The 121,441-nt window shown below is 37.4% G+C and overlaps 16 protein-coding genes and 2 pseudogenes across 19 annotated transcripts; 10 read left to right on the top strand and 8 right to left on the bottom strand.

The window, feature by feature from the left end:
* The first annotated feature begins 2,921 nt into the window (after positions 1 to 2,921).
* LOC137744773 (uncharacterized) lies at positions 2,922 to 6,922 on the top strand. Its single transcript, XM_068484571.2, has 3 exons — positions 2,922 to 3,349; positions 3,855 to 5,832; positions 6,216 to 6,922. Exons 2-3 carry the CDS (start codon positions 4,183 to 4,185, stop codon positions 6,597 to 6,599), a joined length of 2,034 nt encoding a protein of 677 aa, XP_068340672.1. The 5' UTR covers positions 2,922 to 3,349; positions 3,855 to 4,182; the 3' UTR covers positions 6,600 to 6,922.
* A 341-nt stretch (positions 6,923 to 7,263) lies between these two features.
* On the bottom strand, positions 7,264 to 8,660 carry LOC137745401 (uncharacterized; annotated as a pseudogene). Its single transcript, XR_015954246.1, has 5 exons — positions 8,593 to 8,660; positions 8,376 to 8,478; positions 8,133 to 8,261; positions 7,779 to 7,974; positions 7,264 to 7,702 (listed from the first exon to the last, which is right to left on the bottom strand). The product of XR_015954246.1 is annotated as an uncharacterized LOC137745401 (transcript).
* A 1,910-nt stretch (positions 8,661 to 10,570) lies between these two features.
* LOC137744200 (uncharacterized) lies at positions 10,571 to 12,396 on the top strand. The gene is made up of 4 exons (XM_068484062.2): positions 10,571 to 10,799; positions 10,895 to 10,998; positions 11,121 to 12,129; positions 12,244 to 12,396. Exons 1-4 carry the CDS (start codon positions 10,716 to 10,718, stop codon positions 12,307 to 12,309), a joined length of 1,263 nt encoding a protein of 420 aa, XP_068340163.2. The 5' UTR covers positions 10,571 to 10,715; the 3' UTR covers positions 12,310 to 12,396.
* Positions 12,397 to 12,472: 76 nt separating this feature from the next.
* Positions 12,473 to 13,729, bottom strand: LOC148692122 (peroxisome biogenesis protein 12-like). The gene is made up of 4 exons (XM_088681058.1): positions 13,501 to 13,729; positions 13,296 to 13,400; positions 13,040 to 13,177; positions 12,473 to 12,760 (listed from the first exon to the last, which is right to left on the bottom strand). Exons 1-4 carry the CDS (start codon positions 13,510 to 13,512, stop codon positions 12,689 to 12,691), a joined length of 327 nt encoding a protein of 108 aa, XP_088537184.1. The 5' UTR covers positions 13,513 to 13,729; the 3' UTR covers positions 12,473 to 12,688.
* Positions 13,730 to 17,829: 4,100 nt separating this feature from the next.
* LOC137744897 (protein PHR1-LIKE 1) lies at positions 17,830 to 23,324 on the bottom strand. The gene is made up of 8 exons (XM_068484709.2): positions 22,968 to 23,324; positions 20,533 to 21,329; positions 19,990 to 20,227; positions 19,835 to 19,911; positions 19,697 to 19,736; positions 19,291 to 19,348; positions 18,761 to 18,830; positions 17,830 to 18,550 (listed from the first exon to the last, which is right to left on the bottom strand). Exons 2-8 carry the CDS (start codon positions 21,121 to 21,123, stop codon positions 18,176 to 18,178), a joined length of 1,449 nt encoding a protein of 482 aa, XP_068340810.2. The 5' UTR covers positions 21,124 to 21,329; positions 22,968 to 23,324; the 3' UTR covers positions 17,830 to 18,175.
* Positions 23,325 to 24,779: 1,455 nt separating this feature from the next.
* Positions 24,780 to 26,640, top strand: LOC137744069 (peroxygenase-like). The gene is made up of 6 exons (XM_068483931.2): positions 24,780 to 24,907; positions 25,190 to 25,339; positions 25,424 to 25,509; positions 25,720 to 25,814; positions 26,047 to 26,172; positions 26,272 to 26,640. The coding sequence occupies exons 1-6, from the start codon at positions 24,784 to 24,786 to the stop codon at positions 26,423 to 26,425; spliced, it is 735 nt and encodes a 244-aa protein (XP_068340032.1). The 5' UTR covers positions 24,780 to 24,783; the 3' UTR covers positions 26,426 to 26,640.
* Positions 26,641 to 29,098: 2,458 nt separating this feature from the next.
* LOC137745400 (uncharacterized) lies at positions 29,099 to 30,805 on the bottom strand. The gene has a single exon (XM_068485353.2). The coding sequence runs from the start codon at positions 30,446 to 30,448 to the stop codon at positions 29,261 to 29,263; it is 1,188 nt and encodes a 395-aa protein (XP_068341454.2). The 5' UTR covers positions 30,449 to 30,805; the 3' UTR covers positions 29,099 to 29,260.
* Positions 30,806 to 32,155: 1,350 nt separating this feature from the next.
* LOC137744781 (plasmodesmata-located protein 4-like) lies at positions 32,156 to 33,791 on the top strand. The gene is made up of 2 exons (XM_068484578.2): positions 32,156 to 32,951; positions 33,203 to 33,791. The coding sequence occupies exons 1-2, from the start codon at positions 32,189 to 32,191 to the stop codon at positions 33,337 to 33,339; spliced, it is 900 nt and encodes a 299-aa protein (XP_068340679.2). The 5' UTR covers positions 32,156 to 32,188; the 3' UTR covers positions 33,340 to 33,791.
* Positions 33,792 to 34,670: 879 nt separating this feature from the next.
* On the top strand, positions 34,671 to 44,826 carry LOC137745285 (protein CHROMATIN REMODELING 20). The gene is made up of 24 exons (XM_068485216.2): positions 34,671 to 34,968; positions 35,578 to 35,778; positions 35,944 to 36,006; positions 36,129 to 36,224; positions 36,305 to 36,397; positions 36,861 to 37,051; positions 37,131 to 37,488; positions 38,094 to 38,177; positions 38,266 to 38,661; positions 38,955 to 39,244; positions 39,418 to 39,508; positions 39,587 to 39,802; positions 40,200 to 40,319; positions 40,516 to 40,682; positions 40,876 to 41,017; positions 41,272 to 41,421; positions 41,508 to 41,563; positions 41,652 to 41,955; positions 42,205 to 42,340; positions 42,506 to 42,558; positions 42,787 to 43,013; positions 43,204 to 43,407; positions 43,644 to 43,976; positions 44,101 to 44,826. Exons 2-24 carry the CDS (start codon positions 35,614 to 35,616, stop codon positions 44,477 to 44,479), a joined length of 4,314 nt encoding a protein of 1,437 aa, XP_068341317.2. The 5' UTR covers positions 34,671 to 34,968; positions 35,578 to 35,613; the 3' UTR covers positions 44,480 to 44,826.
* A 77-nt stretch (positions 44,827 to 44,903) lies between these two features.
* Positions 44,904 to 48,910, bottom strand: LOC137744925 (hypothetical protein At1g04090). The gene is made up of 2 exons (XM_068484741.2): positions 48,366 to 48,910; positions 44,904 to 46,998 (listed from the first exon to the last, which is right to left on the bottom strand). The coding sequence occupies exons 1-2, from the start codon at positions 48,484 to 48,486 to the stop codon at positions 45,407 to 45,409; spliced, it is 1,713 nt and encodes a 570-aa protein (XP_068340842.2). The 5' UTR covers positions 48,487 to 48,910; the 3' UTR covers positions 44,904 to 45,406.
* Positions 48,911 to 52,579: 3,669 nt separating this feature from the next.
* Positions 52,580 to 55,740, bottom strand: LOC137744737 (uncharacterized; annotated as a pseudogene).
* A 4,244-nt stretch (positions 55,741 to 59,984) lies between these two features.
* On the top strand, positions 59,985 to 64,208 carry LOC137745287 (inositol phosphorylceramide glucuronosyltransferase 1). The gene is made up of 10 exons (XM_068485219.2): positions 59,985 to 60,562; positions 60,866 to 60,986; positions 61,116 to 61,301; positions 61,789 to 61,952; positions 62,518 to 62,625; positions 62,748 to 62,885; positions 62,973 to 63,110; positions 63,249 to 63,516; positions 63,636 to 63,759; positions 63,869 to 64,208. Exons 1-10 carry the CDS (start codon positions 60,299 to 60,301, stop codon positions 64,008 to 64,010), a joined length of 1,653 nt encoding a protein of 550 aa, XP_068341320.2. The 5' UTR covers positions 59,985 to 60,298; the 3' UTR covers positions 64,011 to 64,208.
* A 21,746-nt stretch (positions 64,209 to 85,954) lies between these two features.
* On the bottom strand, positions 85,955 to 91,057 carry LOC137745834 (bifunctional TH2 protein, mitochondrial). Of its 3 annotated transcripts, XM_068485857.2 has the most exons (8): positions 90,546 to 90,956; positions 89,387 to 89,447; positions 89,121 to 89,229; positions 88,665 to 88,955; positions 88,109 to 88,523; positions 87,706 to 87,969; positions 86,515 to 87,176; positions 85,955 to 86,226 (listed from the first exon to the last, which is right to left on the bottom strand). In XM_068485857.2, exons 2-7 carry the CDS (start codon positions 89,389 to 89,391, stop codon positions 86,764 to 86,766), a joined length of 1,497 nt encoding a protein of 498 aa, XP_068341958.1. In that variant the 5' UTR covers positions 89,392 to 89,447; positions 90,546 to 90,956; the 3' UTR covers positions 85,955 to 86,226; positions 86,515 to 86,763. The 3 variants fall into 3 exon arrangements, with proteins under 3 accessions (XP_068341958.1, XP_068341955.2, XP_068341956.2); XM_068485854.2 differs by lacking the exon at positions 89,387 to 89,447 and having other exon boundaries at positions 90,546 to 91,057; XM_068485855.2 differs by lacking the exon at positions 89,387 to 89,447 and having other exon boundaries at positions 87,706 to 87,966; positions 90,546 to 90,935.
* A 3,290-nt stretch (positions 91,058 to 94,347) lies between these two features.
* On the top strand, positions 94,348 to 96,044 carry LOC137744028 (uncharacterized). The gene is made up of 2 exons (XM_068483888.2): positions 94,348 to 94,950; positions 95,344 to 96,044. Exons 1-2 carry the CDS (start codon positions 94,832 to 94,834, stop codon positions 95,576 to 95,578), a joined length of 354 nt encoding a protein of 117 aa, XP_068339989.1. The 5' UTR covers positions 94,348 to 94,831; the 3' UTR covers positions 95,579 to 96,044.
* Positions 96,045 to 99,197: 3,153 nt separating this feature from the next.
* LOC137745905 (Nucleic acid-binding, OB-fold-like protein) lies at positions 99,198 to 101,586 on the top strand. Its single transcript, XM_068485942.2, has 6 exons — positions 99,198 to 99,506; positions 100,296 to 100,370; positions 100,482 to 100,570; positions 100,670 to 100,754; positions 101,009 to 101,093; positions 101,285 to 101,586. The coding sequence occupies exons 1-6, from the start codon at positions 99,342 to 99,344 to the stop codon at positions 101,374 to 101,376; spliced, it is 591 nt and encodes a 196-aa protein (XP_068342043.1). The 5' UTR covers positions 99,198 to 99,341; the 3' UTR covers positions 101,377 to 101,586.
* A 41-nt stretch (positions 101,587 to 101,627) lies between these two features.
* LOC137745902 (LEAF RUST 10 DISEASE-RESISTANCE LOCUS RECEPTOR-LIKE PROTEIN KINASE-like 2.7) lies at positions 101,628 to 104,487 on the bottom strand. Its single transcript, XM_068485939.2, has 4 exons — positions 103,601 to 104,487; positions 103,466 to 103,489; positions 103,338 to 103,364; positions 101,628 to 103,134 (listed from the first exon to the last, which is right to left on the bottom strand). Exons 1-4 carry the CDS (start codon positions 104,391 to 104,393, stop codon positions 101,762 to 101,764), a joined length of 2,217 nt encoding a protein of 738 aa, XP_068342040.2. The 5' UTR covers positions 104,394 to 104,487; the 3' UTR covers positions 101,628 to 101,761.
* A 1,737-nt stretch (positions 104,488 to 106,224) lies between these two features.
* LOC137745903 (rust resistance kinase Lr10-like) lies at positions 106,225 to 108,638 on the top strand. The gene is made up of 2 exons (XM_068485940.2): positions 106,225 to 107,279; positions 107,373 to 108,638. Exons 1-2 carry the CDS (start codon positions 106,352 to 106,354, stop codon positions 108,497 to 108,499), a joined length of 2,055 nt encoding a protein of 684 aa, XP_068342041.2. The 5' UTR covers positions 106,225 to 106,351; the 3' UTR covers positions 108,500 to 108,638.
* A 4,263-nt stretch (positions 108,639 to 112,901) lies between these two features.
* LOC137745904 (LOW protein: ammonium transporter 1-like protein) lies at positions 112,902 to 115,671 on the top strand. Its single transcript, XM_068485941.2, has 9 exons — positions 112,902 to 113,230; positions 113,364 to 113,423; positions 113,541 to 113,588; positions 113,894 to 114,026; positions 114,108 to 114,184; positions 114,821 to 114,916; positions 115,005 to 115,075; positions 115,185 to 115,275; positions 115,375 to 115,671. Exons 1-9 carry the CDS (start codon positions 112,991 to 112,993, stop codon positions 115,486 to 115,488), a joined length of 930 nt encoding a protein of 309 aa, XP_068342042.2. The 5' UTR covers positions 112,902 to 112,990; the 3' UTR covers positions 115,489 to 115,671.
* The last annotated feature ends 5,770 nt before the right edge of the window (positions 115,672 to 121,441 follow it).

Here is a 121,441-nt window from a genome sequence, read left to right as displayed (position 1 = left end):
GAAGTTTTTGTGTGAGTTCCTAGAAACAAAACCATGAGGGCGTCGTCGGGGCCCAAAGCGAACAATATCGTGTTACGGTGGAATCGAGCCCGAGATGTGATGGGGACCTGGGCTGGGATGTGACAATTATCCTCCTAAATTCCTAATTAAAATAAGTTGGCGATGCAATCTCATGAAAATAACTAAGATGGCAACTATAACATAGCAAATTGTCAGTGATCATTTGGTATCAGAGCCAATCCCTGGCCGGAAGTGTGCCGATGATGACGTCGAGCCCCTAAGAGGGGTGGATTGTAACATTCCACAAACAAAACCATGACGGTGTCGTCGGGCCCAAAACAGACAATATCATGTTACAGTGGAGTTGAACCCGAAATGTGATGGAAATCCAGATTGGGATGTGACAATTATCCTCCTAAATTCCTAATTAAAATAAGTTGGCGATGCAATCTCATGAAAATAACTAAGATGGCAACTATAACATAGCAAACTGTCGGTGGTTCTTTTAAGACCCAAAAACTTAAATGAGTATAGAATTATATAAAATCTTCCAAAATTTTAAAATATCTTCATACATTCTAGTGTACATGCGTGTGGAAGATAATACAAGAAGTCCCTTATTTCTTGGCCTATTATTTTGTTCTTGTTTTATTAATTTTTGCAGCCAAAACCACTCATTAAGTAAGTGGTAGGTTGTTCTTGATTTTTTTTTTTTTTTTTTTTTGTCATTGTTAGATTAGTCAGTGATGGAGTTTGAATCCACGCCGTCATGCAATGGTTCAACATTTTGCCACCACTATGGTAAAGGGTCACTTGCATTAAAAATACTGCTTAGTCTATCTTACAGTAAAAATACTGCTTATAAATGAAATAAAATAACTTTTTTTTTTTTAATTTTTGTGATAGAAATATCAATAAATAAAACAGGACTCATTAATTTCCTTAGAAAACAAATAATCACAACTATTCAATGCGTTGATTGCAAACCCAAGAAAAGTGAGCAAAGGTTTGGAAACTCCAGCTTGAGTTTGAACTCCTACGAACTCAATCTCTGAGACCACCAAATATGCTTTGGGGTATTGTAGAATCTGAGGTTGTACATATGTGGTATTGGAGTTGCATTGTAACGAGGATTAGTCTGCTATGAATATGTGGGGATACCTTATGTATCCTTAATGTGTTGATTACATGATTTGATCTAAAATATAAGATAATTGGTTGTGGTTGATAGGTCTAAATTATTTTTTCTTTATCTTGACAATCCTTGGATTATAATCTAAACCATCCATCATTTTATAGTACCAAAACAAACCACATAAAAACATTGTACCTTATCTCATATTACAATACAAGAATTATACATATATAGTAGGAATAGGATGTGTTTCTTACAAGAAGCATCAACTATTTGCTTATTGCACGAAGTTTTTAAGTGATTCAAAATTCACTTACATTTTAATTAAGGATTGGTTTCAAAATATTTTCACAAAAAATGATTTTAGTTGCCATTTAGTACTACATTTTAGTGGTATTTCTCTTCACTTGTAAGTGAGAGGTCTTAGGTTCGATTCTTACCAATGGCGAATTTGAACTAGGGCTGGGCCCGGGCAGGGCCGGGCCCATTTTTGAAGGAACCAGATCATACCTGTTTTAAAATGTAACGGGACGGGTCGGTCCAGGTAGAAGGATTTTGAATTTTGAAATAGGGCTTTTCTCGGCCCGTTATTTACTGGACCCGCCCCGCCCCACGAGTCCAACTCTTTTTTTTTTTAATTTTTATTATTATATATATATATTTTTTATAAACTGAGAATAGGCAGAATCCGACCCACAATCCGACCATTATAGGCATCCACTGCTTTGTGGGAGTGGATGCAATTGAGTCTGCTAATCGAAGGACAACAATGGTTGAGGCTCCGTCGTCGTAGCTGCAGCCGAGGCTCTGTCGTCGCAATTGCCAAGATATGCGCCTCTTTCTGCAATCCACGCTCAGAACCATCACAATGAACAATCCCTTTTCTCTGGATCCCAAAACCAGCTCGGGTTTGATGGGTCATCTGCCTCGTACGGCCTAAACAAGGCCTCCCCTTGCTTGTTGGTGCTCGCCGGGAGGTGAGAAAGGGAGGAGGGACAGTCCACAGGTGGTGATGGTGCTCGCCGGAGTGTGCGCCACTGTGGTGGAGGTCGCGGTGGGGTGTAGGTGTGGTGTGTCTGTTCTCCGAGAATGAGAATTGCAAAGGTGGGGGGAGAAGAACAAGGAAAGGAATAAGGGAGAAGGTTCGAGAGATTGGTCTGTGTGTTGTGTGTTCTCGAGATATGAGAGAGGGAGACAAGGAGATAGTGTTCTCGACTCTCGAGAGTGAGAACTGCCACGGGGAGGAAAAGTGGCCTGGGAGACAGTAATGTTTTAAAATTGGGGTTGTTACAAACGGGTCGGTCTGGGTACCCATTTTTTATACTTTGGGACCCGGCCAGCCCCGCCCCGCCCCGTTTTTCTTTTTAAAAATTAGGAATCGGCCCGTACCTGCTCCGAACCTCGGTTCCTGTACCTGTTTGCCCACCCCTAATTTGAACTATGTTATTGCTTGCCCATTGTGAGTCTTACCCCACTCATTCATCCTCTTAGTGTAGATAATATCGTTTAAAAAAAAAAAATCGCTTTTGTCATTTAAAAAACATTTCCAAACAAGCTCGCAATGATAACACATCCCTTTTTACTTTCAACACACTCTCTTAATTTACAACCGTCGAATCGACTGAATTAAAGAAATTCAAGAGACATAAATTAACAAGGGGTGTTGGATAGCACACCCGACTTAAAAGTGTTACCTTAAACTTACCTAACCATATATAATAACATGGTAAAATCGTAATAATTAATTTACCATCTACCATAAAGAAGAAAATTCACCAAGAATGGCAAGGAAAGTGATTTACTGCAAAAAGGGAGGCAAAAACTGTGACAGAGAGAAAAAGCAAAAGTGAAGAGACTCAACCTGGAAACACAGAGAGAGACAGAGATCTGAGGTGGGGGACTGAGTCAGGGACCGAGTCGGGTCACATCCTCTCTGCACCGAGTTGAACTTTCAAAGCGAATAATACACCGTGAACCCAGAACAAGAAGGGATAATAATATGATCCTGACTGTTAGATCCCACATCTGAAATCCCATACCAGCCGTCCGATTAACCCTCCATCTCTTTTCTTTCCTCTCTCTCCTTCATCTCTCTCTCCTTCTGCAGCTCAATTTTGGAGCCCACAGAGGGTGAAGAAAGAGCTTAGCAAAGGGCAAGGAGAAAGAGCTTTGCTTGGCTTGGAAACCCAATCGATTTCTTGTGTTTTCTCTCAGGTATTTTCTTCCTTTCTTATTTCTGTTTTTAGAGAGAGAGAGAGTTGTTTTCTGTTTGGTTGGTGGGAAAGTTGAGGGGAGTGAAAGAAAATGGGAGAGATGGAATTGAAATTCTGGGTCTCTTTTTAGGTGGGTATGCTGGAAAATGTGGATAATTAAGTTAGGTATCTGAAAGTTGTGATTTTGAATTTGGGTTTACAGATTTGAGGCTGCTTGCTCTATCTTTTAGAGAGGGAAAGGAGAAAGAAAGTTACTTTCTGTTTGGTTGCTCGGAAAGTTGAGGGAGTGAAAGAAAATGAAACAAATGGAATTGAAATTTTGGGTCCTTTTTAGGTTGGCATTTGTGAGAACGTAGATACAATTAAGTTAGCTATCCGAAAGTTGTGATTTTGAGTTTCGGTTATTGGGGCATAGATGATAAATTTTCGCTTCATTTGTACAAAGGCTTGCTTGTTATTCTGTGATGGTTTGAGCTAAAAAGTTTAATCTTTTGTTTGTTATACAGATTTGAGGCTTTCTGGCAGCTTTTATGTGCTATGATGTAGCTCAAGATCAACTGGTGTAGCTTGGATTCGGAGATTGAGCTGCGAAAATGCTTAAAGCTTTAGCAATGGTGAGTGAAAAACATAGTCTGATTTGATTTGGAACGGACTATTCAGACTGGATTCTTATTGAAGTTTCGGGATTCGGAATTCATGGAGTTAGAACACCGGTAAAACAAAAATCCTAATTTGGTAGATTTTGTTGGCGTGAAACCCTAGGCCTGGTTTGTTGTTCTTGGGATGGTGAACTTGAAGATTTGAGCACAATTATTTTGAATTTGAGTTCCGAAAATGAAGAGTGAAAGCAGCAATAGCTTAGGAAATGAGAGAACAGTTAAATCTGTAGAATCAGTGGAAGATATTTCCAAATATTCCCACAGTCCAGCTCATTTGGCGGTTGCATGCCGTGACTACGCCACTCTCAAGCGTATTATTTCTACCCTCCCTCGGCTTGCCAAGGCCAGTGAAGTAAGCACCGAAGATGAATCTCTTGAGGCTGAGCTCCGAGCTGATGCTGTATCTGCTGTCATTGATCGCCGAGATGTTCCTGGTCGTGAGACTCCGCTTCATCTAGCTGTACGTCTCCGGGACCCAAGCTCTGCAGAGATTTTGATGGCGGCTGGTGCTGATTGGAGTCTTCAAAATGAGAATGGTTGGAGTGCTCTCCAAGAAGCTGTCTGCACTAGAGAGGAAGCAATTGCTATGATTATTGCACGGCACTACCAGCCCCTTGCGTGGGCCAAATGGTGTCGTAGACTTCCCCGTATTGTTGCCTCTACATCCCGGATTCGTGATTTTTATATGGAGATGACTTTTCATTTTGAGAGCTCAGTCATCCCGTTTATTGGTCGAATTGCTCCATCAGATACTTACCGAATTTGGAAGCGTGGTTCTAATCTCCGAGCTGACATGACCCTTGCTGGTTTTGATGGGTTTCGCATTCAAAGGTCTGATCAAACATTTCTGTTTCTTGGAGAGGGCTACTCTTCAGAGGATGGTAATGTGAATTTGGCACCTGGTTCTTTGATTGTTCTTGCACATAAGGAGAAAGAAATCACAAATGCTTTGGAAGGAGCTGGTGCTCAACCAACCGAAGCTGAAGTTGCCCATGAAGTGGCCTTAATGTCACAAACGAATATGTTTAGGCCAGGCATTGATGTTACTCAGGCTGAGCTTATCCCCCATTTGAATTGGAGGCGACAGGAGAGGACTGAGACGGTTGGAAATTGGAAAGCCAAAGTTTATGATATGCTTCACGTGATGGTGAGTGTGAAGTCAAGGCGGGTTCCAGGTGCTATGACTGACGAGGAACTCTTTGCAGTGGGCGATGAAGAAAAGGTGGCAAATGGTGGTGATAATGATGAATATGACGATGTATTGACTGCTGAAGAAAAAAGGCAGTTGGATTCTGCATTTCGTGTGGGGAACTCAGATGGTGCTTGTGAGGAAGACGACAATGGAGACTCTGACTGTCATGAAAAAGGTTCAGTAGGCTCGTATGAGAACTTTGAATCCAACGGTGTTGTTAAGGAGAAGAAGGGTTGGTTTGGTTGGAACAAGAAAAATTCGAAGGGAAACGATGATTCCGAAGATCCAAAGCTTTTGAAAAAGTTCTCAAAGTTGGCCCCAGAAGGTGGGAACCAGAAATCACTTGATCATCAAAAACCATCATCTGAATTTCCTAAAGACGATATTGCAGATGCGAAAAAGGGAAAAGATAAAAGCAGTAAGAAGAAAAAGAAGAAAGGGTTGACTGATTCTAAGCATGAGAGTGAGTACAAAAAAGGTTTGAGACCTGTCTTGTGGTTGACGCCAGATTTCCCGTTGAAAACAGATGAGCTTCTTCCTTTACTAGACATCTTAGCAAACAAGGTCAAGGCTATAAGGAGACTCAGGGAGCTTTTGACAACTAAATTGCCCCCTGGCACTTTTCCTGTCAAGGTAATACGAAAGTTCTACCTTGATCGACTATTTTTCAATATGTTTTCCACTGTTTGGTTGTTTATGCAATTTTGATGTTGATTTGGTCAGGCTATCCAGTTACTATATTATGTTTCCTGATTGAAATATATATTTCATAAACAAAATTCAACTTAATTTGCCTCAAATCCATGAATTTCTGCCAAATAATATTCTTGATATTTGGTAATTTAATATATTCTGGGTGAAATCTCTCCATGATTGAGGAGGGTTCTTTTTAGAATCTTGTTTTTTCAAAATTTGCATGTGTGTGTTTTTGGTTCTCACCGTTCAGTTTTATCTAAAAGATTGACATCCTGTACTTTTGAGGTTTACCCTTTGTAATGTTGCATTCCCTACCACAGGTTGCTATTCCGATTGTCCCAACAATACGAGTTTTTGTAACATTTACCAAATTTGAGGAGCTTCAGCCAGTGGAGGAGTTCTCAACCCCTCTCTCCAGTCCTGCACATTTTCAGGATTCAAAGTCAAAGGACTCAGAAGGATCCTCGTCATGGATGTCGTGGGTGAGAGGAAGTCGTGGTGGGCAATCAAGTGACAGTGATAGCCACCGGTATAAGGATGAGATTGACCCTTTCCTCGTACCATCGGACTATACCTGGGTTGATGCCAATGAGAAAAAACGCCGCATGAAAGCCAAGAAGGCCAAGAGCAAGAAACACAGGAAACATGCAACAGCCAAGCCCGGTGATGCAGGACATCAGGCAAGCGAGAATGTTGAAGAATAGTTTTGCATAAATTACTGCTACTCTACCTCTAAGAGGGATTTCGTGGGATAAAAATGAGGTAAAGCCCATTCTTGTGTGCTCCTGACTTTTATTCTTCACTTTGGATTCTATCCCGAAAGTCTTACCTGATACGTTTTAGGCTCTTAATTGTTGATTTAGAAGAAGAATACATGTATCTTCTTCAATCGTTGTATTGCTATGTGCTGTGAAATCAGAGAGGAACCGGCTTTCCTTTTTCTGATGGTATCTCTTGTTCTAATTTCGAGTTCGCATCAATCTTTGTATCTAAGTTGTTTTTTTATTGATTTTCAAGTTTTTTTTTCTTTCTGTGGTTGGTATTTTCTTGTGCTTGTCATTGTGGCCAAGACCATCATCTGTTTCAGTTCTGTATGGTTTGTGCTAAATTATGTATGAAAATGCTTACTTTCTAAAGATTCAATAGAAAGTATATACATCTCTTCGGAAGATACACGAATTGATAAGACGGGAGAGGGGGGTCTAGTCATAGGAGGGGCCGCCGGCTATTGGTGGCTGGTGGTTTTTGAGGCGGTCTTTTCTTCGGTATGTGTCTGTATATACACACCTTTTCACATCGTCGGAATGGTACATTGTTCCCTAGAAGCACTTACGGAGTGGTACAAACACAAACGAACAACGTTGCATGTTAGAAGTTGATATTTTTACAGGACTTACAAGCTAACAGATAGAATTAGTGATGCATACTGTTCAATACATTTTGGTATACAGACAACACAATTGTTGAGCTAATGATTTACACATCTATTTGCATTGCTGGTAGTTTGCACGAATTTTCTACCAGAATCGGTCCTTCTTGACGCTCAAATATCCGGCCATAACTTTCCCTCCGGTGTTTCTCATTCCGTCTATAAGGTAGCACCAACTTGAACCCAATACTCCAATGAAAAAGTCAGCTTCACTTACCATCAAGAAGTTAACAATTGGATAATTCGTGCTCGTCTCCCTTCCAAGACTCGTTTCGTAAGCGGCCATCGAGGAGTTCCCAACTTGACGTGTCACGTTTGTGTAGTAAAACTCCCAGTGACTGTAACTTCGCGATTTGTCGATGACTTCCTGGAAGATTGCTAACGTTAGGTTTAAACACGATCCTTCGCTTCTGAATCTATTCAGAGATACGATGTTAATGCCGGAAAACTAAACCTGCATTTCAGTGGAGAGGGAAGCGCTTACTTGTGCGGCCAGCAAGAACCATGTATTCTTCGAATTCTACTACCTTCATTTCGCACGCTTTGTCTCCCGTTCTTACGTGCATGCTGAGTATCGGCCTGGGCATCCGCGGCTTGTGACTCGACCAAACAAATTCGTCGATATCAGACCTTTCGTGGATTGTAACATCCTGCAACAAAACACGTTATAAAGCATTATCGTTTGAGAAGATTCGATTTGCATAATCTGTGTAAAGTACTATTAATTCAGTGTGTTCCAAACTCTACAAATCGAGGCCTCATTACAATCAGAAGCCGTTGTGTTGCAGAAGGGATAAAAGTAACAAACCTCAGGCCATTTTCCGTCAAAACTTCTGACGACCATATGGGCAGCTTCCTTTCCGAATGCAGTATGGTGAGCAACATTCAATAAGCCGCATGTGTACTCGGTTTGAAATCTCATCAAGTATCGTACTGCCTGGCATAACGTTGACAATTTACGATCAAACTTTCTTTTCTTTCATGAATATAGCGTACTTGGAAGTTGGAAGCAACTATATTAATACATTTACAGAAGATCTATGTAGACTACCTGTGCTCTCCACCATCTCAGATTCATTTTCCGATGATAAGCAACCAAACTCCCATTTATTTCTGTCGTTGGTTGCAAATGACTCCATGGATCGCCCCATGTTCTGCATTGAATATTTAACAAGCGACATGAGAAGAACAGAAAAAAATATGCTGCTAGTTACTAGCAGAAGAACTGAACGAATCTGATTCACTTAGTAAGGAGGTAGATTGTCTGCCTGCCTCCTGTTACCGTGCCCTTCCTATCCCTCCTATTTGTGTGATCATAGTTAAGCCACGTCAACATTTTATATTAATTTTTTAATAGAGATAATAAAACAAAAAATAATATAAATATAAAATGTTGACGTGGTTTAAACGTAACCGCACAAATATGAGGGGATGGAAAATGCACGATAACAGGAGGGCAGACAATGTGCCTCAGCACTGGAAGCTGAATACAGTAATGAGACCCTCTCGTCATTGATCATTTCTTCACTTCTCAGCGAATCAACCTTTTTTGCTGTTCTATTTGCCTTTTTGAACTGCAGTTTGTGCCTGTAACCACATCTTTAAATTGAAAACCGTAATATTAGGCCCAATGCTTAGACTACTGTTAAAAAAGTTTTCATCGTATTGGTCGTTAATGAGACTCGTGCATTAAAAAGTTAAATTAAAAACATTTGACTCTATTTTTGTTTGCTCTAAAAAAAAAAAAATGCTAAAAAATAAGGAGTCAAATAGCTCAGCTACCACGTCATATATAACATCTCTTTAGACAACAACTTAATTTCTTATAGTCTTAATTGACGTATTTTACATCTCCTCTAAAAATGATCTATAATATAAAAAATATCACTAAATTAATCGTGTGTAAGTAGTGACAAGGCTTTTAAGTTATATATGCACATAATTATCACCTTTTAGTTGATAATATATAGCTGAAAATTCATCTTTTACGTCCTTTTCTTTTGTATTTTATTATTTATTTGTTAGAATTTAATTTCATTTGTGAAAGACAATACATGTCGTTGTGTGCTAAATGTAGATTAAAGAAATAGATTAAGAAATGCTATAAGGGTTTCATGAAATTATTGGAGAGAAGGATTGACGACAACATTTTGTGAATATCCGTTTTCGGAAAATAAGAATTTTATTGGTCACGAGAGTTATGTTAGGGATATTTCTACTCTCATTTCCTTGTCACTTGTCATAGCGATACATGTTTTTAAACTTTATTTTGTGGTTTTGTTTGGTAATGCTTTGAAAGGTTCAATTTTGATGTCTTATTTGGGTCCACTAAGATAATTGTTCGATTTACAAAGAAAGTTAGACTTGTCATTCAGTACTACGGTTTGTTGATATTCATCTTCACTTGGAAGTGAGAGGTCTTAGGTTCGAATCTCGTGGATGGCAAATTCAATACCAAATTAGGCTACCCATTGTGTGGCTTAGCCGAACTTCCTCTCCCCTTAGTGTAAAAATATCAACGTACTAAAAAAAAAAAAGGTTAGACTTTTCATATTCGAAGGGTAGGGCTAATACTTAATGGGATCTGAAAAAGCTCAAGGCATTTCAACCCACTTCTACTTACAATTTGGTGGCACACGTTCTCTCAAAAATTTTAACCAGGAAATTATTCGTGTTTTGTTTCTATTTTTGGAGAGGACTTAATAGTGATTGGACCTCAATCTTTGCTTTTTAAGTTAAAAATTAATAAATAGTTTTTTTTTTTTTTTTTTTTTGGTCAAACGATAGATTTGTTAGATTAGAAAACCGATGAGATTTAAACCCACGCCATGATATAAGGGCAACATTCATCTTCACCAATATATTAAAGAGCCACCTGCTATAAATGGTTAACTTATTGTCACCGTCCAAAACAATTTTCAAATCTACTTTTTTTTTTTTTTTAAATGGTCCAAGTCTAGTTAGCATTACAATTTGACTGTATTCATCTTTATTTGTAAATAAATAAAATTTAAATTCAATTTTCTTAAATGACGAATTTTATATCGAATTATTATGGGTGTCCATTATATAGAATAGCCTAATTACTCATCCTAAGTTACTCAACTCTAGATAGCTACAATACTTTTCGATTTACCAATGTCTTGGGCCGGGTCACGATCATTTTAGTAAATTCTCTCTCTCCTTCCCAGCCCACCCAAACCAACTTTCCTTAAGAAAGAAGCCCAAAGACAAAATCTCAACGGTCATATTTTCAAGCTTTCGGATTCTTCGTCTTCAAACGCTCTTGACCGTTGCATCCTCAGTCCTCTCTCTCTCTCTCTGTCTCTCTCTCTCTTTCCGAAGAAAAAGGCATCCGAAAGAAGTCGGCTGTAAAAGTCGACAATCATTCATGGGGTGCTTTCCAAAGTGCTTCTCTACTTGTAAGCGCCGAAAGCTCAAAAAATCAGTCACTGTAAACCCCTTTAAACACCAAGTAAGCCCACAAAGTTTCTTCTTTCCTGTGATTTTTACTGCCATTTCCATTTTGTTACTTTAGATCTTTACCCATCTGAGATTAATTTTCCACAGAGCATTGAAGTTGCTGAACAAGCTGTTCAAATCCAACCTGCTGAAGCTGAACCCACAAAGCTAGAAGAATTTATAGAAGCCATTAAACCCAGCAAAGTATCAGTGTAAGAAATCCATTGTCAAAGCTTGGATCTTGATTTTGTTTGGTTTTCCAGAGAATCTTCTCCATTGGATTTACGGTTTTATTTTGTTTATAATTTATGTTTGTTCATTAATGTGTATTTAGAGAGGAGATTGAAGAACAATCAAAGAATGGTGACAAAAAGAAAGTCACATTTGATTTGAATGTCGAGGCAAATGATGAAGAAACTCCCACCAAGGAAGAAGTCTCCAATTTATTGGTGGAAATTTGTGATGCGAAGGAGAATGAAGAGGAAGCGCGAAAAGGGATCAAACCGAATTCGGTTGTATCAAGTATGGTATCACCATCAACTCATCCATTGAATCATCGATACAAAAATTGCGAAAACAGTGAGGATGAAGGTGATGATTGTGCTAATGCTGATGAGTTCGAGAGTAGTAAGCAAACCTTTGTTGAGGAAGAGTCTTCCGAGTCCTTGTTTTCGCTATCGATTGATTCTCGAAAACAACAAGTTTGTGATGATGCTGGAACAGATGAGAAGGAGGTGAATAGTCCAATGCCAAAGCAGCAAAATGGCAGAAGAGATTACAGGAGACAGAGTTCTCACTTTCAGGCAGTATCGAACCCCATTGAAAATCTTGCTCAATGGAAGGAGGAGGTCAACGGAAAGTCAACTCCAACAGAAGCTTCAAAGCAGCAGCAGCACCAAGAGAAGGAGAACATACACACGGAGGTGGAGGAGCAGGATTTGAAATTACACCTTAGTCCGGAGCCTGCTTTGAAGCTGTCAAAACTCTGCGCAAGGCCGAGGACAAAGTCATCTTCTTGCGTAGACACGAGCCTTTCGAGCTGGCTGGTTGAGTCTGAGACCACACCGGAGTCAAATGCAAGTAGTAAGAATTCTGTGGGGAACAAGTTTAATTCACCCGGAAGCCGTGAAGATAGGCCAATTCTGGGAGCTTGGACAACTGAAGAGCTTAAGCAGTTGTCGGCTTCTTCTACTCCAAAAAAAGGGTCACCAAGCCCGAGTCCCGAGGAAATGCCGATCATTGGTACTGTTGGGAGCTACTGGAGTCGTACCGGACAGGCCATGGATTCGGACTCAGGCTCTTCTTGCAGAGGAAGGCCGAAATCAACAGGGAAAAACAGACTGGTAAGAGATTTGTTCGAACTGATATTTCCGTTCATTCAATCGATAATTTTCTAAACTATTCTAAATTACGGGAAGGGGATTCGAACCTTGATGAAATCCGGTTTGATTGTGCAGGATCAGAAAGTGGAATGGAAGTCCACTCCATTTAAGGCAAAATTGGAGAGAGCTTTGGAAATGTGATATATTCATGTAATTTTGAAGGTTGTCTGCCAGATTTTATGTAATTCTGCTATTTTTCTTCACATAAATTTTTCTTGCATTATCTTACCTTTAGTGTTTAACGAATTACATACTGCAAATTTCAACTGATAAACAGACAGAAATTAACTCGGTAATGGCGAAAAACCGAAAAAAGAGGAATTCTTCTTTCTTGGCAAAGGGTGTAGGATACAGTAATACAACAAATAATCAAGATACAACATTCTTCCTTTCATTTCCCAGACTACCTACGGTTTCCCCACGATACAATATTTATTTGTTTTGCCAGTCATCGCTACCCTAGCATCCCAGCATCTCAACTAATGAATTATTTCTCCTTTGATGTATCCAATTGGGTTTTCTACACGTCGTGAAAGAGCCTCCTTATCTGGCCGACAGTAGTACGAATCAATGTGATCGGGCATCGCTTATACTGTGTCAAAAAAGAAACACAAAAAGACCAATCAGTTACATAAGATTAATGTATTCACAATACAGTTTTTTCTTCCCCTGCTGGGGATATATGCAGACATGTTGATGTACTCGATAGTGCAAGATGCTGAGATCACCCTATATGCTCAGCAGTGGGTTTTAAAGTGAGAACCACGGGAAGTGGTGTACAAAGGGCTTCCTCACAGACTTGCCAACGGATATGTGGGGTGTGTGTGTGTGTTTATCTACTCATAAAGCTAACAGCACCTGGAGGCCTCACCTGAGAAACATACTTGAAGACGCAGGCATAGCAGAAGACAAACCCAGAAACTGTAATTACCGATGGATTTGCACGCTTTTGTGGGCAGAGAGGGCAAAGAGCTCTATCAGGTGGCAGTGGAATCCCCTCTTTGGCAACCTGTTCATAATGATAGATTAGACTTTATTAATTAAGCAGCATACCAAGACTTTGATCGACTGGAAGTCTCATTAAAGTCTAAGAACACAATTAAATCTGACAATACTCCGCACTTTACCTGCGGAGGTGGAGGTGGAGGTGGAGGTGGAGATGGAGGAGGTGGAGGGTATATGGTTGGAGCTGACATTCTCTCGTCGGCAGATTGGTACCACCATTCCATCATCTATAAGTATAATCAATTAAATTATGAGAAAAAGAAAACAACAAAAACAATAAAAATGATAAGTGGGAGAAAAGGTTTTGAGGTATCCTTGGCCTCCCACCTGAAACAACATCTTCTTTTGCTGCAGAGGAAGTTCCCACTCGAAACTTTTTCGAGGAACTGAGTATAAACACTTTGCTTTCCCCCTGGAATTTTGACAGTTCCAAGTACGAACTTGTTTTTTGGTCGAAGTCGAAGTTCAAACTTTCACTAAAAGCATGCCAACGCCGTTCAATTATCAATTTGTCTTTTTTTCTCTCTCTCTCTCTCTTTGGGAAAAAGTTGCACAACCTATGAGCAAAACTAAAGTGTGCGGGAGATTTTTCCTCCCTCATTTTAACACTCATTCTAACAAAAAAAAATATTGGGAACATAGATCGGTGCATCAAGTATAATAGTTTTTTATTATGTTTTGTATTCAAATCCTTCCCGTGTTTTTAATTAGTCACTCATGCACTAAGAGAGTGGGGGAAATATCCTTACAATAGGCTAACAATAATATGGTTCAAACTCATATTTTGCGAGAATCGAACCTAAGGTTTCTCATTGACAAGTGAAGATGATTAATTAGTCACTTAGAGTACTAATATTGTTTGTAATCAAGGCTAGCAAAATAAAATGTAAAAAAGGATTGGAATTAATTGATTAATCAATTTTTTTTTACAAAAATTAATAATCAAATATTTTTTAGTAGATCAATGACGTTAATGAGTTAAATAGTTTGTTTGTTAGGGAAGAGTGGAATCGGTGGAAACCCTCAACAGGGTGAATTGACATCATTAATAACCAAACTTTCTATTTTAACATTTTGGAAAGAAAAGAGGTCTACTTTCTTTTTATTTTTGTTTATTTTTACTTCTTATAAGTGCATGAAAAAAGGTACATTAGAAAATTTATGGATGGAGTAATCAAACTTTGTGTTTTATGATTTCGGGATACAAAGCTCTTCCCATGAACAAATGTTTACCAACTAATTCGACCTTGTATATATTAGTTATGGGGTTTTTGAACTTAAATTCTCGAAAAAGATTAAAATTTAATAAAAATTTGATGTTAGATTGAATATTGATTTTAGTCCTTTAATGTGTACTTAATTCAAATTTATATTATATTTTTGTTTTAAATATTTAATAGATATCTTATTTAATGTCATTACATTAAACTTTAAAATTACTATACACATTTTAATTCATTAATTTTGTTTCACTTCCTCTAATTAGTGTACCTAAACATATCATAATATATTTTACTAAATTAGTGTACCGAAATGTCCTTACCTAAATATATTGTAGTGAATAAGGGGCACATATAAGAAAATATGCAAAAACATAAGTGTATCGAAAATTCCATACCTAAATATATGATACTAAACTAGTGTACTGAAATATCAGTACCTAAATAAATTATACTAACTAGTATACTGAAATGTTCTTACCTAAATATATTATAATAAATTAGAGGCACATAAAAAAAATGCATAAACAGAAGTGTACCAAAAAATCTCTACAAAAATATTTTCTTATATAAGATACTTACTATAATGAGAATTAAAATTTATTGTATTTTCATAAAATTTAATTTATGAACACCGTAAAATTATAAATAAAAAGAGAGATATTGAATACATATGTTGACATTAAATAGAATTTAGGAATTAAAATCAATTTTTAATCTTATATAAGACATTTTTTTTAAACTTATTTTATTTAAGAATTAAAATCTAGTTTTCTAATTAGTTATTCGTCTATTCATTATGAACATTTCTTAGATGCGTAAAAGATAATTTGCCTAGAGTTTTCAGTGGATTTTTATGATTTCTGAGCCCCTTGTTGGCTGATAGAACACTCTTCAGGCTACTCAACTATCCTCCCAAAAGCAATAATGTTTAGTGTGTTCCTTAATTATCCTTTCTTCTCTCTATACTTACTTCGTAGTCTAAGGATTTACAGGAGATTTCATATCCAAGAACTTGACTACACCTTTAGTTTGGAAGTGGCCTCCGACGAGAGCGTTCATGACATAAAAATCAACATTCAGAATTACCGTGAAAATGATATATCCGCTAGCCACCACATTCTACTTTTAAACATACACACCTTGTTTCCCGCAAATCCCCGTTTGATATCAATTAAATAGTTTCCTCCACTATCTTAATGTTTTTCAATCATATATAGGTCTTGAACTCTTTCATATTGACAATTGGTTTTATAGTACAACCTCAACTTTTTTCATGGTTTCAGAATAGGTTATTTCACATGTGAAGCCCAATGACTACGCGTGCTCCATGTCACTCCGTTTGCGTCGTTGTACATGAGCAGCCGTGTTGCGAATGAATCACATATTACTAATTAGTTTTAATAAAGGAAATTGTTATTAGCACTCCAAAAATCTCATTTTACACTCCAAACTTTCTATATTAGGAAGGAAAAATACATTTTTATATATAAAATTTGGCAAAGGTAATAATTTTCCGTGCCTTTCTTATTTATCCTTTCTTATCTCTTTACTTACTTTGTAGTCTAAAGGGTCAAGGAAGTTGAGGTTCCATAATAAAATCAATTACCGAGTTTTTGATCAACGACGAGATAACAAGGGCAAAATCAGAATAATAAAATAGAGTGATCAAAATTTTTGAGCGAAAAGGGTTTCGAACAATGTGCAAGTTCAGAAATTAGGGTTTCCAAATATTTGGGCTGATCGGGATCGTAGAGGAGAGAGAGTGGGGGCAGAGGGAGGGAGGAGAGAGAAGGGGGAAGAGGAGTGGGAGAAGGGTCTCTGGAGATTTTCTGTTTTTGGATTGTGTGTTTGTATAAGAGGCTAAGTTACTTCTCATATTGCCAGGTTTTATAGTGGAACCCCAATTTTTTTCAAAAGGTGTACAGGAGATTTCATATCCAAGCACTTGACTGCACCTTTAGTTTGGAAGTGGCCTCCAACGAGGGCGTTCGTGACATCAAAATCAACATTCAGAATTACCGTGAAAATGATATATACACAGACCACCAACCTCTACTTTTCAACATACGCACCTTGCTTTCTACTATAACGTCGACCCAGAAATCCCCCGTTTGGTATCAATTAAATAGTTTCCTCCAATATCTTAATGTTTTTCAATCATATATAGACCTTGAACTTTTTCATATTGACAATTGGTTTGATAGTGGAATCTCAAATTTTTCCATGGTTTCATAGCAGGTTGTCCTACATGTGAAACCCAACATGTTTGACTTGAAAATCATTATACGTGAGCACCTGTGTTGAGAATAAATCATACATTGATGGTAGAAGGGACCTTACATGAACTTATAATAAATGGTTGACCTACTTCTCATATAATTTAGTTTTATAATAGAACTACAACTTTTTCATCTTGATTCAAGAAAAACAAAGAAAAAAAAAACTACTTGAGAGGTTTTAGTTTTAATAAATCATTGCAGAAGTAAGAAAAAATGAGACGCATTTAAATTCTAAATTCATGCAAATTGATAATAAATTCAATTGAGGTCTCGTGATGTGTCATACTAATTGTGTTCTAACAAGAGGAACATGATTCTATCCGGATCTTCTTTGTGAGGATCCTAATAATCAGCTCATCATATCCGTTCATGAATCATCATACGCTCAAAAATCATTTTGAATTTTTATTTAAAATTGAACACAACTAGTACGTAACGAAAACTGGTCACACGATATGCAATGAACGGCTAAGATGAATTGATCCCTAAGATCCTCACAATGAGAACCCAAAGAGAATCCGGAGAAGATCATCATCCCTAGCAAAATATACTTTTTGCATGAGAGTTTATATAACTGAATTTATTATCAAATTTTATAATCACATACTTTTGGCATGAAGATTAGGGTGAGGCTGACTAATATTTTCGGAATCTTGAAAGTCGGGCTTGGACCAAGCAATCAAGTGAATGAAGGTTACCTAAAATTGGAGAGATTTTTCAGCGTGTCGGGAATACAGGACCAGTATATCAAGTACAATAATATAATTGATTGAAAACTTGAAAGAAAAGTTTCTTAATTGTATTATGACACTTAGTATACTAGATTATATTCCCACACACTGAAAAATGTCTCATAAAATTGGGTGAAGTTGGTTTGGAGACAAGAATCCATACTTCTCTAACTTATTTAATGGTGGTGAGCGGCAATTATTATGCTGTCTTTAGTGTCTCACTTTACCACATGCCCTGTTTATACGTATTTACTTTATTTTATTTTTCATCCAAGTTAAGAGATTCGTTAATTTGTCCAAGAAAAAAGAGATTCGTTAATTCTTCTGATGTGGTTATTCTTTTGAACTACTTCGGTTATGTGATATGTGACATTTCATGTTACTGAGACATATAAGTAAAGAGACTGGTCTAAACTATTTGCATTAAGATCAAATGGTAAAATTAAGATTGACTAGTGAGTGAACACAATTTCATCAAGACTCAAGGGCCTAGGCGATCGTTACTCCGCACACACACGATGCCGATAATCATAGTTAAGAAAAGAAAAACATGATTAAGTTTGAACAATATTAAATCTAAGAGTCATAAGCATAAAAAGTAAACTCATGATTCTTTTTGGACGCTGCAAAACTAGAGCCTTCACTTTTGGACACAGCAAAACAAGTTTGTCAAGGTTCACATAACAGCATAAAGAGACCTTCAGACTCTGATTTCGATCAGCTTGGTTTGTCCTACAATAATATACTCACACATGCTCCTTATCCAAGTTTACTGGGTCGGTCGAGACAACTCCTGAGAATTCTGTTTATTCGATCCATTCCTGGCTCGTTTTGTGCGCAGGGCACCAGACTCGACACCATCTGGATCCTCGGGACATTCATGTTCTTGTGCCTTGCTACTTGCATCTTGTGAACCATTTTCTAAGGGTGTGCTGATCGCTGTTTTATCAGGGTGATGTTTGGAGGTTTCTGGTTTATCGTCTCCACGGGAAGAACATGCAATGTTTGATAGCGGAGTAGAGTGGTCATCCACGGTGGATGATCCAGACTTGACCCTGTTGTCCTCAAATTTTCTCTGTTGCTCAAACATCTTCTCAAGGCACTTCCCTTGTTCTTCAATTTGCAACTGCAGCTTTCTTTGGTTCTGCAAACATTAACCATAACATCAGAACATGTGAAAAACCAATATCAACTCCCATTTCTCCCCCGCGCCCCATGTGTCTATGTTTCTGCGTCCACATCTCAAAAGTCGTAGAGTCACTTGAGTACCCTACCCAGTTACCGACAAGCAAATAGTTGTTGCACATTCCAAACCAAAACTACAAAAGACAATCTAAGTCTTCCAACTGCATACCTCAAGTTGTTCATGAAGCCGCTTCTGGAGTTCCACCTGCAACCGCAGAGCTTCTGTAATACCCATGCTCCTGCAAGAAGTACACATAAAAACTTTTAGCCTGATTTCTACTTAACAGCTCACAAGTAGACCATAGATAGATAGATAGATAGATAGGTGCGAACCATTTTAGTTCCAACAATGAGATTAAAAATGCAATTCTTGAAAAAAATAAAGTTGGAAAGTTCCTCTAAGGACCATTTAACGAAAAATGGCCAACTGTAACAACTAAGAAGTAACTAGAGCGGAATGGAAAGTTGGAAACTACTAGTTTTCAAATATGATAGAATTTGGTCCTACAAGTAAACAGATCGTCTCTTAACCATTTAACATTCAAGTTCAATTGCTTAATAAATGAAACTTTTCCTCGGATGAAGAAAATACATGAAAACTGATAACATAGCATGTCAAACTAGAGAAGGTAAAGAGAAAGAAAATAAAAGAGCGAGATGCATATTCTTCAATATTTTGGGTGAAGGAAAAGTACATACCCTTTCATGTCTAGGGGATTGGTTTCTTCAATTGGAGTTGAAACTTTCTCGCATGATCCTGGCACAAAAATAAAATAAAATAGAATCGTTCACTCATAATTCAAATGCTAGATTCTTTTACGAATGGATGTCTAAATACGTAACACACATAGTGAATTTCTTTTTTCCGACGAGAGAATTGTAAGGAAATAAGATGTATATTTCATACTATAACACAGACATAGGATTTGAGGGGAAAGAGAAATGTATGTTCGAAAGCAGTTTAACAATTCTAAGAGTTTGAAAAAACGTTAAAACATGTAGCAGCAATAAAAAAAATTTATATATGAAATTTGGCAAACCAAAGGTCTCAAAGATGTTTTCGAGAGAATTATCAGAGCAAAAGAACAATGGAAGTAATCGTTACCTTCTGATGACTCCGGTTTGTATCTTGCTGTTCTATATTTCTGAAATTAGAAAAAATAAAAAAGGTCCATCAAAACGAATAAAACTAACCACAGCTTGTTATAAGGAACTAATTGAGGACAGAAATATATTCACATACCTGTAAATGGCTTTTTACATGATAGATTGTTAATCCTTCAACTTTCATGAGGTTTAAGATACCCTTAGGGGTAGCTCCTGTTTGTCAAAGTTATTAGTCAATGTCAAGAGATAGCATTATGACCAGAGAAAAACACGAAAGCATGTGTTACCCACGTTCACTACCACCAAGATGGTTGACCGCTTCCACAAAGGCTTCATGAAGTTCTTGCGTCCAACGCATTCTGGCTTTGGTTGGAGGTGCGCTGGACAACGGTTCAGGACTAGAACGAAATTCTAGAGATTGTAATGGCTGATGCTGATTAACCTGGGGTTGATGTTGTTGAACCTGGAGCTGATGTTGTTGAACCGGGGGCTGCTGCACTCGGATATCAGAATATGGTTTTGACAACTCCTGCGTCATAAAAAGTCAAAAGTACTCTTAGAGTAAAAGACTTGAAGTAAAATTCAACCAGAAGGTTAAATTTGTTGAAATCCCATAAAGACGAGCCAAACGAAAATAACTAATACATGTCTTATTAATGTCACAAAAAATGTTGACTGGAGAAAAAAAGCTCTCAAAGCAATCTCGAGAAACAGAACATAACACCACATATTCTTCACTAAAGAATTGAAGAGCCATGAAATTATCGAAATTGGCTCTATTGGAAAAGTAATTGTAATGATCCAACAGCAACTTCATAAGTATAAAAAACACACCTTTGGTTTAGGATCAATTGCATCAACATCAACGGGAAGCTCCCAATTTGGGTCCAGAGTGTCATCAAACGAAATTAAGGGATCCCAATCAGACCAATTGGTCTTTCCAGCATGTTCCTCTGATGTTATGACACCGGCACTACTATCCACCAGGCCATTCTGGTCAGGGACATTTTCAGAGAAGTGAAGAAATTCCTGAAGTGAATCTGGGCACCAAGAAATATCTCTGTGTTCTTCAGGGTAATTAATCAACGTTGTAGGTTGCACTTCTGAAAGGGGAGAATTAGAAGAACAGGGCAGTGACAATGACTTTTCAGTGTTTTCATCAACTTGTGATTTAAAAATGAATGGAGAGTTTTGGGGACGCTGTTCACAAGGGGGAACTGAAGAAATATGAATGTCATTGGGCCTAGAAGATGATGAAAATAAGTTCCCAGGGGAAGAAGCCCGCGGTAACATAGAGTATATAGTCTTCTCCCTTTGTGATGAAACCTGAAAAGAATCCGGCAAATTGGAATACTTGTCGCCAAGATGGGTATGGAGACGCGGAAATGATGAAGACGTAGCTTTGGAAGCCCCAAATTCACTCATCTGGTTCGCATCTGATCGTTAAGTAAATAGAGCAGGGTGCATGTTCATTATATTAAGTGTGCCAACTAGTGTCTTCTTAGGCACTCCCTCAACTTTATTCTTCATTGCCAACATTCAGGAACATCATGTGCACATAAGGAGAACTTTGAGCCCATTCAGCTTAATGTTCACATTCACTATCACTCGATGAACCTTACTGCTGGTATCTGTACAAATAAATGACAAAAAGAAAGAATCCGGTTAAAGTCCACAGCGTATCTGACAACCTATCTTGCGTAAACAGTAAACTTCAGGACCAAAAGTAAACCGCATAACTATTAACCACTGGCAATAACGTAAAAATATCTAGTTTTTATCCATGCTTCCATTTATAAAGCTAAAATGGTCAGCTTATCATTCAAGGAATTTTCATACAAAAGACAAAACCATTAAACAGTGGAAGAAAAAATGATGCACATCTCAGAATTTCAGGGTTTAATCCAGAGCAAAGTGAAGCAGCATTCCCAACTGAAATTATAAGTAAAATCCGAAGAAAGGAAAAAGTAGGAACTTGCAACAAAGAGTCAAAGATAATCATCAACAAGGAATTAAGTGCACAATCATGGGGCATCCAGAATACATATAGATTGTCATTAACCATTCTGAAAGCTCCTACGTTGGTTCTCTTTTCTTATCTATTAAGTATGAACCACTCCTTTTTTTGTCTTCAATTAATCAGATAAGCCGAACATTTGTTTTCACCTAAACAATATCCACCAAACTACAGATTTGGACGACTTCAGGAACTTTGTAGTCATCACAAAAGCTGCTTGTTATAAAGAAAATTTCTCGAACAAAAAACCTGAAGTTCTTGAAAGGAGAAGGCCTTAATTGAAGTACTAGTGTTAGGATACTAGGAATATTAGTACATCTTGTTAACCAGATGGGATAAGGCTTCCCATCTGGTTGTTGTTGTGGGATAAGACTTTCTGGAAAAGTTAATTTCAGCTTTTTGAAAACGCCGACCCCACTTAGTGGAAAAGCCAACCCCTCAGCTTTTTGAAAACGCCAACCCCACTTAGTGGAAAAACCAACCCCACAAGAAATGCCTCACTTATGGCTTCCCATCTTTGTAACCAGATGGGATAAGCCGACTCCCCTAAGTGGGATAAGGCTTTGTTGTTGATGGAGCGTCAACACGTTAACAACACAAATTCCAGCACAAGAACGCACATTAACAACACTCATTCTATGTACATGAAGGTGAATATTCCGGGCAACTAAATGAACTAGACAATGTGGACACCGGTGCAAAAGTTTTACATTAGAAGTGTACTGAAAATTATAGGCAGGACAAAGCTAATTCGCCTCCCGGCCAATATAACCGTCCTTATGCAGGCGCCATAAGTGAGTCAATTCTTGTAGCCAACTGATGGGGGATAGATGCTTGCCAACAATGGTATAACAGAAGTCAAAGCCGCAGAGGTTGAGAATCTGTAACAACTTAAGACCCATATTTACTATTTAATTACATATCAAACCATTAAAAGCAAAGCGAAATCACCTTTTCCAGAAAGCTTTTGATATTTCCAACCATCCAATCCAAATTCCAATCACTAAAATCCCACTTAGCATCATAAACACATACAATAATCACAAATTAAATTATTAAATTATGTGATCAAAATTAATGACAACCCAGCAGAGAATACAAGAAGATTACAAGCACACTAATTTCAGATTATTTCAAAGAATATGAACACTGAAATGGAGACATCAAACTACACAGAAAATACCAACTATAAATTTAATTGCGTTTCTTCAAAAAAGAAAGGAACTTCAAAGTGGGGATTGACCAATCTTACGCAAGAATGAGAAAAACTGAGAACTGAACCCCAAAGGCTGGAACTTTGAATCAAAAGCTCAAAGCTTTCAGGCTTCTGTTGCAGAAAAAAGCAGGAACAAGGAAAAAGCACTTCTGTGAGAGAATCTGGTGGACACAGAGATGGCTGTGTTCTCTCTCCTTGACTTAATCTCTCACAACACGAACAACTCTCTCTCTCTCCTCACAAGAAAGAGAGGAGAAGAATCGTCTTGTTTTGTCTCTCCCCTTTCTTTATGTGCTGACACGGAAAAAATGATAAGCTGCCACCAGTGGATATTGATCTTAGATTCTGGCCGTCGGATTTTGGTTAATTTTTATTAATTTGATGCTAACCAACTGTTGTGATTTGGAGAAGAATATATTGGTGGCAATCTACATGGCTACGATGCACCCAAGGAAGGTGGGACCCTGTGGTACCTCTTTGTCCTTTGACGTTAGTTCCCATTTATTCTTGGGCTATTTGAAATGTGAAGTGTTATTGCCATTTTAAAATTTTCATTATAGATTTTTTATAAGTGTATTTTTTCTTATAAATATAGAAAATTTAAAGTGTAGAATGATAAATTTAGAGTATTAATAATAATTCTCTTTGCAAATTTTCATTTTTATTTGGAAATTAGTTTTCGTTATAAACACGATGTGCAGAAAGAAAATATTATAATTTGTGTTTATTTGTAATAAAATTCTACCTTATAGTAAAAAAGGAATAAAATTTATATAGTTATGGTGAACTTCTTATTGCTCTTTGACCAAATGAATAGAGCTTTCTTTTCCCATAATATGTATCATTTTTCATGTTCATGTGACTCACTCTGAAACTAATTTCTCTTTTTACTCATTCCTTGTTTTGTATACGTAGAAAAGAGAAAACCTAAGGAGTACATGTTTGTGTTTAAATTGAAATTGGAGAGATTTTTTAGTGCATCCGGAACACGAGATGGTACACCACTTTGTTGTGTTCAGAATGCATTGAAAATTTCTCAATTTGAGAGCAATTATGAAAAAAATCTTCATTGCAATGAGGGTATGTTAAAAATTTCATCCTCTTCGGTTGACAAAGAAAGTTCTTTTAATAATAGTGCTAAATAAGTGATAACAATTAAAGTTTTAGCCAATTTACGCAAACATGATCTTCTAGACAACTAGTCAAGCATTGATATGAAGTTTTGTCGAGATTTAAAGAAATAGATCAACGGTTCAATACTAATTACATTAATATTGTTTCTAACTTGCATCTTACGGCCTACTAGCACAATAGATATGAGGTTTTATCATAAAATGTTTGAATGGCATTATGATTGCAACCATTTGTTATACATTGTAACTTAATCTATTAATTTTTCAACGTATGATTCTTGTAATCTTCAATGTTTGGCTATGCAACACGACAAATAATTTATCATCATCCACTTCGATTACTTTTACATTTTTATTAGAGGAGTGCATGATGATATTTTATATTTCTATTACTATTGTACTATAACACGTAAATTAATATCCAACTTCACGTATAATATGATATGGCAGACAACACAACATAAAGTAGAAAGCAAGTACCTAAATTCCCTTCAAACGCCTAAACCAACCCATGCGGGTGGTAAACTTGTCCTGCGATAACCACTGCGAGTCACTTGGAGTTTGTTGGGCTTAATTTTCAGCTTCTTAATTCTTTCTTTTTAAAATGCTTTGTTCTCTCTATTAATTAATTAACATTTAGAGTAATTAATTACGAGCACAAAGAATTAATAGCTGAAGTGGAGAGAGAGAGAGAGAGAGAGAGAGAGAGAGAGAGAGAGATGGCAGCTGATCAAGGCCAGCAGCAGGCATCCAGTGAGTCCATGGCGACAAGGGCTGAGAAGGCTCCGATCACCGTGGAGAGGAAGATCCGCAATGATTTGGAGACCAAGCTCCCCAAACCATGTAAGTAAATATATATATATATATATATATATATATATATATATATGGTCGTACATTTTGCTAGTTGTAATGATATCGACATATTATCATGACATATTTACAATATGTTGTTCATATAGATAATGGACGTCTGTTCCATAGCCTGAACTAGGGGTTTAAGTTTGCTTTTATGTTCTAGAAGATATAGCAATTGTTTCACGTGATCAACCATGCACATGCATAACAATGCATGAATGAAGTGCTTAATTTTTATTTATTTTAATTAAATCTTGTCAATTTCAGACATGCCTAGGGCTATGATTGCGCCTGACATGGAGAACATCAATGGCACGTGGGGCCATAAGCATTCCAACATGTCTGTGCTTCAACAGCATGCAGCATTCTTCGACCAAGACAACGATGGTATAATCTACCCTTCCGAAACATTCAGAGGTAAATCAGTTTTGAAGTTTTAGGGTTTTCGATTGGCACGTCACGTACAGAAATGGATCGTCTTACTCGAATCAGTTCTTGCAGGATTTCGTGCACTCGGGTTTAATCCGGTTGCTTCGTTCATCTTCATGGTTCTTGTCCATGGAGCTATGAGTTATGCTACTCTTCCTGTAAGTTTGGCGATGTTTCATTGACACAGCGATATTATAATCCAGTCTAATTTAAGGGATTCAAACTTAGGTGAAAGAGTGCAAGCACACTACCTGACGTACATTTGCCCGCGATATTTTACTTTTTAAAAGCCAACTATCTGCATTGTCTAATTCATTGTCACTATAACTGCTAATTTTGGATAATTAATTCATTTACTTCTTCTGCAGACATGGATACCGTCGCCTTTCTTCGCAATTCACATAGAGAACATACACAGGGCAAAACATGGAAGTGACTCAGGGACCTATGACACGGAGGGAAGGTGAGAGTACCTGCCCACAAACCTAAAGAAAGGGTGTCTCAGATGTGATTGAACGATTCGAAACGTGTGTTATAGGTTATTTCAAGAATTATTCGGTCATGAGATTTGATGTCATGGTCTCCTCCAATAAAATGGGGGACTAGTTGTCACTAGACCGGATGATCAGTACTTACGGGGTTTTACTATAACTACTGCAAACCTGATAGATCCTTGGTTTGCATGTATGCTGCAGGTACATTCCTGCAAATCTGGAGAACATGTTCAGCAAGTACGCCCGCACTGTGCCTGATAAGCTTACATTCAAGGAGCTTTGGCACATGACTCAGGCTAACCGTGATGCCTTTGATTTCTTTGGCTGGTCGGTCTCTCTCTCTCTCTCTCTCTCTCGATCACACACAAACAGACGCGAAAACATAACATGATAGCGCAGTTGATTAATTTCCCTTACTGTTTGCAGGATTGCAAGTAAACTGGAATGGGGAGTTCTGTATGTTCTTGCAAAAGATGAATACGGCTACTTGGCAAAGGAAGCCGTGAGGCGTTGTTTTGATGGAAGCTTGTTCGAGTACTGTTCGAAGTTGCAGAAGGGTGCTGTTAGTAAGATGGGATGAGGAGGAGCAAACGTAACTTAACGAGCTGCTGATTGTGTTTTGTATTAGCTTTTGAGTTTTCTTTTGGCCTAATTTTGATAGATTGGTAAGTGGTAACAGAAAGAGACTTAAATAATGACACTTCAAGGAGTTGAGTTGGATGAAGAACTCCTAGATTTCTCAATTGTTCCAACTTCCAACTCAGTAAAAGCCTCTAATTTTTCCTACGCTTAAAACAGTAACGTAAAAATTGTTTGGTCATATGCCTAAACGAGGAGATTCTACTATACAACCGGATTCGTCCGTCTCCTCTCTCATGAGAACAGATCACGTTCACGTGATGAGGGGATATACTCATGTCATGTCGATGATTAGCTACATTATTAACCCGGACTACCCCAGGTTTATCGCTTTATCTAATGGTTGTTCACGTCTCTCTCCTTGATTTGTGTAGAGATCACTAGACCACTTCATATGTAAGACACCTCTCACAAAAAGAATGAGACCCCGTGTATTGATCTTACCCAACCCTGCGCGATCTCCTCAAAGTGAAAGCTATCCAACTACACTAAGCTACCCTAATCATGCAACAAAATCCAATGCTCTGAGAAGTTGTAGGGTTTAGGGTTGAGATTAAACATAACCATATATAATCAACTCAAACCAGTCTATATATTCCACCTGAATGTCTGCATCAGGAATTCCCAAGGCCCTTGTCGCACAAAATCCCAACAACAACAGCAGGCGCTGCTGCTAGCTAATAGTAATTAATAGCCATTCCCAGACAAGCAGTCCAAAGAGCAAACCAAACCCGAATTAAACACACACGACACGAGAAAACGACCACGACGACAACAACGGGGCTAGCTAGCTTATTCCAACATAGACATGACTGACATATATTTACATTGAACATATTCACTGCTGCTGAAATGAAACTCAGACACAATAACCCCGCCAACACTGATTACAGCCCTCTCGACATGGATCCTGTATGAGCACATGAATTATCCACATGGGGGTCGAAGCACATGTCTTTCTTTTATAATCATCTCCAGCCTCTGCTCTCGCTCCTCACGAGTCAAACGAAAACTCTCCTGTACACCGCGCGCCACCACCTGTTCTTCCCCGGGCACATTTTCGTCATCACTTGCTTCTCCGTCTCTAAGCAATTGCCTATGCCATTTCTCTTCTTTGTGCAACTGCTTCCACTCAGATACACATTTCTCAGAGAGAGATGGAGATTGAACGAGTTTTTAATTTTGGGGGAAGTTGGGTAACTTGGGTTGGGGGCTTGAGGATATTTAGGGTTCTAGGCTCGGTATTTCCATTATATATAAAGAGGGTGTAGTCAAATTAGGATTTGATATGATTTTATAAAATTTAGGGTTATAACCGGCAGAAATAAGGGAAATAGTGTTGGTTATAACCAGCACAAATAACAGAAAATTTTTGAAATAAACGGCTACTTGACAGAAGTAGTGTTGGTTATAAGTTAACTAACACAAATATGGAAAATTTTGAGTATAACGGCTAGCTGACGTCACCTAGTTGTTATTTTTGAATTATATATATATATATATATATATATATTTTTTTTTTAAATTCTATTTGTTTCCTATAACTTCCTATGCCATTATACAACATTAAATTAAGTAACATGAAATAACATTAAATTTAAATAATAAATAATGTTTGGCCCTTTGACCCTCGATGGAGACGGTTTTTTGTGACAGGACTAAAACGAGCCCTATGTCCCTCGGTTGGAGATGGAAGCAAATATGGCATTGTACTGTTCATTAAAATATTAATTTGTTGGAGGGCCAGAGGGCTTGTTTCCAGATGGCTAAAACAAGCCCTCTAACTAGCCCTCGGTTGGAGATGGCCTAACTTTTTAACATATATATCCCACTATTTATATAATGACACGTGATGTACCACCCCGTGTTCCGGTCACTAAAAAAATCTCTCCTCTTCCAGTCCTCGGCGTTGGCTTGTGTTCTTTGCTTTGTCTGTTTAAATTTATGGGGGCCACCACCATGTAAATGCTATTACTTAGCACTAAAGTTTAGTATATTCTTCTAAATTTGTATGTGAAATTTTTTGGATTCGATTCATGTAGATGACGAATTCAATACTAAATTAATGATCTTAGTCCAAATTCATCGACTCTTATTGCAAACATGTATTATTGTATTCACAATAGAAGAAAAAAAACCCAATTAAAACAGAAGTAAACCACATTGGCAAATTAGAGATATAAACGAAGTAGCGAATATGGAGGAGCTGAATTAATAGAAGATAACGAATTTGGGTTTAGGAAGAATTTGGAAGATTAGCGAAGTACTTGTTTTTTTTTTTTTTTTGAACACCGCGAAGTACTTGTTTGGCACTAAGCAAATCAACGAAGAGCTTGCCACCAAACTAATACGAAAACTACATCAGCAAGTTTAATGGAGAATCAAATTTTGCCTTTAAAGCAAGTGTAGTGCCCTTTTAGAGGTCCGCCACTAATTATACCGTTTGTTTTTTTTTTCTTTTAAATAACACCCTCAATTCCTCTCTAATTATAAAACGCACCAAACAATTTTTTTTCTCCACCCAAACGACCCAACGTTCATCCAATTCATCAACTCCAAAATAATTACAAATCTTAGTTTCAAATGTTAAAAACGACATCCAATCCCGTAAGCTATTAACAAATTCTTATGCGTAAAATCTACCTCCGCGCGGCTTTGCTTTGCCGAACGTGCGATCAGCAGCATCAACGTCAATAAAAGCAGTGTCGTTTTTTATCTCGTCCCCGCCCCACGCCCAAGAAAAATTAAGGAAACGGTGGCGTTTTGGGCTGTTCATCTACTGTAAGTACGAGTCGTCGCCGAGGTGGACCTTCCCGCTCTTCTTCTTCTTCGGCTTGCCGCCGCAAGAGATCGAGATCTCGCAGCCCAATGCGAAGCAGGAGAATAACCCCCGGCCACTGCCGCGTCTCCGCCGTGTCTTCTGACTGCTGGGGCGGCGGTGCGATGATTGGAGTAGCTTCTGATTTTGGGAGCTCTTGGCAGCGTTCTTGGCGCAGTCGTACACCGGCGGTAGCTCCGTCCGCCACCGTTCGATCTTGGTCTTTAACCCTTCCACGCTGTCTTGGTCCGTCCATTCGTCAAGCAATGAGCTCCCGGCATCATTGGCCGGCGGTGCGCGGGCCCCGGTGTACGGCAGCGGGTAGATTCCCTTGGCGATCGCAGCCGCAACCACAGACGGCGAGGGCCCGACGTCGGAGCAGAGAGACCCGTTCACATTCCCCTTCTTTTGCACGGTGCTGACCTCAGATCCGTTCACAATCGAGCTATTGCAGAAGGACGCTTGATGTTTGGGCTTGTATGCGGCGGCGTTGCAGATAGAGCTCGGGGGCCTGCTTTTTGTGACGCCGTCGCAGATGGAGGATGCAGGCCTGGATTTCGAGAATCCGTAATCGCTACCCGTCCGATCGCTCTGAGATCGTTGGAAGATGATGAATTTGTCTTGGTCCTTCGAATTGGGGCCGTTGCTCTTCTGGTGGTTGCCGGTCTTCCCCTCCATCAGATCCCAGTACCCGACAGCGGAGGAGCTGAGCTCGCTGTAGAGCGGCATGCTCCGCATTGTGCTATCGAGGAGGCCGAGCCCGATGTTCAGAATCCCCTGCGGGCGGCCGGAGGGGCGGCGGAGCTGGATCGCCATGAACCGCATTTTCGATTTGTTCTGCAAATTGTTCACCACCACCGCGGCGGTTCCGATCAGGACGTCGCGGAGCCACGCGGAGGCGTAGATCTCGATCATGATCTTCGAGGTGTCGTCACGGAGGAAGTCGTCGTCGACTCGGAAGACGAACTTCTCGTTCCACGTCGGATTGGTGTGGCCGTTCTGGTCGACACGTGTCGTCAGCTTCCTCTGCGGGTTGACCCACGCGACGGCGAACGTCCGCATTGCCTTCGATGCCGGCGTCAGTTCCTGGGCCGAGATCAGGTTGATCTCCAGCAGCTGGAACGAGGAGTTGAACGGCCGTGGCATGATTTGTAATATTAAATTGGAAAACTTAATTAGTTAATTAATTGCCGCAGCGATCACAGTAATTAAATAAAGTAAATCCTGCAGGCAACTAATTAACAAAAAGAAAACAAGGTAAATTTGTTAATGATGGTGTTTGGATTTCTGGATTTGTCTCCTGTATTCAAACAAATAAATGTATGTGTGGATGTACATACGCACTCGTATCGTACAGACTGCCAACGACAACCCGACTAATTAACCGACCGACGTTGCTACCGGCCGCCGGAACCCGATTAATTAACCAACTGACTTCGCTACCGGCCGCCGGAAACGTATAATCTACTAGGGAAGGGAGGGTGTGTGCTGCAGTGAGGAATGGTTTGTGGAGATTTGAGGTTTTTATTGAAGGCGTTTTGTTAGGGAAGTTTGTTACACTTTGAATGGTTTTTACAACCGTAATTTTCTTAACAAATCTAAATTTGTACAAATTCAGACACGTCGAACTGGATAAAAACAGAGTAATTATTTATTTTATTTTTGCTAAGAATAAAATGTGCTTAATAATTGTTACTATTTATCTGTTATTTACTTTTTACTTTTCGTACTCGCAGTGACTACAATTGGTCTTTCCAACCATGCAATTTTGTTTCAACCACATGAACTTTTCCAATATTTTTCCCGTAATTTTTTTTTCTTTCAAATTTAAGTCCGATGAGGCCGGGGCCAGCTTTCTCTTCGTTGACCACCTCCGAATTAACAAGTTAATTAGAAGCTTCTAATACCTTCCACCCATGATAATTAATTATTAACTTTGTTAATTGAGTTTATACATATAGTTATAACAAGTGCTTGAAAGTACATAACTATTTGGAAACTGACTAACCACTCTCAACCACGATGAATCAACATTAGTTCAATAGTCGCACTAATGTTACTAATTTCATTCGTTTTACAATACGTGTGTTTATTTTATTATATTTTAATTATATTATAACACGTGATATAGTAATACTAAATGACTGTATGTTGTTATATTTAGTAATTTTTTGCCAGAGGACATTAATAAATACTAACCATTATTTTAATTCATGCTCCTTGTTTTGCATAATCATATTATACGACAACTTTTATTGACACTTTAAAAGTCATTCAGCCTTATTTTGAATATTCCCAACATAACTTATAAGGGGAATGCTACGGGGTACTCTCTCCAAAGTGAGACTCTACATGGACCATCTGCCACCTCATAACTTAACTTCAATTCTCATGCTCACATTATAAAAGATGAGAAATGTTAATGGGACTTTCTCAAAAGTGGAGTCTCTCCATGAACTTTCTTCCACCTCACTCTTTAATATTAATTCCAATCTCAACATTATAAAACATTGTGTAAAAAACATGATGTGACATATTATCTATGCATAGCCCCACTTTTGAGAGTCTCCATTAGCATTTCTCAATTTATAGTTTATATTATCAAAGCAAATCTTTGTTCAACATACGCAAAACCTTACATGATTAATTCCGTAACAATACACCTAATTATACTTGTTTTTCTTTGCTGCTGATTTAAAAAGCTTGTAACCCTTTCTGGTGAAGAAATTCACAAGTTTTCACTGTAGTTAGATAGAAGTGGGCAGGAAAAAAAAAAACCCCTAAACCTCAACTTCCCATATCCCAAAACAGAAAAAGAAAGCCAACATATTGAAAATATGCAATTTCATTGAACTGTCTTCAAACCCTAATGATCTTCAAACCCTAATGGATTCAACTCTTCTCCGTTTTGCATCACTACTACTTCTACTTTCTCTCACATCATCTGCAAACCCTAATTCCGACTACAACAGTTTGGTATACACAAAATGTGCAAATCGAACATTTGCAACTCCCCCAACTAAATCGCAAGTCCTACAACAAACCCTTTCGTCTCTTTTGCAACAACTAACATCACGCTCCTCCCAATCCAAGTTCTACAGGCATGCTGAAGCCGGCGTATACAACAACGAGGCGGGTATTTCCGGCCTGTTCCAGTGCCGGCAGGACCTCAGCAAGGAAGAGTGTCACAGCTGCGTCAACACTCTCCATAACTTATCGAACACCTTGTGTCAAGAATCAGTTTCGGCTCGTGTTCAGCTGCATGGATGCTACGTGCACTACGAGCTCGATGGGGTCGACTCAGAGCCTTCTAACGATAGATTAATGCACAAGACTTGTGGGGAGGATTTGGCAAATGGGGTGGCGGCGGTGTTCGAGGAGATGAGAGACGCTGCGTTTGCTGCCTTGGAGAGCGGCGTTGCGGACGGTGGTGGGTTTTGCAAAACGGGGTATGAGGCGGTGCAAGTGATGGCGCAGTGTTCCGGGGGCTTGGGGGGATGTGAGTGTGGAGAGTGTGTGGGTAGGGCGGTGCAAATTGCAGAAGAGGAATGTGGTGGCGCTGTTTCTGGGCAGATTTATTTGGAGGAGTGCTTGTTGAGCTATAGTTATCATCCAGATGAGATACCAGATGAGCACCCACATGATCCAGGTGATTGAATCTGAGAATGATTCTTCATATTTTAATTGCTTTTTAATATTCAGAGTAAACCTATGGGCGATATTTGGAACCAATGAAGTTGAATTTCATGCATTTCTATCTTTTTTTTACATAACAATGTATGATTAGTTACAGTAACATTCTTGATATATATATATTATTATTTTTTTAAATGAGCGTAATAAACATCATGACTGATTAATCATTAATTTAATCTTTCAATTAATTGGTTTTATTAGCAGAAAAACATAGAGACGGAGATGGAGGAAATGGGGGAAATGAATCGGTGGCAATCGTTGTGGGAGGAGCAGCTGCTTTGTGTTTTGCCCTCATTTTTTTCTTGTTTGTCAAGTCGTGGTCAAAGAAAGAAGATGACTGAATTAAGAGTTCGTCTGGTTAAAAGTTCGCCTACGAGGGCTTTTAAATATTTGAAAGCGTTTTAAGAGAAAATGATTGGAAGCGTTTTTAGAGTTTTTTCATAATGAACTAATAATTTTATTAAGAATTTATTTGAAAAATATTTTATTTAAAAATATTTTCAGTTATTTAAAAACACTGAATCAATTTCTCATACGAGTTCTAAATTAATTTGTTAAAAAAGATATTATTTCATAAAAACATGCAGGGACATGTTGCAGATTTGCAGGTGTAAAGCCCGCCCGATTTGGGCCAGGTCACTTCAATTGGTCCAATTAGTTTCTATTTTTAGCTTTTGTTTTGTTTTGAACAAAAAATATACTGCCATTATTTCACTTTGATGATGGCTTCATTGCAAATGTATTGCGAACTTTTTCGGTTAGTGAACAAAATAGTGTATGTGTGATTTGTATTTAATGTTTGTGTTTCTTTAGAAAGATTCAAATTTAGCACCTCTTTGAATATCGAAAAGAGAAATATTTGTAGATTAAAAGTAACAAAGTATTTACGATTATTGATCCATCTTGAATACTAAAAGAATCTTAGAGCATTTAGAAAATATGTCACTGAAATGTAATTTCAGAGTTTTTATTTATTTATTTATTAAAAAGCGGTGTTCCGTTACATAATAAAATTTTCTGCTCTAAGCATTAAACCAATCGTAGTTTGAGTTTCAAACAATGAAAACAATAAAAATCTAACTCAATAGAGTAAATTTTGGAATATATCCCCAAGAGATGGTTTTATTTCAGTGCAATCTTTATCTAAAAAAAATTTGTGGCAAATTCTATTTCATAAGCTTCTTAAATTCTTGTTTTATCATAAGTGCAAGAAAAATATGCATTTTATTAAAAATCTTGACAATGACAACGTTAAATATTTTAAAATTTACAAATGCCATTACAAATTAACCAAATAATTCTCACTTTCCCAATATCTAAACTACGAAAAAATAAAAATCTTACTCAATAGAGTAAATTTTGAAATATATCTCCAAAATATGATTTTATTTTAGTGCATATTGTATCTAGAAAAAAGAAATTGCGGCGAATTCTATTTTATAAGCTTCGTAAATTCTTATTATATCGTAAGTACGATAATAGTATGCGTTTTCTGCTAATTATATAAAAACTTTGGGAGTGGCTAGATTTAAATTTTTTCAAATTTACCAATACCATTACAAATTAACCAAATAACCCTCACTTTCCCAATGTGACGTGATGGCCTTCTAAATAAATATACACCAACCATTCGTAAAATAACACAAAACCAAAAACCCTAGATCTAGAAATTACACACAATTTGGGTGACCGAAAAGAAAAACAATTGCGAAGTGTGCGTGTGTATGTAGCCAACAAGGCTGCCAACCCATCCGACTTCTTCCAATTTTTTTTCGGTTTTTTGGGGAAATCAACCATTTCTTTCCTCCCCATTCAATTCGATTCAAACAAATTCAAACATCACACAGAGTACATACTACGCGGGGCGTATTCTGCTCTGCACACGCAGGAGAGAGAGAGAGTGAGAGAGAGAATACGAAGGCTCTGCATTTTCTCGCGTCACCGTAGTTACGTGGGCCTTCCCTTTTCCGGTAAGTGGTTTCAGGTTCCCTTCTTCCCTCTTCTTCTTCTTCTTCTTCTTCTTCTTCTTCTTCTTCTTCTTCTTGTTTTTGTTGGGTGCTGTGAAATGACACCGGTTCGGTGGAAAATGGGAAATACCAAGTACTGAGAGTGGCTTGGTTTTTTTGGAAACGGCGCGAAATATTGATCTTTTGCTCGTTTGGTTATTTGGGGACGATATAAGATTTGATCTTTTTGTTTCCCCATATCGAACGTTTTGGTTTTTATGTAACTTGGAATGCGGGTTTCACTTTGTTGAATCAAAAAATGGTTTCGGAAACTTTGATTATTATATCCATAAAAGTAAATGGATTCAATGATATCGTAACGGATGAAGTTTTCGTGTGAACTCCTATGCCATTTTTGCCTTGACTGTTGGAGATTATGTATTTACCATTTGAGGAGTTGGACTGGAGTTGCTTTAGTCTTAACACTCAACTTATTAGACTGATTACGGTGGTGATGTTATCATTTGGGTTTTGTTCCTAATTTCGCTTATCGGAGAGTAGGAAGGTTTTAGGTGAGAGCAACTCGGCGTTACAAAAAGTGATCTGTTTTGTTCATTGTTTTGGCCTTCTTAGGTACTTGTTTTGAGGCTTGGTCTGGTTGAGTAGTTAATGGAGGAAAGCCACGAGGAAGTGGGGGAGCAAATGGAGGAAAACGCCGAGCAAGTGGAAAATATTGGGAGTGCTTCTAGTGGCAGTGATAGTGATTCTTTCATAGATGACTCAGAAGTTGATGAAGTACCGATATCCAGCGAAGATGGAAAATTGCAGCCAGAGGCAAGTCCTCACTTATGATAGTTTTTTCTTTGCCGTAATATATTTTCTCAATGAAGCTACGAACCCATTAGACATTGTTGTCGCATTCTAGTGCTATTGTCTAATATTTGGGAGAAACCCTCTTTTTGATTTCCAAAAATATGATGATTTGATCTTTGTATGCAGGAACCATTATCTGATAAAGAAATAGAGGAGCTTATTGCTGAATTTTTGGAGGTTGAGAGTAAGGTATCTATTTTTTCCTTACTGATTAACGTTGATTCCAACTATGCATACACACAAATACACATATATGTGTTTTATGCACGTGATGCTTAATTTGTTGGTTTTTTCTTTGACGCTCAATTTAGGCTGCAGAGGCTCAAGAGGCACTTGAGAAAGAGTCTCTTGCCAAAGTGGAGAGTGAAGTAAGAGAGGAGTTGGCCCAAACCCTTCATGGAGACGATGTTAGTTTCTTCCTCCAAATTCCTCCTTCTGGATTACATTGTCCTTTTCAATCACTTATGCATTTTTTTCTTGTCTATAGTTGGAAGCAGCAGTTGCGGATGAAATGGATACTTTGATAGAAGAGTGGCAAGCTGAGCTTGATGAACTTGAGACTGAGAGTGCTCATTTGTTGGTCTGCTTCTTTCTTCAATCTGAGTAAATCTTTGGCTTCTAATGCATTGTTTAGAGCTCGCATGTATTTTGATGCGATAAATTTCTGCTGAAAATATAAATCAGTAGAGAGAAAGATTTGCCTCTTCTTGTGACTTGTACAAGATGGATATGAATTTAGCTAATCACCCCTCATTTGGTTCTGAGTGCTGCATTTATATTGATGAGAACTCCAAATAATTAGATGATTGGGATTAGCACACCTGTCATCTTGTGTTGTGGACCTTCCATGCAATGCCTTTATTTGTTTTATTTTTATTAGAAGACAATAAAATAGATTGCCTTTTGAATTATTCGGGTGTCCAAGGGATCGTAACCACATTCTTTCTATAATTCTTTTGCAGTTTTGGTAATATAATTATATATAAACAAGTGAAATGTATTTTTAATTTCTGGCCTCTATCATTATATGCTTCTGTAAATAGGAACAACTTGATGGGGCCGGCATTGAGCTACCAAGCCTTTATAAATGCATTGAAAGTCAGGCTCCTAATGGTTGCTGCACTGAAGCTTGGAAAAGACGGATACACTGGGTAGGATCTCAAGAGACTGGAGAATTTACCGAGTCAAGGGCTGATGCAGAGAAGTATCTGCAAACCCACAGACCTGTGAGAAGGTACAGTTCTTTCCTTTTAGCACTATTGATTCTGCAAGGTATGAAGTTGATGGTACATGATTCTGCTTGGTGGACTTAGGCGACATGGTAAACTATTGGAGGATGGTGCTAGTGGATTTCTGCAAAAAAAACTAGTTGTAGATGGAAGCAAGGATGTTGAGACAGCTGAGGTTGATTACTGGGGTTCTTTTAACAAATTATTTTCTGATGGTGCAACTGTGGGTGGTGCCTCGTTTGGCAGTAAGCACTGGGCTTCTGTTTATTTGGCCAGTACGCCACAGCAAGCTGCTGAGATGGGACTCAAGTTCCCTGGGGTTGATGAGGTAGAGGAGATTGATGACATTGATGGCAATTTTGGTGATCCATTTGTTGCAGACGCTGTTGCGAACGAAAGAGAACTGGATCTCACTGAAGAACAAAAGAAAAATTATAGGAAGGTATGGTTGTGTTGTCCCAACATCATATTTGAATATATTTTCATGTCACACACGAATTTATTTTACTACATTTACTTATTTTGTTTTCATTTTGTATGTAACTTTTGTTATAAAGTAAAACTTGGTTTCTTATATAAAAAAACAAATTAACATGGAAGGGACTGTTACGTTGTAATTGATATTAGTTGGGAGATGTCGAAAGTGTTTTCACTACTGTCTGGGGTTGTAGACATTCATATATAAATCCTCTAATAAACCCTCTGTTGGTTTTCAGTCTCCCTATATTCGTGCAATTTTTGAATGAGTATTATGTGGTCTTGTTGCACCTAACATTATCATTACTGGTATTTGATTGGATGTCTTTCTGCGTATTATCTGATGGTCATCTTCTTGTCTCTTACAAACTTGTCTTTTTGGTACAATGTTGGTTACAAACTTGATTCACCTTTTCTGTATATGAATATGTCAAAATGTTTATTTACTTTTTTCACCAGTTGATAATTAATCCTATGTTGTGATTAGACTTAACATAGACACATGTTCTTTTTAACACCCAGTTGAGTTTTACTGAAGTTGATAGTATTTCTGTACTTTTTCATTGAAAGGTCAAAGAAGAAGATGATGTAAATGTTGATCGGAAGCTTCAAATTCGTTTGAAACGGAGGAGAAATCGAAAGAGACGTAAACAGGTATCCTTGCATTACCCTCTACCTCGCTCCTCAATTTTCAAGTTGCAGTTTAATTAACTTTTTAGAGTTTATCCTTGTGCTAATGTAGTTCGAGAAAATTGATATTGACCAAGAAAGCATAACGAGTAACGGTGCATCTCCGGTGACTAGTTCCAGTGAAGCAAGAGGCTCCAAGCGTCTGAGTGAGGATGAGGAGCTAAACATTGATAATAAGAGGAGTCGAACTGTAATAATAGATAGTGATGATGACACTCCACTGAAAGATAATTCAGACTGCAATGCGATAAAATCCGAGGACCAGTCCTATGTGGAAAAAAATATCTGCATATCTGCCAGTGGTGGTCTTCCTTCACAGAGTCTGAATGATAAGCTCTACTGCACTGCTTGCAGTAAGCATGCCATCGAAGTGTGTTCACATCCACTTCTGAAGGTGATTGTTTGTGCAGATTGCAGATGTTTATTGGAAGAAAAGATGCATGTGAAGGTATGGCCATGAGGAACCTTTCTTGACTCTTCTTTCTTTATCTGAACATTTTGTGTAACGTGTTTATGAGAGTGCAGGTAATTAAATGAATCGACCTAATTACTGATTAACAGCAAATTAGTAACTGATGTTATCGTATCTAGTGAATAGATATCTTCAGTTAGAAATACTCTCTATATATCATATTAAGGAATTATAGTGTTACATGATTTCCTACATCATTTAATGCTAATATTTCATATAATTTGTTCAAGTAAATGCTAGATCTTTTATTGACCTATGAAGGTGTGCAGGATCCTGATTGCTCTAAGTGTTACTGTGGGTGGTGTGGACAAAGCAAGGACCTAGTAAATTGTAACTCTTGCAAGACGTTGGTTTGTACGACTTGTATAAAGAGGAATATTGGAGAGGAATGCTTATCTGATGCCCAGACCTCTGGCTGGCAATGTTGTTTCTGTTGCCCAAGTCTTCTAAAGACATTGACGTCACAATTAGAGCAAGCAATAGGTTGTGGGGATTTGATAGATTCTACCTCTGATAGTGATTCAGATAGTTCAGGTTCAGAGATAGATGTTACTGTAAGGTATATTTAGTATACTGCTTTCTCTCTCTCTCTCTCTCTCTCTCTCTCTCTCTCCCCATTGCTGAGGCATGTAGCTATTGAATAGAAAGCAGTGAACTTTTATTCTTGAGCATTGGATACTTATGTTTTTCTCAGATTATTGTGTTTCTGAACATATTTTGTCTCTGTGTCAGTTCTAAGAGGAGGAGAAAGCAGAAAATTCGAAGGATCATTGATGACACTGAATTAGGAGAAGAAACCAGAAGGAAAATTGCAATTGAAAAGGTACCGTCTAGTGCTGATTTTGTAATAAAAAAAGACGTTGTGGTACTAGAAGTTTTTTCATAAACTTTTCTTCTGTAGGAACGTCAAGAGCGCTTGATGTCTTTGCAAGTACAATTTTCTGCCAAATCTAAGATGAAGAGCTCAGCAACCTGTAATGGGAGATTACCTGAAGGTGCCAGCGCTGAAGTGCTAGGTGATGCATCGGCTGGTTATATAGTGAATGTTGTGAGGGAGAAAGGTGAAGAAGCTGTCAGAATTCCTCCAAGCATCTCAGCTAAATTGAAGGCTCATCAGGTTTGCTTGATCTGTTAACTATTTGTTTGTTGGATTTTCTTGAACGAATTCCCTTGTGCTATGTTTGGTTAAGGAACTGTCAAGCTGATTTAATGACAGTTTCTTATCAGTTATTTTCAGCTATTGAAAAACTGGCAGTATATTGTTTGCCTTGTGTCATGTCAGGACACATATGATAAGATTTCCATGGCTCACCTTTTTCACTTGAACTTCGTTGCCATGTTCTTTTAAACCTATACTTGTTTCACATGGTTATCTTAATTTGATCTCCTTCACTAAGGGTACTAAGTATCTTTTGTTATTACTTATGTGTCGTTTACTTTTAATGATTTAGTGCTGTTATCTTGTCCTTGCTACAATTTGCAACATGAAGTAAAGGTCTGATTCGTTATTACAGATTACGGGTGTGAGATTTATGTGGGAGAATATCATACAGTCAGTCAGAAAAGTGAAGGCTGGGGATAAAGGTCTTGGTTGCATTCTAGCTCACATGATGGGCCTTGGTAAAACTTTTCAGGTATTATTCTGTCTATTGCAAACTCTTCCCAAGAACTGTGAGTATTTATTTAGATGTGCTAGTTTTGTTTTGAAATAGGTGTTGGTGCATGTGGAATGACCCAGCGGCCTAGTCGAATAGCCATCTTGCAAAATGCAAGGTTGTTTTAAGTGGTTGATTGATATACTCCGCATAACTTGTCAAATTGCTTTTGTAGGTCATAGCTTTTTTGTACACTGCAATGAGAAGTATTGATTTGGGATTAAAAACCACACTTATTGTCACCCCTGTGAATGTGCTGCACAATTGGCGTCAAGAGTTCATGAAGTGGAGACCTTCAGAACTAAAGCCTCTTCGCATCTTCATGCTAGAAGATGTGTCAAGGTTTGCTGAAATATATCTATTTTGCCTCATTCCATTCTCATCACTATAAAACATTGATCTAAGATGATGGCATTAAGAAATGAAGTTGTTGTTTTGAGGGATGTCTTGCAGTCATTAGCAAATTATATCTCCGATTGGGGAGATGGTGAGTGGTGACACCAAGATGCTGACATGATTTCCCCTTGTTTGTCAGGGATAGAAGAGCAGAGTTGCTTGCAAAGTGGAGAAGGAAGGGTGGTGTTTTTCTAATTGGCTACTCAGCTTTTAGAAACTTATCCTTTGGGAAGCATGTGAAGGATAGGCAGATAGCTACAGAAATTTGTCATGCCTTACAGGTAGGTTGACGTTAACCTCTATATTTGTCTTTACACGTCATGCTTTTTCAATTCTTTGTTACCATGTGCATTATTTCTTCTTCAACTCGTTGGACTTAAACCAAACTTTCTGGATTAATATTATTCTTGTCAAGTTGATTTATAGATTGTAAACTGTTAAACACATACTGTCATTAGCACACATTGATACTTTAGAATGATCCAAGCGATCTTTTTTTTGAAGAGTCTTTCTTATTGTTACATTTCCAACTCAGGATGGACCGGATATACTTGTTTGTGATGAGGCCCATGTTATTAAGAATACCAGGGCTGATGTAACCCAAGCCTTAAAACAAGTGAAATGCCAGAGAAGGATAGCATTAACTGGATCACCACTTCAGAACAATCTCATGGAATATTATTGTGTGAGTTACTCAGAAAGCTATTCATTTTGCCATTTCTTACACGCAACCTACTATCTTGATTCATTTAAATTTAAATTTTTTTGCAGATGGTTGATTTTGTAAGGGAAGGTTTTCTTGGAAGCAGCCATGAGTTTCGGAATCGGTAAGATTTCATCATTTAAACCCTGTTTTCTGTCTAATATATTTTTGTTGTTTTAATGTATCTTAAAATTCCATCCCTTTGCATGCAGATTCCAAAATCCCATAGAGTATGGTCAGCATACTAATTCAACCGTGGATGATGTGAAAATCATGAACCAACGGTCTCATATTCTTTATGAACAGTTGAAAGGATTTGTTCAGAGAATGGACCTGACTGTTGTGAAGAAGGACTTACCACCAAAAACTGTGTTTGTAATAGCTGTGAAACTTTCAACCTTACAGAGGAAATTATACAAGAGATTTCTTGATGTCCATGGATTTACCAAGGACAATGATTATAATGAAAAGATAGGGAAGAGAAGTTTTTTTGCCGGCTACCAGGCCTTAGCTCAGGTAATAGATTCGCACACTTGTTAAGTTCCCAACTTCCATTATTCATTATAATAACATGCACTCACTCGCTCACACACTCATGTATGCATGATCACAAAAGCATCTAGTGTTACACAAAAGGACTCCTAAGCATTTCGTAGACCTTTATTGACATTATATGTAATGCTAATTATCGTCTACTAGTCTATTGTGTGTCTATCTCTGTCTTTCATGCGAGTTGTAATATATGACCTTATTGTTGGTTATTAGATATGGAACCATCCAGGGATCGTGCAACTAAGAAAAGACGACAAAGACTATGAGAGAAGTGGAGATGCCGTTGAGAATTTTCTTGCAGATGACAGCTCTAGTGACGAAAACATTGATTATAATTTGGGTTTGGGAGGTATTTGTTTCTTTCCTTGTTTTTTCCAGGACTTGCATGAATGTTCCTGGTATTGGTGTATGATAGAACTAGATATACAATGCAATTGGGTGAATGTATATATTCACGTATTTGACAACACTTTCTTAAAAGTATCTAACAATGGTAAGATATCTTGCTTTGCAGAGAAAAATGTGAATGAAATTTTGCCAGGAAAAAAAGATGGCATTTTTCATAAGGTATGGATTTGGACAAACTATAATGTTGGTTTTTATTCATTATGCACTTCTTTACATTTCTTTTACGGTCCATTTGACATTATTTGAAATACGCCATTGTTTTTTTAGTAGGAAAACTAATAAGAAAGGCTTTACTTTGTTTCTCAAAAAAGCTTTACTTTGTAGTTTGTATTACTATTGTTGTTTTCGTGGAGCGTAATGTTGACCAACAACCTTATCACTTTTCAGAATTGGTGGAATGATCTTCTTCATGAAAATAACTATAAAGAGCTTGATTACAGTGGCAAAATGGTACTCCTGCTTGACATTCTAGCTATGAGTTCTGATGTGGGCGATAAGGCATTGGTATTTAGCCAAAGCATACCAACCCTAGACCTTATTGAACTTTATCTTTCAAGGCTACCTCGACATGGGAAGAAAGGGAAGTCTTGGAAGAAAGGAAAAGATTGGTACAGGTTGGTACATATTACTGAGAACAATTTACAGTTTGACAGACAGCTTAGGTTTTTCTTTTCAGCTTTGTCGTTGCTCCATACTATTTATCCTTCTTCTGACTATTTCCTGCAGATGTAGCTGCAATGTCTTTTGTATAAAAGCTATTATTTGGGTTACGTCGTTTTTACTGGATTCTTTATTGCTCTTCAGGCTAGATGGGAGAACAGAGGGCTCAGAAAGGCAAAAGCTGGTTGAACGCTTTAATGATCCCCTAAATAAGAGGGTGAAATGTGTTATAATTTCCACCAGAGCTGGATCATTAGGAATAAATCTATATGCTGCTAATCGCGTAATTATAGTTGATGGTTCTTGGAATCCAACATACGATCTTCAGGCTATATATCGTGCTTGGAGGTGAGTTTGAATTTTCTGTTGCAGTCCTTAACTCAGTTTTTGTTTGGTAAATGTGCCTTGATAAAGTGTAGATTAGGGGCTATATAGCATTAGGGAGGGTTTGTTTTTAGAATTGCCATACATCGAATGTGCCAGACAGCGAGCCTGATGATTATTCCTCCTTTATCACGCCAACTTTCCATTCTTCGGTAGGGCAGGCACATCATAAATTATATGTTTTATTTATTTATTTCCAGGTATGGCCAAACAAAGCCAGTGTTCGCTTACAGATTGATGGCACATGGAACTATGGAAGAAAAAATTTATAAGCGTCAGGTAACGAAGGAGGGCCTGGCTGCAAGGGTTGTTGATCGACAACAGGTACATAGGACAATATCTAAGGAAGAGATGTTGCATCTTTTTGAATTTGGTGATGATGAGAACCATGAGCTTGACCAAGATAATGGACACATGAACGACAATATGACTGGTGAAGTGGAAATTTTGCCGAAACACGTAGTTCCTCTTTCTCAGGGAAGTTGCTCTTCTGACAAGCTCATGGACAGGTTACTTGGCAAGCATTCTCCAAGGTACACTCCTGTTCTTTGTTCTCGTTTTCTTTAGCATCTGTTGGTAAGGGTAATTGCCTTTTACTCTTGCGCAATTGGCAACTCATACTTCCCTCCTCTTATGCATGAACTACCATGTTTTCAGGTGGATTGCAAATTTCCACGAACATGAGACCCTTTTGCAAGAGAATGAAGAAGAAAGGCTCACAAAGGAGGAGCAAGACATGGCCTGGGAAGTATACCAGAAATCATTTGGATGGGAGGAAGTGCGGAGAATTCCTCTCAAAGAATCTGCAATCGACCAAAAACCAGCTGCATCAAATACTGCGTCATCTGCACCAAAGAAAAGCATCCTTGCTGAATCCAAGGCGAAGAATGCTTTTGTGCAGCGGAAGTGCACTAACCTTTCGCATTTGCTGACGCTAAGAAGTCAGGGCACAAAACAGGGTTGCACTACTGTATGTGGGGAATGTGGCCGCGAGCTAAGCTGGGAGGAGCACAATCGAGATAGCAGGCTCAGGTGAACTGGAGTGCCTGCCGATTTGTTCTCGTCTTTTGTCCGATGTAAATGGTCCAATTGTATCATTGCCCCTTGAACACAATTTGGGAAATTGGAACATTCTTTTTTTGTTTGTATTGATCGAGTCTTGCAGCCGACCCCACTTAGTAGGATAAGGTTTGGTGGTGGTTGTTGATCGAGTGTTGATTAGTGTCCAAAATATGAGGAGCCCTTTCCCCTTGGATACTTGTTTTTTGGTTTTGGTGGGGGAAGAAAAAGGATTTTAGTTCTTTTGATACCAAAGAAATAGGTTTGTGTAAATCTGAGGACAATGAAATGAGCAATGAAAATCTCTTTTTTGCTTTCTATGAATTTTTTGTGATTTTTTCTCAATTAATTAATTAATTATTGTGTGATTTGAGACCATATTTAAGAAAGCGATTTTCACATTTTTTCTTCTTCTGCACACATTTCTTTATTTGTGCACGTCCTTTGTTTAATTCAATGCAAAAGCGAGACAGAAAGTACGGTGGAGAAATTGAATCTCGAGAATTTAAAAAAAAAATAAAAAAGAAAAAAAACTTGTTGAATTTTTTAAATCGTATAAATCTTCATTGAAAATTAACCAATTTGATTACCGTGTTTCATAATATTGACATGGCCATGGAAATTCCCTACAATGCCCCTTCGTTCATCGAGAATCAAGTTCCTTCTCCCCTCTCCCGGAAGAGATTATCGGGATCCCTACCGGACTTATTTTTTCCGAAGACAATAAATACATCTGGCAAGGTTCGACAACCCCTTCGTAGTACCGTGGGTCGAGTTACTTCCCCGCCTCGCGCGATTGCTTGTTACCTAAGAAATCTCGTTACAACATTCTTTCACAAGCCATTAACCATCCATAACCAAGGAAAGAAAGTAGTTCATATGCCAATTTTGCTTGGAAGAGCTATCATCTTTCATCTCCTACCCAATTATCCTTCTCCTTAGGGCCAGTTGGCCCTTCCTCGCCGTAGATTTGAGTAGGAAACAACTCGATTAAGTTCTCGACAGAGAATCGAACAAAGAATGGAAGGCGATCAATCAACTTATCTAGTTCCGATCGTCCATCATACACAATGGTCGGACCCCAGTCTCGCATATACTGCAACCAACATGGTTCGGATATAACGCCATTGCCAAGGTACTCGGCCGCAACAATTTGATACTTGGTGCTCGAATCAATGAAGAACTTGCTCCGCGCAGCATCATTCCTTACTCCTATGTCAAACTTGGATGAACCCTGGAGGTACGTCCCGGGATGAGCATAGCTACTATGACCGTGTTTTGATGAGTACACAATCGGCTTACTCCCTTCGATGAACTCCAGGTCAAAAGCATCCACCCATCTGCCACCGCTGTGCTCTGAGAAATACACTTGCCAGAGTTCTCCCGTGAAGTTGTTCACTCGGAGAGTGAAGTGCTCCCAGTCACCGACATGTTCGCCTATCTTGTTCAGTGCAATATTTACCAAACCAATTTTAATGGTGGACGGTCCATTGAAGGGGCAGAACACCCACATAGCAATATCTGTAAAAGTTCCTCCCAATGCTGGTTTTACATGAACGTATAGCTCCGCACTGTCTATGTTTCCGGCCTTGAGAAGATTTTTAGCTTCATCATCGCTTGGCAAATCTATCCAAAAATCACTATCATTTTCCCCTCCAGCAGGCAAATTGGAGCCTCTGTAATCAATCGGTTCGCCATTCGCAGTGTCTTCCCGGTACAAAAGTGCCCCGTTTTTGAAAAACCATTGTACTGATGATGGCAAATAAACCTCATTAGGATGGAAGAACACTGTGGGGCCGTAGTGCTCAATTAGTGAATGAATCTGGTTCAGATTTGGCATTGCGTGTAAGGACGGATCAAAATTCTTCAAGCACGCAACTTCTAGCTCTTCATCGGAATCCAAGTAGGTACTGCAAAAGAATGTACCAACCGAAACACCACTGCAGAACATACCTCGTTTGCAGGGTCTTGTATTCCACACCTGAAATTGGTCCAACTTTGAATCCATGGCAAGTATCCGATCATGTGTTTCACAAGTATCTGTAAGATCTTCTCGTATGCACCTAACTTCTTCAGGGCTGGGTTCCTCAGGCTTGTCAGTGACCACAAAACCCATGGCCTTGTAACCAGCAGGTGGGTTTGGTAACCAAATATAACCACAACCATTATTACTTAAATCCGCATTCCAGACTAATGAGTAGTTAACCGGCTTTTTTAAAGCCGGTAACTCTAATGCTGAGCCTCGAGTACAACCATCTTCCACCCTTTTGGCAACCGTTTCACGCACCACAAGAACATACCCTCTCAATGGCTGGTCATTCCGCTGGCAGTAGTAACCAAGGCAAAAGAAGTCATCGGGGATCCCTGCAGGTCTATAAAAGGTGATACCCTTTGATTTGCCACGCAACAGACTACAGCTCCAGATGCTCTCAAAATTGGTGACTTGGATAACTTCAATTTCTCCGAGGCGTATTCTTCCAGTAGCAAATCCTTCGCCTGAAGAATTGACGGGACACATTCATCAGAAAACGAGTTCATAACAATACATTAACATTTACATAAAACGTGATAGTAAAACTCAGCATGACATTGGTGTTCTAGGTTTATTAGTTATAATCTTCTTTCTTCTTGGACCAGAGTTCAGGCAAAACATTAATTTTGAACAGTTTCAAAGAAACTCGAAATCGAGCTCCTCAAATGTAGCTTAAAGACGAGCTTCAAACTTTTACATTATGAATTCTTTTCCGCGTGTCAAACGCGGCCTACGTGTAATTAGGGAAGATTTTACAACTTTGAAACTTCTTAAAATTTGACATTTTAATCAAACATTGGACTATTGGAGAACATAATAAATTTAGAACTTTGAAGCTTTCAAACTCCAAGAACTTCAACTTTCAAAGGCTTTTCTGCAAATCTATGTTTCAAATATTGACCAAGTTCATGGACTTGTTAAAATTCCAAATTATTTAAAAAAAAAAATCTCTCTCCTTTTGACTTTGTGGGATGTTTGGGGGAAAGGGGGAGCTGCAAGTTTTGCAAAAATATGTGCACCTGAACCTCAGTAGGCACCGCCCATGAGAGTAGAATTATCTCCGTCCTACTCTCGTCCCCTTTTCTTCCTTCCTCTCGCATATTATTTTTTGTCTTATTATTTTTATAAAAAAAATTAATATAAAATATTGACGTGACTTAAATCGTTCAAATAAAAGAGAAATGAAGGGAAGGAAAGAGAGATTTGGCTCCTCCTTCCCCATGGCATTGAGCTTATTGGGAAAACTAAACTGCCTTTAATTAATTTATTTACTCAAAAACAAAGTTGGACCACCAAACAAAGACAAATAAATTGAAAAAAAAAAAAACATATGAAAGAAATCAAGAGTACAAGGTAAAGAAAGAAAAATCTTGAACCAGTTAGAAGTGATATCATTTAATATATTATATTAGCTTAAATGTCATTCTCCGTCAACTAAGAGACATCCACATTTTTGTCCTTTTACAAAGCACATGTTAATTTTAATTAGATTTTAACGGATTGCCTAGAATTGATTAACGAAGATTAATTTAGACAAATTAAAAATACTAAGACCAAATATATTGATAGGATAAAAGTTAAAACGCAATAATTATTTTGACATTTAAATATTTTGGTTGTTTGTCATATTTCCGAAGGGGACTTTTATATCCTTCAAACAAACACAATATAGCAAATCTGATGAATTAAGTTCTTGTGAAAAAGAATAATTAGCTAAAACAAGATGGACAACCTCAAGAAACCCATTAAAAGAAGCAGTTACAAGGGATAAGTGATTAATTGCAAAAGTGCTTCTGTTTAGGAAAGAAAGGATCTTGGTGGGAAATATTACCTTGAGGCCAGTGTGGAAGAGGTGAAGGCAGAGAGAAGGGCTGCGGCTGCGGCTGCGGCTCTGAGCAATCATACAATTGGTAGTCACTGCTCCTCCACCACCAGCACTCACACCCCAACATCTTCACCCCCTCTCTCTCAAATTCAACAACCCACAAAAAAGGTATCTCCAAGATTATGCTCCTCCTCACTCACCTTCTCAAATTTCTCTCTCCAACCATGTTTCTGAAATATTTTAGAGAGAGAAAGAAAGAAAGAAAGCTGTTTCCTTTCTCTCTCTACACTTGAGTCTTGAGAGAGAGAGAGGGAGAGGGAGAGTTGAAAAGAAAAGCAAGGAGAGAGAGGTTGAGTGAATACAAAGGAAGGAGAGAGAGAGAGAGAGAGAGAGAGAGAGAGCTGGTGGAGGTTGGTTCGGTTTGATTTGTTGTTTGCTTTTGCGTAAGAGTTTTCCACTTGGAAGGTGGTGGCTTTTTTTCGTTTCAAGTTCCGTTCTTTGTCTTCATTAATTTTTGTGAAGCCTTTACTGAATAAATATCTCCTTCACCCTCTCCGTCTTTCAAAACAGTTTATATAGGTTCACCATCATGAGATATTTTGTATTAATAAACATAAATATTTTAATAAAAAAAATATTCCATGTAATCAAAATATAAGTCAGCACATTACATCTTATGATATAATTAAAGATTATTTAACTTTTAATATTTCTCCACTTATATTATTCTATGTGTTATATTGACACATGTTATGAGTGCACTGAATCTCTTGAATAAACTCCCTATTTGTTTTTATAAATTCTGTATATTTTTATGCCTACCTTTACCAAAGAACAGAAACTTTGAACTTGAAAAAATTCATTTATTTTTTTAATGAACAAGACCATGGGATATTCTTTGACTTGGAGACTATTCTTCAAAAATACTTTTTTACATTACTTCTATTACTTTTCTTTTTGAACAAACTATATTATCTATTTTAAAGAGGAGAGTAAGTTTAGTTTCACAATTAGCTAGTAATAATGTGGTTCAAATTAGCCTTTGGCAAGAATCGAACTTAAGACTTATCACTCACAAATAAATAGAAATATCACTAGACTGTAGTATTAAGTCGTCCAATACTCCTATGACTTTAAATGCAATAAAATATTAATAAAAAGGTTTTTGATATGTTTAAATTGAATACAACGTGATATTACAAATTCTTTTTATACGTAATAAACACATGTATTTGGAAAAAGAAAGGAAGGATAACAAAGACTTTAATCATTACAACTTTTTAAAGTGTAATTAGAGTTCTCTTGAGGGTTATACTTCTAATTACAAGAAAATCTAGGCTGTAAGTTGAGTCTTGAGCTATTATTTTTTGTTGTGATACGCGATGAGAAAAATACTATAAAAAAGTAATACGTTTATGTGTACTCTCTTTCTTCTCCTAATTACAATCAAGATTTTTGTCCTATTTCCCATCCCACAATTATCAACTCCTCAAAAGTATTCACTATCTAATGATTGACACCTAATTTACATAAAAGTGTTTGTGATACTACCTAACTAAGTTTTTGCAATAGCAATTCCGTGCAGGTAAGATATTCATCTATGTTTAGTCATATTTGTTATTTTTATTTAATTTGTTTAAAAATAATGTTGAAACTAAAAATAATATGTGAAATTAGCCCCTTATTTCAAGTAAGGCCGTTGGATAAGTACTAGATTATATATGTAAAGATGCTTTGTTGGTGACAAAGATTGATGCTTTTGGCTTTTTTGTAAGTTGCCCTTTCACTTACTTGCTATCCTATCAAATTGGGTCCATTCTATAGTTCAACATTATTATAATTTTTCCTTCCAACAATATTACTATTTGTCTTCCAAATATCTATGACATTGAGAACAATCTTGCTCATCATCTTTAACGGATTTAGATTCATTTTGAAGTTTTGTGTCCGAGTTTACGGATTGAGTGATCATTAGCCCATCCTCCTAACCCCTTCATAAAAACTCAAAAACTTGAGTGACCCAGATTTCCTTACTCTTTTAAACGCTCTGCTAACTTCAAACACAAAAATTCAGAACGAGTCTAAATCCATCTTTAACTATCGTCCTATGTTCAATTCCATATCAAGTGTCGCAATAGTTGAATTAAAAGTCTAAAGCCGCCACATCGGACTTCAAATATTCAAAAGTAATATAAGCTGCCGGAGTACATGTTACACGAAGATATCATGGTCGGCACAAAATAATGTATAAAAATAAAATAAAAATTGAATAAAACAAGAGGTAGAATATAAATCATAATTCATCAAACGTTGACGTTGATTCCACCAACAAATAAAAAAGGATTTTAGCAGTGCTTTGTGAATTTAGTTCTTTCTTCTGATTTATTATTTCGACTTTTAATGTAGTTTTGAGCGTTCAAATTTTTTAAACCTTTCAACTTGTAACATATTATCGAATTTGACGGTTGAGGTTATTTTCGTCCATTCAAGTTGGAAAGACGAGGTAAAACTGGCATAGTCTTTTAAAGACAAATTGGCACGTCTTAAATGATTATGATTGCTCAAAACCAAAATGAAAGTCGAGCGGACAAAAAGAAGGTTACGAGACGAGAACATAGATAAAATTTTCTCGTTTTCCCTCAAATAATGATATTTTTTATGAAGCTTAATGAGACAAAATTGGTGCCGATCCTAGTAGCGCGCGCTTATAACTAAATAGGACATCAAAATGATTGGTGGTTATGAAGCTCAGTCATGTGAGTAAAGGTGTTGTAATCTGCTTCACAAACTACTATTTACAGTGTGTGAAGTTGAGTAATCATTCACTAGAGATTGTGAATGACTGATTTTTCTCAATCTCTTCTACCTTGGTTTCATAGAAGGCTAGGAGCAAGTTAGAAAGATTGAGAAATAGGACCATCTGATTTGATTTTTAAACAAAATTGATTATATTGGGCTTTATTTGTATAGGACAAAATTGGCCTCAATTTTCTTCTATTTTTGGGCTTATACGTCAAGCAAATTCTAAATTCTGACCCAAATACTTTTGGGCCATTGACCCAAATTTTAAACTTTCTTCAGTGCTCACTCCTCCTCCAGCTTCCTCAGCATTTTCTATTCAATCCATTTCCCACCGGAAAAACCAACAACATTAATGGCTTTCACCTCCAGCCGGAACTTCACTCCTTTCCGGTGGCCACGTCACCATGGACTCCATCCTCGCCTTCCGCCCCCTCCCCAACTGCTTCTTGCTGTCCCGAAATCCCCGCTTCTCAAATTTCGCCGTCAACCGCCGCATCAAAATAAAAACTTTCGCTTCCAAATCCCCGAAACACCCCCGAATTCCACTCCCAATTCCGCGCATTCCCCTCCTTTTTAGATTTCTAGAAGCTTCCAGAAGTGTTGGCTCGAGGGAAGAAGAAAGGCCGTCTCTTTCCGCCCAGCGCATTGCGACGCAGGTGGTGTTGGCGCTGTTCTGCTATGCAGTCGGGTTTTCACCGTTTCGGGGGGTTCGGAGTGTCGCATTCGCGGCGCCGCTGGTTCGGAGGCGGTTTTGGATAAGGAGGAGCTGAACTTGGAGTAGACGAAGAGGCTACTTGGAGTAGACGAAGAGGCTGCTGACGCTGTGTGTGTTGCTGAAGAGTGTGGGTGAGGTTAGAGTAGGAAATGGGGATGTGAAGCTCGTCGAGGCGGCATGGAAGGCGGTGAGGGGGAAGAAGGATGAGCTGCAGGACGAGATATTGATATCTGCAAACTACAAATGGCATCTGTTTATTGCTTAATATTGAGATAGACTCTTCTTGGTAATGGTAGGATTTGCAAAGAATTTTTGAAGAAAATGGCGGTGTTATTATGTTTATCTATTAGGAAATGAGAAATTTTTAATTGTGACGGGAACATGAGTGGTACACCACTATGTAATTGGTGGGAAATTTTAATTTTTAATTTATTAACTTTTTAACGCACATATCCACCAACAAACATATGTGACCTCATGTACACCCCCTCGTTCGAACCTTTGACTTAATGCAAGCTACATGAAGGTATGTTTGTTTGCAATTGCTAGAGGTACAAAGAATTGTTGATTAAAAACAATGTACTTCTTTTTCGTTGAATGTTCATCAACGGTGTATCCTGCTATGAAGGCGCAGTATAAATTAGTCGAAAGAAAAGAGAAGATACATTTACGCGAAAGGAAATAAAACTCGAAGATAAAGCTTGGAGAATGGATTCCTACAGAAGACCCATGACTGGTGAGGTGCTAAAGATAGGCTTCTCCTTGCCAATTTTCTGGCTTCTACTCTCACAAATGCTTTTCCTCCTCGGTTTCGCCTCTCCGAGCATTGTTATTATGTCTCTCATGGAATGCCTGTCTTTCAGGAGTTTTGCCATACAGAGAAGCGCGATTCGGAGGACGAGAAGCATTTCTTCCTGAACATGATTGCATTCACCGGGTATGCTAGGATCCAGTGTTTCTTCTAAGGTTCTCTTGCTTCTCACTTTCCTTCGAACCCACTCCACGATATCCACAGATTCCCCGAACGCAGGGTCTACAAGCATCTTTCCGGTTATAGCTCTAAACAGAACTACGTCGTAGCTGTAGATGTCAGTCTTTTCGTCTACCTTCAACGCGTATCCGTATTCTGTTACAAAACATTAGGGGAATAAGATTCAAATTAACATGGCTAACTAGTTTTTGACAGAAACCGTATTCTGGTAGTTAACTTACCAGGTGCAATGTATCCGTAAGATCCTGCCACCATTGAAACTATCTCGTTCTTGTGGATCATCGTCCTTGCTAACCCGAAATCTGCCACTCTGGCGTCAAGGTTCCCTTTCGGCATGAACTCGTATATCATCACCACGTCATGGTCGTTATGAAGGTACCCTAACAACCGAACAATGTTCTTAAGCCGGAGCCTGCCAAGGAGGTTCACTTCACCATATAGATCATCACCACTTTCGACATCTGTCCCCGACCTCCATAGCTTTTTAATTGCTACAACCGAATAGGGTCGATGGATTTCCGCCTTATAAACAACTCCGCTCCCGTTCATATGATGTTTGATTCTTGTATGCAAGCCAGAATGTCAGCACTTGTGAAGTTAATTCTTTGAAATGCTACTAACCTCCACGGCCACTCTTGATTGGTCTTGTTAAACCAACTGTCGCAGCTGTTATACAAGTACCATTTCCGATACATCCATCTCTCTGCGAAAAATGCTATTCCAACAGTCAAAATTACTAAGATTCCGACGATGAATCCAGTAACGATGCGTTTGATGTGCATATTCCGGTGAGGAGCTGCTGTCGCGGCTAAACTGTGAGAGCATGATGGAAGTATGCCTTCGCAAAGACCGGCATTGCCTACGAGATCATTCGGGTTTATGGTCCTTGGGATACCATTTGCAGGTACTGGACCTTCAAGCCTATTGTAGGACAAGTTCAGCATCTCCAAGGCTGGTGAGCTTCCGAAACTTTCCGGGATTTGACATACTAAAGAATTGTTGGATAGATCGAGAACTGACAATGTTGGCATTGCTGCTATTGGTCGGGGGATTTCCCCGTTGAACTGGTTGTTTCTGAGGTTCAGATTCACCAGCTTTTCACAAGAAGCTATGCTGTCTGGATTTTTTCCGGAGATATGGTTGTTTGAAATGTCGAGGACTGGGAGAGACGGGCAGTCTTGGAACTGGTCTGGTAACTTGCCTTCCAAGTTGTTGTTGGAAGCCATGAAGGTTTGAAGATTCATAAGGGAAATGATACTCGACGGAATAGATGATTCAAGGCGGTTGTGAGAGACATTGATGAAGGAGAGCGATGCAGACAGAGTAATGTCCAAAGGAATTTGGCCAGTAAGATTGTTTCCCGCCAATTCTAGCCTTTGAAAAACTGGAAGATTTCCTAGACCAACTGGGATGGATCCCGAAATAAGATTGTTTTTCATACGAACGCGAACCAATGACAAACATGTCGAAAGGCCTACTGGGATTGGACCGGAGAATGAGTTGTTAAACAAGATGAGTTTAGTGAGATTGCCGGAAGCACACAAACCTGGTGGGAGATCACCTGACAATGAATTCGATGACACATCCAACCATTGCAACGGGGAATTCTTTCCGAGATTTGTTGGAAGATGACCTGTCAACGAGTTCTGCCACAGCTCAAGTACCTCTAACTTGGTTAATTCGTGGAGGTTGGCAGGAACTGAACCTGTGAGCTTGTTGCACATTAAGTTCAAAAGCTGCAGATTCGTCAACTGCACAAGCATTTCAAGAATCTCTCCAGAAATCTTATTATCGGAGAGATCCAAGAACGCTAGCGATGTAATGTTACCAACATGTGGTGGGATTTTTCCTGTGAAATTGTTTTTGTACAAGTAAACTGTGGTGAGTTTTTGCAGCCTACCTAATTCAAGTGGAATTTGGCCACTGAGGCTGCCAACTGCCAAGTCAAGATACTGAAGATTGGTGAGGTTGCCAAACTCCACCGGGATTGCGCATTCAAAAACGTTGTATCCGAGAATAATAGTCTCTAGCAACGAAAGCTGCCCAAGTTCTCTTGGAAGGCTTCCCATGAGATTGTTACCAGAGAGGCCAAGAAACTTCACATTTTGCAAGTTCTTGTAAGATGTAGGGATCGAACCTTAAAAGAAGCTCCTTCTGAAATCAAGGCTTTCGAGGGAGGTTGTGTATCTAAGATCAACTGGAAGAAATCCTGAGAAGTTGTTGCTCGATGCATTGACTGATGTCAGTCCTGAAGCCCTTCCGAAACCTGTTGGAAATTTGCCAACAAATTTGTTTTGGCTCACACCAATGCTCTTCAGCGACGTAAGATTGGTTATCATTTTTGGCAACGATGTGTCAAATGCATTGCAAGAAATGTTGAGCATCAAAAGACTGCGCAAGCCTTGAATGTGATCAGATACATGGCCACTGAGGTTCATGTTGGAGATGTCCAGCTTCTCTACAAACCCTTTTGAGTTACACCAAACTTCGGTCCAATTGCAATGTGGCAAACCTCCCTCAACTGCGTTGTTCGGCATTTTCCAATCTTTGAGGCCGCCGGTTGGATCAACGAGACTAGATTTGATCGAAAGTAAGGTCAACCACTCCACATCCGGCGCGGTTTGAGCAAAAACAAGAGTGGTGGCAGTGAAACAGTAGAAGAACACCAAGAGGGTTGACATCTTTGTTGTTCTTCTCTCTGTTATGTTCCTTCTCTTATCAGGGTGGTGGCATTTTCTGGGCTTTTTCAAACAGAGGGAGTAAGAGAGTGCCAAAACTCTAGAGGAGTTATATGAATCTGAGAGACGGACAGAGAGAAGATAGAATCTCGGGTGCAGAGGTAAACGCTTTTAACCGCTTAAGCTTCAAGCCAATTGATAGATGAAGGAATTAACTTATTTAAGAGACAGACACAGAGAAGCCAAGGCCTCGAATACATGAGTAAATGCTTTTAACTGGTTGAGCTTCAAGCCAATTACAAATTTGTTTTGGTTTTGATAACTAATGACAAATGTGGGGTGCCCCTGAGCTTTAAGCCAATTGCAAATTTGTTTTGGTTTTGATAACTAATGACAGATGGGGGGTCCCCGCGGGCCGCCGTCGGGGGGGGGGGGGGGTGGTGGTGGGGTGGGGTGGGGTGGGGTTGGAGGTTGGAGGGATGTGGAGGATTAACTTATTTGAGAGAGCCATACCAAAGTCAAGGCCACAGATGCGTGATTAACTTATTGGAAATACGTGGGTTGGAGGGATGTGGAGGATTTACTTATTTGAGAGAGCCATACCGAAGTCAAGGCCACAGATGCGTGAGTAAATGCTTTTAACTGCTTGAGCTACAAGTCGGTTGCAAATTTGTTTCGAATTTCGGCAGATAAGGGATTAACTTATTGGGAATACGTGGGTTCTCGGGATCTGCAGCAGCTAAATTATATGGAGTTATTGGAAACTAATAAGTGAATTGACTGTCAAGGTTTGGAGTTATTTGAAATCTCCCAGACAGCAAAACATGGAGAGAATGTGTTTTCCAGATGATAAATACTTCCATTATTCTTATAATTCATCATTAGTCAACTCAAATGGCATTAATTAACTATTAATTAAAATTATTCTGGAAAAAATTGTGCTTTGGTTAACAAAAAAAATCTTCTGTTAAACTTGTAAAAATGTTTATTTTTCCTTTTCATGATTACTTTGAGGGTGAGTCGTGGCGTAACGGAAATGCTGTTTTTTTATGATCGAAAGGTCACTAATTCGAGTCATGGAAATCTCTTTGCAAACCTATGACAAACATCCCCCCTCCCAAATTCTCACAAAGTGTCCCCGAGGGGGGGGGTAGGGCGGGGGCTTATTGCCTTAGGGTCACCCTTTACCATGTTTGCTTGCAAAACATTGACATTATTCATATGCTTTATAGTATTTTAACTCCCCCTTTGTTTCTAAGGCCATCCACGTTGGATCGGAAAATTCAGTTGATTCTCATTTTGTAGGAATCAAACTCCTCAGGTCAAAAAAATGAGTTTTATGAGAGTGATTTCAATTCTTAAGTCCAATACATTGAATTCATGAGAATGTAATAGAAACAAAGAAGAAAAAAAATTGGAAAACGAGAGTGTGGTATCACTGCTGCATCGTGAAATCAAGGATTGAATTCATTCGCATTATGGGTTAAATGGTTAATGAAATAGTGAATGAAATCAGTTGTCTAATGAGCTAATTGGTAATGGACATGAATTTGAGCAGATGAGAATCTCTCCATGTTACAATGTGCAAAAACATTAGGAGATAGACAACTCGGAACTTTCTTCATATCAGGAGAGAGAGGGACTACCAAATTCCAGTCACTTCCATAACTTCACATGCACTCATCTGGCAGATTGCAATTATATATTCATAAATCTAAAAAAGTGCAAATAAATATTTGGATTGCAAAGAAGATTAGATAATAATTGAAAAGCATAAAGAAGATGAAAAGGCTGGAGGCCATGTGAAAAGAAAAGGATTCACTTCAATCAAATTCGTTAGGTGCCCCCACATGGTGGTGATATGCCAAAAAACAAAGCCAGTAAAGCTAAAGCGCCACCGCCACAGCCGCCGCCACCACCACTAATCATTCATTCATCCATTATCAAAGGAAAACTAATGAAAATGGTTTGAAAACTTTGAGTTTTAACGATAAGGACAAAATAAAAGGTAAAGTGAGTGTAAAAATGTGGTTTTTCGTTAAAATAAACAGTACCGTGGGCTTTTCGTTAAAACATCCCTTTATCAAATCAAGACGGAGGAGGAACCAATGAAATTGTGCGCATGACACTATATGAAGATATGAAATTATAGTAGCTCCCTGTCAGTTAGTAAAGTGTGGTTTGGAAATGTTTTTAACATGATTGAAATTGTTTTTAGAAAAAATGTTTCTGAGTTTAAAAGTATTTAAAGTGCTTCATGCTAGAAGCGTCAGTTATGTGTTTCTTATAAGAATCACTTTAAGTATTTTTTAGGATTCACTTGCATTAAAGATTAGTTTCAATAACATTTTCACGAAAAATGTTTTCAACAATTTTAAAAGCAATCCCAAATGAATCTTAAATTAATACGAGAATTTTTTTTGGTCAAAAGTTAATGCGGTATTAACCACTTGTCTGTTCATGAACAAACTATTATTTTTTTAAACTGCTGAAATTTTGTCGTAATGGTTGAAAGCAATCATATCTATGTACTCTGGTGTGCAATTCTTACTGATTTTCATTTCGTCTAATAACTAATTATTTAACCAACTAACAATACCACCCTACGCAAAATATGAGTTTCAGATTATGATTAAATTGTGAAGTGAGCACAATTAAGCGGTCGACGGTGTATTAACTTACTAATTAGTTAGCACTTAAGTGGTGATGTAATGTATCACATCATGATTGAGAAGTTTGGGCCACGTGGGTGTTGAATCTGGACTTTTGGGCTTAAGTTGTAAAAGGTCCAGGGAAAATAAGGACCAAAGTGGAGAGACCTAATGGACTTGTATTGTGGTGGTGGGCCCAATACTACTGATTAGCCCAATACTCGGTCACAACATCACAGCAGAGCCCAGAGCAATGAAACTCAAAAACTTGTCAGTCTGTCAGCTTCTCTGACACAATCAGTCCGTCGGGAGCCTATAATTTGAAAATGATACAATGCACTAGTATGTGTGATACACTATTGTTTTGGATGGTTGACTTTATATGGGTGAATGTTGATAATTTTGATTTAGTTATTTAGCATGTATACCATACATCGGTACAGAGACGACAGTGCATGCAAAATGTCACATTTAAATATATATTACATACATCTGTGTATAGATTTCTGATTCGGAATAGCTCATAAATTATCATTACATGTACACAGATGCATGTAATATATATTTAAAGGTGACCGATGCACAATAGACAAACCCAACATAATGTTTACTCGCCGTCCGATTAGCAGCTGACACTTTTTAGAACCTTAGTATGCACGCTAGGAATTTTAGCTTGGAGGGAGTTCAACCATGAACCTCCCACATGTAAGGTCATCTTCAATTGACCTGACCATAGAGCTAAAAATAGCTTGAAATGACACAAAAACCCCAAAGGGCATCTCCCACATGTAAGGTCATCTCCAACTGAGGGCTTGGCCAAAGGGCTTGTGGCTCCACCTGGCCAAAAACCCCAAATCAGGCCAACGGGCTGGCCATTTCCAGTCAACCAGCCTTCCAGCACCAAAATGTCAAGCTTGACATTTTGTCAGCTTTCCTGCTTAACCCATTTGAATGCCAACGACAATCTGGCGTCAGCATGATCAGGTTATTTGAAATTTTTTTTTTTGGACAAATTTACAAAAAAAAAAAAAAAAAAAATCTATTTTTTTTCCTATAAATACCTAAGACATTCCTACATAATTTCTGACATACTTTTCACTTTAGTGTTACTCACTTTAGCGACATGTGTCACTCGAAATCATATCCGAAAAATTATTGAGATTACATAAATATAAGAAATCTGGAGAGTTACTCACGTTAACGACACGTGTCACTTAAAATCTTATCCAAAAAATTATTGAGATTATATAAAGATAAAAAATTCAAAGGCTTATTCATTTGACAACAAGTGATACTCAAAATATGTTCGAAACCCTTATTTTAATATGGTAGTTTAATTTAATTAACCATATTAATTCAATTAAAATAATATTTTATGTTTGGCCTATGACACTTTGGCCCCCTCGGTTAGAGATGGTATAAAATATGGTATGACATTGTTCATTAAAATATAATTTATTGCAGGGTTAAAAGGAGCCTTTTAGCCCTTGTTTGGTTGGAGATGACCTAAATATATTATTTTGGTACTATTTTTGATATGAGATTCTATACTTCAATACGCTTCCTCACGAGTGATCCCATAGAGACACAGAGTCACACAAGGTACCAGTTTCCACTCCAAAGTTGATTAGTTCATTATGCTAGAGCTAAAAATCTTTTCAGACCCTGATAATTATTCATTTACTAGAACCAACACATTTTGTCCTTAACACGCAATCGTTCATTTAACACTGTTAAACTGAAACTAAGACCCATCACTTATATATTAAAAAAAAAAATCATTAAACTGTAAAACTAACAAAGATGTATGCGCTTTCAAAATCTTCATCAATCTTTTATATATGAACATAAAAAAACTATCGTAAGTACTTCTAACTTAAAAGATGGTATCGTATACCTCAGGACACATGATCCATGGATCCTTTCGTTCTAGTTTGAAACTAGTTGGACTATTCTGCGGCAGGTCAGAGACGACAAACAAATCAAACCCAAATTCGAAGGAAAAACCCTCCCCATCCCAAACTCTTTGATTTTCTCGAGAAAGTCCCCAATTTTCTCGAGAAAGCGATATCAACCCAAAATTCAGAGGCTCCCTTACTATAATGAGACTCAAGGCGTGGTTTGTGCTCACAGCGCTTGTGCTTGCCGCCGCCGCGATTCAACAAAGCGCCGCCTTTGATTCGTCGTCGTCGTCGTCTTCCCGCCGCCAGACTTCGGTGGAGGCTTACGTCACGCTGCTGTACGGAGATGAGTTCCTATTGGGCGTTCGAGTGCTCGGGAAGTCGATACGGGACACTGGATCGACCAAGGACATGGTGGCTCTGGTCTCCGACGGCGTCTCCGATTACGCCATGAAGCTTCTCCAGGTGATTAATTCTTGTTCCTGTTTCTAGTTAAGGAAGCTGAATTGAGTTTAGGCTTTAGTTGAGTTGTAGACTTTCCTATTGGAGAAGTGATTTTAGAAAGAAAAAAAAGCTGCTTTTTTCTAATTCCATTTTTGGTTTTGGTGAAGTTGGATTTAACTGAATCGAAAAGTGATTTTGGAAAAAGCTGAAGTTAGCTGCTTTTTCCTGAATCGGGTATTTGTTTGAGTGAAGTGCGAGCTGCGAAAAACAGCCCGGAATCAGGTTTATTGTAAGCTTGATTAGTTTTTGTGATTAATTGTGCAGGCTGATGGATGGATAGTGGAGAAGATTAGTTTATTGGCAAATCCTAATCAAGTCCGGCCGACGAGGTTCTGGGGTGTCTACACAAAGCTCAAAATATTTAACATGACTAACTACAAGAAAGGTGAAAACTTCGATGATTTCGTAGTTCTCATAGGATATAACAAATCAAAGATGCAATATTTTTAGTTTAAGATTTTGAAGTTCACTCTTTTTTTTTGTGTTTCTTATCGCCGGGAGTTTGATTGTGCAGTTGTGTATCTCGATGCGGATACTATTGTTGTCAAGAGCATTGAGGATCTTTTCAAATGCAGTAAATTCTGTGCTAACTTGAAGCATTCTGAGAGGCTGAACTCCGGGGTGATGGTAGTTGAACCGTCGGAAACTCTTTTTAACGACATGATGAGAAAAGTGACCACTTTGCCTTCTTACACTGGAGGTAACATAATCTTCATGTAATTTTAATCACTTTGCACTACCTGTGAGTTCTTTCAGCGTAATTCTTTCTCCATCTGCATGTTGTATTGAACATTGATCTGTAGTCTGTACTGTTGGAGTGTAGTTTAAATGCATAGTCAAACCCAATGTGAGAAAAAAATTCTGAGCTTCCAAGTGAAGTTTATGTTTAGGAAAAGGAATTTAGTTCAACTTTATTGATATGGTTCTGTAAAAACTGATTTCATATTAAATTGGATTGCACTGTTGATGTCAATGGCTCAAATAATTTCTTATATGTACATGTCGCTCTGTCAAAAGGAGTTCCTTGATATCCCTGGTTAAATACTCAAGTACATGCTTAGTGTCAAGTTGGTTGTTATAATGTGTATCATATGTTTCTCACTCATTGGGTTTTCTTTGGAGAAAGCACTAATCCATTGTAGTCGTTCGTCTCTCTAAACTTTTATGACCCTAATTATTTATTACAGGAGATCAGGGATTTCTGAATTCATATTATTCCGATTTTCCAAATGCCCATCTCTTTGAGCCCAATTTATCGCAGGAGGTGCAAAAGTCTAGACCAGTTCCTGAAATGGAGCGACTTTCCACTTTATATAATGCAGATGTCGGTCTTTATATGCTGGCAAACAAGGTATGTATCAATAGCTTTTCGACATGTTATATTAATGCTAATCGACTAGTTTACATGTCTTCATTGCCATGCATGATATCGATGCCTGCACATTTACTCCCAAATTTAAAGTACCATAGAAGGAGATAATATTTCTATTGTATACACTTGAAGAATAAGTTTTGGCATTGGAGAAGTTATTTGGTTTTCAATAGTGAAACCTCAGGGCCGGAACCCAAGTAGAACCTTTATATGAGTTTAATGATAAAATAAAAACAACCCTTTAATTGGTACATGTGAAGCTAATTGGATTAAAAAACTGCCAAGAATATCACTGGTTCTGTGGTGCTACTTTCTGACCCATGTATATAGCTGTAGAGGGAACTCCAAATTCGACCAGTAATGATTTGTTATATCTACATTCTAGAATACAATTTTCTTTAGTTTGTCCTTTTGAGCAATAAGGTGTGACACATATGAAGTCGCTAAATGGAAATGGACCTTTGATTTCTATTTTTCACCTTTTTTTTTTAATATTTTTTATGCCAATTAAGGTGTCTAATCTGTTTATGCTTTATACTCTCAGTGGATGGTAGATGAAAGTGAACTCCGTGTCATTCACTATACGCTTGGCCCCCTCAAACCTTGGGATTGGTGGACATCTTGGCTTTTGAAACCGGTCGATGTCTGGCAGGTACTGCTTTGAATTCAATTTTCTAATAATCTATGTGTTTGTCTGATTTTTCATTTTAAATATTATACTGTAACTTTTGCATTCAAAGAAGTTATAAGCTATGACTTTCATTTATACTGCAGAATGTTAGGGTACAGCTTAGGGAAACCCTTCCAAGAACTGGAGGTGGTGGAAATCCAAATGATGCTCTTCTTTTGAAGTTTCTTTTCCTGCTACCATTTTGTGCTCTACTATTTTGTTACTATCGGTCTTGTGTTCAGGTTAGTAATTACATGATTAATTTGGCCGAATGTCAAGAAATGGTTATTTTGTTTTCTGGATATCAAGGTGTGTCAATTTTGGTGCAGACACAGGATTACTTTGGCTCATTGTGTAGAAGTTCATTGTATGATCAAATCAAGCACCTTTGCTACAAAATTAGATCTATGGGGATACCTAATTATACTGTTGTTTCCACGTCTTCCTCTATAAATCCCAATCATCAGGTTAGATCGCTTGTCTCAATTTTGTATGTTGAATCATGTACAAAATAACTTCACACCAAACGTTACTATATTCTGTTGTCATTAGAAATTCTTTGTTCTAGAGACTTCTGTCGTGAAACAATCCTTAATGTGATGCAGTCCAAGGTGCCAGTTTACTTGGGTGGAATCTCTATTGTTGTTTGTTTCATGGCTGCCCTGGTGGCCCTTGCCGTTTCTCTTGCAATTGTGCCTCGACAAGTTATGCCATGGACTGGTTTACTGTTGATGTACGAGTGGACATTCACTATCTTCTTTGTATTATTTGGAGGTTATCTGCATCTAATTTATCAGTGGGGAAAGACAACTGCAGTGCAAGCAGAAACCTCGCCCTCTGCTCCCAAATCAGTTGATTATGATTCTGGAAAAGGTAAGCTTTCTTGAATTAAACCAGTGCCGACATTCACGGATCAAGTTCAGCTAATTAGTTCCTTGTTTGCTTGTGTATTTGTTTTCCAACTCAATCAATGGTTATTTGATGTGTTATAGGTCATCAACGGCAAGCATCTTTATGTGATAATGCTAGATTGTATTATGGGTTAGGAATGGCTTTTCTGGCTGTTGCTGCGCCATCTTTGCCATGTCTTTTCGGGATAACAGCTCTATTTTTACGGTAATTTGCTTGACCAGTTATAGTTTTCTGGGTTACTTATTCATCTTTGAAAATAATGCGATTAAAGAGAATGATTAATAACAATATGCATCGTCACGACATTTAACAGGCTGGGTTTGATGGTCGTTGGAGGTCTAGTTTTGGCATCTTTCATGACATACGCTTCAGAGCACCTTGCAACTAGGTCATTTTTGAGAGGCTTCGAAGAACGAGATGCTACGAGAAGTAGGAGCTTATGTTTGTTGTGTTGACCCGCGAGCAAACCTAGTTGAACCTGTGTTTGATTCCTTCTGTTGTAACCTGTTTCACATGGAATCCCCACGATTAGCTTGTAAAGTACTGCAGTAAGTTTGTTGATTTTAGAATTTTTTTTGCTTTTCATCTAAGAAATTTTGGTACAATATTCTTTCAAAAGCTATAAATCATAGTTCCGACATTGTTCTGTACAATGGTAATCTTTGATATCACTTAAAAGTGCCGGTGCCATACCAAGATACAACCATTTGAAATATCTCACACATTTAGAAGTTGAAGTTTTCTTAGTTACATTCACCTAGCCACTACTTAAAAATCCTTCAAAATACTCCCACTTTGTTCAAGTGCTCTATTTTATAATACGAACAGACGATGGGTTGGTATGTTATGGATTTAAAATGGGGGTGGATCCGCGATGTGAACTTCTTTACACAACTTTTGACATGTTTTTGTTGAGCGCACTTCTTAATGTATTTTGACGGTCCAAACTGTTTATCTTTTAGAACATCATTCATATATCATTTTTAGACAAATTTAAATCCATTAAGACGTTCATATATAGTTAAAAATATAGATAAATTCGGTTCTACAAAGTAATCCACCCGCCATGTGATTTCAAATTTGGGTGATTTTTGGTAGATGCGATCTTTGAGAGAAGACTAAAAAAATAGACAGTTTAGATCGTTGAAATAAATTATGAATTGGGTTCCACAAAAACATGGGTCAAAAGTTGTGTATAAAAAGCGGTGACATCATTCGGTCTCCTTTAAAAAATAAATAATGTGTTATAAGATGAGTTGATTGGCAAATATCTAGTGGTTGATGTGATGACTATAGTTGAAATGTATTGGAGAAAAGCTTTAATAAGGTAACCTAATCACATAGCTGGTTAGGTTACTCTCACATACTCACAAGAATGAGATTTTTTGCCTCACGGATAATGCTTTCATGGAGAAAAGCTTTGGTAGGGATTGTATTTACAACCTCTATTGAATTGCTTTCGAGAAAAGTCTTAGTAGGGTAATTTAACCATGTGGTTAGTCAGGCCACTCTCACAAGAGTGAGATCTTGTGCTTAGCAGATTGGACCTACGTGGAGCCATACAATACCTAAACATAAAGGACCTTGCTTCTTTGAAAGAGCGACTTGTCAATTTGTCAATCACGTGATTATGCTGTACTACTAAAATCTTTCTTGTATACAAAATTGCCAAAGTGGGATCATCTTAACCTAAAAGCATGCACGTGTTCACTATGCTTTAACAGATCAAGAAATGAATAAATAAAAAACAGCCTCCTCCATTAGCGTCGCCCTCCACTAACTGAAAGCACACTTTCGAATTCAATCAATCAACACATTTGGATTCAAAAATCTCTTTGAATCAATCCAACTTGCTGAATTTATATACCCTAAAGTTGTACGGACACAACCCCCCTCCCCTCAACAAAGTGATTCTTCACTAAGATGCATTATCTGTATAAATAATGACACATCATTGTTGCCACTTGAAAACTTTGAAGGGAAAAAAAGGGAGATGCCAAATCAAAGCTGCAACAAGATTTTTTATTTGGTGCTGGAAGTTGATCTGTCTTCTCTAATTTGCTCATGGGATTCTGAATCTCAATCAGGTTAAATCTGAACTGTCATCGAACTAATCACCAATTTTTCAACCATATAGTACAATATTAATAAATTATTATTTATTTAATTTTAATTTTAACTAGCTTTGTCACTGAGTCTTTGATGAGTCACAGGCCAGTAGAAAAATAAATTGGATTGTTTTGTTTATTCTTTTTCATTGTATAGTTACACGTCATTTGGCACTAGGTGACACACATGGTGACTAACTCAAAATTTAAATAATGAGAAGGAAAAAAAAAAGGAAGAGAGAAAATGATGGAGGATTTTACACTTTACTAGTGATCCCCTCGTCGTCCTTATCCCAAAGTGTATGTAGTAGTAGTAGTAGTAGAAGATAAGCTAGTAGTATAAATATTAACATGAAAAAAGCTACAAATATGCCCCCACCCCCTATTTATGGCTTTTAAAATGTGATAGATGGTGGAGTGCCAAAAGATTCCACCTTCCCCATGAAGGTTCAACTTAAAGAGTATCCTTTTTTTCTCTTGTACATAAGTGTTTAAGGTAGACAATGTTTTGTGTTGAACAACTGTATATGAATACTGTCACATTATATCACCGATTCTCTTTCAAACATGGGTAGAGAAAGAAAGGAGGAGAGAGCATGAACTAGAGAAGAGGGAGAGATGGCGAGGAAGCGTTTAAAAATGTGGCGAAGAAATAGGTGTGGATGTGCGCAAGAGGAGAGGTTAGGGCTGGTTTGGTATTGATGTGCTTTGAAAAAAAACTGCTTTTGCTGTGCTGTGAGAATAAGCTCTTTTTTGTTGCTTCACGTTTTCAACTTTTTTTCATCTAAGGCTGTAAAAATAAGCTGTTTTTAAGTATTTACCAAACACCTTTTTGAGTTCAGTTTTTTTTTATACCCACTTTTTATAAAAGCACCTCAGTACAAAACCAGTACTAAAATGGACAGCTATAGCTATGTGTATTAAAAGGATCCACAAGGGCACCCGCCGACCACACATGCCCTAACACCAACTGATTCCCAAAACCAAATTAACCTTTAATCTCAAATTACTTCATTGCTATTGCATCATTTGGAAAGAAATCTCTATCCTCCATTCAATCTTAACATAACAATTTTAATACATCATCAATGCGTTATAAGTACGTAGATACTATTAATGGTAACTACATGTCGTTTCATTATTGATATAATACAAGCACTCACTTGGAGCAAAGTCATAACTCATGCAACATTTTCCAACTAGCACTTCAATTAAATTTCTATAAATGTACATATGTTGTAGATTGAATAGCATTCCATGTTAGGACACATAATATATTACTCAAACATAAATGTCTGGATATACCGGCACCGTCGCATTTGCAATAGTCCACTCTGCGTGTTATTTACCGAAGGGGAGTTTAATATATACATTATCCGAGGTGTTTTCTTCTTCTTTTTCGTCTGTTTACGTTCCCAACTATTTGGAGCTAGCCCTTCCATATATACCGGTTTTACTTCAACATTTTATCATATCTGTTAGCCCCCACCCTTCACTTTTTGATAGATCTCAAATCTTCTTTATTCTTGTGCCCTAGCTAGACGTGTGCCGAGGAACAATGGTAGGGATCACATAATTTAGTCACCAACTAGAAAGTTCTCACTGCATTATCCTCTGGTTCATTCTTCTTCCAGATTATCTAGTGATATAACTCTAATCAAGGCCCTTGATCCTTTTAACGACGTAGGCATCGTTCGTTCTTAGAAATGCTCGAATGTTGTATAAAAATCTGGATGTGAAGATTTCAGATGGGAATATATATTAACAAATTTGAGATTTTGGGATCCCAGCATTTCATTCATTTACCAAAATTTTTAGGGTTTTTGAGACGTTGAACAAAGGACTAAGAATGCTGCTGCTATTCCAGTTAACGGGAAAATGGAAAGCTAAAATAACCAGGCAGACAATCATTCAACGGAGTATATATACGTATATGTGTGTACTATATATACCGTGAAATTGTTTTTTTTTTTTGGAAAGACAAGAGAGGGAGCTTTTTCATCCAACCACGTACTAAGATTATGTCCTCTACCCGGATCATTGACCTTGAATTATAGCTCTTGGACATCAAGGATTCCAGTTCAGATAAGTATAAAGTACAAGCTTATGAAAAAATATAACAAAATAATATAGCAATTGTGGGGTGTCAAGTAGTCAATGATTCATTTATTAATAAGAAGAAGAAAAAAAATCCTGCATTCATGAAAAATACAAGCAAATATTCATAATGATCAAAGGAAAAAAAAAAAAAAGGAAACACAAAATTCCTATTTTTGGCTGCTCAGCCTGCTAGAGGAGCTAACATATTCCTTTATTTATTTCAGTAATTCCTCCATTAATTAATTTCTTAGAAACTAAGCCAAGAATCAGTAGAAAAGGTGGTCATTCATCCAAAGGAAAGAAAAAGGAAAGAAAAAAGGTCAAGGAATATAAGGATGATACATATAACTATTATATATATATATATATATATGTGTGTGATAAGCCAAGAATATCAGACTTGCCTGAGTTTACATTTCCTCAAGTTCATCACCTTTCTTCACTGCTGTAAATTAGGTCATGGCAGCTGAAAGATGATGAAAACCCTAAATCTTCCTCCTCCCCCTCCTCCTCCGGCCCAACTTTTCGACATCGAAGATTGATAATCTCCTCTTGATGACATTCTTCTCAGCTTTTGAAGCACCATCGCCATCTTTCCTTGGACAAATTCAGTGACACCAAACGAAAGAAATGGAACGCCGATAGAGATTGATCCTGTGAATTCCTTCGAAAACTGGTAACTTCTTGGGCAGAAATTAGAATAAAGTTGGGGAGAGAGAGAGAGAGAGAGAGAGAGAAAGAGGAGAGGCCATAGAATTTGGGGGGTGGTTGGCCATGCTTATATAATGAGACGGATGGAACAAAGGTGAAAATGAAATAATTTAGGCCACGTACGTACATGGGGACATTGGGGAGGACCTACTTCAAATGTCCTCTATGTGCTTAATTTACTGTTTAAAGGAATATCCATTCAGTAAAAAGGACCCCTACCTTATAATTTAAAGTTGGAATCTGAGGTGACCTATCCAATTTGGATTTACATGCCAAACATTAATAAAAACAAAACAAAAACAATATCCATTTTGAGCTTATAGTTGGCCAAAACCTACCTATATATTTGACAACCTTAAGCTGGCCTCTAATTAGTCAATCACTATGGGTTTTATAATAATAATAATAATAACACAAAATAGTTCTTGGTTATTTCCATATAACTGTGACATTATATATAAGAATTGGCGGCATTAGTTTAGTTGCTTATGTAGTTTTTCTTGAGGTTCTTGTAAGTTTTTCACTTTGACTTTGTGTGACATCCCACATCGTCCAGGGGAGTGATCCTTAAATGTATATTCCCATCCTTACCTAGCACGAGGCCTTTTGGGAGCTCACTGGCTTCGGGTTCCGTAGGAACTCCGAAGTTAAGCGAGAAGGGGGCTAGAGCAATCCCATGATGGGTGACCCATTGGGAAGTTGCTCGTGAGTTCCCAAAAACAAAACCGTGAGGGAATGGTAAGCCCAAAGCTGACAATATCGTGCTACGGTGGTGGAGCGGGTCCGGGAAGTGATCCGCCCCGGGCCGGGATGTGACATTTGGTATCAGAGCCTAACCCTCACCGGAAATGTGCCGACGAGGACGTCGGGCCCCTAAGGGGGGTGGATTGTGACATCCCACATCGCCCAGGGGAGTGATCCTTAAATGTATATTCTCATCCTTACCTAGCACGAGGCCTTTTGGGAGCTCACTGGCTTCGGGTTCCGTAGGAACTCCGAAGTTAAGCGAGAAGGGGGCTAGAGCAATCCCATGATGGGTGATCCACTGGGAAGTTGCTCGTGAGTTCCCAAAAACAAAACCGTGAGGGAATGGTAAGCCCAAAGCGGACAATATCGTGCTACGGTGGTGGAGTCGGCCCGGGGAGTGATCCGCCCCGGCCCGGGATGTGACAATTGGTATCAGAGCCTAACCCTGGTCGCGTGTGTGCCGACGAGGACGTCGGGCCCCTAAGGGGGTGGATTGTGACATCCCACATCGCCCAGAGGAGTGATCCTTATATGTATATTCCCATCTCTACCTAGCATGAGGCCTTTTGGGAGCTCATTGGCTTCAGGTTCTGTAGGAACTCCGAAGTTAAGCGAGAAGGGGGCTAGAGCAATCCCATGATGGGTGACCCGCTGGGAAGTTGCTCGTGAGTTCCCAAAAACAAAACCGTGAGGGAATGGTAAGCCCAAAGCGGACAATATCGTGCTACGGTGGTGGAGCGGGCCCGGGAAGTGATCCGCCCTGGGCCGGGATGTGACACTTTGTCTTGTGACGTATCAATAATCTTCAACTCTTCAATATTTTGGAAATGATCAATTTTTTTAATACATTGTTTATATCTCATCGCTACATCCTCACTATTTGATGTTGTTGATTTTTAATTTTGATCAGTCTAATATTTAAAATTTAATTTCTGATCATTTTAGCAAATTCTCATTAAATCTCTTTTGGTTATGTTAACTTCATCATTTTCAAGATGTAGTTTTTTATGAAAGAAATATAGGCATTTCAGATGATTTCAATTGTCAATTGTTTAAGTAAAAAAAAAAAAATTACTTAAAGAAGATTTTATTCTAAACTAGCATATATAATTGGTACAAATGAAGATTTTTTTTTTCCAAGATAAAACTGAAGATTAAAACACATTATTTTTGCCAATTGACTTAACTACTTGTGCATGCATTGGAGAACTTCAGTTATTTAAAAATATTAAAGAGGACTTTCTTTTGGAAATATCCATTTCAACCTCATTTGGAAGGCAACTAATCATAAACCTTTTCCTAACTCACCACCTCAATTTTTCTCATTACTTTTCGAGCCAAATTTTCTCACTTGAACTAGCCCTGAGGACTTAATACCCTCCACCCTCCATCCTTATCCTTAATGGAGGTAAATACCATTAATTTGTAAGGACTCGTAAGTGGGAAGGGTTACTGTAAACATGTGGTTTGAATAATAATCCGAATTAAGGACAAGAGTTAACAAAGTCAAGGGCACGTCTGTAGGATTTGTTCAGATTAATTAATGGATGTTTCAAATATAGTGGGGGACTTTTAATTATTCGACCTAATTTTGGGTGGGACCAAATGCTAATCTAATCAACCCTACATGCATAAAATATAAGACTAAAGAAAATAATTTGAAATTTTGAGTTTTAAAGGATAAAATAGAAGGTAAATTGAATAGTACTAGAATTGACATTTTAATATAAAAATATGATTTTTCGTTAAAATAAATAATACCGAGAGTTTTTCGTTAAAATTCCTTCAAATTTAATCAGGACTCAGTGTATAGCAGTAATGCAATGGAAAACCCTGACGGAACAATCAGATTCCGAAACATGTCGAAACAAACAGAGGTTAAGCGCTTCAGAGTTCATAACCTAAAGGCTACAACCCCACTGAAAAGTTTTTTTATTTAAAAAAAATAATAATGATTTTATGAAATCTTCAGTACGAAGCACATCAGTAATAGTGACGATGATGGTTTAATCCCAATGAGTTTTTAAATAATAATATCGTACAACTGGACGAACTAACCCCACCATATATCATGAGTCATGACCACTACCAAACTAGATTTTCTACCTTAACGCCTTTCGAAAATGAAAAAGGAAAAAGAAAATTGAAATTTTAGGAAGCCAAATTCTTTTAAATTTAGAATAGTGTTATCCACATATATATATATATACATATATTTATTTTTTTTAACATTTTTTTTAATTTTTGATCGAGAGATGAAAGATGAAACCTACAATATTGATTCGTTGGAACGAATGAATTGAAGAAAACCAATAATAAAAAATTAACAAGAATGAGTGAAAATAAAAAACAGATATGTGAATAACACTATCTTAAATTTAATGCACAACTACGCATGATATGTGAAAATGTAGGAATTTTTTAGTTAAAGAAAAGGGGAAGTTTCTACTGGGGTTTGCTCAATAGTCAGTAGTGAGGAATGGAGTAAAGGATGATAGGTAAGAATATTTCAGATCGGAAGTTCCAAACTTCTAATGTAACCAAAGAAAAATGTAAGCTTCTATTTTTTAACGTGTCGATGTTATAAACTACCTGTATATTGGGGAAGGAGATTGGGCACACAACTGTTGGTTAATGGTATCCACTTTTCACTTATAAGAGGTTTTAAATTCTACTCACATAGATATGAGAACAATATATATTTTTAGTGAGTTCAGTCAAAGATGAAGTCAAGAATTTATATACGTGTTGGCTGACAGATTCTCTGTGTCGGAGCATGGAATGTAAATTAAATATAGGGTGGGGAAAAATATTGTATTTCACAAATTTATGCTCAATATTAGTAGTAATTTCCATCTTTTTTCAAGAATTGCACAAGGTAATTGCCCATGAGAGCCTATAACTAGTTCTGTCTTCTTCTTTTTTTTTTTTTTTTTTTTAAGGTAACAAGCTCCGTCCTTGAGTTCAATACTAAATTGTGATTTATTGTTGTGTATCATTGTAGTTTGTCATATTTTATCATTCATCAAAAGAAGAAAGAGGTCAAATCAGATATAAGGACGGATACACTACCATAATCAATTGTCTAATCTTGGCTTTGAAAGCCTTACATTCAATTGTCCAAAACATACACAAATGACAAAATGCAGGGCAAATGGAAAAATTATTGTCCAAATGCATGTGCAAAGTAGTGGTCAGCCTGTTCTCTCATTTATCCATTTGTTTACCATACTTTTCGTGTATGCCATTTTAAGTGCATGTACGTTATACGCACTGTATAAACACATGAATCATGTGTTGGACTTATATAATTATTAGAGAGTTTTGTTTCATAGTTTTCGGGCTCCAATTTCTTTGACATTGATGTTGGACTTGTTCTGACTCCACAACTTGTCCAAACACATGAATCATGGCTAGCTTTTTTTTTTTAAAAAAGTACTTTAGACAATTATAAGGATGTTTGGTATAAAGGATTGGACTAAAATAGATAAATTGTTACTTTAAATGAATGTTGAAGGAAAAAATTGAAAATTTGTGATCAACTCGAAAATAGGAGATTGATTTCTAAATCAACTAGTGCGTATCATGAAAATGTTTTGTAAAAGGGGCACTTTAGTGCTTTTAAATAACTACAAGCGTTTCCGCCAAGATTTGTGTTTCTGAACTAGAAAATCATCCAGACATGCTTTCTAAAAGAAGCATTTGTTTCAAAGAACACTTGAATTTTTATTAAAATTTTCAATGAGGTCTAATAGAAACTTTTCCAAGAAAGCGTTTATGAGCAAAAGTGTTGTCAAGATAAACATTTTCAAAACGACCCTTAAGATTCTAAATCCAAAGTGCATATCTTGGATGTAAAATTGGCATATTTCCAATTTGAAGTGTTGTATAAATTTCTTTACATTCTTTCTAAAAGTGTGATGCAAGCAATCAAGCAAAGCATGCAGTTCGATAATGCATACACATAAAAATGAATAAACGGTGTAAAGTTTACGAATGTTAAGAAGGAAAGTATATCTGATGAAAAGGCCGACCTTATGAGATCACCATACCAACAGTATGAAAGAACATGAACATTTGCATTTAGACCAGTTCCAGCATGGGAACCCTCCCTCCAGGCAATACACTATGTTATCCATCCAGTGATTAGTAACTGCCCTTAATGAATAGTAACTGCTTTTTACATCTCCACCGTTGCACTTCAATAGCCCTGACAATAGGTAATAAAATAATACTATTTTTTTTTGGGAATAAATTCTCTCACATTGAAACTGTACCAAAGGACACCCAAATTTCACATACATGTTTTGGAATGAAATCAAGTCGCAAAAGTAAAATCCTATGACATTTTCGAGGCTCTACCCTGCTCGGAAAAATGATGTTTCGCTGAAGTTCTCTCGGCTTGGCAATTTGTGCACCACAGAGATGAGGGCTGCAAAGAGAGTGCAGAGAAGAGAATTTCAGTAAACTCCAAATTTCTTCCTTTCCATCCATCTATATCTCTGAAAAAACAGAAAAAAAAGAGAAAAGACGACAGAGATCCATCTCTCAATTGTTCAAAATTTGAATGAAAAAATGGCACAGAGAGCGTAGAAGGAAGAGACGCATCGGCAGAAGTGCTTCAACACCGCATCGACCGCAGTCACCGCCACTTCATTGTCGTCGTTAACGGTGATTGTTTGAGATAAAATAGAGGAGAATGGAGAAGCAAACAGAGACAAAGAAAGAGGAGATGGAAGGATGTCAACGTCGGTGAGAAGATCGAAAGTGGTGGTGTCAAGGCCGGTGGGTGCCTTAATAACGTGGTTGTCGTCGCCCTGACGTCAGCCCACGTCAGACAGCCTTCGGGCGCTTGGGCCGGCATGAATCCACAGGCCTGGAGCTCGGGCCTGCTCGGGCTCGCTCGCCAGCCAACGCTAGACTTCCTCCCTCGGGCAATGAGGCCTTGTTCAGCAGCCTGTCCCTCGAGCAATTGCTCCCGCCGGAGTTGCTCTCAAGTTTTCACTCTTGACAATTTTCTGGAAGAAATTAATACAACCATCATGAAGAATGAGACGTTTACCAGCTCTTTTTATATCTTCGAGATTAAAACCCTTGAATACTCCACACTTCGCGACTCTATTGTTTGCTTTCCTCTCAAAATCTGAAGGTTTCTCTACTGCTGTATGCAAATTTTCATAGTCAAACACCGCTGCAAAACCATAGAAAGGCAAATGGTCACACCTGAGCAAGTAACCTTTATAAAGTGAAATCTTGTGCTTAGTGGATTGTAACTACGTGGAGCCATATAGTACTTAAACATAGAGGAGCTTGCTGCTTTGATAGAGCGGTTTGTCAAACACGTGATCAGATTGTCCTACTAATGTTTTTCTCTCATATAGAATCGCCGAGGTGGGATCATCTTAAGAGCAACTCCAGCGTTGGAGCCCTACCCCCAGGCAATGCACTATTTAATCCACCTAATAAACAGTAACTGCCATTAATGAACAGTAAATAGCCTTGGCAATAGCATTTGCATATCCACCGTTACACTTCAATAGCCTTGGCAATAGGCAATAAAATATTAGTATTTTTTTTATTTATAAAATAATACAAAATAATTTTAATTGTAATATCGGATAAGATTTTTAATCGTTCTCATTGCGCCACGTGTCATTATCCGAAGTATTATTAAATAATACAAAATAATTTTATTTGTAATTTCGGATAAGATTTTTAATCGTTGTCGTTACGCCACTTGTCATAAAATCCGAAAAGACAATTATTGGGGATGGATTTCCGATAAATTTTTTAATCGTACTCGTTATGCCACGTGTTATTATCTGAAAATACAATTATTGGTGATGGATTTCTGATGGTGATGGATTTCTGATAAGATTATTAACCAATCACGTCGCGCCATGTGTCATAATCTGTTCACAATCTTTGAGGATAGATTTCCATCAGATTTGTAATGAATGACGGCATGCCACGTGGCATTATGTACAACCTAATCATTTCTGAATCCTCTATATAATCCACCATCCATCCTCACAAATCTCACACCAATTTTCTCAAGATCTCTATTATTATTCATAGTTTCTGCTTCCTTATTCACAAAAATCTGTATCATTATTCATAATTTATGTTTCTTTCTTACAATGTCTTCTTCTTCCTCAAGGATGATGTGGGAACTCGATCAGGAAGAGGAAGAATTGTTTAACGAATCAGAAGCAATGTTCAATCACCAGGGGGCAAGAAATGAGAAGGAAGAGGATGAGGAGCGTAAAAGGAGAGATGACGAAGTAAGAATGGGCAGAGCCTCACATTCCCGTCGAGTCGTCCAAGGAGGGGCTCAGATCTGCAGGTCCAGCCGTTCTGGAAACCTTGATAGAAGCAGGCAACGACGAGGTATGGAACTCTTGGATGATTATTTTGTTCCTAATAGTGCATTCCCTGATACGTACTTTAGACGTCGTTTCAGAATAGAACGACATTTGTTCAACAAAATCATGATTGCTGTTTGCAACCATGATTCTTACTTCGTGCAAAAGAAAGATGTTTTTGGTGCTATGGGTCTACTGCCTGAGCAAAAAATTACTGCTGCCTTGCGGATGCTTGCATATGGAGCATCTACAAACCAAGTGGATGAGATAACGAGGATGGGGAAATCAACCATTCTTGAGTCCCTGATGAGGTTTTGCGGAGCAATCGAATCTATCTACATCGCTGAGTACCTCCGCAAACCTACAAACATAGACTTAAAACGGCTGTTGAAGAAGATGAAGATGTGTGGCTTTCCTGGGATGATTGGAAGCATTGATTGTATGCATTGGACGTGGAAAAACTGTCCAAGTGCATGGCAAGGCGCTTACGGGGACAAAAAAGGAGCAAAAAGTATCATTCTGGAGGCGATGGCATCTTTTGATACATGGATTTGGCACTCCTTTTTCGGGGTCCCGGGAGCTCAAAATGACATCAACGTCCTTACCCAATCCCCAGTGTTCAACGATGTCCTGCAAGAAAAGGCACCAAAAGTGACGTATGAGGTCAACGGACGCATGTACGACGGGCCATACTACCTAGCTGACAGCATTTACCCGCGATGGTCAACATTTGTCAAAACAGTGCCACGTCCGCGGAGTACAAAGGAAAAACACTTTGCAAGCTGTCAAGAGGGGTGCAGGAAGGATGTGGAGTATTGTTTCGGTATCCTCCAAGCTTACTGGGCGATCGTCAGGGGTGCTGCCAGATTGTTTAAGGTAGAGTCGCTTCGATCCATCATGATGACGTGCATCATTCTTCACAACATGATTGTGGAAGATGAGTACGATTATGAAGCCGTTGATGAATATGAGCCAGACACGATGAACAATTCAAGAACACGTATATATTGTGCTCATGACACCACCGATGAGCCCGTGTAACATGAGTCATTACAAAGGGATGGACGTTACAATGAAAGGCTCATTCAACGATATACTGTATTTCAAATGCCAGACATGCACAATGCCCGACAAATTGACTTGATAGAGCACCAGCGGGCATTGAAACAAGCTGAAGATAATTAAGTTCATTTTGTGTGTTTTTTTTAATTTGGTATGTTTATGTTATTTTATTTGGTGTGTTTTATTATTTGGTATGTTTATGTAATTTTTTTAGTGAGTTTTTAATTATTCCGTATGCTTATGTAATTTTATTTGGTGTGTTTTTGTCATTTCAATAAATATTCTCTTAGTATAAATAACTTACCAAATTAATTTGAATAAATATTCAATAAATTGGAAACAACATAAATAATACAAACAATAAATAATAAATTACAACCCAAAGTGATTGGAAAATTATGGGCTCCGATTACAAAAAGTACTCTATTCATCATCATTTAACCAATTTGTGGTGCTAGGATGATCATCTCTTGTGGTGCAAGGACCACCTTGGCTTGCTATCGCTTCTCTTGCACGCCTCCTTCGCACCACGTCCGCTTTCTCTGACTTCCAAGAAAATTTGGAATTTGGAGACTTCCCTTCTAAAGGCGTGTTCATAATCTCACGATCTTGTTGAGCCCGTCTTTCTTCTCTAACATGTTCCCTTTCTTGCCTAGGTAGCTCTCTTTCTCTCTCATTAGCCTGAAATTCTCTCTCAATAGCTGCAGCTTTTGCGTCATCTCTAGCCTTATCACCCTCATATTTCGCCAGTTCCCTCGCCAAAGTCAATTCACCTTGGCGAGTAAGTTCTTCCATGAACTTTACATAATCGTTCTTGGAAGCACTCCCTTTTCTCCTTGAAGCCTTCTTACCTTGAGGCCTAATTGGATAACGGGTCGAACCCGACATTTGTTCAGGGAAGGACGTTTCGGGCACTTCTTCTGCATCATCTTCATCAACATGCGAGACATGATCGGGTGTAGAGTGTAGATGGGTGCTGTTCATGTGCACTTTTGGACCGATTGGCACAACTCTAAATTTAGAACAATCTTTGACAATATTCCAACATTCCCACCGGTTGAATGATTTATTTTTGCTTTTGGTTTTGGCAGCGTACCAAGCTTGTGCTTGAAGTTCCTACACAATGAAAATAAGTAACAAATAAATAATACAAATAAATAATTATAATGAAAATAAGTAACAAATAAATAATACAAACAATAAATAATAAATTATGTAGGTAACAAATAAATAATACAAACAATAAATAATAAATTATGTAGGTAACAAATAAATAATACAAATAATAAATAATAAATAATACAAAAAATAAATAATAAATTATGACGGTAACAAATAAATAATACAAACAATAAATAATAAATTATGTAGGTAACAAATAAATAATACAAACAAATAATTATAATGTAAATTTGGGTATCAAATAAATAATATATTGTTACCTGATCCGAGTAATTTTCCCCACTTTGAATATTACTACTAGCTTGTGCCAAGGCGTCTCTCCACGTACTAAACGATTGGCTAAGTAATTTCCAACGACTGGACATCGATTCTTTGGTTCTTTTCCCACCAATTTTCTCAAGAAAATTGGTATGAATAAGACTCCACATCTCTCGCAACTGCATCTCATTACCCGTAAGCGAACTATGAGTAACTTCAACCTAACTAGTACACAACGCAACATCTTCAATAAGCGACCAATTCGTACCTGCACCAGTGGTCATTTTGTGGAAAAAAAATGGATTCAAACTTTGAGACAAAGAAAGGAATGTAATTGAAAGTAGTTGAGAAAATATGAAATTGTTGTGTAAGGTAGATGATAATGAGAAGGTATTTATAGAAAAGTAAAAACAATTTTTTTTTCAGATTTTTCAGATTTTTTTTTGAATTTTTTTGAATTTTTTAAAAATTTTTATTCAATTAATTAATCTCTGCCGTTGGATATAAAAAATTTGAATTCCAACACTCCAGATTGTGCCACGTGTCACAACAGTAACTTTTTTTAATTTTAAAACTATTTTTTCTTTTATTTTTTTTATTTATAAAGCATATTAATATATACCGTTGATCTCAAATCGAACGGTGGATATTACATAAGACTTTTTTATTTTTTTTGACCGTTGAGATCGAACGGTCCAAATTAAATAACCGTTGAGATCTAACGGACCGTGGGAAGCCAAGTGGCTTCCCAACGGTAACTGACAAAGGTTTTTTTTTTTTCTGATTTTGTGTCAGCGACGCGCCCCCACGCGCGAGTGGGGTGCACGCGCCTGACACACAAAAAAATTTAATATTGTCTGACGTCAGCGCTGACGTCACATGGCCTCAGGTTCTCGGGCTGGCAATTCCCCACGAGCCCGGAGCTCGGGCCTCCACCTTCGCTCGGGCTAGCCCACGCTGGAGCTGATCCACCGGCCCTTGGGCCCTTGTTCTGTCCACTGTCCCCCGAGCTATAGCCCACGTTGGGCTTGCTCTAATCTAAAACCGTGCATGTTGTTCACTATGTTCACTATGCTTTAACAGTTCAAGAAATGAATGTATAAAAACAGCCTCCTCCATTAGCGTCGCCTTCCACTGATTGAAAGCACACTTTTTGAATTCAATCAATCCATATATTTAGATTCTCTTTGAACTAATCCAACCGGCTGAATTGAACAAACCCCTAAAGTTGTACGGGCACCCCCAACAAAGTGACTCTTCACCAAGATGCTATATTTATAAATAATGATACATGCCAATTGAAAACTTTGAAGGTAAAAAAGGAGATGCCAAGTCAAAGCTGCAACAAAATTTTTTATTTGGTGCTGGAAGTTGGTCTGTCTTCTCTAATTTGCTCATGGGAATCTGAATCTCAACAGGTTAAAAATGAACTGTCATTGAACTAATCATCAACTTTTTCAATTATTATTAATTAATAATTTCTTATTTTTAATTAGCTTTGTCGCTGAGTCTTTGATGAGTCACGGACCAATAGAAAAAGTAAATTGGATTGTCTTTTTATTCTTCTTTTTCTTTTTATATAGTTGCATGTCATTTGGCACACACATGGTGACTAACTCAAAATTTAAATAATTAAAAGGAAAAAAAAAAAGAGAAAAATTGATGGAAGGTTTAGACTTCGCTAGCGATCGACTCGTCGTCCTTATTCCAGAGTGTGTTATGGCTTTTACAATGTGAAAGATGTTGGAGTACCAAAAATATCCATCTTCCCCATGAAGGTTCAACTTAAGAGTATTTTTTTTTTTCTGTACATGAATGTTTGATGTAGAGAACAATTTATGTTGAACATACAAGGTGAGTCATTTTGCCATGCCATTACGTACTATGCTCCAAACTAAAATGAATAGCTATGTGTACTAAAGGGACCCAAAAGGGCACCCACCGTCCTCACATGCCTAAAACGACCTGATTCCAAAAACCAGATTAGCCTTCACTCTCAAAATTGCATCATTTGGAAAGAAATCTCTATCCTCCAATTAATCCTTTTTTTTTTTTCATTTTCTTTTAGGATTCTTCAACAATTGTCAGTTTGTATTGGTATTGGGTCTATGGATTAACATTTCTTAGTTCGTATTGGTATAAGATCTACGAATCATATAAGACTTTGGCATTTTGCTCGTATACAGAGCGATAAGAATTTGCGTTATTGTTTTGCTTTGAATAGAATTAGGTTTTTAAAAACACTATGCGTACTTATCTTAAAAAGTATAAGATAATAGTTTTATTACATCATAAATGCGTTATACATAGATAAGTATCGCCAACGATAACTAAGTGTCATTTCATTATTGATGTAGTAAAAACACTCACCTAGAGCAAAGTCATGACTCATGCAACATTTTCATTTAGCACTTCAATTAAATTCCTATAAAATGTAGACATTTGACATATTGACTACCATTCCATGTTAGGACACATTATGTACTACTCAAACACAAACCTCTGGATATACAGGCACCGTCGCGTTTGCAGTAGTCCACTTTGCGTGTTGTTTACTGAAGTGGGGTTTAATATATACAATATCCGAGGTGTTTTCTTCTTCTTTTTCCTCTGTTTACTTTCCCAACTATTTGGAGCTAGCCCTTCCATATATACCAGTTATGCTTCAACATTTTATCATGTCCGCTAGCCCCCACCCTTCACTTTTTGATAGATCTCAAATCTTCTTTATTCTTGTGCCCTAGCTATACATGTGCGGAGGAACAATGGTAGGGATCACATAATTTAGTCACTAACTAGAAAGTTCTCACTACATTATCTTCTGGTTCGGTCTTCTTTCACATTATCTAGTGATATAACTCTAATCAAGGCCCTTGATCCTTTTAAAGATGTATGCATTGTTAGTTCTCAGAAATGCTCGAATGTTGTATAAAAAACATGGTATGACGATTTCAGATGGGGATATTAATTACAAATTTGAGATTTTGGGATCCCAGGCTACCAGCATTCATTCATTTACCAAAGTTTTAGGGTTTTTGAGACGTTGAACAAGAGATCAAGAATGCTGCTGCCGTGCCAGTTAATTGGATGATGAACTGGTAAAAAAACCAGGCAGACAATCATTCAACGGCCTATATATACATATGTATAGCGTGAAGTTATTTTTTGGAAAGAATCAGACATGAGAGGGAGCTTTTTCATCCAACCACGCACTAAGATTCTATCCTATACCCTAACCATTTACCTAGAAATTACAGCTTTGGATTCCAGTTTAGATAAGTATATAGTACAAGCTTATGAGAAAATAGAACAAAATAATATATATATATATATATATATATATATATATATATATATATAGCAATTGTGGGGTGTCAAGTAATCAATTATTCATTTATCAATAAGAAGAAAAAAATCTTACAGTCATGGAAAATACAAGCAAATCTTTTAGCAAAGGCATAAAGATCAGAGACAAACAAAGGGAAACACAAAATTATATCCATTTTTGGCTGCTCAGCCTGCTAGAGGAGCTAACATATTCCTTAATTTATTTCAGCAATTCCTCCATTAATTTATTTCTTGACAACTAAGCCAAGAATCAGGAGAAAAGGTGGTCTTTCTTCCAATGGAAAGAAAAAAGAAAGAAAAGGTCAAGGAATATTAAGGATGATATATATAACTAATTTTTTATATATCATATGTGATAAGCCAAGAATATCAGACTTGCCTGAGTTTACATTTCCTCAATTTCATCACCTTTCTTTACTGCTGTAAATTAGGTCATGGCTGAAAGATGATGAAAACCCTAAATCCTCCTCCTCATCCTCCTCCTCCGGCCCAACTTTTCGACATCGAAGACTGATAATCTCCTCTTGATGACCCTCTTGTTACCTTTTGAACCACCATCCCCATTGTTCCTTGGACAAATTCAGTGACACCAAATGAAAGAAATTGAACGACAATAGAGATTGATCCTGCGAATTCCTTCAGAAACTGGTCACTTGTTAGGCAGAAATTAGAATTAAGTTGGAGAGAGAGAGAGAGGGAGAGAGGGAGAGATAGAGAGAAATAGGAAGAAGAGAGAGAGAGGAGAGGCCATAGAATTTGGGGTGGTTTGTCATGCTTATATAATGAGACAGATGAAACAAAGGTTTGAAGATGAAATAATTTAGGCCACGTAAGAAAATGGGGAGGACCTACTTCACATGTCCTCTATGTGTTTTACTGGTAAAAGGAATATCCATTAAGTAAAAAAGAACCCCTACCTTGTAAATTAAAGTTGGAATCTGAGGTGACCTTATCCAATTTGGATTCACATACCAAACATTAATAAAAACAAAACAAAAACAATATTCATTTTTGATCTTGTAGTTGGCCAAAACCTATCAATATATTGGACAACCTTAAGCTGGACTTAAGTCAATCACTAGGGATTTATAATAATAATAATAATAATAATAATAATAGACAAGATAGTTATTGGTATTTCCATGTAATTGTGACATTATTTATAAGAATTGGCAGCATTAGTTTAAATTAGTTACTTATGTAGTTGTTTTTGAGGTTCTTGTAAGTTTCCCACTTTGACTTTGCCTTGTGACTCGTGTCAAATTGTAAATTGTCTTCAACTTTTCAATCTCAATTGTTGAAATGATGCCGTTACATCCTCAATTTTTTAAGTTGTCGATTTTTAATGTTCAACAATTGAAATTTAATTTATGATCATTTTAACAAATTTTCTTTAGATATTGTATTCTAAACTAGTATATATGTAGCAGAAATGGAGATTAGAACACACTATCTTTGCTAATTGACTTAACCCACCCATGCATGCATTTGAGAAGTTTAGTTATATGAATATATAAGAGGACTTTTCTTTTGAAGTATCCATTTCATCCTCCATTGTTTGATTTTATTTTGAAAAAAATCAAATCATAAATCTTTATCTTGATTCTAACTCACTACCTCGATTTTTCTCATTACTTTAAGGTCCTACTTTTCTCTCCACTTGAACTAGCCCTGAGTGCTTATTACCCTCCATCCTTATGCTTAATGGAGATAGATACCATTAATTTGTAAGGACTCGTAAGTGGGGAGAGTTTACTGTAAACATGTGGTTTGAATAGTAATCCGGATTAAGGACAACAATTAGCAAAGTCAAGGCCATGTCTGTTAGATTTATTCAGATTAGTTAATGGATGTTTCAAGTATAGTGGGGGACTTTGCATTATTAAACCTGATTTTGGGTCGGACCAAATGCTAATCTAATCGACCCTACAAGTATAAAAATTAATCAAGATCCAGAGCATTCGCAGTATACAGTTGAAAAATCCTCACGAACCAATCGGATTTCGAAACATGTCCAGACACTCGGAGGTAAAGTGCATCAGAATTCATAGCCTAAAAGCGAGAGAGATCCTCGTCAGATCCTCTCTGTAAGGATCTCAGGGATTCTCTTTGTGAAGATATCAGAGATTCTTCGATTATATCTGTTCATCGTTTATCGTACATCATGTGATTAGTTTTTATCAGATATTATTTATATTTAATTTTAAATAAAAAAAATTACAGTAATTTTTTATCGTATGATATACAATAAACAAATATAATTAGATAATTCATAGAATCCTCGTAAAGAAAATCCGGTAAGATCCTCCTGCCCTAAAAGCTAGAACACCACTGAAAAGTTTTCTTTTTTTTCAAAAAAATATTCAACTAAATAATGATTTTATGAAATCTTCAGGACGAAGCACATCAGGAATAATGACCATGATCCCAAATAGTTTTTAAACAATAATCTCGTACAACTGGACAAACTACCCCACCATATATCATGGTCTCCACCAAACAGGATTTTCTACCTTGACACCTTTAAAAAGCAAAAACGAAAAAGAAAATTGAAATTCTAGGAAGCCAAATTCTTTTAAATTTAATACACAACTAAGCGTGTGAAGGGGTAAGAATTCTTCAGTTAAAAGAAAGAGTAGTGATATACCCATTTATTTTTACTTTTCACACATTTCTTTCGATTTCAACCTTCGAATTGAATGAATTGAACAATATCAATGACAAAAAAATAAAAAGGATATGTGGGAGGTAAAAATAGACTTGTGAATAACATTATCCTAAGGAAAACGGAAAGTTTCTACAAGGGTTTGCTCAGTAGTCAGTAGTGAGAGTGGAGTAGAGGATGATATGTAAGATTATGTCATATTAAGAGTTCGAAAATCTCTCATGTAACCAAAGAAAAAATGTAAGCTTCTTTTTTTTTTTAACTGTCAATGTTATAAACTACGTACAATAAGCACACAACCATAGTTCAATGGTATCCAATTTTCACTTAGAAGTGGTTTTTGAGCGACCCATATGAACACTATATAATTTTGTAGTAAGTTCAATCAAAGAAGGAGATAAGAATTTATATAGGTGTCGGATAATAAATTCTTTGTGTTGGAGCATGGAGTGTAAATTAAATTTGGGGAGGGGCAAAAGTTTTGTATTTCACAAATTTAATATTAGCATGAGAGCGTATAACTAGCTCCGTCTTTGAATTTAATACCAAATTGCGATTCATTGTTGCGTATATTTGTAGTTTGTCATTCTTATCATTCATTAAAAAAAAAAAAAAAAAAAAAAAGAAGAAATGAAATTAGACGTAAGTGCGGATATACTACCATAATTAACTGTCTAATCGTAGCTCTGAAAGCTTTGCATGGGATCAATTATTATACTTGTTTCTTAAGTACAAAACATACACAAATGACAAAGTGTAGGCATGGAAAAATCTTTGTCCGAATGCATATACAAAGTAGTGGTCAACCTGTTCTCTCATTTATCCATTGGTTTACCATCCTTTTCGTGTATGCCATTCTAAGTGCATGTACGTTGTGCACTATATAGCAATTTAGAATTAATAGAGATTTTTGTTTCATATTTTTCGGGCTCCAATTGCTTTGGCATTGATGTTGGACTTGTTCTGACTCCACAACTTGTCAAACACATGAATCACGTGGCCGATTAAGGGCTAGTTTGAGGTAAACAGCTTTGAAAAAAATAGGTAAGTGTTTGGTAAATTATAGTGCTAAAAGTGTTTTTAGCAAAAAAACAAAAAAAAACAAAAAAAAAAAAAGAAAGAAAGAGGGGAAAAGATGAAGTTGGATTGTCAATATGAATTTTTTATGAATTAGTACTGTAACACTGTTTACCTGTCTCCAATTCAAAAAAGCGCTTTTCTAAAAGCATTTGTAGAGCTACTTCTACTTTTTGACCCATTATTAAGAAGAAAAAAAACTTTTTTTTTTTCATTTACAAACACAATTAAGACCCCAACATTTTTAAGAAATTGCTTTTAAGAAAATTTTAAGCATCATTAAACCAGTCCCAAGAGCTTCTAAAAGTTCTTTTGGACAACTATAAGGTCCCATTTGGTATAAGTGATTGGATTGAATTAGACAAGCTACATTAAATGTATGTTTAAAAAAAAAATGAAAAATTTGTGATCAACTTGAAAGTAGGAGATTGATTTCTAAATCCAATAGTGCATATCATGGAAGTGCTTTGTAAAAGGAGCACTAGAGTGCTTTTAAATAACCACAAACGCTACTGTCAAAGTTTGACAAAAAAATTGTGTTCTTATATTAGAAAAACATCTAGACGTGATTTCTTAAAGAAGCACCTATTTCAAGGAACACCTAAATCTTTATTAAAAATTTCATCATGATCTAATAGAAACTTTTCCAGTAAAAGCGTTTACGAGCAAAAGTGTTATCAAGAGGCATTTTTAAACCAACCCTTGAGATTCTAAGTGCATATCATGGATGTCAGGTTGGCATATTTCCAATTTGGTGCAAGCAACCAAGCAAAGCATGGAGTTCAAATAGTGGATTCTGAGAAAATATGGGGACCCAACCAAAACAACGAATAGATCCAACAAGCTAACATGAACATTTGCATCTGCATTTATAGCAGGAAACAGGTATTATATGACCGGAAATACGCTCTGAAACTGCCATACATCCTAAATATCGAATAGCAATCAGCTAACCAAAATTACAGATACAGAACTTGAAATGTTTCTATGGACAAATGATGATATAACATTCTGTATGAATTCATTGCTGCCTGAGAACTCTCCATACCTGAAAAAAAAAAAAAAAAAAAAAAAAAAAAAAAAACGATTTCAAGAAACTGATAAGAAAACGCGGTTACAATAATACCCAAGGAAGTGCTTTCACACTGTTTTTAGCTTCTCATACACCCCTCTCTATTTATGGTCATTGGATTGAATAAATCAAACAGAACCAACATGCAGGATTAAACAGGGGTGTGTAGGAAGATAAAATGGGGCTGTGAAAATCAATTCTCTAACACCAAACGTGAATGACTGAGGAAAAAAGATGAAAGAAGCGGAGAAGAATTGCACGTACCCTGTTTACAGCACCCCAAGCGGCCAACATCACATTTCCAAAAGAGATCCCCCTGTTTACAAAAAGAAAAGAAGAGAACAGCAAAACAGGAGCAAATCTGTGGCCCTTATAAAATCAGCCACCAACTTTTTATCTTTGTTTTTTGACAAGACACCAACTTTAATCTGTGTTCCACTATATATGAATATGATTTGTCTGTCCAAGCACGTTGTTTGAGTGCACAAGAACCGAAAAGAAGAAAATGAACTCTTAACACCCCAAAATGAAGGCATGTATTTCCGCCCAACTATTCACTGTGTAAAGAATACCAGTTAACCCTTTCCAACTAGGAGACCTTCCATCTGTGCATTCTTTCTGTTTCTTAACTAAACCCGGGAACAACGGAACAAAAGATACCCCAAACTGAGTCGCCACTCTCCTAAGGCTTGAACTTGACCCAATTACGATTCCAATATCCGCCTCCAGCAGACAAAGTAAGTCACCCACCGAGTCTCCAATGTAAACAGTCAAGTTCTTTCTGTCATTGCTGCAATTTTTCAAAATATCTTTAAAAGATTTAACCTTGTCAATAGGGGACTCCACCTTCTTAACAATATCACCTGTGGAGATGGATTCCTCGAAGGTAAACTCATTTGCATGTACATCCAGCTCGTTTAAACCCCCTGCTCCAAACACCGCATAAACAAGAATGAGATGCCATGCATCTTAACCGACACCAATTATTATTTTTTTAGTTCTGAGAGAAATGTCGATAAAGTTGCTACGGGTGATATTATATGCACTTCAAATGTCAACAATGGGAATCTTATATGTCCACCAAAGGTCAGAGCCTAAAGATCCTGAACTAGGGCAAAATCTATGTCCACTAAATTCCCATAACTCATATGTTCCAGAATTTTCTCCTAAAAATCCAGGTATACCAACTTCAAGGTGCCTTATGAAAATGTTTCTGTTGAAACTATGCCTAGAAAAGAAGCAATAAATTGAAACATCAGATTCTCTTAGGATCAAGTTCAAGTCTAATTTCTAGAGGCAAGAAGAATCATACTTTAATAACCAACTCAGCTTGTTCATAACAATCAGGATATACTATAGGGATCGAAACAATAAGAGTATATTTGGTTTGAGTAATGCATACGCATAAAAATTAAGAAACAATGCAAGTTTACGAATGTTCGGAAGGAAGTATACCTGATGAAAAGGCCGATCTTATGAGATCACCACACCAACAGTATGAAAGAACATGAACATTTGCATTCAAGTTTTCACTCTTGGCAATTTTCTGAAAGAAATTAATACAGCCATCTTGAAGAATGAGACGTTCACCAGCTCTTTTTATATCTTCGAGATTAAGACCCTTGAGTACTTCAGACTTCGTGACTCTATTGTTTGCCTTCCTCTCAAAATCTGAAAGTTTCTCTAGTGCTTTAAGCAAATTTTCATAGTCAAACACTCCTGCAAAACCACAGAAAGGCAAATGGTCACACCTGAGCAAGTAACCTTTATAAAATGCTACTGTAACAATTTCATGCATTTAAAAATAAAGTTGAACCTTCATGAATAGCAAACAAGACTACCATAATTGTTACTATACCTTTTTCAGTGGGAACAATGCTTTCTATGCATTGCTCATACTCTTCTGTGTACTGCCTGGAAAGAAGACCCCATGTATTCCTGAGATCAGCCGAAGACATCCGAGCAATCTGATTTTCGGGTTGATGTTGATCAGATTTTGGTGCCGTTACTATTGCAATTTCAGCCAAAATGGCAGATGAATCAACGACTGTACAAGTCAAATCAAAATCAGAAAATATCATGAGCCGATCTTCTGCAGGGTTATGTTCTCTGATCAGAGGAACTACAGTTGGCTGAACAACAGACTGAGCAGAGAAGAACTCGATCTCAAGTTTCATTGCTTGGTGATAAAGCTTTTCGATGATGTCAAGCTCCTCGCCTGTCAAAGAGACACTTAGTTTATCCAGCAACTCTTCGATTTGCACAGCTGATGCCTAGATTCAAAGATAACAATAATTCAACTGTTAAAGTGAAATAGGCAATTTATGAATGCATGAACCTTTGAGATCAGAATCAAGAAAATAAATTCAGACAAAAAAGGTGAGAAAACTTGATTAGTCAATGACATGACGTACCTGAAAACTTTTAGAAGAATAACTGTCAATCCACTTCAAGTACGGGTGACTACCTTCGCTGGGATCTAGAAGTGCCTTGAACTCCTTACCAAGAAAGGCATACAGTCTCATGCAAGGAGTCATAGCGCCAAGGGTGTAAGCAGCCACTTTGGTTCTTTCAAATGGAGTTGCAAGTTTACCAGGTCCCTTGACTCCTTCAACTTTTCCAGAGGCTGTTGCCAATAAGAAATCTGTGTACTTCACCGCAGCGGAGTTGATAGGGGTCTCTTTAGCACCCTGTAAACCCCATTCCTGCACGGTTCTTATATTTTAGACAATGCAAAACGCAACTTAACAGAATATGAAACAGTCATTTTCTGCCAATATTTACTTTCAAAATACTTAGTTGGACTGTTGCAGATCAATTATAATATACATGTCTACTCCATTGTCAGACAAAATAACACTTCACCATACCTTCACAAATGAATCATGCATTTTCAGCTCCTGCAGAACTGCCCTCCTCAACTCAGAAATCACGGGCTTTGCATCATCATCGTCTGCACAATCTTCTGCCAATTCATACCTAAATATTCATACATAAAAAAAATCAAACCAATAAATCGTCTAAAGATACATATCAAATCTAAACTCCAGCAGCTACGAATAAACCAAAAATAAAAGTTATTCTTATCTTATACAGTATTTTGGATTTCTACGTAAACTAAAAACAAAAAATTTACCTCATTCAATGCACACAAATATTTCCAAAATAACTAACCCTCCATTTGGTTGCTGAGAAGACTGAAAAAAAGAAATGAAGGTATAAATTTAAATAATATGATTTTAGTAGCTCCTTTTACTAAAGAACAATAGAATCTCCCAAAATTAATCAATCAACTAAATTATGCTCAGCAAAATTACAAGATAATTCTCGCCATCATAGCCAATCAAAATTTAAGATTTAATTTTTGTTCTTTCATCTTCTTTTCAAACCTTTTTCTCAGCAACCAAACAACAAATTTTGTTGAAAATCCTAGCTGATCTTCTGGTAGACGATTAAGGGAAAAACTCTTTAAAAATTATGACATAATATCAAACAAACTTACGTAAAACATGACCTAATGTAAGTAATAAGGTCAAGCATGGTAAGGTGCATACAAGAACAAATGCCAATATTACTCAACAATAACAAGTGCCTAAGATGTATCTTGTTACTTCCTGTCATTTCCTATACTTCCTCAGCAACCAGCAAGAGCAAGAAGTTGATAACACATAAACGAAAAGAATACCACTCTTGATTTTTGGCGAAAATCCCTAAAATGAAACATCAAGAACTCTGTGTCCTGGAAAATACATAATCGATAGATAGCTTTCATCAAACCATATATCCTTTCCTCCTATTGATTAAAACCTCTACACTCACAATTTAATTTCCTTTCTTTTCCCACATTTTCCCGTCACCACAAAGATCACAACAACGAAAGCACAAAAATTTACCAAACCCTTTACTATTTGTGTTAAGAGTAAAACTGTAAATTGTAATTTCAATAATTCATGAAATTTTCTACCTAAAATTGCACTCTAACTAAAAAGAACTCAATAAAACGAAGCAAATATTTCCAAATTAACGAACAAAGAAAATCAAAGAATTACAATGAACACTTTCTTGGCACACTTACAATCTATCTTTTTTTAAAAAAAAAAATCTTTATTTGCTTAAACACTTAAAGGGTCACCAAAAATTTAAACAAACCCAGATTCGGATTCGGATTCAGATTCAACCACAACATTTTCCCAGCAACCAAACAGTCCCCAAAACCCCAAAAGAAAAAGAAACGATACTAAGCAAATTCGAACAAAAACAAATAAGTGAAATTAAAGAAAGCAACAACAACTCACGCGTGAGCGAAGGCCTTGAGAAAGTGAACATCTTGGGCAATATAATCGCGGAAAGTTTCAATCTTGAGATTCCCAGCAGCCAAACAGAGCGTGAAGGGAGTGTACATAGCGAAAATCGATTCTCGCTTGAACTTGATCCAGAAGCGGCGGGCGAGACCCACCTCGTTGTCGACGACGGCGGAAGCCATGGCTGACTTCGGCGGAGGTATGGCCATTGAGTTGGCACAGTGGGATCGGAGCGAGTTGAATCGCAGACGGAGGGAGTTGAAGAGAGTTGGGGTTTTGATTGGGTTTGGGGGGAAGAGTATGCGCATCAAAATCAAGAAAGGGGGAGAGAGCGAGAGAGAGAGGAATGCTCCGTGTGTGTGGGGGTTAGTGGGTGAGTGTGAAAAGAGGGAAGTTTTTATCAGCAGCCTGGTGGAGGTTGTTTTTCTTTCTTATTCATTTTCTTTGGTTTTTTTTTACCTAATATCAAAAGCTAATTACGAAAATTTACCCAAAAATAGTTAATTACAAAAGACATCGACGAAGTTTGGGGTAACGGTGAGATGGGGCACGATATTTCAATTTTTTCACATTACTACCCCGCGTAAGAAAGTTTTAATACTTCAAGTCATTTTTTTGTGTTTAATTAAGATTGGGCAATTAAAAATTTTGGGTAATGGCCGGCTAGACATAAGAGTGATTTGAATTGTTAACAATTTCATATTGTAGATAGTAATGTATAGTTTTGAAAGACGGTATTTATTTTGTGAAAGTGACATCAACCAACGGTGTACTTTGTAATTAGCTCTTTAATATTACATGAATTAGTTAATCAAGACAGTGCAACCTCCATATTACAGCCTAGCTACTCCCTATTCATTAAAATAGGGTATGATTTTGTCAATAATAGTAATTATTATCATTATTATTGAAAGTTTAAGAGCCTAAGCTACATACCCATATCACAATTAACTAATTTGCTCATCTTATTTATTTATTTATTTCATGTATTATTAAGAAGGGGAGAGTTCAAAATTATTATAATAATTTAAGAGTTTGGAAGTTTTGAACCCGAGATGCATGAGTAGAAAGCTAATACCTCATCAATTGGGATATTAGACCACATGATTTGCTCATCTTATGCTAACATGAAAATCATACTATGAATAATAATGGATATTACGAAAATATACCGTGAACGAAAAAGATGAATATATTGTTGGATTTTTAGCCTTGCATTCCAGATTCAAAACTTTCATTTCTTCTTATTATAATAATTTCAGACTCTCTTATTCTTTTTAATAATAATAAAATTTTAAAAACAAAGAATGAACGAAGGACGAAAAGAAAGGGGTCAATTTTGTGTCATTTTCTAGTGAAACTAGTTGCCATGTTGTTTTATTAGACTTGGGCTATTTATAGAAGGTGAAGGACAAAGACCCTGTTCATACAATTGCAACATTTTCGGATTCTGCCATCTATGTATGTATACGTACACCATATAACATCAACATCTCTTTCAATTTCATATAATTTTTTGGTGACCCATCTCTTTCTGTTATTTTCTCTTTAAAATCCTTCCTTTTTCGATACGAAAGGAAAAGTTACAAAGAAAAGCCTTTAGGGCAAGAAAGCTACAAAAATTTCAAAACCAAGCGGAAGGCACCTCAATAGGAAGAGTTTGCCGGTTTGGTATTGTTGTGCTTTGAAAAAAAAATATTTCTGCTGTGCTGTGAGAATAAGCTTATTTTTGCTGCTTCACGTTTTCAATTTTTTGTTTCACTCAAAATTGTGAAAATAAACTCTTTTTTAAGTGTTTACCAAACACCTTTTTGAGTTCAACTTTTTTTATACCTACTTTTTATAAAAGCACCTCAATACCAAACCAGTACAGAATATCAGAGCAAAACTGACTAACAATAGCAAGAGCATCCGCCACAAAATTTGCTTCAAAACTTCTTCCTTGACATCAACTTTCTAATTCAGTTTTCTTGACGTTTGTTTTTTTTTTTATTGGTAAAGTGGTATATCCGATGTACTAGTAGCGGTTTTGTTCACATGATATGGATATATAATGTTTTATTTGGATGTTTATTAATTGCGAATAAAATGTCATAGTTCATAAGAAAAAAAATACTATGCATGCAAATTTGTATTAATTTTGGGATGTTCTTATTTGCAATCTCAAATAGTCGTCTGCACTGCTTGCTAATTATTGAAATAAAGTAAGATGAATGCAAAAGATCTATTTTTAGAATACTAATAACAATCGTCTTAATTGTATTCATTCATTAAATAAAATGAAAACCGAAATCACAACACCGATACGAAATTTGTAATGATTTATTCATTAGATAAAGAAAAAGTGTAGCTGATTAAAATTAAGGGAATTTTAACAAAAAGCTCACGGTGTTATTCACTTTAACAAAAAAACCACATTTTTAAACTAAAAAGTCAATCTTAATACTATTCACTTTACCCTTTATTTTCTCCTTATCGTTAAAACTCAAAGTTTTCAAGTTATTTTTATTAGTTTTTCTTAAAATGAGAATTTTAACAAAAAAAAACTCACGGTACGATCTTCGTGCACACTTAATTTCATTAACCTTCTTCGCATTTTCCATAATTTGCATAAGTTTGAGGCCGCTTGGGATACATTTAATTATCCAATTTAGGTGCCTCATCAGCTGGAGGAGGGTTCTTCGAGCCTTCAACGCATTCACATTTTCCGTGAACACAAAATTTAATGTCACCAGGCGGACACTTAACTGCGAATTCACAATCAACATCGAATTCACAATCAACATCTCGCCAACATTTGGCATCGGCAGCAGCTTCTTCTACTGCTGTTGCCGAGTTATAAGCCTCGACACTAGCAAGAGGAGGATCGATGGTTACTTTACCTTCAAAACACTTGCACCAGCCACGATCACAGTATTTGAGGCCTTCACATTTTGGGAGGAAGAAAAAGCAATCCACATCACGTCTGCATGGTTGTACGTCGACAGCCTCTGTCCCGATATTTGCTTCCACTTCTGCAGATACTCCTAGTAACAATATTGATGCACCTGAAATATATATATGAACATCATGCAAATATATTAATTAAATTAAATAATATTAATAAGAAACTAGAGAGAGAGAGAGAGGTAGCAAAACTGAAGAGGGAGACGAAGAAACCCATACAGAAATGCATCTTGCTCTTTGAAAAGAAATGTATCCCCATAATTTCCATTCGTAAAAGTATGTTATGAGTGCACGCGTTTTTCATAGATTTTTATTGCATATTTTGAACAATAGGGCCGTTATGCTCATTATTAAACTTATTGAAGAGATGAAATATAACTAAGGTATATCTTTTTTATCAAAGGTTGAATCGATTATCAGGAAAAAAAAAATTAGAATACATTATAGGAAAATCAAACTTCCATCAAGTGAAGCAAATGAAAGGCTTTTGTAAAGTTCTCGTAGAATCGAGAATAAAGTTTTCATTTTATACATTCCATATCATATGAATTAGTAAGTGCATCAAATCTTCAAAAAAATCCAATTATTTTGGTGCGACATATTTTTTGGTATTACAAAATAATTTAATATTACTTGGTGACAAAACATATAATTCTGTTTGGTCATAATTCTGGGGTCTTTTAAATTAGGAACCCGCTGTTTTATTTCACCACTGTAAATAGTTTAATATGGTTTTATGTTAAACAAACATCAACAGATCAGAGTGGCGCAGCGGAAGCGTGGTGGGCCCATAACCCACAGGTCCCAGGATCGAAACCTGGCTCTGATAAAGAGTGGCTTCCGGTTGTTCTCTTTTTATTTCTTCTCCTTTCCCAGAAGCACTTTTGTACGTATCTTCTGCTTCTGCTTGTTGGGATAGCCTGTTGTACGTATCCTTTAGATTTCTTCTTCCCCAGAAGCACTTTTGCACATGTCTTCTGCTTCTGCTTCTGCTTTTTGGGATATAGCCTCTTGTATTTATCCTTGAGGAGAAGCATTTTAGTCAAATTTCATACATATCAGAATCAGATTCTGAGAAACACAGAACATATCCACGTTTCGAAAATGTGTCTAAATGTGTAAATATAATTGTCCTTTTAAGGCTTTTTTGCTCTATTTTTTATTGGCTTTAGGTTCGTGTAAAGATTCCTCTCCTAGTCCTCTCTCTCGATCGTTTATATATATATATATAAACACGAGTAGGCCAACCACCCCACAACTCCTTTCTCATCCATTCCTCCTACTGTCTCTTTCTTCTTCTTCCTCCTCTCCTCTCAGCTCTCCCATTGTCCCTCATGGCAGCTACAGCATCATCAAATGCTTCTGCAGAAGCACTTTCCAATCTAAGAATCGTAGTAGAAAGCAATCCCTCTGATTCACGATTATCTGAGTTGGGTATTAACTCATGGCCCAAGTAAGTCTTAATTTCTCTTAGCTCTCTTCTAATGAGTTCACAGGTTATAGTTCTTCGTTTTCATGATCCTTTTCTTTAACACACCGAGGAGAGATTCGAACTCGTATCTAAGGTCTAACGTACATATGTTGTTTTTCATGATGATCTCTCCGAAGTCTTGACACACTTAATTTGCTAGTTATATACTTTCGAACGTTGATTTTGAAACTACTCTAGCTAGCAACCGCGAGAGAGAGATTCAAACTCATGTCCAAATTTAGGACCGGCCACACTAACCTGACTATTTAGTTGATCCGTCTTTATGAAATCTTGGTAATTAATTTGTTAGCTATTTACTTTCGAACATTTGATTCTGATTTGAGATATGTTATTAATTTACGTGTAATATTTCAGATGGGGGTGTCCGCCTGGAAAGTACACATTGAAGTTTGACGCAGCGGAAACATGTTATCTGGTGAAAGGCAAGGTGAAGGTTTACCCTAGAAAAGGCTCATCATCATCATCGTCTTCTGATGAGGAGTTTGTAAATTTTGGTGCTGGGGACCTTGTGACCATTCCCAAGGGACTCAGTTGCATATGGGACGTCTCAGTTGCTATCGATAAACACTACAAATTCGATTCTTCGTGATCATATCATCTTCATCACCATAATTAATTAGCTAATTAAGCTAGCCATCTTCCATTAATTATTGTACGTAGCTTCTGGTTTATGTTTAGCTAATCATGAAATGCATGTAACTAAGTATAATCTCCCACACACTCTCTTAATCTCCGGTCATCGGATCGAATGAGTCGAAGAGATCAAATGATAGAAATTAGTAAGGGTTGCGTACAAGATAAAAATATATGTGTGGATAGCACCACTATTTTTACAATGCACTTGTATGTATGAATTTTGATAATCTCAAAATAGATGTTTAAGCATCATTACGCATCTTATACGTTGATGAAAAAGTTGTATTCAAGCTCTTTGGATCCAAGAAAGAAAAGAAGGGATTAATATAGTGTAGTTCTACTTTTGTTAATGCAAAGCGATCTTGACTCCATATGCGGATGAGATTATGATTTTATGGAGGTGCCTTTTTCTTGCTTTATTGACCGGTAAGCTTATTTTTAGCTAGGTTGTTGACCAAAAGCTTTAATTTTTTAGGTTGGATTTGTATCTGGCAGTGCAATGCAGCTAGAAAAGCCCTCCTTTATGTAACTTTATGCACGTGAAACCATGCTTAAATTTTCAGAAATCTCCAACTTTTTTGACAATGTGAACATGCAAATAATACAATGACAAATTAACAATATATTACAAGCAAAAGCAGAAAAAGTTTGCTTTCAGTTGCTCACCCCCAAAATGCACACGATTCCAAATGTCACATATGTTTTTGTCGTCAGACTTTTGACTAGTGATCAAGGGTCTTTATGCATCGTCATCTTTTACTGTAACACACATATAAGAAAATATATAGGTCGGCGAGGGCAGTTCCAGTGTACGATTTATGGGTGTATGTACCTTTCCTTTGGTCATTTTAGCAATCTTTCTCTTGAATTCGAGTCTTGGAATCCGAATGCATGGAGGTGTTCTTGTGTATGTCTTGAGCAGACCTATAACGTGATATAAAAGTAACTACCCTACAATTCTTCAAGTTGGAAGTTTGTGATACAATTTCAACTATCGTATCTGTTTATCTCACCGATCAATGAGTCAAATGGAATGTTGAGTTAGATAAGAGAACATTTTTGGACAGTTCCGCACCACGTTGTACATCAGTTTGGGACATACACCGCAAATAAATCATCATTAAATTCGTGTTTACTAATATGATTCGTTTAAAATTCCTAATACAGAGAGTTCCGCTTTGTATAAATGTCTTAGCTACGTGTCACATTAGTGCCTAAGTAAGAATTTCTTTGAGTCGGGTCTTGGTTGTGGATAGGGAGAGCGTATATTTGTCCTCTTTGCTTCTTTTTCATTTCTCAAGTGTGAATGTGCTTAGAATATTTGATCATATCATGCGTATGGTATCTTTTTATATATTGTTTTCCGTCGCAGTTCTTCTGCATGCTCTCGATGCCTCGAACCAAAGAAAATAGCTATATATTCGTCGGTCATCCTCTGAAACATGCCATTCAAGGCCCCAGGCTTACAAAACCAAAAGACATTTCATATCATATTTTATGTTTGTGTCATTTTCCAAAAACCGTTCATGCATGAAACCTAACTTCGTGTTGTTCTTATCGCACCATAACCTTGAAATTCATGGAGGACATTCAAAGGGCGTTATGCCTGCCGAAAATATCATATGAGTTGTGCCGGAAACCCAATATTTAAATTATACATTGTAAAGCATATAACATGATTGTTGATGATTGAATTACTACCTGAGTGTTGATTAATGTGCTTATTTTTTATGAGTAATATGGATGCAAATTTCCGCCTTCTTGATCTTGGACAAAATTGCACCTACAAAACAATTAACACCTTAGGTTAAGGCCAAGAGCCTCACGCGCCCACAATGAATGGGGGGGCTTTGTCCGAAGAACCTTCGATGCCAAAGTTAGAATTTAAAGAGAAAAAGTGTTTGGAGAGTTTTTGGAGTTTTACAAAAGTGTGGACTTGTCTTTTAAAGAAAATGGAGTCCTATTTATAGAGCATGGCCGACCCTTCGATGTTTTTTGGGGTGTAATGGTGATTAATTTGGTGATTAATGGATTAATTAGGAAGTAATCCATTAATTAACCTAAGTAATTTAATTTATATGGAAGGTTATGAAATTATTTCCTTGTAGAGGATATAGAGTAAAGATGGATGAGATAAATTTGAACTTGTTACCTATTTTGGGCACTCTTGACTCGGTTGATGAATGTTTCTTCACTGCTCGCGTGTAGGAAACCCGGTGTGTCTCGAGGGTAATTTTGTCCTCTTCACCTAAAAATCAACGTGTCACCTCTTGATTATTTTTGGCTCCACAAGTAATACATCATATGATTTGCAAATATATTCTAAAAAGTTGGTCCTAACATTACTCTTTTTATTAATTTTTCAATTTTCCATATCAGAATTTTATTTAAAAAATAGTTTTTTTTAGTAGAGCGATAGCATAGTGGGTTCGACGTTTAGTTGTTAAGAGGAGAGAAATCGATGAGGATCGAACTTGCAATAAGGTATATAGGTATATAATTATTTTCCGCCACTACGGTAAAGAACCATTTATTTACTGCAAAAGAAACAAAATCTTGCAAAGAGCCAATGTGACATCCCACATCGCCCAGGGGAGTGATCCTTATATGTATATTCTCATCCCTACCTAGCATGAGGCCTTTTGGGAGCTCACTGACTTCGGGTTCCATCGGAACTCCGAAGTTAAGCGAGTAGCGCGCGAGAGCACTCCCATGATGAATGACCCACTGGGAAGTTCTCGTGTGAGTTCCCAAAAACAAAACCGTGAGGGCGTGGTCGGGGCCCAAAGCGGACAATATCGTGCTACGGTGGTGGAACGGGCCCGGGATGTGGTGGACCCGAGGCCGGGATGTGACAGCCAAGGTTCGTATCTTTCCCTTTAAAAAAATATGAGCTATAATTCACGATTTTTTTTTATAACTATTGTGAATTTCTATAAAAATCAATTTTTGTCATTTATCCCACTCTATAAAATTCTTAAAAAAGTACATTGGTTAGCTGGAAAAAATGGTTTAAATTAGGGTTTGGAGAGTTTGAATGACATAAGGTGGATAGGGTGAACATGATCAATGTAGGATCAATTTTACAGATATTTTCTTTAAAATGATATAAATATTACGTACTATGTCTACTATATAAGTGTGATATTTATACACTAATCATTTGTATCGAACTCACATTATTAAGACAATTCACAATAGTAATACGAATTAAATTTACGGTGCATGATTATTGCATATAGTAATCACACTCATTTTAACTACATCTAAACTACTGTGAGTTTTTTTGCCCCAAAACGGTGGACTGCAGTGCCGAAGGCCTTTTAGAGTTAGGTTTGCTTTTTTTTCTTTGAACAAATGATAGTATTTATACTAAGGGGAGAGAGTGAGTTTAACTTACAATGAGCTAGCAATAATATGGTTCAAATTTGATTTCGGCACGAATAAAATCTAATACTTTTTACTTACGAATAAAAAATAATATTACTAAATCGTAATACTAAATGTCGAACAGTATTATCACTTGTAATTAAAACAAAAATAAAATTTAGCAAAATAAAATAAAGAAAGAGAAAATAAAAACTAGAAAAAGAGAAGGACGCGCCCGGCCGCTAAGAAAGTAAAAAGCAGAGCTCTGTTTGTGAAGGCTGAGCCGCCGCGCCGGCACCACTGCTCTTGTGCTTCTTCTTCAATCTAATCAGCCCGGACAGCTGAGAATGGGAGAAAATAGTGAGTGGGTAACCCCAGGGGAAGTTCTCGGTAAAGCCTCCAAGTTCAAAGCAGGCAGAGGTGCCTACGTGTCCCCCGACAAGCTCACCGTCTACGCTTCCCTCACCGGATCCCGCCGAATACTATCCCCCCCTCCCGGCTCGCCCGACCAGGTTTCTATTAGCTTCTTTCTATTTGGCTGCTGAGAAGGTTTGAGAATTTTTTTTCTGGGAAAATTAGTTTAATATGAAGTCTGAATTTTTGGTGTATTCTGCCCTTTAAATCTGAAATTTTTACCATTGGGTGCTCAGCATTGACAGAAAATTGAGATTCAGTTATGGAAAATCCTAATATTGGTTATAAATTTGCCGTTTTAGAGCTGTCATTTGGGATTGCTTTTGTTGGAAGTACTTTTGCTCGTTGGCGCTTATGCTAGAAGTGCTTTCATTATGCCCTTTTATTAGAAGTGGTCTAAGAATTTATGCTAGAAGTGATAGAAGTACTTTTTATTAGAAACACGCTAGAAGTGATTTTGGTTGTTAGAAAACACTATTAGTCCTTCTAAAAGCAATCATGAACATGCCCTAAATTTTGAATCTTTGAAGTGCTCATAAGCGTTGAATCTTTAAAGTCCTTTGGGTTTGAGGAAGTACTTTTGCTCTTAAGCGTTTATGCTAGAAGTGTTTTCATGCACAGTATGAGTTTTGTTAAAATCCAAGTGCTTTTTAGGAAGCACTTCGGATGGTTGGTAGTAGACACTTTTAGCTCTTCGTGAAGCAAGCCGGAACATGCCCTAAATGATGAATCTTTTGCCCAAATTAAGGAGAAAAGTTTGGAACTTTTCAATTCCCATCTCCTTTTTATATTGTTTGTTTAACTTAGTATTAATTTTTTGAACTTTTATGACACGGGGATCTTTGAATTTCCGTTGATGATATCGATTGATTGTTGTGGTTTTGTAGAGACCCACTGTGGAAGTAACTGGTCACAAGGCCCATGGTGCCATTCCAGAGCCTGGATCAGTTGTCATTGCTAGAGTAAGGGGTCATCAACAAGATTATTGCATAACATAGCTCCCTTTCTTTAATTATGAGGCAGGTTGTTGACTGATTCGTGTATGTAAATCTCGCCCCATGGTATTATGGCAGGTTACCAAAGTGATGGAAAGGATGGCTTCTGCTGATATTTTGTGTCTTGGCACGAAGTCCGTGCGGGAAAAATTTAGTGGCATAATTAGGTATGCAGTACTCCTTATGAAGAATGACTACATAGGCGTTGCATTTATCTGTTTTGTTTTCAAAATGTTATTTTGTTTATAAGCTATGTCTATTAACAGGCTTCAAGATGTAAGAGCCACCGAAATTGATAAAGTGGATATGCTTTCGTCCTTTCGCCCAGGTGACATTGTCAGAGCTCATGTTGTATCCTTTGTGTGGAATGCCCCTGTTAATATCAAGTTAAAAAGATTGGCATTTCGTAGATATTCTAATTAATTTTCAACATTTACCCCTTGACCGGTTAGGTGTTAGCAGATGACGGCTTTCCATTGCAGATCTTTTTTTTTTTGGGTGAACTTCAATGATACATTTAATACTACGTCAATTGTGCTTAACATTCGTTTTGCAGTGATTAATTACAGAAACAGTTTCGTACTTTCCTTGATTCTTTCATTAAGCTGTCCCTTGGAGACGCTAGGGCTTATTATCTGTCAACTGCAAAGAATGAATTGGGTGTTATTTCGGCACAGAGTGCAGCATCAGGTACATGAATTTTCTGCTGGTGTTTATTGAATTTCAGCCAGTGCTATAAAATTTTGACAAAAACCAAGCGTACCATGACACATTTACACTTAGCGTCTTATCCTCATCTAATATGTGCATCGTGTCACTAGTAACCCCATCATATCCGCATGATGTGAACTCAGATTTGATTTTCTATTTGTTCATTGTAGGTGAAACAATGGTCCCAATAAGCTGGACAGAGATGCAGTGCCCCAGGACAGGGCAAATCGAGCAAAGAAAGGTCGCTAAGGTCGGAGGATGAAAAGATGAATTCGGAATTAATGTTTCTTCTTTCATCTCCTTTTTCCAAAGAGAGTCTGTAACCTTACAGTTTCTTATAGATTAAAGTCAGAAGTTATGGTAGCCCTCATGCACCTCTATGTCGAGGGTTTTCCGAACTGGCGTCTCTGGTTTATGGGTTCGCTTACGTTTTATTATTTTGAAAAATCGTGCTAGAGATTGCGGTTTCTTATCGAGTTGAGTTGTAGTTGTATGTGCTGAATGTATTCATCCTACTCCATTATCATCATTCATTTATTTGAGTTAATAGCTCATGAACACAATTAAAATGTTTCTTATAAAAGACTAAGAATCCTCGACTTCGGTGATACAACACGGAAGTCGTGGAATTCGGCATTGCATTTGCCTTATACCATGGAGATCGTTTCCTCTTCACTGTCCGTGCCACCAGGCGGATCCTCCGTCGGCATCTCTTGGGGACAGAAGAAAGGTCTCGGAGGCATCTGTAGGGCTTCGACTTCACCTTCAAGCATCTCTAAGACTTTGCTCATGGAAGGGCGATCTGCCGGCTTCAATTGTATGCACCACAACGCAACCATGAACATCTTCTTGGCTACTTTCTTATCGTTCTCACAGGCATCCACAATTTCAACACTCAATCCCTTTTCTACTTGATCATAAATCCAGGAAGGGAAGTATATTTGGCTTGAATTTTGTGCATGTGCATTCAAGTTCTTCCTCCGACCGGCCATTTCCATTAGCAGCATTCCGAAGCTATAAACATCAGCTTTGTACGAAACGCTTCCGAGGATTCTGTAGAACATTTCTGGAGCTATGTATCCCATGGTGCCTCTTGGAGCAGTAAGAGAAAGAGTGTTATGATCTCTAGGGTAAAGTCTCGCAAGACCAAAGTCGGAAATTTTAGCAGTGTAGTTTCCGTCGAGAAGAATGTTGTGAGGTTTGATGTCGAAGTGCAGGATTTGCATATCACATCCCTGGTGCAGATATTCGATCGCACAAGCCACCCCAAGAGCTATCTCATGCATTCTATCCCAACCAAGAACAACGCCTGTTTCCTTCTCCGAAAATATATGTTTTTCGAGGGATCCATTAGGCATGAAGTCGTAAACAAGAGCTCTTTTGGATCCCTCAGAACAAAATCCAATTAGTTGCACCACATTGACATGATGAATTCTTCCAATTGTGGCAACTTCACTGATGAAATCTAGCCCTTCACCTTTGGAGCCACTCAACATCTTGACTGCAACAAGATGACCACCCGAAAGCTCTCCTTTGAAGACTGAACCAAAGCCCCCCTGACCGAGTTTATCTTTGAAATCGATTGTAATCTTCTTAATATCTGAATACGAATACCTTCTCGGCATAAGATTCTTGTATGCATTCAAGAATTCTTCAACCGCCTCATCCTTTTGGAATTTTTTCGAATACACTCCTTGACTCAGTTGTTTTAAAGAAACTACAATCATCTTGACGTCTGAATAAAAGTACTTTCTTCTCTTAACATTCTTGCATGCATCCAAGAACTTTTGAACTGCATCATTCAGGAACTTTTTCCAGAAGCCCTTTTGTCTGACTTTAATTTTTAACTCTATCGTCATTTTCTTAATATCCGAATACGAGTACCTTGTTATTCGATTCTTGCAAGCAAGCAAGTATTCTTCAACTGCTTCATGCTTGGGGAACTTTTTCCAGTACAGTTTGTAGCAACAGAAACCCAACAAAACAACAACGCCGAGTATCATTCGCGCCAGAAACCATCCTGCCATAAGAATACAGGGGGTATTAGAAGTTCATCCTGTAATTGGAACTTAAGTTTTCAAAATCCACCGTGCAATACTAGTTCCAAAGGCACTTTAGTTTCATTTATAATAGTAGCAAGTGCCTAAAAATGGATACTTGTTCCTTTTCTATCTCATATTCTTTTGATTCTGAACATCATAAACATTCTTGAAAAAGACTTACCGATGATCTTGGCGGCTTCTATGAGACCTGTGCGAAAACAGAACGAAGGGAAAGAATTACACAAAGCAATTTTAAGAGCAATCTTATAACATTAGCTAGTAGAAAATGTGGTGTTAGTCAAAACTTACCCTTCTTCATGTCTTCACCGAAACCTGCAAAAGTTAACTAGTCTCAGTAAGAGATATTGGAGAAAAAATCTTCATATTCATATAAAATTAACTTGAATTCGTGACCATTCGCCAAACTGATGCAACCATACTCACAGTGGAGGGATTGGTATCGGGTGTAGCAGTAGCTGTCGGGGAGAAATCCATCCCACGAGAGCTCTATACCATTTCTCAAATGATCACGGATGAAAGAATCTGAAAGGCCACTTCCATCTTTTCGGATAATATAAGAAGACATAACGACTCCGGTCAGAGTACAAGTGGGTCGAAGATTGTTCACCCCATCTTTCACCAAAATATAAGATTGTGATGTTGTAGCAGATGATGAGTTAGTATTACTGCAGTTCAGTTTTACGTAATCCGGAGACTCAACTGGTAACAAGCAATCGAAGAAGTGTAGATAACTGTATTGAGAAGGGGAACCAACTAATGCGTAATATCCATAAGGGTAATCATCTGGCCCGTGATATCCATCTGGAAGTCGGCTAAGGTTCTCAAACGTTAACCAGTTGAGTGGCCTGAAAGGGCAAGTATCGTTTAGCAAGCCAGGATCTGCAACATGGATTGTACGACTCTCATAGTTGATTGGCGCTTTGACATAATATGTAGCATTGAAGAGATTTAAGGTGGTGCGGTTATGGTCGCACGATAGCTCAGCTGGATAGCCGGGGCAATTAACTTCAGAACCGGTTCTCAGGCTGAAAGGGTATCGAATGTCTAGAAGATCTCCACATGAAGCATGCCTCCGACAGTTTTCTTCTTCCTTAGCATCATGACACACTACAAAGCTGATAGCTATAACACATGTTAGTAACCGGATTCTTCTCAGCATTGTAGTAAGCGATGAGATGAACGGAATTGAGGAGGAAGAAAAAGAGGGAAAACTCATCTCCTGACAAGTTTCCGGCTGAATTCTGCATATTACACATGGAAATTTGGTCAAAGAAGAAACCGAGTCGCTTGCACTTGCCAGGAAGGTTAAATTCGAAAGATGACAATTAAAAATTGGTCAAGAAAGAAACTTAGAACATGTTTTGTACTTTACTTGAATTCAATTTTTTAAACTAAAAAACAATTTTCAAGTTTTAAGCTTTAAAAACTTGTTTGGTAGAACTATTTTAAAAAACTGAACTCAACACTAGCTCAAAAAATATAGTCTATTATTTAAAAACATAAAAATTGAGTTTTTAGAATTTTTAAACTTAAACTTCCTAATTTCTTTTCTTTTCCTTCTCTTCTCCCACGACAAATCTATCTCTCTCTTTTCTTCTTTCTCTCTCCTCTTTTTTTTATTTTTTATTTTATTTATTTTTATAACTTTTTTCGTCTCTCCTCCAATCAGTTATCTTCATTCTTTCGGTTCTTTCTCTCACTCATCTTCCTCTCTATCTCATCTAATCTTCTCTCTTCTTTCTGTTTTCTTCAATCTTCTCTTACTTCCTTTCCTCCTCTCTCCTCTTTCTCTCTCTCCTCCGACCCCCTCTTTTTAGATCGTTTAAGTCGTAAGATTTAAAATTTTTAAATCGCAAACAAATCAAGTTTTTGAGTCTTAAAGAAAAATGTTTTCAAGAAATGTTCTTAAGAAATGTTTTGAAAAATGATAAAAATTTTCAAATAGAATACCAAACATGCCCTTGCACTTGCCAAAAAAGTTAAATTTGGTCAAGGAAGAAACTAGTTGCTTGCACTTGCATGGAAAGTTAAATTAGAAAAATGACAATTAAGAATACAGTAATGCTAGCAGAAACCTTTCGTGCTACCTTCTAGGCTATACTTACTTTGTTACAATGTGACGTGATAGACCCAATTCATCTATTTTCTAGAGCATCTTTTAAAAATTAACTCTGCTAAAAATTAATAGATTTGGAATCATTTACTCATCTAATGGTTATTTAATAAATAGATGAACCGTGTAATTCTAACAACATTAATCAAAGATTCAAAACCAACAATTTTTTATTTGGCTGTTTTTTGCAAAGTTAAATGGTGAACTAGAAAAAAGACGATTTCAATTATTGTACGATATTGCAAGATAAAAAGTAGGCATGGTTTGGTATGTGATCCCAAACCGAATATGGGATCCCGAATCCCAAGCCAAAAATTTTAGGAACGAGAATTTGAAGACCAATCACAAACTGAATTTTCGGTATTTCCAATTTTCGGGTTGGGCTTTTGGGTTGAAATTTGAAAATTTTGGACTATTGACTAAAAAATTTGGGCTTTTCACTTAAAATTTTGTGCCATAATTTCATTTCAATTGAAATTTAAGCTTTTTAACTTATATTATTTTGAAATTTCATACCAATTCATTCCTACCAAGTCAAATTGATGTGCCAAAGTTCCAAACTAAATAATTTCATACTTCTATTTCTATTATAATCTACTATCAAACTACTTAAATTCAACATTCAACATTCATGCAACCAAAATAAATAAATAAATATATATATATATATATAGGTTAAGTTTAGCATTCCCGAATTATTGAATATGTAATCTCGATTCCCATACCGAAAAGTTCGAGATCGGTTTGGTATGGATCTTAAAAATTTCGGTATTATTGGTGTGAGAAGTTTTAGGTATAAGATCGGAATTTTTTTTGTTTGATTTGGGATTTTTGGGAAAAATTTCCATCCCTAAACAGAAGAGATGGACGGTGGAATGACAAAGTCCGAAAGGTCGGTAGCATCCCCATTAAAATATACATAATTGACCAACGACTAGTCTAAATGATAAGGAAATTTCAACACTGAAGAAATTGATCCATGTAAATATACAAGAAAACTTACACTAAAGGCAAAACTTTCAAAATAACAGTTCTTGCACTGGTCTGCCTGAAGAGTAAAGATGGTGGATAGCCTGCTCCTTGAACCTGCGTTTTCCTTGCTAGTAATCGTCTTCTCCATGGCGATTAACGTCGTTCCAAGCGAAGCAGTAGCTTATGATCGTGCCGCTATCTGCCCGGTTTCAAACTGTAGCGACGCCGGCCCCCTCATCAAGTTTCCCTTCCGTCTGAAAGACCACCCCCTTGACTGTGGCCATCCAGAGTTTGAGGTTTCTTGCTTAAAAAGCAAGACAATGATTCAGCTCTCCTCATCATCAGGACTGTTTGCCATCCAAAGTGTCGATTACGACAGCCGAACTTTCAACGTCTACGATGATGAAGAGGGTTGCCTTCCAAGACGCCTTCTTAATTTTACAATCTCCACCACCTCGCTCTTTGAACCAATACCTTCTCAGGCAATACCTACTAGAGATCCCAGGATGGTACATGTCAATTCCGGGATGTACAACAACCGTTTCAACTGTGCCGACTATAACATTCGTCCTAGTTACCCATATGATTATGGCTCTGACTCATATGGCATGTATCGTCCCCAGTTGGAGAAATTTACGCTCTTGAATTGTTCCACGACACAAACCTTGAACACGGGGAGCTCCTACAAACCAATCACATGTCTTAGTGTCGGACATCATCAAGTTCTGGCTGTTTCGCCATATGCTTCTGTCACTGAGCTGCCGTTCAGAACTTGCGGTACCTTGAAACAACTATACCTTCCGCTACGAAGAGTGGATGATGGTCAATGTGAGCCGGACAATGTTTTACTGCTGAAATGGAAATTCAATAGTTATTTCCCGCAATGTCGAATCTGTACAGAAGGAACAAAATCGTGTGAATTCAATGACACCAGCAACCGGATAGAGTGTCATCCTTACCCTATCGTTCGAGATCCCCCACAAGCGCTACCATTCCCAAAAGGGCCAAAACCAAAAGGTTATGCTAGTACTCTACCTGCTGCCAGCCAAGGCGAATTCTTAAAATTCCATTCCTGACCAGCTCAATTTGTTTTAACTCTTGTAATTTCAGGTTTTCTATCAACTCGGAGGTCGATTATTGTGGGAGCAAGCTTCGCTTCTTTTGTTCTAATGTCGGCAATGGCAGCAGTAGCAGTTTTCTTCTATGTAAAACAATCAAAGAGAAAACAGGAAAAGGAGAATCAACTGAAGGTTGAAAGGTTCCTAAAGGATCACAAATCCCACGTACCAACAAGATACTCCTACGCCAATATTAAAAAGATGACAAATGGATTCAAGAAGAAGTTAGGCGAAGGAAGTTTTGGAAGTGTTTACAGCGGAGAGCTTCCAACTAATGGAGTTCCAGTCGCAGTAAAAGTCCTCAGTGATTCGAAAGGAAACGGAGAAGATTTTGTTAATGAAGTGGGAACCATTGGCAGAATTCACCATGTCAATGTGGTTCGCCTACTTGGGTTTTCTGCCGAAGGAGGCAAGCGTGCGCTTATTTACGAGCTCATGCAAAACGGGTCCCTAGAGAACTTCATCACATTTAAAGATCAATCCAACAACACTTCGTTTGATTGGCAGAAACTTCACAACATCGTCAATGGTACAGCAAAGGGAATAGAGTATCTTCACCAAGGGTGCGACCGCATGATCCTCCACTTTGATATCAAACCTCATAACATACTGTTAGACCATGATTTCAATCCTAAGATCTCGGATTTTGGTCTTGCTAAACTCTGTTCCAAGGAAGACAGTATCATATCTATGACAGCTGCTAGAGGCACCGTGGGCTACATTGCACCCGAAGTTTTCAATGGGAACTTCGGGAGCGTGTCCCACAAGTCGGATGTGTACAGTTTCGGTATGCTGGTGCTTGAAATTGTTGGATCCAGAAAACAACCTGCTCTTAACTCTGGAACCAGTGACGTCTACTTTCCGGAATTGGTTTACAATTGTCTAGTTCAAGGACAAGCGTTGGATTTGAAGCTAGACACTGATGAAGATGCTCAGATTGCTAAGAAACTAGTGACTGTGGCACTTTGGTGCATCCAGTGGTACCCGGTGAATCGCCCTTCCATGAAAGCGGTTGTTAGAATGCTAGAAGGAGGCCTTGAAAACTTGATGATGCCACCAAATCCATTTGCTTCCACAAGTACTCAGACAGATCAACCAAGAACACCACTGTCAAGTTAACTTGTCACACTAATCAGTAGTATCTTGCATATTTGTTAAGTAGCACGAAAATTAGTATTGTAAGTGCTTTTCAATTAAGTTTTACTAGCTAGTAGTTAGTAAATAAGCAATTGTATCATGTTTTTGGTTAGATGATTATTAGAACATGAGAAGCCAACCCAAAACTAATTGGCAACGAATGGAAAGACCGGATCATTTCAACTGTTACACAAGGCTTTAATATCTTAATTCAAGATTTACGCTCCCAACATCCCCACCTCCTCTCCCCCTTCCCCTTTCCCCCTCCCTCCTTCCCCTACCTCACGTGTGACGACGACACATGAACAATACATATCGGAGGACGTGGGAGTGCATGTGGCCAACACGTGAATAGCTCATTTACCATAATACAATGTAAGCATTCAACTCAAAACCAATTTAGAACAATGGAGGGGCCACAATCATTCAAATTAAGTGTGCTGAACCCATGTGGTTTCTCATAGTGAGAGACAACACGCCTAATAGTCCTGGAATTTTGGCAGGTCAATCCAGAAACTGCACTACAATTTCTGCCAAGTCCAAATGGGAAATTTCACCAATTAATCACACTATGGAGTTCGAATGAAATTACTTACAAGTTTCCTTGGAAGACTTGACCATTCACAATGAATACTGATTGGCGTATTTGTTGGAGAACAATTTAGAAATAAACAAAAATAACAAAAATAAACAGAACTTGAAATTCTAATATTTTATTAACCAAAAATACTTGATGTGCAGAATGAAATTATACAATAAATATATAAACTAATATAAGAATATCAATGATACTAACTTGATCACATAAGGTAGAGGTTAGCGTAAAAGCTATGTCATTCGAACAGTATTTTCGTCCCACTCTTGTGCTTGTGGTTCTACAACGTCTGCTCGACCAGGATTCAACTACCTAATTCTACAACCCGCACTGAATTCTAGAATTCTAGCAAATTTGCTTTGTGTGCTTACTCTCTGGAAATTTCGTACAGAAGAAAAAGAGGAAGAAAAGATGATTTACTTGGATATTGTGATTGCAAATATATAGGTTGTTTCACACCTTTTCAAATACTTGTTCAGTGTATTTGAAAGTACACAACTCTTTCTAATAGTTGTGTCTTTTAATCAAAACATTTTTAATTAATAAATTAATTAAAAACTTAATTCGAAAATTAAAATTAATGAATTTAATTAATTTTAAATTCCAAGGCCCCAAGTGCCCCATTGATTAATTAATATTAATTTTATTTAGGCTATATTATATATTCAAGCCTAATCCACACAACCATAAGGCACAAGCCTTCAATCCATTTACAAATGGTCCAAGTTCTAATTACTAAGAAGAAGGAATAAGCCTATATAAAGGCTAGTGAAAAAATATTGTTGCCCAATGTGGGACAAGAGGGGTCTCAAAACTCTTACAGTATTTAGACCCAACGATAATTAATGGTGTCAGCCTTTTCGTTTGAATGTTCTCGACTCTCCTTCTCATTTGTTAATGTTGCCGGATGATCCGAATTGTGTATTTTTTAAGCCAACCTTTAAACAGAAATTCATTAAATAAATGATTTTTATTAAACTCTTTAGAATTCTTCAAAATTCCAATTGATACCCCCTGTTTAATCTTCCGATTTGAGATTTATGGTCACAACATAAGGGATGACATGGAAGCACATGTGGTCGTTAGGCCCAACAACTGAACATTCTGTCTTGTATGTAGGCATCTAACATAGAACCAATTGGAAAGCGGAAGAAGAGGTCAACACGCCTAATGATCCTAGGATATTATCTCGAAATTGCAGGAAGGCTAGTATATATAATATGCCCTAATTCACCATTAATCAAGCTATGGAGTTTGGATGTAAATTACTTGCAAGTTTCCTTGGAAGACTTTGACCATTCAATGAGAATGATGATTGATAGGTGCATTATGCCATTCAAGGCCCCAGGCTTACAAAAACAAAAGACATTTCATATCATATTAATGTTTGTGTCATTTTCCGAAAACCATTCATACATGAAACCTAACTTCGTGTTGTTCTTATCGCACCATAACCTTGAAATTCATGGAGCACGTTCAAGGGGCGTTATGCCTTGAAAACTTTGGTGCATCCAGTGGTACCCGATGAATCGTCCTTCCATGAAAGCGGTTGTTAGAATGCTAGAAGGAGGCCTTGAAAACTTGATGATGCCACCAAATCCATTTGCTTCCACAAGTACTCAGACAGATCAACCAAGAACAACACCGTCAAGTTAACTTGTCACACTAATCAATAGTGTCTTGCATATTTGTAAACGTAACACGAAAATTAGTATTGTAAGGGCTTTTCAATTAAGTTTTACTAGCTAGTAATTAATAAATTAGCACTTGTATCATGTTTTTGGTTAGAATGATTATTAGAACACCCAAATTAATTGGCAACAAATGGAAAGACCCGGTTATTTCAACAGTTTTGCAAAGCTTAATATCTCAATTCGAGAATTACTCTCCCAACATCCCCCCAACCCCTCCTCTCCCCCGTTCCCTACCTCACGTGTGGCGACACATGAACAATACATATTGGAGAATGTGGGAGTGCATGTGGCCAACACGTAAATAGCTCGTTTACCATAATACAATGTAAGCATTCAACTCAAAACCAATTTAGGAACAATGGAGGGGCCATGATCATTTAAATTAATTGCGCTGAAACCGTGGTTTTTCAATTTCTTAGTGAGAGACACGCCTAATGGTCCGGGGATTTTGACGAGTCAATCCAGAAACTGCACCACAATTTCTTCCAAGTCCAAGTGGGAGATTTGACAATTGACAATGAATTGCTTACAAGTTTCCTTGCAAGACTTGACAATTGACAATGACAATGAATATTGACCGGCGCATTTAGACCAAACGACTATAGTGAGAGACACGCCTAATGGTCCGGGGATTTTGACGAGTCAATCCAGAAACTGCACCACAATTTCTTCCAAGTCCAAGTGGGAGATTTGACAATTGACAATGAATTGCTTACAAGTTTCCTTGCAAGACTTGACAATTGACAATGACAATGAATATTGACCGGCGCATTTAGACCAAACGACTATAATGAATGTAGCAACATTTTCATTTGAACGTTCTCCGATGTCTTTTTCATTCTTTAATTTTGCCGAATGATTTAAATTGTATATTTTCTAGGTGACCCTTTATGGATGAATTATGTAAAAAATTATCAAATTCGAAGTCGTTTAGACATTTAACAATTATCTAATAAATAAACAATCTATGTTATTCAACTGAAACAGATTTAATGTTTATAAGTGACTGCGATCGTCATAAGTGAATTAGAAGGTAAATGATTCCGATCGTCATATAACATTATAACCATACAAAAATAAAACAGAAATTCATCAAATAAATGATTGAAAGTTGAAAAGTATTTTAGAAGCTCTTCTTACCAAACAACTTTCAGATCTTCTCATTCTATCCAGCAGCTCGCTCTTTCAAACAGGGAAAAGGATTTTCCTGAGGATCCTAGGAACCCGTAATTGTGACTGTTCATCGTACATCGTGCGGTTAGAAATCATTTCAAAATTTAAAATTTAAAATTAAATATAAATAGTATATAGAAAACTGACCGCACAACATACGATGAATGATCACGATTGTGGGATCCCTAGGATCTCCAGGAAAGGGATCCGGCGATGATCCTTTTTCTTCAGCCCCTCATTCCGGATCCTTTTCCTTCAATCAGCCCCTCATTACGTGTTTGTTTCAAAACAGTTCTTGGGCCCGGGCTTAAGTTTTATTTGGGGAGGCATAGTCAGATAGGCCATTTATATATGGGCCTTGGGTTGAGTTTTCTAGAGCCCAACTCTAGTTTGGGCTAAGGTCTTTATTTGGAAAAAAAACAAACTTACATCAGGATGCATTGCCGTTGTATGTTCACCACTTCTTCACCTCCAACCCTTAAAATGAATTGTTAAAACCAGTTTGGTTCATTCATTTCGGTTGATTATTCAATATCAATAAATGGGTTGATATCACATAACTCGATCTGATTCAATTCATCAGTTCGAATGCTTACGTTTATTGTGGTCTTTCAGTCCAATTGCACATTACGATGTGTTTTAGCATACTCGTTTGTGTGTGATTGAGTTAAGATATTATAACACTAAAAAAAGAAAAAAATAATAATATTGACCTTAGATTATGTTCATCATAGCACTCGAACTTAGTGATATTTTCTTAGCTGATGATGCTAAAATACCAAAATTTTAAATCATCTTTTGTAAATCACATGATGTGATGATTGATGGTTAGATATAAATTCAACCATCAACTGTCACATTACGCGATCTAAAATAAATGATCGAAATCATCATGAGATTATGTCCCTGCCAAAAAAGGGGGAAAAGGAGAAAAACCCCTACTTCCAAATAACTGCCAAATTTTCAGTGGCTAAAACTGAGCAGCATACATGATACACCTCTTCCTCTAAAATGGCTTCTTCTCTTGCCTTCCTTCAACCTCTCTCCAATGTCTCTTCCTCTTCAAACCTCCTCTTTCTCCGTAATCCCCTCCATATCCCTTCTTCTCCTTCCTCCTTAAAACCCTCCAATTTCCCCAAAACCCTCCCATTCAAATCCCTCACCGCCTCATTCTCCCTCGCAGAATCAGACTCCCCCAAATCTTTCCAACCCAACGGTCCAAATTTTCAATCTTTCATCCAAGAATTAGCCGTAAGCATCCATTTCCCATTTCGAATTCGATCCTTTACGTCAAATTTTGAACCTTTAATTCTTGGCGTTGCTTAATTTATTTGTAATTTAAAGTGTGATTTTTTTTTTTTCAATTTTTGTTTTTGCTGTGCAGGACAGCTTTGATCTTCCACCAGACTACTTTGCGCAGCTTCCTAACGATCTCCGGCTTGATGTAAGTGGGCTTTTTTCCATCTGTGTGAATTACCCAGTTGTTGAATTCGATAAAGAATGTGGCTTTAGAATTTGAGGTGACAGAGTTTTTGAAATTCTGTTTTGGGCATGTGTGAAGCTGAATGATGCAGCATTTGATCTTTCAAATGGAAGGGTCGTCGACGAGGTTAGTTATTTTTAAGCCTCTGCTTCTGCATTCTGATTTGAAATTTGTTTACATTCTTAGTTTGATGAGTAGTAGTATGAACATCACTAGTGTTCCATTTCCAAAATTTCACCAAGTTTCAACTCTTTTTGGTAAGAATGGTGTATGCATCAATGATTCAAATGTTTATTATAACGAAATGGGATGTGAAAGAATCACACATTATCCATGTCATACCTCTCACCAAACGATTCAAAGTTTATAGGTAAGCTATCAAAATTACTGGCTAATTAAGTTAACTGTCCTTGAATTTACTCTTTTTGCAGTGTGGTCAAGAGTTAGGAGAGACATTGTTAAATCTCTCTCGTGCATGGGAACAGGCCGATACATCAACTTCCCATGCTTTAGCTAGCAAGCTCCCTGGGTTGGAGGACTCTATGACAGGCAATGCCAAATCAGGCAAGAACAGAGTTATATGAAATTGATGCTTAAAATATCTTCTCAGGAGGTTGATTCAAGAGCTTATATCTGTTATTATAGCATTTGGAAAGCGTTTGGTTTCTGCCGGAAGAAGATTTCAGTCGATGGGACAGTATGGCCAAGGTGAACTGCAAAAGGTATGTTTTATTACTTGGACAAGTGATAGATATTGTGGCGGACTAAATAATCTTTCAAAAGAACAAGAGATGGATAGACAGATAGAAAGATAGCTCGAGTAGTTTGTGTTTATTTGTTTGCTTAGACTGGTTTTATTGAGTTTTCGTTAGTATTGTTCTCATGCTTCTTTACTCCAAATGTCAAAATTGTTCCATAAAGTTTGTTAATAGCATTTGGAACTATTTGCTTCAAATCAAACTCATGAGTATTACTGTGTCGGACGAGATATGTCAACATTCAACATATGACACTTAGCATTTAACCCCACTGCCAACATACGACTGTTTAGTTATAGTAGGCATTAGTACTAGAAGATAAATTATCTGACTTAGGGTACTTTTTATGGAAAGAGCTACGGGGTAAGAGTTACGACATGCCACTTTCCTTGCCAGCTTTTAGAAGATATTTATATGGATGTTCAAATAGTATATTTAGCTGTGCCAGAAAAGATTAGTTCCACTTTTCTTCTTTGTGGAAATCCAAGTACTTAAGATTTTGATGGAGCAATTGTCTAGCGTATTATCTTCAGAATTCATAACTAGGTTTCATGCGTCTCTAAGCTCGCTGTATTTTTGGATTCTTTTCAACCCTTATAGATTGCAAAAGTAATGATTACAACCGGAAGGCTTCTGTCTGAAAGTTCAACATCGACAGTCACTGATGAACCAAAGACGGAAAGCAGGATGCTGAAGGTAGACAATGACACTGCACTTGTTGCAAGTAACAGGGAAGACATTTATTCTATATTCAATGGTGTATTAATGTCATTGCCAACTGCAGTTTGGAGAACTTCAGCTCGAGCTAACATCAGATAAAGCCACCATAGGGGCCGTAATCAGCTTTGCTTTTGGGTAAATATACTTGCCTATTTCAAACTTTAACTTCTCCTTCCTACTTTGTGTTGTAACTATGATGTATAATCGAGATTTCCTATACTTTCCGTTGAAATTTCAAATGCAGGATTCTTTCGTGGGAGCTAGCACAGGGTATCCAAAACATCCCGGAGAGTTCATTGCAGTACGCAAATGACAATGCTTTGATGCTGGCTAAGGTGCTCAAAAATAATCCGGCCCATACTTGTAGCCGTTGTTTTTTGTTATAACTTATAACATAGTGCTGCATACTAACATATGAAAATCTTTGAATGCAGTCTTTGAGGGGCGCTCTGCTTACTATCTGCTATTCCTCAGCGATATTGTCTGCTTTTACTACCGTCGGACTTCTCTTACTCGGAAGACAACTAAAGTCACCAAACGAGAAGTGAGCTTCCTCGTGTTCTGTCCCTCTGTTCTGCCTTTACCTCTCTCAGGATATGCAAAAGTTGATCGATCTACAATCTCAAGAAGGGCATAAGAAGATTTTTGTTAACAAAACAACTGTATCATGTAATTAACTCAGAGTATTGAGATCTCTTCTTTTGTGTTAATGCTGATTGTTGTTTACTTTTTCATCGTTTTGGGAATTATGTACCGGTTTGTCCAAGATATCGCCCGAATTAAGTTATTGTTCTTAGATTGCAACAATTAGCAAACTACAACGCGACGATAAAAGCTAGAAGGACAAAAGTTGAACTTGAGCCAAACTATAGGGACCAAGGTCATGATCGTTTAGCCTTTACTAATTTCCGACTACTATGCAATACCATAATTTGATGAATGTTCGTGATTAGAGCAAGTTTTCGATACAAATTCCACCCAACCCAAAAGAATACCCGAAATCAAGACGATACTGAATGTTGTTGCATAGTAAAAGAAGGCATTTTGAACCCTTCAGACATATTTCACACGGTGCATCATTCAGTGTGGCTGATTCTGAAGGCTCAACGTCAATGTTAACCTCGTTCACCATACCGCTTCACGGTTTTTAGCATTGCAAAAGATTGTTATTCATCAATTCAATTTTCTTAACTTAAGCATGGAGATTAAGCCGATGTTACCCTATATATATACTATATATATACTGTTGCTAACTAATTAATTGCTAAAAAAAGAGAATTAATCACACGTTGAGGAGAAACAACAACAAACAAGTAATCTATCCATCCGCCAGCCATGAATAACGACGTTGCTTATTCAAAGATAGACTCACATGACATATGAACAGACAAGTACTAACTAGTGCTGAAGCTGAAGCTGCTCAGATCAAGAAAACACAGGGAAAGTAAAGAACCACTGTGGATGACTTGACGACGCCGACGTCCTAGGCAAAGATGCACTTGTCCGGGCAGTCACGAGTCAGGTGGAGACCTCTCACTCCACAACTATAACATTCAGGTGGAATAGCAGGGCTTTCTTGACGCCTGCAGCGTTTCCCGGTCGAAGGACAAAACAAACACATTAGTATATAGCCCTAATAGTTTTTCAATCTATACATACAGAAACAGCACTCTCGTTAATCTTTGCGGGTGATGCCAACTGTGATCCTAAATTTGAGATCCCCGACATCTTCGATGACTCCAAACTCTGACTCAATAGCTTCCTGCCTCTTCCTGGTCGTCGACGGTTCAGTAAATTCCTGGCTATCAGCACTACCATCATCCTCTTCTTTCCCCTCTCCTTTAAGCTTAACAATTGCGAAGCAGAGACGTTCACGATAGATAGGATTCTCCTTGTCGATATTAACTCGAAAAGACCACACCTGAATTGTATCCTTCACAAAAAGCTTATTCTTCTGGCTCTCTATAATCTTCTTCCAACCACTGTTTAACACATACGAAAAGCTACTTGTGGACTTCCACTTGGTGAACCCTAATTTATCATGCACCTTCAAATTATGATCAATTACTTTCACCACCAGTAATCCATGAAGCTTCAATTCTTGGTCATGTTGTTTACTAAGAAATCTCTTATCAACCACTTGATTCTCTGGGATCGAGAGACGGTCGTGATGAGTGTTCAAATCAGTAGCGAAAATTTTCTTCTGTATTACCAATTTCACGTGAGAACCACACAAAGAGTGAATCATTTTCTTGAATTCTATAGGCAAGTCAAGCGGCGAAGAAGGAATCGATAAAGATGGTTGCATGCACACTCTTTCAGTCGTTTCTCTCCGCCTCTTCTTCATTAACTCTTTTACATATCCAACTTGATCTTTGTTGCTTCCGAAACCATGATTTTTGCTTTTCTGAATATCATGAACCTCAGCAGAAGTAGAAGTAGAAGCAACTTTTTCTTCATCATGATTCGTCAATTTTCCTTTCTTTGATTTGCTTTCAAACTGAATAATATCCAACAAAACTCTCTTTGTCAGCAAATCAATTTCTTCATTCCGGTCTTTTGCCACTTGTTTAATCTCTTCCAAAATTCTGTTAAATGACTCAAAACTACCCTGGTGAATCTTTTCCCGATCTTCACGACTCATAGCCATCTTCGTCTCGTTCTTCAGTTCCTTGGAACTCAAGAAAACACAAGTTCTTAATTAATTAGTTTCTGAAACAAAGAACTCAAGGGAGGAGTACTGAATAATGTTACTTGGATTTTAAAAAAAAATTGAGAGGCGTTCTTGGATATATAGGCAAAACCCTTTCGTTAGAGAACTACCAAAAGGATTAGGTATTCCTAAACCTACAAGAATTATGAGATATACTAAACCAGAGTTTTTCTATTCTTATTTCACCTTGATTGAAATTAAAACAGCTAAGTACGAGTTCATAGGAATTTTAGATCCAAACGAAGTCTAAACACAAATGTACGAATCTAATTTTTCAAACGAAATCACCAGCAAATCATGGATGCAATTGAATTCCGATATGATATTTGGGAAGAACAATGCTGCCAAACATTACGACCATGGTCCACCGTTAACTAATTAGGGAATTAATTTCATAGATATATATTGTCTTTTCGGCGTAGAATCACAATTTGAATTGAGTGCACCCTTATTGATATTTATCGTTAGATTAATTTAAATTTCAAGATTCATGTCTTAAACCAATTAAAACAAATGGCTAGGAAGTGACATAAACTAACTGTTGCAGAAAAACATTCGTCAATGATCACGGAAGAAAAAATTCATAAGAATAATTATAGGGATTTTTTATTAACACCCCACTTAAAAATGTAATACTAAACAACTTGCAACTCTAATATGAAATGACTATTCGAGCCCTCATAGCTGCTCTTACTCTCCATTGTAGAACAAAACCCTAAAAACACAAACAAGTTGATGAAAATATATCTTTTGATGAACGGAACAAAAAATCGTGTTTTGCTTATCGTTCATTTGTTGGTTTTCACATTCAAGAAATTATTTAAATAATGGAATAAAATTTTGACTTTTTGCAAAGCCCTGCTCTAATTGGAATCCAAGAAATAGGAAGAAAACTAGAGAATGTTGAAAATTTTAAGATGTAATTAAAAGTAATATTCTTGTAGCTGTTTGATGATGAAGAAATTCAATGTTTTTTGGCTGACTAGAACTGATATGACCTTATAAGAACAGTTCCTACCATTTCTCCATTAGGCTTCTTAGAATCCAACGTGATTGTTCAAGAAAATTTGACGGATGTTTATAAATCAAACGGCAAGATGGAGATTTTGGAATCAATTTAATTTTGTCTGACAATGCAATATTAATTAGTCACTAAAGCAAAGAGAGAAGGCCAAAAAAGGAAGTAACTAACTTGAACACAGATATGAGAAACAACTGGAAGAACCCAGAAGAAGACTTACTAATTGATCTACGCAATATTGAAAGAATCATACAAAGTGACAATCCCGATTATGCGCAAAATTTTGAGCCGATCTTACACACTGTAGGAAGAGAAAGGCATGATGTAGGAGGAAAGTTTTCATTGAATAGATTATTGAATTTACATTGAGCATAGTTAAGAAAACTCGACTAAAATTCTTACCACGGGTCCTTTTATTTCACACATACTACATTTAAATACAACTGTCACTTTGTACGAGAGTAATAGACTAACAATACTACTGATGATGATGATGATGATGTGATCATGGGCATCCTGCATTTCTCCCAGGGCCACCAGAGTAGAAGTGAGCGCCCCATTCATTGTTGTAGGAGCTCTTGATGTCGTAACACTTGGTGTATTCAGCCGAAGTTGACACATCCGCGACCGAGTTGAGGTTGTTTTCCCAGTCCACTATCTCAATGTTTCTCAAATGGCTGGCCTTCCCAAACCCGTCTTCGGCAAAGTGACCCGAACCCATTTGAATGGCCGTGTGCTCGCCGTTGGCCCTCGTGTAAACCACCTCTCCGCCCCATTCCACCATGGTTGCCTTGTCCGCCAAGTGTGTGAACAGCTCTGCTGGCCAGTACCCAACTAGGGCAAGCCGAAGCGCTTCGCTCTCGTTCTATACTCGATCTGTGATCCAAAATGTGATTGTTTTCTGCTAATAGTAGATTACTTAGTTCCATACTCGATCTGTGGACCAAAATGTGAAAATATATATTGAAGAGTCTTTAGCTCATAATGTAAAAAAGTATATCCTCGATGCCTAACATAGTAAAAAATGTGATGTCACTGAACCGTCCCCATATATATATATATATATATATACACACACACACACACGTATGTGCGCACGCGTGTGTAATTGAGCGAGTAGTTTCTAGTTTTCTTTTCTCAAAATGAGCCTATATACACACACACACACATACACGTGTGTGCGCACGTGTGTGTAATTGAGCGAGTAGTTTCTAGTTTTCTTTTCTCAAAATGAGCCTGCTTTTCATTACTAGTTTGGTTCGATGATCATATATAGCATGGACAGATGTCAGACATTTTATGAGCCTTGCTGCAATACTAATTTGCTTTACGACGTTCTATATGTTTAATTATGCGTGTCTTTTCTCAAATTTTAGGCCTCTTTTTGTTGACTGGTCTTCACGTAGCCTACTCCAGATCACTAACTATAGTTAGAAACCTAGAAATTAAGGACATTTCAATTCATAGTATAACTTAGTCTTGTATACAGAGGAAGGGTTTTATTTCAATAGGCAGAGTTTATGTGCACAGACTACCTGTCATACTTCAAACATACAGGATCATCCGTCTTTTCTCCTCCTAATCTTAGACTACATGGAAAAACGATAATATCTAGTTTAAACTAAATTTTCTTCTTAATCGTTGCGCTTCGCTCACCTTATCTATCCGCACGCTGATAGGTAGGGGCTTATCTATATGATTCGCTATGTGACTCTATTGCCGACCGGTTAGCAAAACTTTTCTGGTAATATGAATCGCTACACTTCGCTTGTTCCTATATGATAATATGCACCTTGGTTGCTGTGCTCCCCGCGGGTAATATATCAATAGCAACGATGCAGCTACCATTAGGTAGTTTGTTCCTCTTTACTAGCATTGTCATTGATCATAGGACACGATCGATTTCGACTTTCATGTCCAACATAATTATGAATTTGCTCATAAAGTTTGTGCACTATGAGCAGTTTTCTAGTAGTACTACACTGATCAGCAACAACTTTACAATATGATGAGCTAGAAATTAGTTGGCTTACGTACCGATTCATTTCTAATTTGTTTGGTAATTAGTCATAACGACGTGGCTCAATCTAACAAGGGATACAAACATAAACTTGAAAGAAAGATCTGTAATTCATCGGAGTTTGGAAGAAAATCGAAAGGTGTATTTGATTAATTCTTGAATGTGTATTACAATAAAGCCAAAAAGCTTAAGCAAATTTAAAACTCAGAAGAAGTTCAGGGATCTTAATCAAATTCAAATTACATAAATCGGGACGAAAAACCAAAAGCGGGATTTTTAACATAAATATTAAAATCCTAAATTAAATAACATGTAAGGAGAACAAGATCCAAGAGATTATTCATTCTAAAATTAAAATAAAATAAAGAAATTAAATATGAAACTTGCCAAAGATAATATTTGCTTGAAATCTTCTCAAGCAACCCAACAAAACATTCTTCTCTCTTTTAACGCCATAATTGATATTTGAGTAGAGTTTTTCTCTCATGCGTCCTTTATTATCAATTTTAAAGCATTTTCTTTTCCTTACTTTTTTTCATAAAAGTTCACCCCAAAATTGTTGTAAAAAACTCGACCCCAAGTTCTACCTAAAACGATCTTGATAGCTAGTAGACAACTCCCTTGTTAAGCAAATAAATTATGCAACTCGAAAAACCAAACTTTCAATGTACTTAGGTGAATATATATCATTAATTTCCATAAACAAGATTAAAATATGACGATCAATAATCAAAATCACTGCAAAAG

This window comes from Pyrus communis, chromosome 12 (assembly GCF_041283825.1).
Source record: "Pyrus communis isolate YQ-2024b chromosome 12, ASM4128382v1, whole genome shotgun sequence".
In the NCBI taxonomy this organism is placed as follows: domain Eukaryota; kingdom Viridiplantae; phylum Streptophyta; class Magnoliopsida; order Rosales; family Rosaceae; genus Pyrus; species Pyrus communis.
Note: the sequence above shows the minus strand (reverse complement) of the source record. Positions and strands in the feature narration are given on the sequence as shown.

Excerpts from the sequence above, each read along its gene's own strand:
- LOC137744773 (XM_068484571.2), top strand. The coding sequence starts at position 4,183 with ATGAAGAGTGAAAGCAGCAATAGCTTAGGAAATGAGAGAACAGTTAAA. Across the intron at positions 5,833-6,215 it reads CTGGCACTTTTCCTGTCAAG|GTTGCTATTCCGATTGTCCC; the intron begins GTAATACGAAAG and ends TCCCTACCACAG.
- LOC137744200 (XM_068484062.2), top strand. The coding sequence starts at position 10,716 with ATGGGGTGCTTTCCAAAGTGCTTCTCTACTTGTAAGCGCCGAAAGCTC. Across the intron at positions 10,800-10,894 it reads TAAACCCCTTTAAACACCAA|AGCATTGAAGTTGCTGAACA; the intron begins GTAAGCCCACAA and ends AATTTTCCACAG. Across the intron at positions 12,130-12,243 it reads CAACAGGGAAAAACAGACTG|GATCAGAAAGTGGAATGGAA; the intron begins GTAAGAGATTTG and ends TTGATTGTGCAG.
- LOC148692122 (XM_088681058.1), bottom strand. Across the intron at positions 13,178-13,295 it reads CTCCACCTCCACCTCCGCAG|GTTGCCAAAGAGGGGATTCC; the intron begins GTAAAGTGCGGA and ends CATTATGAACAG. Across the intron at positions 12,761-13,039 it reads TCTTCAAGTATGTTTCTCAG|TATAAGCGATGCCCGATCAC; the intron begins GTGAGGCCTCCA and ends TTTTTGACACAG.
- LOC137744897 (XM_068484709.2), bottom strand. The coding sequence starts at position 21,123 with ATGAGTGAATTTGGGGCTTCCAAAGCTACGTCTTCATCATTTCCGCGT. Across the intron at positions 19,912-19,989 it reads CCATCTTGGTGGTAGTGAAC|GAGCTACCCCTAAGGGTATC; the intron begins GTGGGTAACACA and ends TTTGACAAACAG. Across the intron at positions 18,551-18,760 it reads GGCTTCATGAACAACTTGAG|AACCAAAGAAAGCTGCAGTT; the intron begins GTATGCAGTTGG and ends TAATGTTTGCAG.
- LOC137744069 (XM_068483931.2), top strand. The coding sequence starts at position 24,784 with ATGGCAGCTGATCAAGGCCAGCAGCAGGCATCCAGTGAGTCCATGGCG. Across the intron at positions 24,908-25,189 it reads GACCAAGCTCCCCAAACCAT|ACATGCCTAGGGCTATGATT; the intron begins GTAAGTAAATAT and ends TGTCAATTTCAG. Across the intron at positions 25,510-25,719 it reads TGAGTTATGCTACTCTTCCT|ACATGGATACCGTCGCCTTT; the intron begins GTAAGTTTGGCG and ends CTTCTTCTGCAG.
- LOC137745400 (XM_068485353.2), bottom strand. The coding sequence starts at position 30,448 with ATGCCACGGCCGTTCAACTCCTCGTTCCAGCTGCTGGAGATCAACCTG.
- LOC137744781 (XM_068484578.2), top strand. The coding sequence starts at position 32,189 with ATGGATTCAACTCTTCTCCGTTTTGCATCACTACTACTTCTACTTTCT. Across the intron at positions 32,952-33,202 it reads TGAGCACCCACATGATCCAG|AAAAACATAGAGACGGAGAT; the intron begins GTGATTGAATCT and ends TTTTATTAGCAG.
- LOC137745285 (XM_068485216.2), top strand. The coding sequence starts at position 35,614 with ATGGAGGAAAGCCACGAGGAAGTGGGGGAGCAAATGGAGGAAAACGCC. Across the intron at positions 41,422-41,507 it reads ATCTCATGGAATATTATTGT|ATGGTTGATTTTGTAAGGGA; the intron begins GTGAGTTACTCA and ends ATTTTTTTGCAG. Across the intron at positions 42,341-42,505 it reads TTATAATTTGGGTTTGGGAG|AGAAAAATGTGAATGAAATT; the intron begins GTATTTGTTTCT and ends CTTGCTTTGCAG.
- LOC137744925 (XM_068484741.2), bottom strand. The coding sequence starts at position 48,486 with ATGTTGGGGTGTGAGTGCTGGTGGTGGAGGAGCAGTGACTACCAATTG. Across the intron at positions 46,999-48,365 it reads TCTTCCACACTGGCCTCAAG|GCGAAGGATTTGCTACTGGA; the intron begins GTAATATTTCCC and ends TCAATTCTTCAG.
- LOC137745287 (XM_068485219.2), top strand. The coding sequence starts at position 60,299 with ATGAGACTCAAGGCGTGGTTTGTGCTCACAGCGCTTGTGCTTGCCGCC. Across the intron at positions 61,953-62,517 it reads TTTATATGCTGGCAAACAAG|TGGATGGTAGATGAAAGTGA; the intron begins GTATGTATCAAT and ends TTATACTCTCAG. Across the intron at positions 63,517-63,635 it reads TGATTATGATTCTGGAAAAG|GTCATCAACGGCAAGCATCT; the intron begins GTAAGCTTTCTT and ends GATGTGTTATAG.
- LOC137745834 (XM_068485854.2), bottom strand. The coding sequence starts at position 90,859 with ATGCGCATACTCTTCCCCCCAAACCCAATCAAAACCCCAACTCTCTTC. Across the intron at positions 89,230-90,545 it reads CTCAAGGCCTTCGCTCACGC|GTATGAATTGGCAGAAGATT; the intron begins GTGAGTTGTTGT and ends ATGAATATTTAG. Across the intron at positions 87,970-88,108 it reads CATTGTTCCCACTGAAAAAG|GAGTGTTTGACTATGAAAAT; the intron begins GTATAGTAACAA and ends GTGGTTTTGCAG.
- LOC137744028 (XM_068483888.2), top strand. The coding sequence starts at position 94,832 with ATGGCAGCTACAGCATCATCAAATGCTTCTGCAGAAGCACTTTCCAAT. Across the intron at positions 94,951-95,343 it reads GGTATTAACTCATGGCCCAA|ATGGGGGTGTCCGCCTGGAA; the intron begins GTAAGTCTTAAT and ends GTAATATTTCAG.
- LOC137745905 (XM_068485942.2), top strand. The coding sequence starts at position 99,342 with ATGGGAGAAAATAGTGAGTGGGTAACCCCAGGGGAAGTTCTCGGTAAA. Across the intron at positions 100,371-100,481 it reads GATCAGTTGTCATTGCTAGA|GTTACCAAAGTGATGGAAAG; the intron begins GTAAGGGGTCAT and ends GTATTATGGCAG. Across the intron at positions 100,571-100,669 it reads AAATTTAGTGGCATAATTAG|GCTTCAAGATGTAAGAGCCA; the intron begins GTATGCAGTACT and ends GTCTATTAACAG.
- LOC137745902 (XM_068485939.2), bottom strand. The coding sequence starts at position 104,393 with ATGAGTTTTCCCTCTTTTTCTTCCTCCTCAATTCCGTTCATCTCATCG. Across the intron at positions 103,365-103,465 it reads CGGTGAAGACATGAAGAAGG|GTCTCATAGAAGCCGCCAAG; the intron begins GTAAGTTTTGAC and ends GTTTTCGCACAG. Across the intron at positions 103,135-103,337 it reads AGAAGCCGCCAAGATCATCG|GATGGTTTCTGGCGCGAATG; the intron begins GTAAGTCTTTTT and ends TTCTTATGGCAG.
- LOC137745903 (XM_068485940.2), top strand. The coding sequence starts at position 106,352 with ATGGTGGATAGCCTGCTCCTTGAACCTGCGTTTTCCTTGCTAGTAATC. Across the intron at positions 107,280-107,372 it reads AAAAGGGCCAAAACCAAAAG|GTTTTCTATCAACTCGGAGG; the intron begins GTTATGCTAGTA and ends TTGTAATTTCAG.
- LOC137745904 (XM_068485941.2), top strand. The coding sequence starts at position 112,991 with ATGGCTTCTTCTCTTGCCTTCCTTCAACCTCTCTCCAATGTCTCTTCC. Across the intron at positions 113,231-113,363 it reads CTTTCATCCAAGAATTAGCC|GACAGCTTTGATCTTCCACC; the intron begins GTAAGCATCCAT and ends TTTGCTGTGCAG. Across the intron at positions 114,185-114,820 it reads GCCAAGGTGAACTGCAAAAG|ATTGCAAAAGTAATGATTAC; the intron begins GTATGTTTTATT and ends CAACCCTTATAG.